The following is a 144,179-nucleotide window of genomic DNA, read 5'->3' as shown; positions in this document are numbered from 1 at the left end:
CTGAGACAAGGGTAAGGGGCTACTGAAGTGGGTGGCACAACCAGTGCTGCAGGCCCACTAGTAGCATTTAATCTACAGGCCCTAGGCACATATAGTGCACTCTACTAGGGTCTTACAAGTAAATTAAATAGCCAATCATGGATAAACCAATCAACAGTACAATTTACACAGAGCATATGCACTTTACTACTGGTTGTGGTAAAGTGCCCAGAGTTCAAAAGCCAACAACAACAGGTCAGAACAAATAGGAGGAAGGAGGCAAAAAGTATGGGATGACCCTATCAAAAAAGCCAGGTTTAACAGGTATGAGCCAATGTCACCCTGTTTAATGGAGAGAGCATATGCACTTAAGCACTCGTTAGCAGTGGTAAAGTGTCAGAGCCCTAAAACCAGCAAAAACAGTGTCAGAAATGTAGAGGGAGGCAGGCAAAAAGTTGGGGAATGACCACCCTAAGGCTGTCAGGTCTAACACTTAAGAATCTAGAATTATGTATAAAGTTAGATGGGCTGTCGAGAGAAGTATTGCTGTTGCCCAATTTCTTAAAGGTTAAATATATTGTTTCCAATTTTTTAGAGCTATTAGACATGAGTGGAAAATCGTTTAATTACAATTATGATTGCAATTAGTATTATTGGTGGAATAATATATTCTGGAGTATTCTGGTCAGTTCCCAAACAAAGGTGGTCATCGTGGGACTCCCTTTTGTTGTGCTGAGTCGACCGTTGTGCTCAGTTCTTCTGAACGCCTGCTCAGGTGCTTCTGCGGGTGCTGCCTGCTTCTGCATGGGCTCTCCGTATTGCTGAGCGCCCCCTCTGTGTCCTCCTCCAAGGGGCGACCTCCTGGTCCTTCCTGGGCCCTGGCAGCACCCAAAACCTTCAACCGCGACTCTTGCAGCTAGCAAGGCTTGTTTGCGACCATTCTGCGTGGAAACAACTCTGCATCCTCCAGCACACCATGGGACATCTTCTGACCAAAGGAAAAGTTCCTGGCACCTTCCGTTGTTGCAGAATCTTTGGCTTCTTCCACCCAGAGGCAGCCCTTTTGCACCTTCATCTGGGGTTTAGTGGGCTCCTGCCCCCCTGGACTCTTGGACTTGGTCCCCTTCCTTTGCAGGTCCTCAGGTCCAGGAATCCGTCTTCAGTGCTTTGCAGTCAGTTGTTGTCCTTTCAGAATCCCCTATTTCGACTTTACTGTCTTTCTGGGGTAGTAGGGTAACTTTACTCCTACTTTTCAGGGTCTTGGGGTGGGGTATCTTGGACACCCTTAGTGTTTTCTTAAACTCCCAGTGACCCTCTACACACTACACTAGGCTTTGGGTCCGTTCGTGGTTCTCATTCCACTTTTGGAGTATATGGTTTGTGTTGCCACAGGCCTATTTCTCCCTATTGCATTCTATTGTGTTCTACAGTGTTTGCACTACTTTTCTAACTGTTTACTTACCTGATTTGGTTTGTGTGTGTATATTTTGTGTATATTCCTTTGAGATACTTTTAGCATATTGTCACTAAAATAAAGTACCTTTATTTTTTAGTAACTCTGAGTATTGTGTTTTCTTGTGATATAGGACTAAGATATATAAGTGGTGTAGTAGGAGCTTTGCATGTCTCCTAGTTCAGCCTAAGCTGCTCTGCTATAGCTACCTCTACCAGCCTAAGCTGCTAGAACACCTCTAATCTACTAATAAGGGATAACTAGACCTAGCACAAAGTGTAAGTACCACATGGTACCCACTATAAGTCAGGTCAGCCTCCTACAATTCATAAACTGAATTTGCTCTTACTATCCCAAATGTATTTTGGCATCTCCTGCAGTTTTGTACAAGACTAACTGTATTGATAACTATACAATATTAGATCTTTTTATTTCTATTGCTCTTCATGTTAGAAATACTTTTCTAAAACTCTCACTCTTGTTGAAACAGTATTTGTGCATATCACAGAACTGTTAGAGCACATGTGTCTTCCACCCAGACCATCATTAAAAGAGATATCATCTGGTTGTCATTAACCAAAACTATTTTCTGATTAAGAAACTCCATTTGAGTTCAGTCCTTCTTAAGATGAGGTTTTTTATCGTTTGTGAAATATTTCATACATACTGTCTCCGTTTTTTCATGAACATTCAAAATATTTGTATTATTTTTTCCCAGCTCTATAGTTGCATGTAATATTATACTTAACCCCTTCATATTTGATTTGGTTTCTCCTTCTGTCTTTTTTTCCCTATTTTCTCATCCTGGTTCACTCTGAGGAAATCCCTTTGTTTAACCCCTTTGCTGCCAGGCCTTTTCCCCCTCAGGTGCCAAACCTTTTTTTGGCTGTTTGGGGCAGTTCACACTCAGGCCCTCATAACTTTTTGTCCACATAAGCTACACGCACCAAATTTGTGCCCTTTTTTTCCAACATCCTAGGGATTCTAAAGGTACCCAGACTTTGTGGGTTCCTTTAAAGGAGACCAAGAAATTAGCCAGAATACAGCGAACATTTTGGTTTTTTTCAAACAAATTGGCAAAAAGGGCTGCTGAAGAAGGCTTGTGTTTTTTTTGCCTGAAAATGGCATCAACAAAGGGTTTATGGTGCTAAAATCACCATCTTCCCAGCTTTCAGGAACAGGCAGACCTGAATCAGAAAACCCAATTTTTCAACACAATTTTGGCATTTTCATTGGATATACCCCGTTTTTACTATTTTTTTGTGCTTTCAGCCTCCTTCCAGTTAGGGACAGCAATAGGTGTGAAATCAATGCTGGATCCCAGAAGCTAAACATTTCTGAAAAGTAGACAAAATTCTGAATTTAGCAAGGGGTAATTTGTGTAGATCCTACAAGGGTTTCCTACAGAAAATAACAGCTGAAATAAAAAAATATTCAAACTGAGGTAAAAAAAAAAACAGCCATTGTCCTCGATGTTTTACTGTGTAACTTTTTCCTGCCATGTCAGATTTTTTAAAGCAATATACCATTATGACTGCTGGACTTTTGTGGTTGCGGGGATATATAGGGCTTGTAGGTTCATCAAGAACCCTAGGCACCCAGAGCCAATAAATGAGTTGCACCTTGCAATGGGTTTTCATTCTATACCGGATATACAGCAATTAATTTGCTGAAATATAAAGAGTGAAAAAAAGGTAGGAAGAAAACCTTTATATTTCCAAAATGGGCACAAGATAAGGTGTTGAGAAGCAGTGGTTATTTGAACATCTCTGAATTCCGGGGTGCCCATGCTAGCATGTGAATAGCACCTAGGGAAACCTACCAAACCTGTGCATTTTTTAGAACTAGACACCTAGGGAAATTCAAGATGGGGTGACTTGTGGGGCTCTCACCAAGTTTTGTTACCCAGAATCCTATGCAAACCTCAAAATTTGGCAAAAAAAACACTTTCTCCTCACATTTCAGTGACAGAAAGTTGTGGAATCTGAGAGGAGCACAAATTTCCTTCCACCCAGCGTTCCCCAAGCCTCCCGATTAAAATGATACCCTCCTTGTGTGGGTAGGCCTAGTGCCCCCGACAAGAAAGGCCCCAAAACACAATGTGGACCCATCATATTTTCCCAAAGAAAACAGAGGTGTTTTTTGCAAAGTGTCTACCTGTGGATTTTGGCCTCTAGCTCAGCTGGCACCTAAGGAAATCTACCAAACCTGTGCATTTTTGAAAACTAGACACCTAGGGGAATCCAAGATGGGGTGACTTGTCTCACCAGGTTTTGTTCCCCAGAATCCTTTGCAAACCTCTACATTTGGCTAAAAAAACACTTTCTCCTCACATTTTGGTGAAAGAAAGTTCTGAGATCCAAGAGGAGCCACATATTTCCTTCCACCCAGCGTTCCCCCAAGTCTCCCGATAAAAATTATACCTCACTTGTGTGGGTAGGCCTAGTGCACGCGACAGGAAATGACCCAAAACACAACGTGGAAACATCACATTTCCCAAAGAAAACAGAGGTGTTCTTTGCAAAGTGCCTACCTGTGGATTTTGGCCTCAGGCTCAACCGACACCTAGGGAAACCTACCAAACCTGTGCATTTTTTAAAACTAGACACCTAGGGAAATTCAAGATGGGGTGACTTGTGGGGCTCTCACCAAGTTTTGTTACCCAGAATCCTATGCAAACCTCAAAATTTGGCTAAAAAAACACTTTCTCCTCACATTTCAGTGACAGGAAGTTCTGGAATCTCAGAGGAACCACAAATTTCCTTCCACCCAACGTTCCCCTGAGTGTCCTGATAAAACTGATACCTCACTTGTGTGTGTAGGCCTAGTGCCCACGACAGGAAATAATGCAAAACACAACATGGACACATCACATTTCCCAAAGAAAACAGAGGTGTTTTTTGCAAAGTGCCTACCTGTGGATTTTCGCCTCCAGCTCAGCCGGCACCTAGGGAAACCTACCAAACATGTGCATTTTTGAAAACAAGACACCTAGGGAAATTCAAGATGGGGTGACTTGTGGGGCTCTCACCAAGTTTTATTACCCAGAATCCTATGCAAACCTCAAAATCTGGCTAAAAAAACACTTTCTCCTCACATTTCGGTGACAGGAAGTTCTGGAATCTGAGAGGAACCACAAATTTCCTTCCACCCAACGTTCCCCCGAGTGTCCTGATAAAATTGATACCTCACTTGTGTGGGTAGGCCTAGTTCCCACGACAGGAAATAACGCAAAACACAACGTGGACACATAACATTTTCCCAAAGAAAACAGAGCTGTTTTTTGCAAAGTGCCTACCTGTGGATTTTGGCCTCTAGCTCAGCCGGCACCTAGGGAAACCTACCAAACATGTGCATTTTTTAAAACTAGACACCTAGGAGAATCCAAGATGGGGTGACTTGTGGGCCTCTCACAAGGTTTTGTTACCAAGAATCCTTTGCAAACTTCAAAATTTGGCTAAAAGAACACTTTCTCCTCACATTTCGGTGACAGAAAGTTCTGGAATCTGAGAGGAACCACAAATTTCCTACCACCTCGCGTTCCCCCAAGTCTCCTGATAAAAATGAGACCTCAATTGTGTGGGTGGCTCAGGTGCCTGCAACAGAAAAATGCCAATAACCTGTAGAGATTGAGGGCTTAGCACAGCGAGTTGATAAGCACATATTGTTATTTTATACATCTTTTAGGCTGACTCTGCTTTGGGGACCTACACAAGTGAGGTATCATTATATTTGGGAGACTGAGGGGAATGCTGGGTGGTAGGAAATTTGTGCTGGAGCGGTGATCCTACAAAGAAAAGTGAGGAAAATATGCTTTTGTAAGCAAATTTTGAGGTTTGCAGAGGAGTCTGGGTAAGAAAATGTTGGGGGATCCATGCAACCCACACCTCCCTTGACTCCTTGGGGTGTCTAGTTTTAAAACATGTCTGGGTTTGGTAGGTTTCCCTAGATGAAGGCCGCACCCGGGACCAAAAACATAGGTGCCCTCCCCAAACACAGGTAGTTTTGCCATACATCATTTTGATGTGTCTAAGTACTTATGTGATGTTACAAATACTAAAATTGTGAAAAGAAAAAAACTTAGGTTATGTTAAAAAGACCCCTCACCCACGAACCAAATTGCTGGCATGCTTCATCATCGGGTCCCACCCGAGACACCTAGAGTGTCACGGGTGTGCTGCGACACCTGATTACAGCGGAGCAGGTTGTGTTATTTTTACCACACATACTGGTTGGATTTGGCATGAGGGTGAGTGATGGTTCAGCAGTTAAATTTTATTAACAAGAGATTTCACAAAAATGAAATGCACTGTTAATAACTGAAAGGCCAAAAAACGGAACCAATGACTCACAGCTCATAAGCTATAAAGCCACGACAAGGCACCAACCACTTTACAGTCCATTCACTCATCTTTCATACATGACATGCAAAAGACCATTCACTCCGCCAGCCACGGGCCCAGCACATTGCAACACTCGCATCGACAGACAGCGCCACTATTGGGCCCATCACTTACATACGCCCTCATGCCTGATACAGCCACCCCACTCACACCGCCAGCCAAGCAGCACCCCACTCACACCGCCAGCCAATCGCCACCCAACGCACACTGCCAGCCAAACACCACCCCACGCACACCACCAGCCAAGCGCCACCCCACGCACATCACCATTACTTTTTTTTTTTAAACAACAAAGAAACCACTAATTATAAATGAGTACAAAACTACAAACACAAAAGATTTAACTGAATACATGACATTAATGGCAACCGTAAAACTGAACATATGAAACTATAAAACAGCAGTTTACGTTCACTGTATTTTCCAATAATTCTTCTGTGTGTGGTAGCTCCTGGAACAGCAACCCACACACGGCTCTGGCTTTGAAGGACAATCAGGGCAGTACATCCTAGTCTCCTTGCTGATACCTCTTCGAGCAAAGACTCTACATCTCTTAGCAGGAAAGTTTTTTTGGGCCGTGGGAGGAATTTGTTCAGCAAAGTGACAATCTTTCAATCTAGCCACATCTTCCACCACTGCTTCTCTAGGAACTCTTGCCTGTTCCAACACAACAAGGCTCGCTATGATAGACTCCTGAAATTTCACAAATGTCATCCTTGACTCTGGAGAACTATCCTTGGACACAACAAAAGCATTAAAAATTGCAAAGTGGAACAGGTAAACCACAAATTTCTTATACAAAACTTAAGACTTATGAGCAGCAGTGGAAGGTTCCAACCTCTGATCTACTCTACCAACACCACACAGGTGCTTATTATAGTCTAAAGTGCACACAGGTTTGTGCACTTCAGCAGCTTGACCCCAAACAGCCACATGTGAAGTACTCTCATCATGGATGTACACATTCCTCCTGTCTACAAATTTCAGAGCTAGCAGCTCATCATTCCGCAAGGCACTGTACTGTCCCTTCTCAGGTTTTTTACAGACAAGCTCTCTTGGATAGCCTTTCCGATTAGAGCGGATTGTGCCACAAGCAGCAGTGTCCACTCTGAACAACTTCTTGAACAACTGAACTCCAGTGTAGAAGTTATCTACATATAAATGGTTACCTTTGTTAAACAGTCGTCTACCAAGTTCCCACACAATTTTCTCACTAACTCCAAAAGTGGGTGGACAACCAGGGGGCTTAATATTTGAATCCCTACCAGTGTGGACCCGGAAATTATAAAGATATCCTGTACTACTTTCAGGCAGCATATACATCTTAATTCCATACCATGCCCTCTGGCTAGGAATGTACTGCCTAAAAACCAAACGACTCTTGAACAGGACCAAAGACTCATCTACAGATATTTCTTTGCCTGGAACATAAATCTCTGAAAACCGATCTACCAAATGATCAAGGACAGGTCTAATATTAAAAAGACGGTCAGAATCAGGGTGATCTTGTGGCAAGGATAAAGCATTATCTACAAAATGCAACATCCGAAGAAGCTCATACCGGTTATGGCTCATGATCGCAGGAAATATAGCAGTTGCCATCAAGGGACTAGTAGACCAATATGAAGACAGTTATGGCTTCCTTATCAGCCCCATCAAAAAAGTTAAAACCAAGAACTTTTTCAACTCTTCCACATTTGTGGCAATCCACCGGTTAGGTCTAGAGTGTGGCTTAAGTCTGGCAGCATTGTCCCTCAAATACTGCTCTGCATACACATTAGTCTGCTCAACAATCTCTTAAAAAGCTGACAGACAAAATGTTTTCCATATTAACTCGACACCCTGGGAAACCAGTGAACCCAGGCAACTGTGGCTGCTCCATGTTTAGTACAACCCACGTGTCAGGTCTTCCAATGGGAAGCCTTTACACCACTGGCTGCTGCACCATTGGCACATCAGTGTCCTCCTCTAAAACAGGCCCTTCATAAGCACTGAGAGTGGCTTCATCATCAGATGATTCCTCTCTGACAGAAAATTCAATTCCAGAATCTTGCACTTCCCCCTCTGCCTCAGATGCAGAGTCAGTCTCATAATCATGGTCAGAAGACGACTCAAAAAGCACACCAACTACCTTCTGAGCGGTTATCCTACGGCTAGCCATTATCCTTCCTACAAAAATTAACTCGACAAATGCACCACCAACAACCAGCACTGTGTAAGATAAGTAACAAACAAAGTATAGCTTTATCACTAAGAGTTAAAAACTCAAAAACTATACCGATCACTTGCCTGAAAAAAGCTTGACTCACCAGCAACTACTCTGCACAGCCACAGAAATCATCAATCATATCCCACTTAAAAGAGAAAGCAAATTAGACATAAGACAACACAATAATCATTGTGCATAAATCTAAGGACAGTTTCACACACAATCCTGCATTCAGTACACCACCTACAAACATGTCATTAATGCATGGCAACAATACTCCTTTGGAGCACATTTATTTACTTACCTAAAACATGCAACTACGCAAACCGCGGACAACCACTGCCAAAACTGCAACAAGCCACAGCAAAGGAAGCAAAAGCTTTGAACTAGAACAAAAAGGAGAAATAAACTTTTATTATCATAAATGCAAATACTTTGCCAGTTGAGAAACACCCGCCCCCAACCATTTGTTTATTTTCCCTTGTGTCTAGTGTTCTCTGCTTGGGGGCAGAAGGGCCTAAAAAGCAATAGGCAAAATGGCATAGATTATATTGCTCCCTTTGGGGGGTGACCCTTGCCCAAGGGGCCACGCCCCCACACAAAGCACACACACACATGATCCCTGGTGCTAAGTGGGCCTAAAAAAATAAACCGATCTACCCCCAAGAGGGGCAGAACTGCCCAATAGTGCTTTCTTCCCCTTGGGGGTGACCCTTGCCCAAGGGGGTGCCCCCAAACACAAAAAAAAACAAAAGGAAGAAAACAAAAGAAATCCCTGGCGTCTTTATGGTTTCTGCCACCCCCGGGGGAAGAAGGGCCTAAAAAAATAGGCCAATCTGCCCCCAAGGGGGGCAGAATTGGCATAGATTATATTGCCCCCTTTGGTGGCAACCCTTGCCCAAGGGGCCAGTCCCGCACCCAAAGCACACACACACATACACACTTGATCCCTGGCGCTAAGTGGATTCTGTCCCCCCCTTGGGGGTAGATGGGCCTAAAAAAAAGGCTGATCTGCCCCTAAACGGGAAAGAACTGTCCAATATTGCTTTTTGCCCATTGGGGGCGACCCTTGCCCAAGGGGGCGCCCCCAACACAAAAAAAAACAAAAGAAAGAAAAATAATCCCTGGCGTCTTCATGGTTTCTGCCCCCCTGGGGGCAGAAGGGCCTAAAAAAAATAGATGGCAGAAATGGCCAAGATTATATTGTCCCCTTTGGGGGGTGACCCCTACAGAACTGCCCAATAGTGCTTTTTGCCCCTTGGGGGTGACCCTTGTCCAAGGGGCCGCCCCCAACATAAAAAAATCAGCGCAAAAAAACAATCCCAGGTTTCTAGTGGCTTTCTGATCCCCTTGGAGGGGGGCAGAACTGGCAAAAAATACATTGCCCCAAAGGAGAGCGACCCTTGCCGAAGGGATCGCTCTCCAACACAATAAAAACACACACGCGCACACACACACACAAATTCCCCGGTGTCTAGTGGATAATCCTGCTCGGGCAGCAAGAATGCTCAAAGAGACATCGAGGGAAAGGAAACCCTTTCCTCTCCCTCAATGCCTCTTTCAGAGGGATCTCCCCTGCCCGGAGGTAAAACTTACCTCCTTCCTCGTTGACGCGCTGGAAGCAAATTGCTTCCAGCGCGTCTTTGCACCCTTTCATGATGTCAGCATGTCATGGTGGGGTGGGGATGGAAGGGGAAGTGATTCCCATTCCAACCCTGACCTGGGGGGACAGCCGTCGGGTGGAGCGCTAGTGCTTCCCCCGAGGGCTGGTAATCGGACGTAACGGTTACGTCCGTGGTGCCCGAGAGGCGCAGCCACGGACGTATCCATTACGTCCGTGGCCTTCAAGGGGTTAATACAGCCAAGTCATTAGTGAACATTTATATTCTACTGGCCCAAATATAAATGTAAGACAATAATGTTCCTGTGATTTAGCAACAAGAACTACTTGGCAATGAGGAACACACCTTTACTCCAATGTTGTAGCGATCATATCTCAGGCCCCAACAAGGTTATAGAGAAAGTATCAAATGTGATTTTGAATGTATTTCATACTTCTGCGTTACTCCCTAATAAAATACTGTTCTCATTTAGAGTATGACTGGTGGGCTTACAAGTGTCTGGGGTAATGAAGGTTCTGTGACCAATCAAGAGCACTGAAGGGGTGATTTATATGGAGGCGGTAAACAAACCGCCAAAATGGAGGTCCATTCATCCGATTTAAATGCAGAATGAGAAAGAAGGCGAAAGGGAAAGGGAGAGAGAAAGCATAATGGCCATATTGAGAGAATAGGAAAGAGGGACAGAGAACACAAGAGAAAGTGAGAGAAAGAGAACTGGGAATTATATTATGTATAGAGAGAATATCAAATGAAAACAAAAATGAACAAAAAAATTAGTAAGAAGAAAGTGGTGATGAAAATGCAAACAGCAAGTAAGGAAAGGGATAATATGAAAAAGAAAGAGAGCAATGAATGAAGATAGAAAGAGAAACAGTGAGCTGGAGCGATGTGAAGAGAAACGACGAGAAAGCACTGAGAGAGAGAAAACAATGATTGAGACAATCCAGAAAATTATCCAAGATGGGGAGAACAAAATAACTGCTAAGGCAGAAGGTATACAATGAATGATAGACTGTAGGGACAGAAAAATGAGGAGCTAAATGAACATTACTTTCAAGTAGATTGTTCCATAATGTTTATTATAATCCTTTAAAAATACTAATTGCAATGAACATTAGCATCAGCAAATGCTTTTTGAATTAGGCTTGCAGGCTAAAATACAAAGATACTGCATACGAATCTCCACCATGGCGCTTTTAGAAGAAACCCCCATTGCCTCCAACGACCTACAATGAAAATATGCAGAGTGTCGCGTTAACCACCATGAGTGAATATATATGATTGTAGAGATTTTTATTTTATGAAAACATGCATATGCGCATAGTTTGTGGCAAAAAGGGCAACAACTGAGTGTGGTCACTTCCGCAATCAGTGAAGTTTAGAGTCTGACATGAATTATGCAATGAAGAATCAGAGTATTCTGGTCAGGTCCCAAACAAAGCATTTTAACATTTCTACAGAAACGGTTTTAAGCATAGGATTAGCACAGTGCCATCGAAGCTTAGCTGACAAATAATAGACATGGTGGCATAGGAAAATTTAGATTTTTTTAAACCACAAACTATTATATTGTGAGATAGATTGGAGTATAAGGCAAAGTTACACCTAAATACCAATTCCTAAAACATTAGATCACTGCACCAGTATCTCTTATGTAGCTCCTAAGTTGTTCATTGCAGACAACACATAGCATTTAATAAATGAAGCATTTTATTTTTTGCTCACACTGTAATGGCTTGCAGTATTGCATGGTCAGCAAGAGGAATGCATAATCGGAAAAAACATGAACCTATATAAAGAATATCATTGAATTTAGCTTGTGTTATTTCCTAAAAGACCTTCACAGGTTTATACTTTTATAATATAGTGGAGTATCATATAGTGTAACATAGTAACTTTGAGTATATGTATAAATGATCCTTACCTACTTCAATATGACCATCATCAGTTTTCCAGTTATCTATTTATATTGACTCTTTATGTCAGAGCAAACAATTTATAATATAAAATGAAATTGTTTGTGTATTGTTCATGTCAATGAGGATTTACAGAGTTTCATCTAATATATGTACTGTGTTTGAATAGGACAGTTGAGTTTCCCCTCAGTGACTTACTTATTTATTTGTTTATTTATTCATTTTTTGTCAATATTCTATGGTTAAAAATTAGGTTACACTATGGAATTTTAAGACTTTTACCAGGTTATAATATCCGGAAGGAAATAATGATATAATTCCATCTATTCGAATAGGAGAGAACATGAGACACGGGAGGATACATAAGAAATATTGCATAGACATAGTTGTTATAAGAAGGAGGGCAAATAATATGTATAGTTGCTAATATGCAATTTTAGTTTAGATGGTCATGTGTATAGGTAAATTCTCATCAAAAGTAAAATTATTTTTCAGGCATTACGTTATAGCATGGATTGATAAACTTTTCTATCCCAAATGCTAAATGGTAATTTGAAATTCTGGAAAAGTGAAAAACACCTATCTTAAGCCATTTACTTTTAGATAATTACATTCTAGCTCTGTTTGGTGGCTCTATAAATTTAAGACCAAACTACAAATTTGAGCGATACTGGATAAATGGAATAATTATAATAAAATTGTGTGTAGTATTCATCTTGCTAAACATAAAATGAGAGGAAATGAGGCAGAGCAGTTTATACAAAAGCTCGAAGTAAGAGACATCATATTGTACATGTGTAGTCCATCATGAGTATATAAAGAGTGTACTTGCTTTAGAAACACAAAATAACAGATCATCCTATGATCCATATTACAATTTTAAATCTCTATATAATAATATTGCTTGGTATCTTTAGCTGGAGGCACCCAAACCACCTGTCTGACATTTCTAGAGGATGCAATCTCTGAGTCTCTCATACTGACATACATTCTTTACCTTTGCTCTGTTTTCCTCAAAAACTCTTTCGCTGCCTCAGGGTCCTTTTTTAAGAATACTCGAAATATGGCTAAAGATTCAATAAAACCAAGGAGGTCTGCGACAGACAGTTGCATGGGGCACACTATGTCTCCCACTCTGCAAGAAAAAACAAAGTTAGCAACATACCAGAATCTGTATAAAACTTTATTTCCACATTCCATTCCATTCCACACTAATACATGCTATTGCATAGTGATGGAAAGTGGATTATTGGTAAGGGCAGGTAAGTACCTACACTTAGGAATAGACCACTCACCCCACTAGGTCCAGTCAGGTCTTAATAAATTAATCCCAGCTCAACCCTTGGTAGCTTGGCAACGAGCGACAAGGCTTAATTTAGGAGACAGGTATGTAAAGCATGTAAAAATCACAAAACAGAAAATAAGTAAGACACAAAACACAATAAAAATCCAACACCATTTTATAACAATTGCAATAGCAATATTCTACTTTTATCTTCAAAATGACACCAAAACGATTAAAATCGGATAGGGGGAACCGGAGATATGAATTCATGTTTTGTAGCGCATAGAAACTAAAAGTGCCAATTTGGTCGTCTGATCCCACTCGACGGGGGCGAAGTCAAAATTTGAGGCCAACCGCGATGGAGCCCTACTTGGCTACAGCAGGCGGGAGTCCTCCGTCAAAAGTTTACCTTCGACTTAGGGCCTCATTACGAAGCTGGCGGTCTCATGACCTCAAGGTTTGGGGATGGTGGTCGGACTGCCGCCAATGTAGCGGTGCGAGCACCATATTACGACCACGGCTTAGCCACCATTGGATCACCAGCACCACCAGGATTAGTTATCCTGGCGGTCTGGCAGCTGTGACAGTCCTAATCTGCAAGAAGCGCTGCCCTGGTGATTACAACTTTGTTCTCTGCCAGCAATTTCAAGGAGGTAATACCGCCATGAAAAGGCTGGCAAAGAACAGGTGCAGGGGGCCCCAGGGGAGCACCAGCACTGCCCATGAACTTCTTATGGGCAGTGCAGGGGCCCCCCTGGCCAGCACCCTGCATCCTACAGCATTGATTACGAGCTGGAGACAATGCTGTAGGGTGTTTCCCCCTAGGCCGGTGGGCGGAAACCGGGAAACACATAATGGGCCTGGCGGGGAGGTAGCCAGAATGGGGGCAACCTCCCTATTGGAAGATCAGCGAATGGGTAAAACCGTACGCCGAACTCGTAATGACACCCTTAGTCTTTCTTTTCACCGGAACAAAGTCACCAACCCTATCCAACCTCCCTGCCTCGAAGGAGACTTCGATGAAGAATTCTACCTTCAGACTTAGACAATTTTTCATGAGGGAAATCTTCATCCAGACCGAAGTTGAAATTGGATCCAACGTCCCTGGAGCCCTCCTCAGATATGCTGCACGGGAAGTCCCGGTCAACTTTTTACGTTCTGACTTTGTCACTTTTTGGAGCTTTTTCTCTTTGATGTTGGACGACCCTCCACATCAAGCCGATTTTGAGTCAACATTGTCGGACTGCCTTTCCAGGAACCCCTGGTGAAATCCTGGAAGTCTGGGGATCCAGGGCTTTTCATCGGAATGAACCTGCAAGCCAGGCTGGGTCGTGATTGAGGTAAGCCTGCTTGACTCACAATGTTGGGTCGGTCCCTTTATGGATTTTCTTTCAAAAGTTCTCCAAAGTTCTCCAAACTTCTGGATCTTCTTTCAGAAGGTCTCTGAAAGTCATTTAGGAGTCCACAACTCACCCCAAGGTTCCAGAAGCTCTGAGTTGCTCCTTGAGAGTTAGGACTCAAAATACCAGATTGTACCTGGGTCAAACTCCAAAATTGCCACTGGACAGTGGTCAGCTGGTCAGTTTCCTCAGGCTTTGATGCAGGGGACTCTGGTTAGCTATTTTACACCTGCAGCACTCTTCTTAAACGAGTTGAAGACAGGCAAAGTGTGGACAAGGCCAAGTGTGCAGCTGGTGCAGTTCTTCAGAGTGCAATGTCTAGGTGCAGGTCAGGGGTCCAGTAAGGCAGTCCTTCTTCTTCTGTCATTGTTCCTTTTAGGGATCTGAGGTGTGGGTGCAGCTCTACCAAATTCATGCTTGTTTTGGAGGTGAAAAGAAGGGGGGTCAATCGTCCAATCACAGGCAGGCCATCACCCTCTTGCATGACCACTTCCTGGGAAGTGTGGCAAAAATCAATACCAGGGAGCAGCATCCCTTAAAAATCCAAAATGGCAGAAAATTAATTTTGGAGGTTTGATCTGGCTGAGTCCACTCACTGGTGTGGCTAAAAATCCTTAACACACCCAATTCCTGCTCTCCCCTAATATAATCAAGAGGGTATATGGTTGTCTGGGTTTGCAGGAAATGGGGGAGGTCCTGAGCTACTCCAAATGTCCTTCCCCCCTTTAAAGACCAGTGTGGTTGCTCTCCCCCCATCCTGTTTTCCCCATGTGCTGAGCCAGATCTCCTCCCCCAGGCACATTCTTTGTCTTCAGCCCAGGCCACTTCACACCTCTTTAATGCAGCCTGGCCAGGCTGCCAGAAGCTGGCCAATTAGAGAAGGGGACTACAGAGCTGAAGTTGGCAACTTTCAGGGGGGATTCTAAAACTCTTTCCTTGAACTAGTTATATGAAATTCAACATTGGCAAGTGTTGGATTTATTAAAACAACCAGTTTGATACCAAACTTGAAATATATAGCTCTGTTTAGTACTTTATTAATTAAAATAAAGTCTCTCTATTTTAGCCTATGGAGCCCATTCACTACAGTTAGGGAAAAACAAACTTGGCTATTTTCCCTATCCAGGATTTATAAGCACTTTTTATAAGGTCCCAGCTTAGAGTTACATATCACCCAGCCCTATGGGCACTTATGGCACACCTCAGGAGTGACGTGTATGTAGAAATAAGGTACTTTAAGACTTTGGAAGTACTTTTAATTCCAAAGTCAAATTTACATATAACTTTAGCCAGCAAGGCAGGCCTGACTCTAAAATGACACTGGGCACCTCAGCAGTGCACGTATAGGTACACCACCTATGCTGGGGTCCCTGAACCTCCATGCCCTACCATATATTAGGGACTTATAGGTAGGTTGATACAGCCAATTGTGAATTAGCCTAATTTGCATACTCATTTTACACAGAGCACAGGCCCTAGGACTGGTTAGCAGTACCCAGGGCATCATAAGAGTCAGGACACCAGCAGAAAGTGAAAAATGGCAGCCTTAAGTTAGGGGGCTTCTGCAATCAGCCCAATTTTGCCACACATAGCATACATCTGGTTTATATTTATAGTCATACATGAAGCTCCACCGGTGAAAATATTGGTTCTACTGGCTGTTGTTTTTCATCACTGACAAAACACTAGAAAAAAATCTGCATTATTTTGAGTTTTCTGTCAATACTGTGTAGCAGAAGTGAACCAGTAGGCAGTTGTTCAGGCAAAATGGTTGTTTGCACCAGCAGATAGTAGTGAATGTGTGAATCAGCTGGTGGAGTGCCCACCAACATGCGAGCTTCCACCTTTAAGTACATATTTATTTATGGCTTATATATTCAGGGCCCAAATCCCCTATCACACGGACATGCTGTGGGCTTTCTCAACCAAAATGAGCTTCATATACTAAAATTGTTCAGTGACATTCCAACCAGTTCTCATTGCAAACTGTTAATTTGTTTTTACTAAATATTCTGTTTATCTGTTCCTATTAGCAATAAAGGTTATCATTGCTGAATTTCCACCAGTTACCACAACTCTTCACCACAGTTTTTCCACCAGTGGAATTAGGAGGACCATCTAACTTTTGATGGCTTTCCCTTTACCATCTCTGTCTAAAGTTTTCCTATAAAGAAAATACCTTTGAAATGCATTTGTTATTTTAAGCTCTCCTCTACAGGTACAGCTGTCCGAGACCTCGCATTAGCAACAAATGCACTTCTACAAGCATAAGGGCATATTTAACAGCCTCTAGCCCCATACTAGCGCAGTCATGGCATCATTTTCTGAAGCTAAGGCAGCGCTAAAGAGGCTTCTTCCCCAAGCCATATTTACAAAGTGGCACAATGCATGCATTGCGCCACTTTGTAAACCCTTGTGTCAGATTATGCCTGCGCCAGGTATAATGTATGCAAGGAGGGCATTCCCGCACTATCAGGCCCTCAGAAATGGTGTGGTGAAATTTAACAGATTTCACTTCGCCATTTTAAACATCCTTTTTAATGCCTGCTCAGAGCAGGACTCAAAATGATACTCCCATAGAGACCTATGGGCCTCCTTGCACTATGCTTTTCTAGCGACAACATTCTAGACGCTAGTGTATTGATGGTAGTGTAGCAAAGCACTAAAAAGCATCAAAAATGTTTATGCTATTGTGCTAATGACCATCAGGTTGTGCAGTATTCTAAATATGGCACAAGCATGGTGTTGTTAGATGCCAGAAGGGGAGCACGGAAAAAGTGGCGCATCAGCTCTGATGCACCACTTTTTCTTAAATATGGCCATAGACTGTAAACATACATGAAAGAGAAAGTGGGCTTTCTGTCAACTTCTTTCAGCTATTGGCTGCTGGAATATACTTTAAGAGTTACTATGGCCCTCATTCTGACCTTGGCGGGCGGCGGAGGCCGCCCGCCAAAGTCCCGCCGTCAGCTTACCGTTCCGCGGTCGAAAGACCGCGGCGGTAATTCTGACTTTCCCGCTGGGCTGGCGGGCGGTCGCCTTCAGGCCGCCCGCCAGCCCAGCGGGAAAGAGGCTTCCACGATGAAGCCGGCTCGGAATCGAGCCGGCGGAGTGGAAGCTGTGCGACGGGTGCAGTTGCACCCGTCGCGTATTTCACTGTCTGCGCAGCAGACAGTGAAATACATTTAGGGGCCCTCTTACGGGGGCCCCTGCAATGCCCATGCCAGTGGCATGGGCACTGCAGGGGCCCCCAGGGGCCCCGCGACCCCCCCTACCGCCATCTGGATCCCGGCGGTCGGACCGCCGGGATCTGGATGGCGGTAGGGGGGGTCGGAATCCCCTCGGCGGCGCAGCAAGCTGCGCCGCCGTGGAGGATTCAATGGGGCGGCGGTACACTGGCGGGAGCCCGCCAGTGGTGCCGGTCCGACCGCGGCTTTACCGCCGCGGTCGGAATCCCCATTGGAGCACCGCCGGCCTGTCGGCGGTGCTCCCGCGGTCCTCCGCCCTGGCGGTCTTTGACCGCCAGGGTCAGAATGACCGCCTATGTGTTAAGAGGGTTCGCCTTAAAATTTGCCACTTCGTGAATGGTTACATGGTAGTAATAACCTGTGATGACCTCCCCTCTGACACCTCCTTGCTACCTCTGTACCTCCTTGCAGGATAGAGGCCCACCTCTTCCACCTACAGCAGCTCACTGCCACTACCTGCAGTGCTCATACATTTGTTTTTGCAAACACTTGTTTGCAAATGCTTGTTAAATTACATCACAAGCATTGGGAACGGGTTGTTCAACCATCTATATTGGAGAAAGAAAATTAAAGGTGGAGGTTGATCGTGCACACACAGGCATATGGACATATTGTAATGGCTTTTCATAAGCCTCAAACAATTCTGCACAAGATGCCCATCAAGCTTGCTTGCACGTGCTGAGTGTCCTTTGTGAGGACAAAAAAAGATTTGCAAAAAAAAAAATGTTGACGCCTAGTACCAAAGATGAGACATATTGGTTCCGCCAATGTTTGTTCTAATATGTGCCTGTAATTGTAAAAAATGCCATATGCCTTTTATCAGTCCTAGATGAAATGGAAATGCCCAAGTACAACAAATGGTAAAATGAATTATGTAATCACCAGGCACCTAGCCTGCCAATTGCCTGTGGTCTCCAGATCCTGCTTGGTCCAGCCTGATCCAGTTGCTGCCTTTTGAGCAAGTAACACTGTAGCTGCCTGGGTTTTCCCACCCGGGTTTTCCCGCTCGCTTTTTTTCTCACCAATAGAAGCCCTGCCCACCACAGGTAATACTTAATGCAGGCTGCAGCACAACCACACTAGCAGGCATCTGGGCACCTAGCCTGCCAGTTGCCTGTAGCTTCTAGTCCCTGCTTGTCCCAGCCTGATCCACTTGCCAGTGTTTGACCAAGTGACATAGCCGCTGCCTGTTTTTTTCCACCTGGGTTTTTCCCACTCACTGTTCTTCCCACCCACAGAAGCCCCACCCACCCACTACCTACCCAATTCAGGCCACAGGGCGGCTGTATACTGGTAGCCACTTGGGTGCCTAGCCCTGATCCATTGTCTGTCATTTAGCCAAATGACACAGCTGCTGCCCAGGTTTTCCCACCTGGGTTTTCCCACACACTGTTCTTCCTTCCAACTGAAGCCCCACCCACCCTAAGACCTACTTCATGCATGCCGCAGCCTGTGCACTAATAGACACCTGGGCACCTGGCTTGCCACTTGCTGTGGCCTCCAGTTCCTGCTTGTTCTAGCCTCATACAGTTGCCACTGTTTGACCATGCAACACTGCCTCTGCCTGGGTTTCCCCCCTGACTGTTCTTCTTGGCAACAAAGGCCCCACCCATCCCAGGGCCTACTTAATGCATGTCTGCCCCCATCTGCTCCTGGACTGCGCCCAGCATCACGACCCCAGGCCCTCCCACTGCTCTCCCACAGATACGCCATCGCTGAGCTCTAAACCCTCAACCCCAAATTCCACAACAAACACTGCCACTGTGCCAAACCAAGCTCCACAGTAACACTTTTTACCTGCATCCACTGCCGATCAACACCACAGCACACATACCAGCCCACCGTTCAGCCCCACCTTGAACACACCACAGACATCACCTGATCAAAAACACCAATTTGCATGCATCCTTTTCAAAACACGCTCACTATGCAAACACATCTCCGACATATTATACATTGACTTACATTACCAGTATTAAGTTATACCCCCTACTGTGAAAACTAAATTGAAAAAGAGTTTTTTTAAAGGGCAAGTTTTGATTTTCTTCTAAAAATGAATGAACGACTGATATCAGCAATTATATTGTCAAACTATCCCATAGGTATGGTGCTGCCACGTTAAAAAGCCTGCTGTTATGTAATGCCCCCATGGGCGTCGATTCAACAAATACTTTCCCACTCACTCACTTTCACACACACACACTATCCCACATACTAACACACAGGCTCACACATACTCATTCTCTGTCACTCATATTCTCTCTCACACACATGCACTCACAAAACATAAACTGAAAATCATTTTTAATTTACTTGCCTGAAATGGCAGTGAAGATTCCATTCCAGTTCCTGCTGCTCCACTTTTGTTTATTACATTAATAGTGAAATATAGGTTAATAATAATAATAATCACTATTATTGTAATAACAAATGAGCATAAAAGGATGCTGGATCCTGATGCTGGTAATGCAAGCCACAACTGTGTTTTTGGCACTTATTATTCCAACCCTGGGTCAGGGGTCGCAAAGGCAGTGACGGGGTCGCAAAGTGCAAGCTAGGGGTCGCAGCTGCAACCCCTGGCGACCTTTAAATGACGTCCATGAATGGCCCGTTGGCCATTGTTCAATAAATTAAAATGTTGCTTCAGCACCAGGATAGTTTAGACCAAGCAACTTACTTTAAATTTGGCCCAAAATTCTAGAAGTAAGCAATGTAGATATCTCAAGACTGAAGTGACCAAATCAACTTCTTGGGGTCGACAATTATGCAAGCTAATAGGTTAACCTTCCAAAGTACTTTTATCAAACTACATAATACCAGATGTGACAAGGAAAGAACTCTATCTATCTGAGCGTGCACAAAATAACAGTTGACTCAATAGTAATTCCCCCTTTAGTTAATGCAAACAGTCAAAACTGACACACAGATTTAACTCCTCATTCTGAGTCCTTTGCTAATCCTAATTTGGGCACAAAGTGATATTTATGCTCAACCGCTGCACAAATATTGACAGGCAAATTCTGGCAAAATGTGAGTCACGTTTAACAGTTTGGAAGAGAAGAACACATATAAAATAACCATCCTATCATCATATTTTGAGGCTTGGTACTTGAAATGGTGATGAAATATGACACTTGTTAAATTTTGCCTGTAAGGAATTGGGAGTATTAGTTGAGGGGGTGAAAACTGTTCTCAAATAATAATTCAAATCTTTGTCAGGGCGAACCTTTAAAGCCTGTCAATTAACCTGAGCTCAACCCCCTGGTAGCTATGGCCCAGAGCACACAGGCTTAACTTAAGGCAATGTGTATAGTATTAAAGCATTACTGAAATAATAATAAAGACAAAAAACAATGCAAGAAAAAAATGCCTAACTAATTTAGAAAAAAGAGTAACTTTTAATAAATAAAACAGCAAAAAAAGGCAAAATTTAAATGAAGAAAACCAGAGTTAGAAAGTTTTTAAAGTTTAGGTACTAAAATAACCCCATGCAGCATTAAGCGCCAACATTGGGTCATCTGGTTGAGCTTGATTGGTACCTAGGTCAAGTAAGGGCTGACTGGGATGGAGTGCAGGTCAGATATAGAAAGCAGTTTCAATCTGGTCAGAAGTTTCATTTTACGAATTAGGGCCTGATTATGACCTTGCTGGATGGGATACTACGTCTCAAAGGTGACAGATATCCGGTCCACAGTATTACAAGTTCCATTATATCCCATGGAACTTGTAAAATGGTGGGTGGGATATCCATCACATTTGTGATGGAGTATTCCATCTGTCAAAGTCATAATTTGGCCCTTAGGCTCTGAAGTGAAAGTCAGAAACCGTCAACAGGGTAATTTCACTCCTAGAGAAGGTCGAATGCCGGCTAGATAACCAGGAGATGGAACAACCCCTCATCTGTGGTCACTCAAACCTGGATCTGGTGCCAGCTCCTCTCCAATTGAGATTGGTGCCTTGCTAACTAGAAGGACAAAGCAATGGGCAGGCCCAGGAGTTAGCTGCATCTGCCTCAACATTGTTGGCCTCTTTTAAGTTATAGTTCCTGGGCACAGGCCAGATGGTCCTCCTGTCACGAGATATATAGGTTGACAATATTAGAACATCCAAAACATCAACCTATCCTTACACTGTAAGGTTAGTATATCATTACTGTTAATAATTTGCTTATACTCACCTCCCAAGGCAAGTATAGGTGGAGTTTAGAAAAGTAACTATATAACTCCATGCTATCTTAGAATGGTAGGTGAAAGTAGTGGGCATGTTGTTATCATAGGCTGATATTGCTGACAATTGCAAATAACACATCTGGATACCATGCTGGTTTACTATATTCAGAAACTCCCCAGAGGTCAAGTCAGCATCAAAGCATTTCCAACTTGTAATGGATCATGTCTGAGATCACTTTGAAGTTTAAACATTTCCTCCCACACTAGAACGGTCTTTTTTAGCAGTGAATAAGTTACCTTCTGAGCAAGTGTCCACTGGATAACATAGGTGGAAGACTGCAGAGTTAACAAGGGGCTCAAATAAAAGTAGTGATAAATTTAACAGATGTTTAAATTAAAGGAAATACTACCCCATTAATCCCTTAACACAGAATTTTGACATTAAACACATCTGACAGATTGTCTTTAATATCATTAAAATACACCATGTGTTTGGAACAAAAAAAAAGGTCTTGAATAACACCAAACCTAACAATAAAAATCTGAGTTGGCCGTGTGGGGGGAGATGAGGTCAAAATGTACCCTTTTCCCCAATTCCACTTCCGTTTTAGACTGGACAGCACCTTCCATCGCTACTTCAACTGGGCCATGGGAAATCAACCCGCCCCACCATTGCCAGACTCAAAGGTAGGGAACCGCATTGCCTGTGTCTGTTGTGTGGTCACTGAACATGAACTTGGTTCCACTACACTCAAATACATGTCACAGTATTTTTTTTTTAAATGACTGTGACATGCATAAGTCGGGTACACTGTGGTGTCTGACATGGATGGGTACACACTAGTACAAGACACACATGGCATACGTACGTAGCTGTCATTATGGTGTCAGTATTCATTGCCAAATGAATGCTGGCACCACAATGATGTTACGATCACACTAGTCAACTATGTGCATGTGTGCACATTGCAAGGGGACCAGTCCTGCTGTGCTACCAGTTGTGTATGTGTGTGTGAGATTGGATTGGCTTGTTGAGGTGGATGGAGCTGGAGTGGGTGGTGTGGTTGTGTCACTATATGTGCCACTTGCATCTGTGTCTGATGTTGTGTGTTGTGTTGCTGTGTGCAACATTCAGGTGAGTGATGTTGTGTGGGGGTCATTGTCATAATGTGTGTAGTTGTCCCTTTGTGTGAGTATGTTTGTGTAGAAGAGTGTGTAGTTGTGTTGAATGTTATGGTTGTTTTGTGTGTGGGTGTAGTTGCAATGTTCTATGTATGCTGTATCATGGATATATGTCAATGTGTGTTTTCGGCATGTGTGAGTTGTGTGGTGTTGGAATGGCAATTGATAATAGTGTGTATGTGGTGTGTTGTGTCATGTGTTGTGCAGATGGACACATATGGCTACTGTACAGTGTGTGTGTGACTTATCTGTATTACGTAGCCACTGCCATTGTCCGGTGGCCATTGGGTCCAACGACGACCTCCCTTTGTCATCAATTTGGCAGCATTACACAGCCGGAAGGGCTGCAACATCTAAATATGGTCAGCAGGAACCCACCAGCCTGACAGCTAGAAACAGCACTCCGTCGTGGCGGTGTGTGGCTCAGCTGCAATATATCTAAATATGGCAGGTGGAACATAATCAACTTGACAGTGTTCTTGAGTCCGCAGCCATAACAGTTTGGCATTAATACCGCCAAGATCTAAATCAGACTCCAAGTCTGATGGTAGAAATCTTCACTGAGTGAAGACACCTAAAGTATTCAGCTGGGGAGTGACCTTCCGTTGGTGTGAATTTTTAATTGCAGCCCCTCAAAGCTTTCAACAGCTTAATCAAAACTTCGCCAAATGGCTATCCTGCTCCAGGAACACATCCCAGCCATAGCATTCTGTTTTGCTCCATAGAGGAACTTTGACTTCCACTTCAGAGACTAATTCAAAACGTAAAACTCCCAACCAGGACAAACTTGGTTTCTGTAGCCAACCCGCACTTCATCGCCATCGCCTTAAATCGAGCCTAGGTGCCGGTCTAGGTCATAACTCTGGTTCCCGTCATCCGATTTTTGTTGTTTTGGTGTCTATTTGTTTGTTAAATTGTACTCTATGTTAAGAATCTAGTTACGCCTGTCTGCTCTGTGCTACAGCTACTAAGGGTTGGGGACATGTTTAAATTATCATGACATAACTCAACTGGGTAAAGAATAGTGCCATTATTACTTGAAGAGAGGATTACGCTCCAGTTCACCAAATAAACACTTTCTCACAATATATACCTGCACCCGAAAGACAACGGGTGCTTCATTGTGCAGTAAACACAATGAAAGGCATGAAAACATTCCCAACCATGATAAATGAGTCTAAATTATTAACTAAATCAAGAAATCAGTTGCCGCCTGAAGTCGGCTTCAGTCGGCTGTTTCAGCAGCAGAAGCAGTAATTTACCATTAAGTACCTACCTACCTACCAAACAATGAGGACAGTTTATATGCAAAATATCACAGAAAAAATGTTTCCTCACCTCTTTTTATCTGGAAAAGGAACAGCATCAAATATCTCTTTGTAGCCAGAAATCACATGTCTCATTCTGATGTGGTGAAATGGTACAAGAGATTTTTCGACCTACAATGTGAACCAGAGGTAAATATATTTCAGCTGTCATGTAGAAGATATTGGTGCTTCTCTACACAAAACTTACTATGTGTTCTTGTTTTTATTACTAATGTCCAGTATTTAAAATCTACAAAAAAGTGTTTTCAGATAAGGTACATCTTTGAGGAACAACATGTCATTTTCCACATGGAAGAAATATGTGATCTACTCTTCGTGATGTCACAAATGACATTATGAATGAATTACATCTATGCCTGTAACTCTAATTTTAATTGAGTGTGTCCATCCATATAAAGAAGACATGGATTCTTACTCACAGTTGTAAACTACAGGTACAAAAACCCATAAGCCAGGTAGCATTCATGTTCCCATCACAAAAGATAAAGGGCCACATGTACGAAATTTGGGATTTGCGACCCGCAAATTGCGAGTCGGAGCGACTGGCAATTTGCGAGTCGCAAATCCGAATGTAAGATGGTGTCCCTGACACCATCTGCGATTAGCAAGGGGGTCGCAAATGCCCACCTCATGAATAATCATAAGGTGGGTCGCAATTTGCAACCCCCTTGCGAATGGCAGCCCTCACAGGGATGGTGGCCTGCTGCGGACAGCAGACCACCATGTCTGTGACTGCTTTTCAATAAAGCAGTTTAATTTTTTGTAATGCAGCCCGTTTTCCTTAAAGGAAAACGAGATGCATAACAAAAAATGAAACGTTTTTGTTTAATTTTTTCAGAGCTATGGACCACTGCCTGCTCTGAAAAAATATTTACAGTGACATTCACAACGGAGAAGGGGTCCCATCTGGACCCCTTCCCTTTTGCGAATGGGTTATCACCCATTTGAAATGGGTGCAAACTGCGATTGGTTTGCAACCGCGTTCGCGATCACAAAACAATCCTACATTGCACTGTGAGTCAGAATTAGAAAGGGAACACCCCTTCCTAATTGCGAGTCGCAATCCCGTTTTGCGATTCGGTAACCAGGTTACCGAATCGCAAAACTGGGTTTGTGCATCGCAATGTGCTTTTTGTGCAAAAAGCTACCTACATATGGCCCAAAATGGATGTCCATGGTCTATAGTAAACCGAACCCAACCAAGTCACCATCTGTAAACATTTCCACTGATTGCAAGCAACAGGTACAAAACTTTAGTTTCGATATGAAACATGACAGTTTAAACCCTACAATATTGAAATTGCAAGGTGCGAGGGTTTCTATGGTGGCACCTACATCCACTTCATGAATACATAACATACAAAATAAAAGTTGTCTTGCCTGTTGACCCTGCTCCTCAGAAAGCCACGATTTTCGCTTACCCACATTTTGTTTTATTCTCTCCACATCTGATGTTTGCCCTGTGGTATGGCTGGGCCTTGCTAATCAAGGCCCAGTTCCATCTGCTCTGTCTCAAAAATCAAAATGCTATTGTGTGGAATATACCATGTTTTACATTTTGGTAGATCAGCTATAATTATGAAACAGTATAACCTGCTCAGACGTAAATGCTGGTGCAACAGGCTGCAGGCCTGTTCTTAACATAACTGGAAACCTTTATTGTGTTTATATTTCCAGGTTTGACACTTCAGTAGGTCAGCCAATGCTTCACATAGGTTAATAAGGTTCACAACTGGGATCTAGACATAAAGAGGATGGTTCCTTCACTTACACCTTGAAAATGTAACATGATTAAAAGCACCTGACTGTGCACGTGCTGTGGAGATCTGCTTCTTGTGGTGTGGTACTTTTGTTCAACTCCTATTTGTAGTAGCTGAATGGCCAGTGATAACGCATTCTAACCTTGATAATTTACTTACAAGGGGACTCGTTTTAAGCCAGTGAATCTTTTGACCACGTTTGGGGACTTCCCAGAACGAGGTATCAGCATAACATTGCAATCAATAGATCAATAACCTCATCAATAATCACAATAACTTAATTAATCGAATTAACCAATAACTTATAATGAGAATCAAACACACCATGACCTTTCAGCCATGAATAACCACACAAATCTTAGTAAAAGTTAGGATATTTTTCCCTATTAGTTACAATCTAGAATCATGTTTATTAGTCTCAATATCAGTAAGCACATCAAAACTACTATAATCTGACAACTCGAGTAAGACTTTATCAAAGCATAGACCATGAACATTAGAATAAAACACGATGTTAACATGAATCAACTTTAGCAGAGTATCATTAGCACATTATTCAACAGAGCAAGAATTCAGTCATTTGTCTATTTGCATTCAATATTAGTGAACTCCTTAACCAACCTCGAATTAGCATCAGCATGTTGGGCTTCATGCAAAACAATTTAGCAACATGAATTTGGAAAACATCTAACTACGGCCTCTATCACAAGAACAGTTGGTACCTAGAAAGAAAAGGCAAACAAACAATTACAATTTATCATCAGATAGTTACCCATCCAAATGGGTCAGCATACAGCGTCAGTCTTCGTCCTCAGGACATCAGTCGATTTGCCATCAGCCAGAACAGGACAGGTAAGTCTCAGCAGGGCAAAGCAAGAAAGAACTCTTCCCTCATAAAGAGGAGAAGTAAGTATCGGGCAAGGAATAAGGTGAGGATGGTTTAAGGTATAAGACAAAGTCTCTCAGAAGGGCAAGGAAAGATGAAGAATGGCACAGTATGGTAGAGTGATAGCTTAGTAATGGCTGTTTTTTCCTTGGGTCATGCCGTTATATCAAAGTTGTCGAACAAGTCTCTAATTTCCCATTTGGCAAAATTTGGTGCATCGTTATCTTTGTCCAAAAAGCCCACGAACCAATGAAAGACACTGACGTGACACGGACAGGGCTCCGAGCCCTTGTCTAACTACTACAGCTTCTCAGAAGCATGCTACGCATACTCGACCCTAAAAATCGAGCAGAAACAGATGACACCAAAGGACCATAAAATCAAGCATAAAGGCAGAAATAGAAGTCAGGAAACTAGCAGAATGGCACAAACAGAAAGGCACAAACAGAGGAATAAACAAGCATACAGTCAGAATCAGAGCTCAAGAATCGATGAGAAACAGACAGGATGAAACAAACAGAAGACTGGCAGAAAGGCACAAAGAAAGCAGCCTTACGAAAAACCGAGGGGTGGGAACTATAGCGCTCCTAATGTGTGGCAGACCAGTCAGCCGTTGAAAACAAAATGAATAAGAGTTTGAGCTATTGGCGTTGTAAATGCATAACCAGACTTTTCTTGCCACACAAATTGATCAACCCTGCCGCATAATTTGGTCCTCTCTGCCATGTAATTCCAGTGGCCCTGCATATAACGAAAGCACTTCCATGTACCTTCTTCCTCTATCTGCAGCAAAAAATGAAAAATTTAAAAAAATACTCCTTTCAATGGTGGGGGAGTTGCTTCAATGGTTATATACTAGGGCTGGCATATATTTTTGAAACTACAAACCACATTCAGTGGTCAAAGTGCATGCAAAAAACCCATTGTTTACTTGTGCCAGTGAAGATGTGAAGCGATGTAAGAGTAGAAAACTGGGCAACAGAAAAAAATTAAAGCTCTCCATTTTACTTTCAGTGAATTACTCAGATGTGCATCCACTTCAAAGTCATCAGGTTTCCTGAACCCCTGCCGTAAAAATGGAGGTGGTGGTCGGAAGCCATAGTTTTCAGCTGGTACTGGTGGTCTGGTCCTGCTCTTAGTGTCGCTGCTGGAGCAGAAAAAGGCTTGGGGGTGAAGGGGGAAGTCCAGCAGGGGATTCATGGTGATCCCAAACATGTGGCTTTCATATACCCACAAAATAGAAAAGCCTTCACCCCATGCCAATTAGAAGGTATCGTCTGACCACCCTTTCCCACCAAGCCCAATCCCCTTATGAAAGCGGCCACACTGCCTTACACAAGGAATTAAAAGACCAGCAAGGGACAAAAATGAACATGCTGAGAAACAAGTTTAACATGAGCTATGCCCCCATATTACACGGGCATGTTGCTCATGCACAGAATAGCATGGCGATCAATAGGATATGCAGGGCAACAGGATTCTTGCCTCTGGCAGTGCAGCTATTCATTTAGGATCCAGGTTTCAGAGAGCAGAGCTGTTGTCTACACATTTGAGATCGAGATGTTAAGGTACCAGAAAGCAGACCGGTCTGCCAGATTAGACATAGTTTAGACATTTAGGTCTAAAACAGAAAGGCCATCCGTAAAATGACACGCATTTGTCAGATTATTGATTCAGGTTGCTATAGTTCAGATTCAGATAAAAAATAGCAGGGCTGTCACTCAAGTTCTACATGTTTTACATTATCAATATTATCGTATCCTATGCCCTTTCTGTCATTTAAGACATTCCTCTGGTATTCTCGTTTCAGCATAAGTGCGCAGGTTCTCTCTTCAAGAGGCTCTTTGAAAAAATATTAAAGGGTGTAGAATTTAAAATATTTTACTGCACTGGTAACTCCAAGTGACTCAGACCCAAGAAACTACTTTCTCTCTCCACACAGAGTATCCATCTTTTACCCACCTTTGCTATGGCAGCAATGCTTGGCATTGGAGGTCGAATTGAGGGGGTGCAGAACACTTCCGAAATGGCCTCACAGGAGTGGTAGAAGAAGCAGAGGTCCAGGGTCTGAAATGGATAGCTCAGATGTGCTTCTACCCTGGGATAAATAACTGACATGCACATCTGTCCAACCTGTAACTCAATCAAGCAATAGCTCTAATTTGTAAAAATAAAAAAAGCTGTAGCAGAGGGATGTGAGAAGTCATTGGAGAGAAGCAGAGAGGCAGTGAGGAGAAGGTATAGAGGAGAGGGTGTTGTGCATACTAATGCAGAGGGAGGGTGGGTCCAGCCGAGACTGCAGAGGAAGAGGCTGAGGAGGGGATGGCTGGGTAGAAAGAGGAGACAGTGAAGGCTAAAGTGAATAGGCAGGGCTGAAAACAACCTGTAAACAAGACAAGTTATGTGTCCAGTTTAAAATGAAATGCTAGCATTCTACTCCTTGAGCCTCAACCCTGCATCCCGCACAGACTTTTTCCAGCGTCTGGTCCCTCATCTCTACACCCAGTAGCAGCTGCACCACCTAAAACTGTTCTGCAGATATGCCTCCTGGCCACCCCACCCAGCACCAGCCATGACTACCGCAGCAAATGTAATCAGAGAAGAACATAATTTACAGCCCTGCTTACAGAAACAGACCTCAGAGCGACTGAAAACATCTAGTGCTCTGGTCAAATGCTCTGAGAGAAATGTAAAAGCAGTCCCAAACAGATGCTATAATGGGACAAGTGGAAGGATCCAAGTACTGGTGCACTGCTCTTTTGAAGGAAAAGGAGAGTCAAAGAGGCAGGACTGAGCACTGGCAATCAAGTATTTTTAAATGACACTGTAACAAGCAAATGAAATGGCTTTAGGCCCACAGGAGTATACTAAAAGTATGCAAAAGGCTGAATGCGTACGCTCAACCTAAAAAGTAGTCTAAAACAATGGATACAAATATTTACGCTGAAGACCTTAACTTAGTTGGCTGGTGCTCTCAGGGAGGGCTAAACACTGGAAAAGTCATGACGTATGCATGCCCTTCGCGAATGGGGATGCTGCAAAATAGAGTGAAGATGGTGGCAGCAAATGGGGAGACTGTGGGTAGACTGAAGCCCACGATTTAGAAAACAGCAGTCTCTGTGTGAGCAACGCATGAATGCCGTCTAGAGCAGAGACATAAAAACATAGGTGTAGGAGACCTCCTGAGAGGTGGTCTTCCTTAACAGAACTAAGCACTTATATTAAAAATTGATTTTTTTGGTTTAAATAAAGCAAGCCTGATTGCAATTTTATGAATACATGGTTATATACCACGTTATAGGAAAAATGAAAATGTAAAGACTTGCATTGGTTCTTGTGGTCTTTATTTGTTCTGTGTTTTTTAGGGCTCACTTATTGAGGCATCTTGACAAGGCTAGAGTGGAGCTACAGCACCTTTCCTTTCAATTTTCAGCTGTGGACTTGATTTGCAAGGCTTTGGGAAAGAGTATCTCTTGTTTTAGTGACTGAGCCATTGCTGAACAGGGTGGAAGCTGCTGCATAGATGTGTCTGTTCCTGGGTTAGTGCAATAGCTGGACTTTATGTCTGATGAAATTGAATTCCTTCTTGTCTCTCTGTTCCAGGTCTGGTTGTTTTTCAGAAAGACACAGGAGTGATACGATACAGCACATGATGGCTGCCACCCTCCAGGTCATACCAGGTACAGTTTTCATTCAGGCCCAAGGGCTCATGCAGAGAGACTTAAAAATGATTAGCTGTCAAACCAGGGGGCACGGCGCAGATCTGTGATGCTACTTCCACTCCTCGTATGTCATTCTCACTTACTTCTTTTGAATTCTTCTTCTCTCACATATTCTTGAGTGTGTAGTCTTGTGAGGAATGAGATTGGATGTAGTTGGGTGTTTTAAAGAGAAATGGAGTTGAGTGGTTTGCTACTTCTAGATTGTGGAACCTGGAGACCAGAGTTCCAGTCCTAGTGACTTCCTAACACAATGCAACTGGGTACTTCTGGGAAAATTAATGACTCTGCTGGCCTTACTTCATCTGCATTGACAATATTCAGAAGACATCTGAATACCTACAGGTAATTAAGTTTGTGCTGTGGCCTTAGTGTGACCTGTGGCACAGGCATGACATGCTCTGGGGGCTGCCCTGGGTCTTGTAGGTAGTTTTGGGCAGTTGCTCCATCATACCAGTAGACAAAGAGGGACTGTGGCACTGGATACCACTGTAGGGTTACTTTAAGCATACTGGAGAGTACCCAGTACAATCCTCTGCACGACAGGTAGTGAAGTGGCTACCAGGAGGCCAGTGTAGATATCCAGTAATCAGCTTTCGATTGTGCATTCAATCTAGGTATAAGCCCTAAACCTAGTTTGCTCAATAGCTGATCCTTTGGTGGATGCTTATACCGAAAGCTTACTCCTTTATTCAATATTAATTAAAATGGTTTGTATACAGAAATCAACATAGGTATTAATGGAAGTTTCTAGTAGTGTTATCATTGTCTTCATTTTTTATATTATTGCTTGTTACGATTGCCAGCCAACATATGTTTTTGCCCGATACCATGGCACCTAGGTCTGGGGCTTTTTCAAGGCACTAGTGTATTCAATTAAGAAATACAAGTATTATTGGAAAGCATATCAATAATTAAGCAGATATTTAACATTAATTAATAACACAAAACAGAGAGCACAAAAAAGAGGAATTCAATTGTAGTGGGAATGGAGAAAAAGAGTGAATAATAGATAAATCCATAAAACAAACAGGCGAAAGTAACACAACAAATTTAAAAAATGAAAAAGAAAAGCATGTTTTTGTGAGTCACAATTTGTATTTGGGGAAATTCGTCTAATCTTCCTGATTTGATGCACAATTGTTATATTCGGTGCAGCATTGCACATGTGTTAACTAAACAAGAGACTCAAAGTGCTACACTTGTGATGCAAACATAGTAAAGGTGTGATCAGGATGCACATAAAGGCAAATTAGCTGATGTTACTTTCGAACACGACAGAGTCAATATGCCTTTATTTGTGGAGTCCTTCGTGTAGCGTACAAGTCTAGGAAGGTAGTATAGAAGGTGTAACTAAGTAACTATTCGGGTTAAGTGGGCAGGAGGTAGCCAGCATGAGGAAGTTTTTGTTTCATGCCATTGGCAACGGGGACCCTGTGGGCACTGGACATTGTCACAGGGCCATAACACTGGCCATATCGTGTCATAGGAGGCAGGCTGGCGAGATCCGGGTGATTGCCAATGGCCTTGAGTGTTCCCTGGAGGTGTTTGTCCTAGGACCGAAGTAACTGTGACTGTAAAACAGAAGCCACAAGTTCTAATCATGGCATGTTCGTTTAACACAGATGTGTGATCTTGGTGAAATACATTGCTTTATAACTTGATTGATGTTTCATTTCACTCATCTAGAAAAATGTGAGCACTTAGCTAAAACGTTGAGCATCTTAAAGTGATTCAGAGTGAGGTGTGCTGTAATGTGGCCCTCATCGCTCACTTATCTCACACAGTCAGTAACTCAGCGCTTTCTCCATACAGAAGAGGTCCAGCATGGGCAGAAAGAAGGTAAATCTCCTGTGATGAAGCAATTGAAAGGACAAGCGAGATAAGAGTAAATACGGGGTTACATCAAATTTATGGACTTTTACAACTTTGCACACGCATGTGCGCACGCTTTTCATGAATGCACCTCATAGGTGCCCTCCAACCCAAAATAAAACTTTTCTAGAGATGTCACTGATTCTGATTCACCTTTGACGAGGATTCTTGGGAGTCAGTGGTTGAACAGTTAAGAGATTAAGCAAGTTTTATCACATGTGCATCGCTTTCATTTTCTGGCGTACACACGAATGAATATCTTTGATGTCTGACAGAGCTGTGGTCCTCATTTACACAGAGCGACTCACTCTGTAATACCACAATGAAAACACCTGCATGGAAATTCTGTACCTTTAATAATTATGCATTGCTATGCTCCCAATGTGCTCCTAATTCTCCTAATGTGGGGCAGACCAGTCAGCCATTGAAAACAAATTGAAAAAGTAGTCCAAAACAATGGATAAAAATATAGACACAGCGGACCTTAACTGTAGTTGGCCGGTGCTCTCGACGAGGGCTAAACACTGGAAAAGCCATGATGTATGCATGCCCTTCGTGAAGAGGGATGCTGCAAAATAGAGCAATGATTGTGCCAGCAAATGGGAAGGCTGTGGGCAGACTGAAGCCCACGATGTAGAAAACAGCAGTCTTGGTTCGAGACACGCATGTGCGCAGTCTAGAGCCGAGCCCTAAAAAAAGAAACAGGAGCAGAGAACCCTGTTGTAAATATTAGTCAGGGAAACTTTGCAAACTTTACTTTGATTGCTTGGGGCATGTAATAAATCTCCAACTAAGGACCAGATTTGCTAATCACGCAATGCAGTGCAGCAAGGTAACTTGCTGCACCGTGTTGCGTGAAAGGGAGAGAGCAGAAATGTACCATATCTACTAAGATATGGAGCATGTCTGCCCTCTCCTAGTACTTGTGCTTTTTAGGCAGCCTGTTTCCAGTGCAAGCACCCTTGCATCATGGTGCAAGGGTGCCTGCATTACAAGGGAAACTGTTTAACTGCATAAAGAGATACCTACCTGCACAAAAACAAGTCCTCAAGGCATTGCAGAAAGCAGCGATGTATGCTGCAGAAAGAAGCACAGATCGAAAGAAGAAATAACGAGAAGGCAAAAATAATTTTCTCCTTGCTATGCCATCCTCTGGGAGGCATAGTGATTTCACACAAATACAGGTTTATAAAACTGAGATTGGGTGAAATCCATGGGTGAATGTATGGGAATGCCCATGCTCCACCCATGGATCCCCTCCTAGAACAAAATGTAAAGCAAGGCAGCCCAAGTCGCTGCTTTGCCTTACATTTCTCTACAAAGCCACAGAGGGCGACACACATTGTCTCTTGTGTAGCTTTGTAATATCTTCTACCATTTTGTGTTGTGGCTGTGCCACAAAAATGTTAGTACATCTGGCCATATGTTTGCTCATTAAATTGCTGCATGGACATTCTTAAAAAGAGAGCTATGTAAGTATGAATGGGGAATTTCCAAAACGTAGCTGAAACACAGGAGCGCTCTGTACAAAGTCAAAGGCAAGTTTACAGTTGACAAGTGAAAGGAGAGGTAGCTGGTTTGTGGATTGTCAGTGTGTTGCGATGTGGTGTTCTTTAAAGAGGTTGGGCAGAGGTAAGCTAGTCGTGATGGATATGCAGATGTTGCTCCAGATCCTGGATGGTTAAATGAAAAAGGCCTGCTGTCTTGTTTTTTCTTTTCTATACTAAGCGTGCAGTCTGATGGTATCCTGGATGTGGGTGTGCCAAGAGCCACCAGAGATGGTGAGTATCTTTGCAAGATAAACAGGGGTGCAAGTTGAGGCCTATTGGTCATAATGGCTTCATAAATGATGCAGCTGGTTTTGAGAACAGTGCAGGCTAGCAAGAAGTGGCAATGAAGTTCCATCAGCATAAGGGTGGATGTTTCTTCAGGTCAGGGATGAGACATTTACCACATGTAGATGGGTGCCCTTTAGGTATGCAAGTGTGGAGTCAATTAAGCCATGGAGCAGAATGTCACCACCATCCAGAGGTGAGAGCATAAAGGCTTCAACAGTAGTTCAGAAGTCACTTCCTGAAAGAAACGGCTTCACTTTCTTTAGAAGAGATCTAGTACCAGGCTTTCTTTGCAGAAATATGTTCCTAGAATGTGATGTCAGTGCCAGGGAAAAACAACTGACTTTGCTTTCAGTGAAAGGAAGAGAGACTTTCAAGTAGAGGTATGTATCATTGGCATATTAACAAATCTTGATTCTGTTATGCGAGTAGATCCCAGAGGGGCTCCAAATAGAGTTTGAAGTTAGGAGGTAAAAGTGAGAAAGCCAGGGGGAAGGAGAAGGGAACTTCACAGGTCTTAGGGTTTTTTTGTGATCTGGGGATGCCCTTGTGCACAAATTGGCATTGTTTAAAAAGATAGTAAGAGACCAGTGAATGACATTGCAGGTGAATCATATTCAAGACTCCAGGCTGCATAGGTCGGTGGGGGTGGTTTGGTTGCCTGTGTCAAAGGCAGATAAAACAACCAGCCATATGAGAATGCAGGGTTATCTTCATCTGTGGTCAAAAAGGTATTATTTACGATGTGTAAGATAGCGGTCTTTAAGCTGCAGCATGATCTGAAGCCAGATTGGTATTTGTACAGAAGCATTAATGTGATATTGGAGTTGAGAGTGTAATACTTTTTCATTAATTCTACTGATGACTGGTAGGTGAGTGATTGGCCGGTAGTTGAGGAGGTCTTCATCGTGTAATGTATGTTTCTTTAAAAGTTCAGGATTCTGGCCTGCCTTGAAAGCTTCTGGGAAGATACATTGAGTGGGGAAAACATTGACAATGTTGAGTAGGGGTGGCAGAGCTTTTGTGAAAGTTGTGAGCAAGGTCTTTACAAGAAGGGGTAGGCTTAGGAGAAGAAGCAGAAATTGTTGATGTGCTGTTGGATCTTTATTTTTTTACTGAAAAAGAGGTTGATGACATTGCACTTGTCTGTGGAGTGTGGTATAGATTGATCTGGCAGGGGTTTGATTCAGTGCTTGATGCTCTTGAACGGTGTGCTGCTCCTGTTGGTGGCTTCATTGACAGTGTTGGTATATTACTCTGCTTTGACCGGTGTGATGAGCTTTCTACATGTTTTACAGAGGGACTTCAGCGTTAATGTTCTGGTTTTCTACCATTTTCTTTCCTCTCTATGGATGGAGAATTTTGTTTCAGCATGGTCTATGAAGTGACAGGCTGCTGAAGGTTTTGGCTTGCACTTTGTTGTTTTAGTTATATTAAGGATGTTCAAATATGGGTTGTATTAAGTGTTAAACATTTTTATATAGTGTGTTGGCGTTGGATGTGGAGTTGGTATGGAACCACTGGAAAATACAAAAAAGCGATAAAAATATTGTACATAAGATAGGCCCTAGACCACAAGTAACTTATAGAAGGTCACGATCATTGAGAGATATGCTGGTGAAAAGTCGTTACTCAGCACCAACAGTGAAAAATTTGATGAACAGTGAAACTATGGGTTTCTATAAATGTAATAACAAGTGCAAAGTGTGTCAGATTGCGAGAAACACAAAAACATTTACAGATCACAAAGGAAAGGAGACACACATTACTCAAAGAATCACGTGCAATAGCCAATATGTAGTATACATGATTGTATGTGAACGTGGCTTAAGGTACATAGGTAGCACAATTTGTCTGTTGAAGAAAACAATTCTTGAACATATTAGAGCTATAACGAAACAGGATTAGAGTTATGCTGTGGCTAAACATTTCATCAAACAACGTACAAAGGATTGGAGAGAAATTTGATTCTTTGTCCTATAACAGATCAATAAGAGTGATCGAGGGGGTGACAGGACCCTAAAAGTTGGACAACTTGAAAGTAGATATATTATTCAGCTTCGTACCATAATACCATATGGATTAAATATGGACGAAGAATTATATGTTCACTTATGAGTTATAGTTGTTAATGAAAGTTCTGAGGGTCAATTATATCAGATATACACACTAATGTAAAAAATAATTGAGGTCACTAAAAATATGGGTGGATATGGCACTTAGCCTATATTGCGATGACTGGTTTTGTTAGGGCTTAATAACAGCTGTGATGAAAAAACATTTTGTGTAATAATGCAGTTATTCAGTGCTATAGCATTAAGCTTAGGAAATTATTGAGGTCTGGCAAAAAAATTAATAATATTAATTGAGTCATCCAATGAATCATAGATATCATATATTCCTAGGTTTTATAGCATAACGCTGTGCCCTCTTATGATAATAACATGAGTATGTTATTGAATAATGCCCTTAACTAACAACACACCTAACAAATTTACTGAACATATTTACTAATATGAACATATTGGATGACTGGTAATAAGGGGTTAAAAGGTTTCAGTAGAACTGGATGAAAAGAAATTAAGTGCATATTGTTTATCGGAAACTATTAATACTTCAACGGTCCTCTGGGTCCCCTTTCATCTCGACGAATATGGTCCCTGGAACACAGGAGCTGGATCCAAGTGACCCCGACAAGCCAGTAGTCCTTCTGTCCAAATTTGGTGGAGGTAAGTCCTTGCCTTCCCACACCAGACAGTGATCCTGTGTACTGCGCGAACTGCAGCTGCTAGGGCTTCTGTGCACATTTGCAAGGAATCCTTCATGCACAGCATAGCCCAGGTCCCCAGCACTCTGTCCTGCATTGCTCAACTCTCTGAGTTGACCACCGTCTTTGTGGGACCCTCCTTTGTAGTGTTGAGATGACAGCCATGCTCAGATTTCTTGAACGCCTGTTCAAGTGCTTCTGCGGGTGCTGCCTGCTCCTACGTGGGCTCTCTGTGCTGCTGAGCGCCCCTCTGTCTCCTCATCCAAGGGGCGACCTCCTGGTCCTTCCTGGGTCCGGGCAGCATCCTTTTTCTTCAACTGAAACCTTTATAGCTAGCAAGACTTGTTTGCGGTCTTTCTGTGTGGAAACAAATTTGCATCCTGCAGCATGCCGTAGGATATCTTCTGTGCAAAGGAGAAGTTCCTGGCATCATCCGTTGTTGCAGAATCTTCAGCTTCTTCCACACAGAGGCAGCCATTTTGCACCTTCATCTGGGATTTAGTGGGCTCCAGCCCCCCCCGGACGCTTTCATGACTCTTGGACTTGGTCCCCTTCCTTTGCAGGTCCTCAGGTCCAGGAATCCATCTTCAGTGCTCTGCAGTCAGTTGTTTTCCTTGAATAATCTCCTATCACAACTTTAGTGTGTTTCTGGGGAAGTCAGGTCACTTTACTCCTACTTTTCAGGGTCTACATTAAATACATGCTAACCTTTGATTGTGAACAGGTAAACATTAAGGCCCTCATTATGAGTGTGGTGGTATGAAGACGGCCACACTTGCGATGTTGGTCTTACCACCGGGGGGCCAGCGGTAAAGACTGCCATATTATGACATTGGCGGTTTGGCTGAAATCAAACTGCCACAATGCCGCCAGTACTGCCAGGGAGGTCGGACCACCGGGCCAGAGGGGAGCAAGGGTGAGCACCTCCCCATATCTGCATGCATCCACACAAACACCCCCACTCACTTGCACACATGCACCCCCACTCACTCGCAGACTTGAACACCTGCATCCCCACTCGCATGCATCCCAATACACACACCTGCGCACTCGCACCAGGACACACACCCCTCCCCGCCGCATGCACACACACACCCTCCCAACCGCACGCATACATCCAGACACCCTCACTTGCTCGCTCACAAACATGCACTCAGCCACCCCCACTTGCACACAAATATGCACTCACATACCCCCAGTCCTCTGCATACAAACTCACACACCCTCGCACCCCGACATCCCCTCCCCTTCACTTCGATCACACAGACCCTCCACGCACACATACATACAGAAACGCACTCATGCACACCCATACCGCTACACATACACGCAAAAACATGCACACAACACCTACCCCTTTCAGACGGTCTACCTACCTGTCTCAGTGAGGCGGTCGTCCGGGAGGGAATGGGTCTCGGTGTTTTCCACCACCGGCATCGCACCAACATTCAAGAAACCGCTGCACCATATTACGTCTGGAAATACGGCAGACGGAGTCCTGTTGGCATGGCGGTGCTGGCAGTGGAAACGCCTCTCTTCTGTCATCAGCCAGGCCTATGGTGGAAGATTTCTGCCCGTAAACAGGTGGAAATCTGAATGAACTCGTAAGTTGGCCTTCTGCAAGAAAGTGTATTATTGATTTATTGATTTGGATGGATGGGAGTCCACAATTGTAGTGACTTAAAAATCTGTTTCAATATTTTAAAGTTGGGCTTACCCCAACTATGGTAGCTATGACAGACAACATCTAAGCTGTATTTATCAGTACCAAAACATTTAAAATGTCAGGATACAATACACATCGTACAACCAATTTTTAAACGTAGAGAAAAAATTAATCAGCAAAATGACACTAAGGCCCTCATTATGACTTTGGCGAAACCAAAGTACCGTATGGGGATGACCGCATATGTGGCTGTCCCTCCGCGGACCAGCGTTTCCACGTTTCCAGCGTAAAAGAGCCGTGGCAATGTTGCGGCATGTTGGGTGCGACTGCACCAATCGCACTTTTCACTGCCCATAAATTGGCTCCTCCATGGTTATAATATGGCGGTCATACCACCCCTGTCGGCGGCGGTCTGATCATCACCGTAAATCTGCCGGTTCATGGACACCAGACTCATAATGAGGCCCTAAATGACAAAGATTCAGAAAAGGGAAGTAAAGGTATATATTTTAAACAATTTAAAGTAACAAAGCCAAAAAAAATAAAGACCCAATCGGGAATTACTGTTTACCATTGACCAGGACTTTACGTAAAAACAGGTTATTTTGAAAGTTTTACCCGCAGGTTTAGGAAGCTGCAGAAGTATGCCTGAAGATGCGTTTTTTGTCACTTTAGCTGATGGCACAAGAGAAACTGCAGTCTACAGGGAACATGCTTTCCATGCCACGGAGGTATTTTCCTGCACCATAAGAGATGACCTTACTGTAAAGTCAGTTTAGAATTAGCCAATTTACCATGTTTTAGTGGCAAGACAACAGAGACTGAGTGCCATGGATCGCCAGACTTGCGGCGGCGCTCAGACAGAGGCGGCCACACTGCCATCTTATAACCGTTGCAGCCAGCCAACGGCCCGGTGGTGCCGGCAGTCTCAATCCGCCATTACAAACCGCGTTTCCGCCAGCCTTTGAATGGCAGTCCCCCATGGACGCCCCAGTCGCGCTTTTCACTGCCCGAATTGCGGGCAGTTAAAAGCACGACGGGTTCTGTTGCACACAACACACTGCACTGTTGCCACCAGCTCTATTACAAGCCGGTGTCAATGTTGTGGTGTGGTTTCCGCTGGGCCGGCAGGCGGAAACACAGTTTCAACCTGCCAGGCCAGCAGGAAACTCATAATAGGTACCGAAGAGGGATAGCCGCATATGAAGTCATTCCGACACGGGACTTTGATGGGCAGTGGAAGTCCTAATGAGGGCCTGAGACCTGGACAGCAGTGCCATTGTGTGCAGCATTCGAAAGGCAGCAACACCAGTAAGCAATAAATGAGGAGATTACACAGAAAGCACTTTCTTACACAGGTTATAGTTAGTGATTGATGGTTAGGAAGCAATGAGAATGGGACGGCACATCAACTGTCAAAAATGTTTAAAAATGAAATTGAAAAATTGTGGACATATAAAATAGTTAGTTATTGTTTGAAGGAATTATTGACGTTTGAAAAAAAAAAAGGTTTTTTTTTTCGCTTTATGCCAAGTTAATGCATTCCATTGTCTTTATCTACACACTCTTTCATATTAGAAATCCACCACAAGGAGTCTGCCGAAGTGATAATGGAACATTTTCTCAATGCTTGAACTACTTGAAATACATCAAGCCCTCCTCCTTTTGTGTGTGTTGACTTCTCACCTCTTTATAGATGTCAGTCAGCTGGTCAGAACAATTCTTTGTATGAACTTCCAAATCCTGAGTGTAGGTCAGCAAGGCCATACAACCGCAAGGTTTAAGAACTCGGTTCACTTCTGTAAAGAACTTCTGAAAATTGAAATAGTGCACAGCCGCTGAAGATAAGACCAGATCCACAGAGCCATCTTCAAAGGGGAGTTCCTCTGCAGGGCAGACACTATGAGGTGGAACATGTGGAGATTAGAACACGGCACAACACCACGAAATGCCAAACTTTTAATACGCAAAGAAACCTTTTGTAAGCGCAGGAGCTTTAGTAAAGTAATTCTTTGGAGTAAAGCTGTGAAACCAATTGTAAACTGCTGAAAGCCTATTTGAAAGGAAAATAATTCAATACGCTTAAAGCCAGAAGAAAGACTAAGCATGTACTATGAGACATTCGATAACTGATTATAAATTATGGCAAATTAGAACACAACAATACCACATGAATATAGAGTGAAATATGATGAAAATAGACAAACAACAGAAAAGATAGAATAAGAGAAGTTTAAAGTGAAGCAAACATTTTGGAACACTACGGAGAAAAATTGCAGGCTATTTCCTTTTCATGCAACAAAAGCAATTACAAAATAGATAATCTCTCTCAGAGATGAATTTGGTACAAAACGAAATAGAAGAAATTACATATAGGCAACTTAACGATCATTATGCCAAACTGCAGAAACAGCTGATGGGGGACACAAAACAGATAACAGATTTTCTAAGCAATTGAGAGCTACCAGTGCTAAATATAGAGACCTAGGCCCAGATTTACCAGAGTCTGGCGCATCAGTACTAATGTGGCAGATTTCTTGCGCCCCTGATAGAGCGGAACGTGGTAACAATTTTACCTGCGTTCGGATGCTCTTTAGGTCGATGAATCTTTTGGCTGAGTGGGAACTCTCTGTACTCTTAATTGATCAATCACCTCAAATCGATAATCAATAACGAACATAAGCAACACCTTGAACAACATAACACTTAACAATTAATCCAGAATACATTTCGGCGAACCCTGACCTTTCAGCCAGGAATAACCACACCAGTTTATTGCAAAGTTAGTGAATTTATTTCCCTATATTAACAAAGCTAGCACGATATAAATGTGTCTCAACACCAAATGATAAACATAAATGAACATTAATAGCTGTCCATATCGTCGAAACAAGTGTAATCTATGTAGCATTTGAATCACAAGGCACTCGATAATGGCAATGCAAAGCACTAATACGATAATCTGTAATGGGCTAATTGCGTACATTTAGTCAGCATAACAAGATCTCCAATTGCATCGTGTGACATATGGAATCCTCGTCTAACCTCAAATTAGCATCAGCATGTGGGACTTCATGCAAAAACGATTTGGCAACATCAATTTAGAAAACTCCTAGCTAGGGACCTTATCAAAATCAGCAGTTGGTTACCTAAAAGAAACACAATGCAATTTTACAATTTCCTTTCATAATTACCAATTCCAATCAGCAATCAATGAAGTCTTCGTCTCACAGGTACCGTTTCTCGATCAGCATAGAACGGGACAAAGGGGCAGGGGTGAACGGGGCAATTGCCTCACGGCGGCAAGTTAAGGCTACTACTTCATGCAAAGGGACAAATCAAAGTTAAAGTCTCTAGGGCAAGAATCATTAAAGTCTCTTTCTCTCGACTAGAGAAAGCATCAAAGTCTCTCAAAATGGCGTCGCAGCAAAATGGGTCATAGTAGCTACGAAGTCAAAATGGCGGGATGTCCGAAGATAGAGAGCTTCCCTCTCGTGCACCTGGGTTTTATAGACAACAATTCAAGTCCTGTAGGGTCTCCATTGGAGGGTTCATAGGTTAGCTTCAAATTGACCAATCAAAAACGACAGTTCTCAAGCTTTTACTTAAGCATACATTATCCTTGGAGATGGGTACACAAGTTGCAACATTGTTTCTCGATTAGCTTACTCTCAGAGGCTCCATTGTCCGCACCTGCAAGCCGACCTTGAATTTAAGAGAAAATATGCCATGCTGGCACCAACTTTAAGATAAGCATGCGAACAGTCTCTGTGGAAAAGTACAGCTTTAAGCAGAAATACACGTTTAATAGCACAGTGGAAAAATACGAACATTTAAACCGTGAGACCAGGCAACTAGGCCAAAGCCTCCGCTAAAGTAATGCTAAGCTAAGGCATTTCAAATAAGCAAATCGTAGCACACGTTTATGATTATGTCGGATTAGTGCAATTCTAATACACCACGTTATATAACGCACGCGTATAAATGATGGCAAACTACTCTGAGGGCACATTTTGTCCCCGTACAATCTTTATTAATTCGGTTAATGTCACACATGATTATTTCAGCACTACGTTTATGCGTTAATAAATCAAAACCTTCATTTTCTGCTTCATCAATCCCTCCTCTGATGACTACTTGTCATCACACAAATTTAGCCCACAAATTTTATCCCATTAAAATTCTGTCAGCTCTCTTTTCCTTTTAGTTCCCCTAGTTTGCGCTTTGTATTCTTCTGCCATTCTTTTCATTATTTTCTCCTCCTTTCTTCTTTTAATTTTCTCCATAATCATTATTATTCCCCTTTTTATTCCCCAAATTCCAAATACACAAATTATTATTATTAATATTCCTTCTATTATTTTCAATAATATTCCATTCCAAATTCCCCCAATCCAATGTCCCACTGAAGCAAGTCCCTTTCCAACCTTCTCCCACACTCCTGGTTCTTTCAGTTCCTTCAAATCTGCACTTTCTTTTGTTAGATTAGCAAGCATAGTTTTAATTTTCACACTATTATCGGGTATATAGGTGCAGCAGTGACGTGCACCAATCATTTTGCAAACGCCTCCATCCTTTGCTAAAAGAATGTCTAAAGCAAGCCTATTTTGAAGAGTCATAGCTCTTTCCGCTGCAAGTTCAGCATCCATCAGGATTATAGCACCTGAAAACTTTGTCAGCATGTTATCCACTATAGTAGACAACTTTCTTATTTTGATGGAATTCAGCACAACTCCTAATGAAGGAATCATGGCTCCAAATATATCACCTACCACAGCAGCTGCGGTCTCTCTTTTCTGGATACGATGGGATCCAGGTGTCTTTTTAATCATCGATATGTCATCCAGTTGATAAACCTTTGGAAACACTATACCCAAATAACACCTTCCCCACCATCCCTTTGGAAGACGATAATAGGCATTATGCCCACAAATGTAATACACCCCTGGAATGACAGGGTCAAGTCCGTCCATCATGAATGTCCATTTGGCCTTAAAAATAAACGTATGTTTGCATTCACTCGCTCCTACAAAAATATTGTCATAGTAAGATTCACCTCGATATATACAAAACTTCCCTACATGCCAAGCATCTAAAGCTATTTTCCCTTGTGTCTTTATAGCAGCAAAATCATAATTGTCTACTGAAGTCCTCTTATGCAGTTCTTTTTCTAACTTCGCCTTCATTTGAGCCCTTCTATCATCTGTGCGATCTAAAAAGCTTATTTCTACAGCAGAGACGGAGCAAGTAAGGTTCTCCCTATGAGCATGAGCCGTTTCAAAAGGTTGCATTGGCTCGAAAAAGTCCCTCATAATTTTGTAATCCCAATATTTTGCAGTCTCGCTTAGCTGCGCTATTATAGGAACATAAGCAAAGGTAACATCATAATTTGAGAAAAAATACTGTATGTTAGATTGACCATAAAACCTAGACATTACTATACTACATGTAATCCCATATGTAAGAGGCATGTGGTGATAAGTCACCCCTTCCTTTACTGATGTCGGTATCTGGGTACACACATAACAATCTTTCGCGTCCATAGTCTCAACATACTCTGTTAATAAGCGATAGAAAACGTTATACGAAAGCTCTTTCTTATCATGCAAGAGCCTCTCATCCATGGCTAGTCTTTTCAATGGTGTTAGTTCAGTGACAGTAACAGGAACAATAGTAGAAGCAGCAATAGTCTCATTCTCACCCTTTCCATGCATTCCAAACACAATTGCCATTATTATTAGTACACATGTTAGTACTAAGCCTATACACACGTATTTACAATACTTCTTTCTATTGTTTTGCATAGCGTACCCAGGCATGATCTGTATAGAATCAGAGAGCTAGAAGCACTTATAAATGAAACTACTAAGCAATTCAGTTACAAAGCTTGAACGAGCACAGTGTTCACACCGTCTTCTTTAAAAGGCCAGTCACTTTTCGGTTAGCAGCATTTGTCTCAATTCGGTTTAGCAATGTCTCAACTGGTTGTTCGTCTCACGTTATATTGCAGCAAGCAATACCATTCACTTCCGTTTCAATCAACAGAGTCTATGAAACTTTTCTTTTCTATTTGTATCTCTTCTTCTTCTTCGTTCTCGATGCTTAGAGATACAAACTCATCAGTCCAATCATCATTGACTGCATATGCCCATTCAGGACCGGAATACCTCTTGTTTGGTATCCTTTTCCTTTTCAATTTTGCTTCTCTCTTTGATTCTGCTTCGCTGGCACTCTCCTCCTTCGCCAAGTCCTTTTCCTCACTTGACGATTGTTCCACGACAGTCACTTCCTTTCTTTTCTCTTTTACTTTCGGCCTTCCTCCTTCGTTCAAACCTTCTTCACCCTTTTCTTTTATCGGTGAGATACTTAGTCTTCTTTTTGCACCATGTCCGTTTGATGGACCTGCGACCTTTTCTGTAGAGGTTTGAACTCTTTCGTTCTGCTCTTCTTTGTCCCCACCTTCAGTGGAATCAGTCACGTTTTCCTTTTCTTTTTCTGTATCGTCTGTTTCTGGGAAAGCCCCCTTCTGCTCAGGCTCTCCTGCCTTCTCACTCTCTTCGAGCCCTTCGTCACCGTTACCTTCTTCAGGCTCTGTATCACTTTCAGCTGCTTCAGGTTCCTTGTCACCTTCAGCTGCTTCAGGCTTTTTGCTACCCTCAGCTGCTTCAGGCTCTTTGTCACCTGCAGCTTCGTCGTCGCTGTCTGAACTTTCTCCTTGGTCTTCCCCAAGTGAGTCGGACTCTTCGTTCTCCAATAATATCTCTTTTTCTCCTGCTGTTGCTTGTTCGCTTTCAGTTCGCTTTTGTTCTGTCTCAGCACTCGGCACCGTTTTATCAGGCACTGGTAGTTTCAGCGCTTCAACTTCCTCATCTGTGGGGCACAACACCTTCTTTGTATGACTGGCGTGAATCCAGTTGGGAACCCCCGCGCACTTCACAGCGGTAGTTGTTGTCAGGATCACTTGGAAAGGGCCTTTCCAACGGGGTTCCAGACACGACTTCCTCACGTGCTTCTTTATCACGACCCAGTCACCTGCTTTCAGGGCGTGTCCTGGACCTTGGATCGGTGGCAAGGTGGTCGCCTCCACCTGGTGAGAGAAAGAGCGAACCACGTCAGCCAGACCTTTGCAGTAGTCTAACACCATATCATCTGTAATATTCAAAAGCATGTTTGCGGGGACTGCAGGAAGTCTCATAGCCCTGCCCATGAGAATTTCGTGCGGAGACAATCCAGTTTTTCTATCCGGAGTGTTTCTCATTGACATTAGCACTAAGGGCAATGCGTCAGGCCATTTCAAATTTGTTGATGCACATATTTTTGCCATTCTCGATTTCAGCGTACCATTCATCTGCTCCACCAGTCCTGATGCCTCAGGGCGATAACTACAGTGCAGCTTTTGCTCAATGTTCAGTGCTTCGCAAAGTAACTTCATCACCTCGTTATTGAAGTGACTTCCCCTATCTGATTCTAAAGAGATCGGGAATCCGAAACGTGGTATCAACTCCCTCAATAATAGCTTGGCAACTGTAAGACTGTCATTTCTACGTGTGGGGTATCCCTCAATCCAATGACTAAAAATGCACACAATCACCAACACATATCTTAAACCTCCATGCACAGGCATCTCAATAAAGTCCATCTGCATTCGGCTAAAAGGACCGCTTGCCCTACCAATGTGGCTCGCGTTCACAACTGTTCCCTTTCCTGGGTTCATCTGTTGGCAAGTGACACATCGATGGCAAACTGCTTCCGCAGCTTGGCGAAATCTGGTGTTAAACCAATCAGTTTTGAACAATCTTATCATGGCATCTCTCCCTAGGTGAGCTTGCCCATGATAGAACCGCGCAAGCTGTGATAAGAGACTATTTGGCAAAACAAATTTTCCCTCATGTGAAACCCATAGCTCGTCTTGTCTTTTTATGCATTGTGATTTAATCCAGGAATCTCTTTCATCCTCCCTGACATTACTTTGTAGTGCTTTTAGTTCTTCTATTGTATCTACGACCTTCAAGGCAAATGCTTCAGCTGGTTCGAGTTCTGGTTCACTTATTGTATTCCAATCATCCCTTAACAATATACAGTTCAAGGCACAAAATCTTGCGACTTGATCTGCATAGGCGTTTCCCAGAGACACATAGTCCTGTCCTTTCGTGTGAGCACTGCACTTTACCACTGCAACTTCAGCTGGTACTTGAATGGCATGTAACAACTCCCTTATTCTCTCCCCATTTTTCACTGGGGATCCTGAAGAAGTCAGGAAACCTCTCTGTGACCACAGTTGTCCAAAGTCATGCACAATCCCAAACCCGTATTGGCTATCAGTATAAATGGTGACTTTCATCAATGCAGACAATTGACATGCTCTAGTAAGGGCTACAAGTTCTGCTACTTGTGCAGAATAGACTCCTTGGAGCCATCCCGCTTCCAAGACCCCCGTCACGGTACATACAGCATATCCTGCTTTCAAAATTCCCACCCCATCTCTTAGGCATGAACCATCAACAAAAAGAATTTGGTCATTTTCATCAAGTTTTGTATCCTTGATGTCCGGTCGGGGTTTTGTGCAAAATTCAGTCACCTGAAGGCAGTCATGCTCGACGTCTTCAGCGTTCTCAATTTCAGCATTTTCTCCAGGAAGCAAGGTAGCTGGATTCAACGTAGTGCACCTTTTCAGCTGCACATTCGGTGAGCCCAGAATAGTCGTTTCATACCTTGTGAGTCTTGCTCCAGTCATGTGCTGTGTTCGGGAGCGGGTCAAAAGTATCTCAACTGAGTGAGGGACCATGACTGTTACTGGGTGTCCCATCACTATTCCTTCACTCTGAGTGAGGCTGATACCAACTGCTGCTACGGCGCGCAAACACCCTGGGAGTGCTGCTGCAACCGGATCCAGAGTAGCTGAAAAATACACTACTGGTCTGTTTACGCCACCATGGGCTTGAGTCAAGACAGACAAAGAACATGCATCACGTTCATGACAAAACAATGTGAAAGGCTTCGTGTAATCAGGCATACCTAAAGCTGGAGCCCTGCACATGCACTCCTTTAATTCAACAAAAGCATCCATCTCATCCCCTTTCAGTTCGATCTGATCCAAGGCATCCTTCTGGGTCAATTTCAGTAAAGGCTTTGCTAGAGACGAGAAGTTGGGAATCCACTGGCGGCAGTATCCCACCATTCCCAAAAACTTCCTCACCTCCTTCCTTGTCTTTGGTGGACTCATTTGAAGTACACTTGTAATTCTTTCCTTCATTATTTTCCGTGACCCTTTCTCTATCTGGTGACCCAAGTATTTCACTTTCTTCTGACAGAACTGCAGTTTGGAAGGAGACACCTTGTGTCCATTCCCTCCCAAATGGTTCAACAGAGCAATGGTATCGGCTGTGCAGCCACTTTCTGTCTTTGATGCAACCAGTAAGTCATCAATGTACTGTACTAGGGTTGACTCGAATGGCAACTCTAACTCTTCCAAGTCTTTCTTTAGAACCTGATTGAATATCGACGGTGACTCAGAAAACCCCTGAGGAATTCGGCACCAACTGTACACTCTGTCTAGGAATTTGAAACAAAAGAGGAATTGGCTGTCCTCATGAAGAGGCACAGAAAAGAATGCTTGTGACAAATCGATGACTGAGAACCACTCAGCTTCGCAAGGGATCTGAAACATTATCACAGCTGGATTCGGTACGACAGGGCAGCACTTTATTATGATGTCATTTATTTTCCTCAAATCCTGTACAAGTCGGACTTTCCCACTTGGCTTTATTAGTCCCATTATCGGTGAATTACATGGGCTGCTTAATACTTCTTTCAGTACTCCCTGCTTCACGAATTCGTCAATAAGTTGGGCAACTTTCATGAGGGTATCTTGTGGCATGTGGTATTGTGGGGTCTGGGGAAAGATCGCATTGGGCTTTACCATCACTTTTACTGGTTCTACTCCTTTCATCAATCCCACCTCTTTCCCTGTCATGTCCCACACCTTTTCTCCGACTGTTTCCCGTAGTTCTGCTGGGATATCTTCTTCAGTTATCATTGGTAAAAGACAAATCAGAGGATATTCTTCGTCAACTGTTTCTATTTCATCGCCCTCTATACTGTCCTCTCCTTCCCCATCACTGCTCGTCTGTATTGTTATTCCCTCGTTCGAGCACATTATCGAACAACCCAACTTGCACAATAGGTCTCTTCCTAACAGTGCAATCGGGCTTGAGTCACATACTACAAACTGATGTACCCCTTGATAGTTACCAATGTTGACTGGTATCGGATCTGTTATTGGGTTCGTCAGATGCCTGTTTGCTACTCCCACCACTTGAACTGTCCTTCCTGAGAGTGGCAAATTTGGTACTTCACTGCTCTTAACAGTTGAACGTGTAGCTCCCGTGTCAACCAGGAATGAGACGCGATGACCCATTACTCTTCCCTCTACGTACGGACCCTTTTGATCAACTTCTAGGGATGCCGCAAGCACACAATCTCCTTCCTCTTCTGAGCTTTCACTCTCCCATACATTGTTTATTCCACTCTCACTGTGTAATGGGAACTGTTGTACTGTGCCATTTGTGCTCATTACCTGACCCGTTACCTGTGGAGGAACCATCATTTGCTGCTGACTCATTGGTGCCAAAGGTATTTGCATTTGCTGATTAGGTACCAAGGGTAACTGCTGTTGCATCGGCTGCATTTGCGTCATCTGCACACGGGGCATCTGCATCTGCTGCGGCTGCATAGGTTGTAATCCCTGCAATTGATTCATGGTCTGAAAATTTGGGTTTAGACCTCGCATTTTCGGTCCTCTCATTGTCTGAAATGCATTGACATCATTGTTTTGCTGACCAACACCTACACCTGCACCTGCACCTTCCTGCACCACCATCGGACACTCGCGTTTCCAATGACCTACGTTTCCGCACGCGTGACACGGCATCACTTTCTTCATTGCCTGCACACCTGTCACAACAGTGTTCAAATCCGGACCATTATTCACAAAGCCTCCTCTACCTCTGCCTCTGCCCTGTGGCTGAAACGCCATGTTTCCTTGCAACTGCGGCTGCTGTTGCTGAAACACCATGCCTCCCTGCAACTGCAGCTGCTGTTGCGGTACCTGCTGTTGGAACCCTTGCATCCCTGGCAACCCTTGCAAGCCTGTCTGAGCCGCCTTAAAGCTGCATCATCATCACCTTCTCTTTCAGCTTTTTCTGTTTCACCTCAATTTCGTCGCTACAGTATTTCGCATAAGTCAAGACTTCATCAATCGGTTTCGACTGCCAGCAGATCAAATGTGATTTTATCATCTGACTTATATCTGGTCTCAGCCCTTCCACAAATCTGAACACAAAATGAAGCATATCTTTCGCCTCGATTGCTTCCGTGCCACTGTAATACTTGAACGCCTTCAACAACCTCTCATAGTAACTATGAATCGATTCTTTAGCCTCTTGGGCAGTTCGATCAATTTTCTGCCAATCCACATTTTTGGCGGCAACCTTCGTCTTCAAATGCTCAATCACCTTATAGTACAGACACATCACCATAGGCGATGGCGCACCCGTCTCTCTGTCTCTCTCTGGTTCACTTGTCGGCCAACCTACAGCTCTTTTGCAATCCTCCCACAAATCTGCCGGAACCACAATCTCGAATAAAGTGTTCAGGTCTTCCCAGAGACATTTGGCAAGCTTCACAAACCTATCAGTCTGTTGATACCATTCGATCGGCTTCTCCCTCAGTTTGGGAAAATCATTCGTAAAAGACTGAATATCACTCCTGTGCCATGGTACATGTACTAACTTTCCTCCTGCTGTCTCCCTCATTGGTAACATGGTTACGGTCTCGCTGCTCTGTGGTCTTTTCTCATTGTGTTCTGTAACACTGTCCCTCCTCTTGTCCTTCCTCTTTACCCATCTGCTTTCCCACTTGTCTAAGCACCTCCACACTTGGGCACTCTGCAACAATTCTCTAAGGTGTGCCTTCATGCCTGCTGATCTCATGTGTTCAAAATCTGTGGTCCCAAAATCCAACCTATAGCTCCTGCTCAAGTGTTTCGTCTTGCCTATGTCAATCCCGTTCCTGTCCGCTACTTCCTGCAAACTTTTATGTACCTTGTTTACCTCTTTCGTGATCTTTGGACATAGATACCTCAACTCCTCTTCCGTGTAGGATTCTAACCTGTTCACACCCATATTCCCTTCCACCAATTCTTGTGCTTCCATGTTCAGCCTCATCCTGCTCAAGTAATCGTCTCCCTTCCCACTGTCTGAACTTTGTGTGGAATTTAAACTGTTGAACCACTGTGTCAGCTGTTGCGCATTTACCCCCATCAGTGTAGCATTTACATCGACTGCCATCGATGGTTGCGGCAACTTTTCAGTGTTCGATGTTAATGGTATTATCAATGGGGGGCTCGACCTCACCAGTGTTGACTGAGCGCATACAGGACTAAACTCCATCAAGGACCCAGACCCATTTGGCTGAGCCGCTATCGGCGTTATCCCTGGAATGTTTTCTATGCACCTTCTTTCTGTCCCATTCTGCAGCATCTGTCCCTGACTGCTCATACCTAAGTTGGGCTGACTATACAAGGGTACCACTGGACCTACAGTAATGGGCAGTGATATCGCATCTGGATTTTGTCCATTTCCCATATTCTGAGGCACGTTCATCCCCATATTATGGGCCATCATTGCCGGCATGCCCATCTGACTCCCCGTCATTTGAGCATGAACACTTCCTCCCTGCATCTGCTTTTGAGGCATCATAAACTGAGTTGATTCAGCTTGTGCCATTGTTGGGTTGTAACCATTCTGTATGCCCCTTACGGTTGGATCTAGAATCATTCCTCCACTGTTATCACTGCTGTAGTACCCTGACATCTGCGGCTGATAGTGTTCTGCTGGTTTCAACACGGGCACATCTGGATACATTCTCCTGATCTGCGGTATCTGTGGAGTGAGCAGTAAGCTCGGATCCTTAGATCCCGATGGTACTCCTGTATTCTGCGTTTCCCTGTTCTGTACCGATGCCGGAGGGGCAGAACTGGTACTTGGACCTTGTCCATTCTCTGCATAAGGTGGTGGACGGTCGTTCAGCAACTCCATTATCAATTCCTCATCCTCTAGCTCCTCTTCTTTTCTCAACTTTTCCTCGTCCTCTCTGTCCTTGGAACACTTCCTGTCTGTCTTACAGGTAGCTTTCTTACCTGTCTCCTCTTCATCCTTAGTAATTGCGGGGAACAATTTTATTCCCTGCAATACATCTGACCTCCACACCTTCTGCGCATTATCCCACCTAGCATCCGCTAGTGTCTTTTCTACCTTCCTCATCCTTGTTTCAAACTTGTTTTTCTGTTGCTGCCTAGCCATGAGTTCCCATATTGCTAGAGCCTCAAACTGTGCTGGCCTTGGAGGCACCTTCATGTCATACATCGTAAATCTCAAATTCTCTAGGACTCTTATATTGAATGTCCCATGTATCGGGAATGCTACGCTCCCATGTTTCTCTGTCCACTTGTGCCATTGTTTTAGCCAAAGGCACGGAGCTACCCCTTTTTCCTCCATTACAATGTAAGCTGGTGTACCCTCGGGCGGCGTTTCCTCTCCTACGCTCGCTTTAATGTAAGTCTCCCCCTTCATCGCACTCCTAAATGCTTTAAGGAATTTCATTTTCTCGTCTTTTAATTCACAAAGTTTATAAACAATAGATCACTGTTATTCCACAAGATTTGTAATCAATAGGTGACTTTAATTCCCGAAATACTCTTCACCTGCCTTTCCCCTTCCAATCGAGTGCCACGGACTGCGTCCAATCCGTGCGCGACCCTTCTCTCCAACCAACCTATCCCAGCGCGGCTCTTAGTGACGTCACACTCACACACACTGCGGCTGACAAAGCCTCGCGGCTAATCCTCCTTCACTCAGTTCCTCCGTAACAACTTTTTGCATGTATCGCGAGCTACCAAAAACTAAAACAGATCTGTCGGTTTACTACAGGAAGGGTAACATAATCGCTTCAGGACCTTAGGGACCTTTCACTAACCTCGGCCACTATTCAATCTCTTTCACCAGCCTCGGCCGCTATTCCGTCTTTCTCAGTCCCCACATTCGCAAGCAAATCTGACCCGCAGACCTACTCTCAACTTGTCAATGATCTGTTCTAGTGCACTTAGAATCTTGTCAAAGCCCGAAGTCGAAGTTCCTATCACTCCCTAACACACGTGCCCACTCGTTGACCACGCCCGATCAACCTACTAAACCGCCCAGACCACAACATGGATCAACATACTCCGGAGTCTCTTGACCTCGCAGGGCCCGTCTCAACAACAACAACCACGTGGACCTTTTTATGCACAAAGCGCCACACGCACATGAAGTTCGACGACTTCCCTACTCTCACACTCGGAGCCGCACCTCCGCTAACTCTATGAAGTTCGACGACTTCTCTAGTTCTTCACTCGGAGTCGCACCTCCGCTATCCTTAAAAGAAAACCCTCGCAACCTTTTCACACACCCTGCGGCAATAAGCTGTGCAAGCGCAAAACCCTAACTTCACTCATACCATCACTAGTACCGCCAACGCTGTTTCCACATCTCCTTTCTCTCCATTCGCAAGTTCCGAGATTCCGGGAAAGTCGCGGTGGACCTAGCCCATCATCATCTTGTCAATCAGTTTTATCCAGGAAAATCTGATTCAACTTTTCGAATGGGGTCTCAAAATGCGTAACCGTTAATTCGACACCATGTACTCTAATGGTACAGGGTCCCAAAAGACGTAACCGTCCTCTGCTACCATCTACTGATAGAGCGGAACGTGGTAACAATTTTACCTGCGTTCGGATGCTCTTTAGGTCGATGAATCTTTTGGCTGAGTGGGAACTCTCTGTACTCTTAATTGATCAATCACCTCAAATCGATAATCAATAACGAACATAAGCAACACCTTGAACAACATAACACTTAACAATTAATCCAGAATACATTTCGGCGAACCCTGACCTTTCAGCCAGGAATAACCACACCAGTTTATTGCAAAGTTAGTGAATTTATTTCCCTATATTAACAAAGCTAGCACGATATAAATGTGTCTCAACACCAAATGATAAACATAAATGAACATTAATAGCTGTCCATATCGTCGAAACAAGTGTAATCTATGTAGCATTTGAATCACAAGGCACTCGATAATGGCAATGCAAAGCACTAATACGATAATCTGTAATGGGCTAATTGCGTACATTTAGTCAGCATAACAAGATCTCCAATTGCATCGTGTGACATATGGAATTCTCGTCTAACCTCAAATTAGCATCAGCATGTGGGACTTCATGCAAAAACGATTTGGCAACATCAATTTAGAAAACTCCTAGCTAGGGACCTTATCAAAATCAGCAGTTGGTTACCTAAAAGAAACACAATGCAATTTTACAATTTCCTTTCATAATTACCAATTCCAATCAGCAATCAATGAAGTCTTCGTCTCACAGGTACCGTTTCTCGATCAGCATAGAACGGGACAAAGGGGCAGGGGTGAACGGGGCAATTGCCTCACGGCGGCAAGTTAAGGCTACTACTTCATGCAAAGGGACAAATCAAAGTTAAAGTCTCTAGGGCAAGAATCATTAAAGTCTCTTTCTCTCGACTAGAGAAAGCATCAAAGTCTCTCAAAATGGCGTCGCAGCAAAATGGGTCATAGTAGCTACGAAGTCAAAATGGCGGGATGTCCGAAGATAGAGAGAGAGCTTCCCTCTCGTGCACCTGGGTTTTATAGACAACAATTCAAGTCCTGTAGGGTCTCCATTGGAGGGTTCATAGGTTAGCTTCAAATTGACCAATCAAAAACGACAGTTCTCAAGCTTTTACTTAAGCATACATTATCCTTGGAGATGGGTACACAAGTTGCAACATTGTTTCTCGATTAGCTTACTCTCAGAGGCTCCATTGTCCGCACCTGCAAGCCGACCTTGAATTTAAGAGAAAATATGCCATGCTGGCACCAACTTTAAGATAAGCATGCGAACAGTCTCTGTGGAAAAGTACAGCTTTAAGCAGAAATACACGTTTAATAGCACAGTGGAAAAATACGAACATTTAAACCGTGAGACCAGGCAACTAGGCCAAAGCCTCCGCTAAAGTAATGCTAAGCTAAGGCATTTCAAATAAGCAAATCGTAGCACACGTTTATGATTATGTCGGATTAGTGCAATTCTAATACACCACGTTATATAACGCACGCGTATAAATGATGGCAAACTACTCTGAGGGCACATTTTGTCCCCGTACAATCTTTATTAATTCGGTTAATGTCACACATGATTATTTCAGCACTACGTTTATGCGTTAATAAATCAAAACCTTCATTTTCTGCTTCATCACCCCCCACTGACACCTAACATCACCGGGGGTGCGTTGTATTTATAATACGGTGCACCAGAGCGCACGTTAGACCAATAGCTTCAAAATTATTGATGCTATTTTGGCACTTTGCTCCACTAGCATTAAAAGTTTTGATGCTAGGGGAGCAAAGTACAAGGAGGCCCATTGATTTCAATGGGTGCGTCTTTCACTGCCTGCTTTGAGCAGGCATTGAAAAATGACACCAAAAATGTCACAATGAAATCTTGTAAATTTCATTGTGCCATTTTTGCAGGCTTCCTTTCGTCGGAACGCCGCCCCTTGCATACATTATGCCAGGCGCAAGCATAATGTAGCACAAGGGGGTGCAAAGTGGCGCAATACATCCATTGCACCACTTTGTGAATATTGCTTGGGGATTTTTGCCTCGTTGAGCCACATTAGTGTAAAAAACAAATGACGCTAATGGGGCTGAAGGAGGCACTAGGGCCCTGTAAATCTGGCCCTTGGACTGATATGTGGGAAAGGATTTTGCCTTTCTTAACAGACCGAATTGCAATTTCAGGAAGTTAAGAAATGAAAAACTGCCTTTCCAAAGGCCTATGCAGCGTCACAAAATACAATTTCTACAGAGTAGAAATTGCATTTTGCAATTAGCAATATAGGAAATCACAAATCCTATTTGCAATTTCCTAACTGCATGTACATAGCATTTCCTAAAAAGTCTAAGTAGGAAATGCTATTACCATCTAATTGGATCTGATGGTGACCAGGTGTTTTATATATATATATATATATATATATATATATATATATATATATATACACACACACACACATAATACAAAGGGCTTATACTTGTAATTAAGCCTCAATATGGACTTCAAATTTTTTTTATTTTAATTTATATTCAGATATGTTGAGTAACAATTGCAACACCTTTCAATGACCACTCTGGAGTGTGGAGAAAATATTACAACTGTTGTATTTTAGGGAGTGTAAGTGCTGAGAGAGAGGCAGTGTTACTTGTGTGGAATTAACCCCCAGTGCTCGGGGTCTGCTGGGTCGTGATTGTTTAGTGGCACAGGCACGTAACTGTGTTATTTGTGTACATCTCAGTGGCATACTAATTCATTTTTAGGTTGAGCATAGCAGCGCGCAAGTGCTGCTTTTCTGACGTCTTGGTATCTATATGGGCTTTTAACCACGGCCACCTCACGCCCATCACTATCACTTGTACATGGGCTTACCTTTCAAAAATCCTTTGTTATCGTTGGTAAATGCTTTATGTTTGTTCCTCCTTGGGGCGGTTTTGTTACCACCTTGGGGACCGACCCTGTTCCATAGATAATTGCACGTTTTCCGATATGTTTGACTGCAAGCGAACTTCTTTTTCCTTTTCTGTGTCTCTTTCACGAACATGCTCATGGCGGCTGTGGCGCTTTGAATCGGCTTGCTTATGTCAACTGCTTTACTTTTCATATTTCCTTTTGTGGGCCTTTTAGAGTTGCCAGACTGTAAACATTGTGCTTTTTGTATGTTTCATTAACACCTTCCCCGCCACAAACGCAGTGGTTACGTATGGTGGCGTGGCGCTGAGGCACCACGGACATAACAACTATGTCCTGGTATAGGCTCTCAGGGGAAGTGCTGGCGCTTCCCCCGGGGGCCTAGCCAGGGATGGAAGGGGAATCGCTTCCCCTTCACCCCGCCTCCCGTGACGTCTGATGACATCAGCACACCAATGCGCGCTGACCTCATCAGAGGTCAACTCCCATTGCGCTAGAAGCAATGCTTCCAGAGCGACCCGAGGAGAAACTGATTAGTTTCTCCTCAGTACGGGGGGCAGTTGAGGCAGAGAGACATGAAAAGGGAAGGAAAAGCCTTAGTGCTGCAGGAATGCCCACTAGACACCAGGGACTTTGTTCACATTAGGTGAACAAAGAAGGGAAGTGGCCCCTTGGGCAAGGATTGCTCCCTAAGGGGGGCAATTTATTATAAGACCATTTCTGCCCCCTCCAGGGGCAGATCTGCTTATATTAATTAGATTGATATGCCCCTAGGGGAGTCAGAAGCCTTTAGGCACCAGGGATTTTTTGTAATTTTTTTATATATTGATAAAGGGAGCGACCCCTTAGGCAAGGGTCGGTCCAAGGGGTGTAATTTTTTTATTAGGTCTTTTCTGACCCCCGGGGCAGAACAGCCTATATTATTTAGGCTGACCACCCTCGGGGGGGCAGAAGCCACTAGACACCATGGATTTTTCAAAATGTTTATTTATATTGATTAGGGGAGCGACCCCTTAGGCAAGGGCGCTCCCTGGGGGGCAATTTTTATATTAGGTCTTTTCTGCCCTGCCGGGGGCAGATCAGCCTATATTAATTTGGCCGATCTGCCCCCGGGGGGGGGGGCAGAAGCCACTAGACACCAGGAATTTATGTTTTGTATTTATATTGATAAGGGGCCCACCTCTTAGGTAAGGGTTGCTCCCTAAGGGTAGCAACATTTTTACTAGGCTTTTTCAGCCCCCCCGGGGGCAGATCGGCCTATATTAATTAGGCTGAGGCACTAGACACCAGGGATTTTTTTTGTATTTATATTGATGAGGAGGACAATTTTATTTTAGGTCTTTTCTGCCCCCCCGGGGGCAGATCGGCGTACATTAATTAGGCTGAGACACTAGACACCAGGGATTTTTTAAAATTTATATTGATAAGGGGAGCGACTCCTTAGGCAAGGGTGGCTCCCTGGGGCATGGTAAATTGTTTTTTAGACCATTTCTACCCCCCCTTGGGGGCAGATCAGCCTATTTCTATTAGGCCGATCTGCCCCGGGAGGGGGGCAGCAAGCACTTGGACACCATGGATTGGTGTGTGTGTATGTGTGTGTTTTGTTTGGGGGTGCAGCCCCTTGGGCAAGTGTCGCTCCCGATGGGGGCACATTACTGTTGGCCATATCTTTCCCCCTTGGGGGCAGATTGGCCTATTTTTGGAAGGCCCACCTGCCCCCAAGGAGGGCAGAAAGCCCACAAGGGAAGTTTTTTTTTTCAATATAAGAGAGTGGGGCTATGGCTAGACCCCCACCCCAAATAAATGGGGCCAAAGTGGTTCAGCCCACCAGTGGGCAGATGGGGCAATTACCCCTGATCCACACCCCGGGGGGCAGAAAGTCTACTAGATGCCAGGGAATTAAAAAAAAAAAAAAGTGTGGTGGTGGCTACCAACCAGTATGGGCATGGTTATGCTCCCACCCCAACTGAAGGGGTTAACAGTCTTTCAGCTCTCCCCCACACACTAAAACATCTTATCCCACGGCAAGCAAGAGAAGATTTGATTTATTCGGGTTTTGGTTTTACATTTGGGCAATGAGAGCTTGGCTAACTCTCAAAATCATCCCACTTGGAACAGTGAGGGCTGCACTTTTTGGACTCTGAGATGCTGCCATGTAGAAAAATCCACAAGACCTAGACACATCTGAAAACTAAACATCTGGGTGAGTCCAGGCTAGTGTGCTTCACATGCATCCCGCAAACCTCCAGGTTTGCTGGAAATCACACATTTATTCCACAATTTTGTGATGTAACCTTCCAGAATCTGTAGGAATCCACCAAATTCCTACCACCCAGCATCGTCTCATCTATACCGATACAAATTCTGCCCCACTTGTCAGCCTAAAAATGTTTTTTTCAAACTGCCCTTTTGGACCTGCTTTGGTTCCCCCTCACTTTCGACCTGTTTTTGGCTCTTCCCTGTCACAGGCACTTGACCGACCTACACAAGTGAGGTATAATTTTTACCGGGAGACTGAGGGGAACGTTGTGGTGATCCCACACAGAAATGTGTGAAAAATTAGATTTTTTAGCTAAATTTGAGGTTTGCTGAGGATTCTTGGTAAGAAAACATTGGGGGATCCACGCAGGTCACACTTCCCTGGATTCCCTGGGGTGTCTAGTTTTCAGAAATGTTTGGGTTTGGAAGATTTCCCTATATGGCTGCTCAACCCAGGACCAAAAACGCAGGTCCCCCCGCAAAAACAGGTAGTTTAGTATTTGACAATTTTGATGTGTCCACACAGTGTTTTGAGGCATTTCCTTTCGTGGGCACTAGGCCTTCCCAAACAAGTGAGGTACCATTTTTATTAGGAGACTTGGGGAAATGCTGGGTGGAAGGAAATTAGTGGCTCTTCTCAGATTCCAGAACTTTCTGTCACTGAAATGTGAGGAAGAAGTGTTTTTTTTGGCAAAACGTTTGAGGTTTGCAAAGGATTCTGGGTAACAGAACCTAGTGAGAGCTCCACAAGTCACCCCATAATGGATTCCCCTAGGTGTCTAGTTTTAAAAAATGCACAGGTTTGGTAGGTTTCCCTAGGTGCCGGCTGAGCTAGAGGCCAAAATCCACAGCTTGGCACTTTGTAAAAAACAGGTCTGTTTTCGTTGGGAAAATGTGATGTGTCCATGTTGTATTTTGGGGCACTTCCTGTCACGGGCACTAGGCCTACCCACACAAGTGAGGTAACATTTTTCTTGGGAGACTTGGGGGAACGCTAGGTGGAAGGAAATGTGTGGCTCCTCACAGATTCCAGAACTTTCTGTCACCAAAATGTGAGGAAAAAGTGTTTTTTAGCCAAATTTTGAGGTTTGCAAAGGATTCTGGGTAACAGAACATGGTGGGAGCCCCACAAGTCACCCCATCCTGGATTCCCCACGGTGTCTAGTTTTAAAAAATTTACAGGTTTGGTAGGTTTCCCTAGGTGCCGGCTGAGCTAGTGGCCAAAATCTACAGGTAGGCACTTTGCAAAAAACACGTCAGACTTCAATGTAAAAATGTGATGTGTCCATGTTGCATTTCCTATCCCGAGCATTAGGCCTACCCACGCAAGTGAGGTACCATTTCTATCGGGAGACTTGGGGGAACACAGAATAGCAAAACAAGTGTTATTGCCCTTTGTCTTTCTCAACTTTTTTTCCTTCCAAATGTAAGACAGTGTGTAAAAAAGACGCCTATTTGCGAAATACACTGTTAGTATGGGCACCCTGGAATTCAGAGATGTGCAAATAACCACTGCTTCTCAACACCTTATCTTTTACCCATTTTGGAAATGCAAAGGATTTCTTGATACCTATTTTTCACTCTTTATATTTCAACAAATTAATTGCTGTATATCTGGTATAGAATGAAAACCCATTGCAAGGTGCAACTCATTTATTGGCTCTGGGTACCTAGGGTTCTTGATGAACCCACAAGCCCTATGTATCCCCGCAACCAGAAGAGTCCAGCAGAAGTAACAATATTTTGCTTTCAAAAGACTGACATTGCAAGAAAAAGTTACAGAGTAAAACATTGAGAACAATGGCTGTTTTTCATCTCAATTTCAATATTTATTTCAGCTGTTATTTTCTGTAGGAAAACCCTGTAGGATCTACACAAATTACCCCCTGCTGAATTCAGAATGTTATCTACTTTTCAGAATTGTTTAGCTTTCTGGGATCCAGCATTGGTTTCACATCCATTTCTGTTACTAACTGGAAGGAGGCTGAAAGCATACAAAATAGTAAAAATGGGGTATGTCACAGTGAAATGCCAAAATTGTGTTGAAAAATGTGGTTTTCTGATTAAAGTCTGCCTGTTCCTGAAACCTGCGAAGCTGGTGATTGTAGCACCGGAAACCCTTTGTTGATGCAATTTTCAGGGAAAAAAACACAAGCCTTCTTCTGCAGCCCTTTTTCCCATTTGTTTGGAAAAAACAAAATGTTCGCTGAATTTTGGCTAATTTCTTGGTCTCCTTCAGGGGAACCCACAAAGTCTGGGTAACTCTAGAATCCCAAGGAAATTGGAAAAAAGGATGCAAATTTGGCATGGGTAGCTTATGTGGATAAAAAGTTAGGAAGGCCTAAGTGCAAACTGCTCCAAATAGCTAAAAAAGTCTAGGCACCTGAGTGGGAAAGAGTCTGGCAGCGAAGGGGTTAAGTTATTCATGTTTGATTGCCCAACTAAAACAGTAAACACTACATATGTTTCATGTGCACAAGCGCAAGGGGAAGCGCTGCCTGTTTGTAGAGCATGATTAGTGTTGAATGCCACATCACAGGCAGATACACTGGACTGCTGTATGGTGCTTAGTGTAGTCAGACAGAGACTGTAAACACTGGGAAGACACGCAGGGGGAAAAACACTGACCACAAGTTCTTCACTGCATGTATTATATGCTTAGCACAGGCAGATGTGGAGAAACAGAGGAGGCACTGCACTGTTTCCACCATGTCCTTAATGAAAAGCAGCATAGGCTGCACAGCTTGCACCTTATTGCTTAGTCTGAAAAGGCACAAAAGGAGGAAACACTGGCATATGAGCACTATGTTATCATTGACAGGTTTAATGAACCAAAGGAGGCAGTGCACTGATTACACCATGGGCTTAGTCAGGCAGGCACACTAGAAGAAGATAGTGCACTGTGCTAACTGAGTGCCTCTGACTGGCATCTATAAGAGACTGATGTTTTTACCTTGTACATAGTGTAGGCAGACAGGAGAGATTGCCCTTTTTGTAACATGTGGGCAGACACTCATACACTGTATGTGTCTCACTGTACTTACATTTTGAAGACGTGTTGAATGTAATGTATCCTGCAGAGACTTGTAACATGCTCTTAGATCCTGGGTACATGGAGTACCTGCTTTGGAGACTGTAGACTAAACCAACTACGTTTTCTTAGCCTACCCACCTCTCTCACTCGTCTCCCTCAGCTCTATCATTCACCTCGCTCATAATGAATTTCCACTACCAATAGTTCTCCATCTTTTTCTCCCATACCTTTCTCTTCTGCATCGCCTCTCCAGCCATTATCCATCCCTAACCCTGCTTAAACAGTTACTTTTCTTTCTCTGCTGCACCTCACCTGTTTTCCCAGTGTGTCTCTTTTGTTGCTCATTTCCTCTCACCCTATAATTAGCCTTCTCTTTCTGTGTCTCTGCCCACTTGCCTCTGTTCCTTTCTCCGTCTGTCCTTTTCTATAGCCTACACCCCTGTTGCTGAAGTCTTTCTCCATTTTCAGGTTGAGGGCTCAAACGCTTTGACCTGTTGTAAGTATTGTGGGCCTTTAACTACTCCCACCTTACGCTCATCACTTTCACTCATTCGTGGGCTTGTGTTTCAAAAAATGTTTGTTATCATTGGTAAATGCTTTATGTTTGTACCTCCTTGAGGAGGTTTTGTAACCACCTTGCAGACTGGCCCTGCTACATGGATAATTGCACAATTGCTGATTTGTTTGACTGTGAGCAAACTTATTTTTCCTTTAGTGTCTCTCCTTCGCACTCATGGTGGCCATGGCACATTGAATCTATTCACTTTTGTCAACTAATGTTTTACTTTTCATTTTCGATTTATTTGGCAATTCCATTTAGGAATTTACAACACCCTAGCTCTAACTGGAGCAAATGCTAGACGGATTGCATTGCAAATGCTTATTTATCTGTCTCTTCATGTGTGTACATGTATTTCTTAATGTGTCACACGTGATCTGTGTGTGCTTACGTGGTTTCTATCTCTGTACTTTGTGTTGGTATTAAAGTACAGCTGCATTTTACATATAGCTGAGTGTGCTTGTGTGTGTGTGTGTGTGTGTGTGTGTTTATTTGCATATGTGTGTATATACACAAAGAACGCAGGAGAGGACACCATCTCTCTGCTTAAGGTTACTCAGAGTGTACTTCGGAACCACTGCACTCTGCAGCTCCTACCAGCACCTAGTCACCAGTCAATCACAAATTGCCAGCTCTGAGCGACCTACACTGGCAGCCACTTCAGTACGCCTGGTCTTCAAGACCTGCTGACTCCTGTGCAGAGCCCTTAAGGACAGCCCCTTCCACAAACTAGGCAGAAAAAACAACAGGTTCCTCGGGTCAGTTCATGACAAGAAGTCAGGAATCAACAGACGACCTATAACCTGCAAAGACTAAAACTCACATGAAATAAGTATTTTCCCTCCATGTAACCAGGTTATGGAATACCAACCTTTCCACCCACACATCAGGTGTGTTCCATGCTCACTAACAGTTCGGTTAAGTTTCAGTGTATGCATTTCTTGCATATGAGTGTGGAGGAGAGGTGGTATGTGGGTTGATTAGTATTTTTTGTGTGTATGCAAGTTTGTTTTATGTATCTCCATAATGTTACATGTCTGTGACATTGTACCATTGGTTGATGTGTATGTGCACCTCAGTGTTTTATGTGTCTATGTAAGTGTGTTGTATGTGTGCACACATATATCACATGTCTTAATACATGAGTGCATTTTCATGTGTGTCAATGGGGTTTGTTTATGTCTGTCCTTATCTACCTGAATAATAGACTTGGCATCCTTGGTGTGGTCTCCCCTAACAGTTTGCCTCTGTTTCCCAGGTTGTTGATGTGTGCTGGACTCTGTATTTGCTGTTTTTGTTACTCTGGGGACTTTACCACTGCTATCCAGTGCTAAAGTGCAAGTGCTCCTATACCAAATGTGTATGTAATTGTCTTATCCACGACTGGCATATTTGATTGACTGTTAAGTTCCTAGTACAGTGCATTAGAGGTGCCCTGGGCCTGTAAATCAAATGCTACTAGTGGGCCTGCAGCACTGGTTGTGCCACCCACATTAGTAGCCCTGTAAACATGGCTCAGACCTGCCACTGCAGTCTTTGTGTGCAGGTTTAAACTGTCAATTCGACTTGGCAAGTGTATCCACTTGCCAAGCCTAAGCCCTCCCTTTTCCTACATGTAAGACACCCCTAAGGTAGGCCCTAGGTAGCACCATGGGCAGGGTGCAGTGTATGTTTAAGGTAGGACATATACTAATGTGTTTTATATGTCCTAACAGTGAAATACTGCCAAATTCGGTTTTCACTGTTGCAAGGCCTGCCCCTCTCATAGGTTAACATGGGGGCTGCCTTTAAATATGATAAAGTGTAGCTTCTCTTTGGGAGCGGATAAACATGTGGAGTCTGGGGTCTCTGAGCTCCCAATATAAAAATACAGCTTTTAGTAAGTTGCTTTTAAAATTGTGTGTTTGAAAATGCCACTTTTAGAAAGTGAACATTTTCTTGCTTGAACTATTCTGTGACTGCCTGATCGTGGATTCTATGACTGGGTCAGTTTGACAGTTGGGCTGTTTGCACCGCTCTCTAGACAGTGACACCAAAGGAGCTGGGGTATAGCCTGCATATCCCGATGAGCCATCTGTGCTAGGTTGGAGTGGTCACTCACACCTGAAAGGGCTGTGCCTGTCCTCACCCAATGCAGTCCCCAACCCCATGGTGTGCGTCTGGGGCCTGGCCTGGGTAAGGAAGGATTTCACAAACAAGAGAGACTTTCCTTTGAAGTAAGCCTACTTTAAAGGCCAAAATGGGTATTAGAAGAGCACCCGAAACCACAGACTTTAGATCACTTCTGGACATCAAGGGGAACCTCTGCCTGGAGAAGAGGTGAGGAGAAGTGCTGCCCTGCCTGTGACTGTGCTTTGTGGAGCTATCCTGCAGTTGCTGCTTCTGCCTGGTGAAAGGGGACAAAGTCTGAACTTTGTTGTGCATTCCTGCTTGTGAATAAATCTCCAAGGGCTTGTCCTAAATTTTCCTCCTGTTGTTGAAATCTCAGGGCCATCAAAGACTTCCCCTGCCAGCACCTGGACTCTCTGCTGAGACTCCTGCCCTGCCAAGTGGTGCCCTATCCAGTTTCTGGGGCCTTGACAGGTGAAGCTGGCAGACCAAGATTGAAAATCCCGGCACGGACCGCCGTGCAGGAAAATTTCTGACGCAACCTCTGAGACACGGCTGAAGAAATGACGTGCCGCCGGCTCCACAGCTGAAATCGACGCAGCGCTTGTAGCGTGGCTGGAAGATCAATGCTTGCAGCTGGAGAAACGATGTGCTGCATCGCTAACAGAGGCTGGTAACATCGCAACCCACACAGTGCAGTTTTGCTAACACTGTGCTGCAGGATTTTTGACGCAAACCTTGCTGAGCGCAGAAAAATGATTGGACCCGAGTGCTGACCCGATCAACGCATCGCTCTCCTGCAGAGAGGAAACGCCAACCCCACCAGAGAAGGAGAAACAATGCACAATCTTGCTTGCGGTTGAGAAATTGACCCACTGCTTACCTTTTTCAACGCACATTTGCCCTTGTGTGTTATTTTGGGGCTACCCAGGTACTTTTCAATGCTAGCACAGTTTTACCTGTTTACAAAAGGATTTAAGACTCTTCTGCATTTTAAAAATAATAACTTGTCTTGTGTATGTTAGATTTTTGTCATTTTGGTCTTGCTTTGTTTTGATAAATATTTCCTCTTTTTCTAAACCTGTGTTGTGTCATTTTGTAGAGATTTCATTAACTTACTGTGTGTGTTGGTACAAATACTTTACATCTAGAACTCTGAAGTTAAGCCTGTCTGCTCGTGTCAAGCTACCAAGGGGGTGAATGGGGATTAGCTGAGGTTGGTTTTCCTTTACCCTGACTAGAGTGAGGGTCCTTGCTTGGACAGGGGGAACCTGACTGCCAACCAAAACCCAATTTCTAACACTGGACTTGAAACAATGCACCACTGTAGTGCAGCAGGGCACATCATGAGATTGGTTCACACTGTAACACACCTAATTTCTAGTGCACAGTATGCATACATTGTGTTTACTGCCACCCTTTTGTGTTTGCTGCCACCCCTTTTCTCAATCTTGCCAGTACCTTCTGTATTTGTATATTGTGAGTGCCTCAAGTGCTCTGACGTGGGTAATAGTGACATTCTAAAGCTATAAGAATAGAAAATAGGTGTACTTTGCTTTATCTGTGCATATGTATGCATGTATATACATTCAGATGTGTATCTGTACATATCTTTGGAAATGTACATTTTTTTACTCTATGTAAGTGTGAATATATTTGTGCATTTATATAAGTAAACACTGTGGAATTGTGCATTTGTGTACATGTGACTTTGGTCTCCGTGTATGCATGTGTCTGGATGTAAGGCTGCATGCAATGGTTTACAGTTCACCTTTATTCAATGAGGAAAGTATGGCCCAAGTGTGTAATATGTGCAATTTTCTATTAGGAAATCGCAATTTAGCAATTACTAATATGCCATTTTTACTATTAATGATTGCAATTCCATAGGAACTGCTAGGGAATCACAAATTTCATAAATTCTGTTTTGCGACTCACAAATAGCAATTTCACAGATTCGCTGTTTGGGAATCTCAAAATGAAAATTTCATACACATTGGCCCTAGGTCAATAGACGTTCAGTAGATCCTATTTTCACACAGATTCCATGTTGAATTCTGTAAATATGTTGATGTTCGAAAAGTGCCATTTATTCTCTGAGTTTAGAACAGGAATTTAAAGAAAAGCGACTTTAATGTCCCTTTAAATTAGTTTGTTAAACCAAGTTAAAGAAAGGTAAGAGATTCACTGTAATGTGAGAGGCACCACCCTACCTATTCTGTTAAGAACAATGCTCACCCAGCGAACAAAGTCTGGCCCCTTAGTGATATCATAAAAAATGGAATCCAAAAATCAGATGAGATCCATGTGAGTTCTCAAGGGACACTAGGATGTCCACCAACTACAAGATATTATTACCCTGTAATCGAGAAAGAAATAACTTTTTAATAGTATCGACCGTAGGCATTAGGGAATGCTCAACATAATGAACTGGCAATACTTGTATGCAACAATAATTGTTGGCTTGATATCTTGACCGTGCTGTAGGGTAATGCTTGCAGCAGTGTTTATGGCCTATAAGCAGCAGCGGCTGCTACAAATTTCAAGGGGATAGATGGGGGGACAGCAGGAACAGGGGGAACCAATAAATGTAAAAAAAAAGAAAAGAAAATGTACTGTTCGCCACCGTACTCTCCTGCTGCCTCGCTCGTCCTCCTTTCCTGTTTTGGTGTCCCAGCATTCACTGGGGCACCAGAACAGGCTCCCCAGCAATTCTGGTGCTGCTTTCTTACTAAAGCTTGCATGAAAGCAGAGCCAGGATTGGTCTGAGTGGCTCGTACTGATGCTCAGACACATCTCTGGGGCCTGTGTGGTTTCTCCAGCCCGGCAGTGTATACAGCCGGGCTGGGGAAACCTAAGTGCACATGTGTGTTTGGCTGGCCATCTTGGGCTGTTAAAACACACATGCACACTTAGTGCACTCAATTCCTCATCCCCCCCCACCTCCCGAGGCTGAGCCCTGGCCCTCCTTTCACATGCTGGCTGACCCAGCAGCAGAATTATAAAACAATATTGAAGTATGGTTTTATTTTTCTGCTGCTGGCTCTCAGCCAGTGGGGTGACGCTCCTCTGCCAGTGCAGAGGAGCCGCCCCTGCCTATATAAAAGTATGGATTTTGTACCCTATGATTTCTCCTTTGTTAAAGACGCTGGCAGCCAGACTTTGTTCTTTCTGATTTTCCCAGCTACCTTCAAAAATACAACATGCTTTTGGGTTATGTTTGGGGTTATCATACCCCTGCTGCTATACCAATGTCCTCTGTTGGTCTTCCACTATTTTTGTCTTATCAAGCCTTCAAGAAATGACTTTCTGCATTTTCGATGCCATATGTATTGGAACAAATTGTGGGCATTGTTTTCAATTGAATCTACATTGAAATGATATTCTAGCTATGAGCTTTTTTCTATCTCTGGCGTCTCTCATGCGAGTCCAACAGATTGAATATTACTAGTGTAAAGCTTTTGCACACTACCCTGCCTTGTAGGGTGGTGAATTATGGTGGTCGAAAGCCTCCATGCATGAGATGCACTTGACCTCATTTGTTTCTTCTTGCCATTCTCATTTATTGAGTTCAAAGTAATGCCTTTTTAGTCTTGTTTGATATGACTGGTACCACTGAGGAAGGAAGTGTCAGGGGAACATATGAAAGGGGAGATTCACTTTCTTTGCTTCTTGTTCCCAATGCTCTTTCTTAGATGTTGTATTGTGTGTGTTGACAAGTTCTTTCCACCATTTATCAATTAGATAGACTGTGCATGCTTTGCTGTACCTGGCCACGAAGCTCATCACCTGTTTCCGGCATTGTAACTCAACTGGATAAACTGCTGGATGATTGCTGATGGATGGGATGGTGGGATCTATAGCAGAGATTTCAAATGTTCCCTTTCCTGAGGTCCAATGTCTGAAATATTGTGTATTGTTTTTAAAAAAAATATGTTTATTTAGTTTTTTGTACACATACAACATGGCAGGATGCCAAGTCAGATCCTGAACATTATGAAACTTTGAAGGATGGAAACAGTGCAGCAGCTGTAGTCAAATCCAACTGGTCATTACAGTCAGTCAGTGTAATTAAAACAAGAAAAGTGATAATGGAACAGCTGAGGACAAATAAACAATGAACTTTTTAGATCCTGCCTGTTAATTTAGTAGAATGTAATGTTCAAATTATATTCTGATCATTATTTGGCTGCCATAGAAATCATTCAAGAAACACATTAATTGTGAAAGCATCTCTATATTACTTGGCTAAGGTATAACAGAGCATTTGACAACAGGAAAGTACTTTACAGGAGTTATTTATATCATGAAAACAAAGGCAAAGAAGCAATGATAGTATATATAAGGGCATTCAACCAGAGAACGTAGAGGTTTTATACAAATGTCCAGCTGATAGGAACTGGCCCCTAGAACATACCATGATGCTGGACAGTATTTTCTATAAACAAACCTCAATGTGAAGGATATATTGTGGCTTCAAAAAATATGCCTTAGGTTTTCTTGTACATTATTGTAGGAGGCTGGCCTGGTTTGTAGTGGGTACCTAAGGTACTTACACCTTAAAAAAGGTCCAGTTATCCCTTTGAGAGAGTGTAGTTTAAATATTACATATACTAAAAGTGAAATGCTTATATCAATGCTTAACAATGCTGCATAGAAAACGACAATAATTAGTGATTTGCTTAACGTGCATTTGAATTATGACTATGATATGTGAAGTTACCATTGTGTATGCGAACTAATGACAATAATGAGTAAAATTGTTTGTGTTATGATTAATCAAGCTTACATTAGCATTTACGATACTGCATTGAAAATCCTATAGGCCTTAAGTTAGCGTGAGTTGTGGATTTAGCTGCCTGGCTCTCATATTAAAAAGCATTTTTCTGTTTTCCAGTGTACTGACTCGTAACGGGCCATGACCCTGCAAATGTTCCTTTTCTTCATTCCATTGTATCAGTACGGATTTTGTTCTCATCCGCATGCTCGCTGCTTTAGTATGAGTTTATATACAAAGTTGAAACAAAAGTAGATTAATGTAATGTAGAAGGACGTTTAACCTTGGACAAAGTAACTCATGACCCGAGAAGACGTGCCAAATGGTGAAGTAACCCCCCGGATGTGCCACCTCCGAAGGCGTCAATTATGAAGACCAATCAAAATGTTATGAATTATCATGGGGTGACAATTGGAATTACCTAATGTATAATTTGATAGGTTAAAGATAGTGGGGTATAGTAAATGTCCAATAGAATTTTGGGGGAAGGTATTACGAAAAAGGGATAAAAACCCATGTCACAGAAGGGTTGTTAGAACTAGGTAGGGAATGCTATTGATTTTATCCAGAAACTCTGTCACTCTGTTTGGTGATTTTGAGACTTATTAAATCATCCTCAACCCATAGACTGCCACTTTACATTTCTCCTCCTTATGAGGGAAGTGTCCCCTGTCCTTTAGACGAGTTTAGACTGATGACGTTTTGACTGATGTCCTGAAGACGAAGACTGATCCTGTGTGCTGACCTAATCCTTGGAGGGTAATTATGACAATGCAATCTGTAACTTGTCTGTTTGCTTTTCCTTACTAGGTACCAACTGCTCATTTTGATAGAGACCATAGCTAGATGTTTTCTAAATTGATGTTCTAAATTGTTTTGCATGAAGCCCAACATGCTGATGCTAATTAGTGGTAAGGATAGGAGTTCACTCGGACTGACGCAAATAGACAAATGACTGACGTTACGCTATGCTGAACTGATACACATATGATGTTTGTTGTAATCAAATCTGTGTTCACGCCGTGCTATGTTCTTATGTTTGTGATTCTTGCATTAATGAAATCTTATCACAGTTGCCATATCTTGACTATGTTCTCATGCTTCTTGGTATTGAGATTAACTCTTCTGCTCGTAGATTGCAATCAATAGGGAATCAAATTCATAAAATTCTATCAAAGGTGTGGTTATTCATGACTGAAAGGTCATGGTTGCATCGACAATTTGATTAATGTCTTTATCCAAAGTAAAGTGCATTGTGGTGGTAAATATTGATGACGTTATTGATATATTGCTTGACATATTGATCAGTTATCTCGTCCTACGGTGTCTCTCCACTGGGTCACAAGATTCATTGGCCTAAAATGAGTCCTAATGTGTAATAAATTGACATAGAAGGACGCGTTAGCAGTTCTGGTAGCAGAGCGACGGTTTGGCCCTTGGGGGCCGTAGGACGGAGAATCATTGTTTAATTTGTTTTTCTGTGATAATGCAAATTGGAGATATGATGGGTTTCTAAATTCACCATGACTTTCCTGGGATCTCGGAGCCTGCCTAAGTGAGTTGGGGATGTTCCCGGCGCCATAATGTGTGAGGTTTAGGGTTTTTTGCACTTGCCTAGCTTATGCTTTTTGCAGGTGATTGTGAGATTTGTGTGTATTTAGGTCGAGTATGTGTTGTTTAGTAGAAGTAGGCATACTCCGCAGTATGAGAGTAGGGAAGTCGGCGTACTTCATATGAATGTGGCACTTGGTGCTCAAAATTATCCACGTGGTTGGTTGTTTATGTACGGACCTGTCGTGGTCTCAGACTCCGGAGTATGTTGACAAGTGTAGGAGACACTTGGGTTTATGTTGTAATCTGTGCGGTTTAATAGGTCAATCAGGCGTGGTTGACAAGTCAAGTTTGAGTAAATGTATGTGTGAAACCTTCGATGGAGATTTGGCAAATTCTAAAGTGCACTAGGACGAGCCATTGACAAGTCGAGAGTAGAGTTTGCCGGTCGAATTCTGCTTTGTATGCGGGAACTGACAAGGAGAAAGTAGCGACTGAGGCTTCAAGTGAAATCTCTGTAAAGTTCTGAAGCAAATGTGTTACCCTTCCTGTAGTAAACCAGCAGATTTGTGTTGTCATTTAAGGTGCTCGCAATAATTTGAATTAGTTTGTGTGGGTTCAGTAAGGAGTGGACGAGCCGCAAGACTTTGTCAGCTGCAGTGTGTGTGAGTGTGACGTCAGTGGTGCCACGCTGAGATAGGTCAGTTGTCGAGAGGGGTTACGCACAGATTGGCTGCTGTCCGTGAGAGGCAATAGGTTGAGAAAGGTGGGTGAAGAGTGTCCTGGGAACTAAGTCACTTCTGATTAAAATACAAAACAAGGGAAAATCGCAAAAATGAATTTTGTTAAAGCATTTAAGAGTGCTCTGAAAGGAGACACATATATTGTAGTAACTGATGGGGAGTCTACACCACCCGAGGGTACTCCAGCTTGTATGGTCATGGAAGAGAGAGGTGTTGCGCCATGTTTATGGATGAAACAGTGGCGCAAACTAACAGATAAGGAGGGATGTTTAGCATTTCCGGAGCATGGGACGTTCAATCCAAAGGTGTTAGAGAACTTAAGGTGGATGTTAAGTACACAGAAACCACCTCCGAGGCCAGCTCAATATGAGGCTTTAGCGATTTGGGATTTGATGGCTCTTAAACATAGACAAGAAAGGTTCCATAGAAGGCTGAGAAGGGCAGAAAAATCCTATGCTGAGGCTAGATGGGATAACGAGAATAAAATGTGGAGAAGGGGAATTGTTGACGGACTAAAACTGTTCCCAGCAATAACTCAGGGAGAAGAAACACAGGGAAGAAAGGCTCCTGTAACACAGATAAAGACTCAGGCAAATCTAAAGAGAATAAAAGACCTTGGGAAGAGGAAGATGATTCAGACGATGAAGAATTTATGGACAGGGTATTACATGATCCCCCGCCACCTTATGCGGTGAGCGATAGTGTTCCCAGCCCTAGCATGGATCCTGGGAACCAGACGCACGAAAAGGGAGTTACTTATACGGTACAGACTAGTGATACGGCTCTGATACAGAATGATGTCAGTGTACCCACTGCACCAGACATACCGATACAGTTGCAATCTCCACCGCAGATACAGAGAATCTACCCAGACGTCCCAGTACTTGAGACTACTATAAATCTGATAGTGCCGCCAGACCCGATATTCACCAAATCAAAGTTAGTACTGATTGAGTCAACTCCGAAATTACTGTCCCAAACGCAACCACAGCTGATACCAGGGTATAACCCAGTAGCTGGTCCGCCATTAGTACCTGTCCAGGGTACCTTGGAACATACCTATGGAGTTACTGCTCCACGGAGTCTGGGACCAGGTCAGACACCTGATGCCATATCGTTGCCAATTACTGTCGGTCCCCCAGTGCCATTGTATGCGCAGGGCAAAACTGGCGTATGTGATCAGGGAGTGATGACTCAAGATGTGATAAGAGGAGGGTCTATGGGAGCTCCCAAGATAATGTCCCCAGGAGAGCAAGCAGTTGAACAGCTGAGGTCTTTAATGGACCTTAGTCCAGTGGGACGACCCATAGAAGCAATGCGTCAAGCAGGGTTAGGAGTTTTAACTCCACAGACAACGAGTACGAACACCTCACATTCCCCGATGATGCATGCAGGGAACATTTCACTGCAGGGTTTCACAGTCCAACAGCTAAATGAACGGCTAGAAAAGACTTATACTTCACAAAAGACTGCAGTGGTTGCAGTCGATCCAGAAAAGGAAAAGCAAGACGAGTACCTAAACTTTGTAAGATTAGGGGCAGAAGCTGCTGAATTAGTGGAAGGTATGATGGGAGTAAACAGATTGGAGTCCTATACGGAAGCAGAATTAAGATTCCTGTGCCCTAAGATTACCAAAGAGGTAGGCAAGGTGCATCAAAGATTAGCGAACCTGGCAGATAAATACAATATTGACATCGGAAACACTAAACATCTGAAAAGAAGTTACAGATTAGACTTTGATTCCAAAGATTTTGAGCACATGAGGTCTGCGGGAATGAAGGCACATTTGAAAGAATTGTTGCAAAGTGCGCAAATCTGGGGTGCACTGGAGAAATGGGAAGGCAGGTGGGCAAAGAAAAGAGACAAGGAAAAAGGTGACAGTCCAGGGTCTAACCAAGCTAAGGCCTCCCCCGATGTGGATTCAGTAAAAATATTACCTATGAGAGAGAGCTGGTGGTGTCTTAGTCCATGTACCGTGGTCCAGAGGAGACATCCTATCTTTTACCAATGATTATCCCAGATTGAGAGAGAAACCGATCGAGTGGTATCAACCATCAGACAGGTTTGTGAAACTTGCAAAGTGTCTTTGGGAAGACTTGAATACCTTGTTTGAGATCATTGTTCCGCCTGATTTGTGGCTTGAATGCAAGAGAGGGGTAGATTGGCCGATGAAGGAGCCAGCAAGGGATAAGGTGACCGGGGCACCCTCTGAATAGGTGATGAAGTATTATCATAAGGTGATTGAGTTTTTGAAGCAAAAGGTGTCGCCAAAGGTGAATGATTGGCAGAAAATCGACCGGACCTCTCAAGAGGTTAAGGAATCAATACATGCTTATTATGAGAGATTGTTAAAGGCATTCAAGCACTATAGTGGTACTGAGACAATGGAACCGAAGGACATGAACCATCTTGTGTTTAGATTCGTCGAAGGGTTGAGATCAGAAGTTAGCCAGATGATTAAGAATCATTTGATATGTTGGCAAGCAAAACCGATTGATGAAGTGTTGCAGTATGCAAAATACTGTAGTGATGAGATTGAACTGAAGCAGAAAAAGCTGAAAGAGAAAGTGATGGTGATGCAGATAAGGGATGCACAGGCAGGAATACAGGGAAACGGAGTTCAACAGATGATACAGCAACAACTGCAAATGAATGGTGTGTTTCAGACACAGCCGAGAGGCCGAGGCCGGGGGTTTGTAAATCGAGGTATAGACTTGAATACTGTTGTGGTTCAAAATGATGTACAAGGGGTGAAAAAGTTGTCACCATGTTACGCATGAGGGGGCGTGGGGCACTGGAAACGGGAGTGCCCGAATATGGTGCAGGATGGTGTTGTTCAGCAAAGTGCTAATGTTGGTACATTACAAAATGTACGGGGCCCGAAAATGAGACATCAAAACCCGAATTTTCAGAACAATCTGGTACAAATGCAAGGGGTACAGCCCATGCAGCAGATACAAATGCCGCGTTTTCAGTCAGTGCAAATGCAACCAGTACAACAGCAGATTCCTATGGTACCTAGACAGCAAATGCAATTACCAATGGCTTAGATGGGACAGCAACAGGTGATGCTTTCTCAACAGGTCACAGGTCAGGTAATGAGTCAAAATAATACAGTACAGCAATTCCCATTATGAGGTGAAAATGGCATGAATGGGGAATGGTCAGACGATAGCTCAGACAGTGAAGAGTGCAGGCTTGCAGCATCCTTAGAGGTGGATCAGAGAGGTCCATTTGTGGAAGGAAAGGTGATGGGCTATAAGGTCTAATTTCTGGTTGATACCGGAGCTACACGCTCTACGGTCAGAAGTGCAGAGGTTCCAAAATTGCCACTTTCAGGGCGTACCATAAGAGTGGTGGGAGTAGCAAACCAGTATCTGACAAACCCGATTACAGATCCAGTGCAGGTTGAGATCGGCAACTTTCAGGGGCTACATAGGTTTGTAGTCTGCGATTCGAGTCCGCTATCCCTACTGGGAAGGGACTTACTGTGTAAAACAAAATGTTCGATTACCTGTTCCAATGATGGAATCGAAGTGCAGACAAATAGTGATGATGAGGGAGATGAAGGACAGTTCTCAGAAGAGGACACAGGGACAGCTAATGAGGATTACCCTTTGATTACCCTGTTCCCGATGCTTACCTTGATTGATCTACCTGTCGAGTTGCAGGGGACGGTAACAGAGAAAGTATGGGACCTGACCGGAAAGGAAGTAGGACTAATAAAATGGGTAGAACCAGTTAAAGTCCAGATAAAGCCAAATGCGGTGTTCCCTCAGGTGCCACAATATCATATGACACAAGACGTTCTCATCGAAGTGTCACAAATAATTGCAGATTTTCTCAGACAGGGAGTCCTGAAAGAGGTTTTGAGCAGTCCGTGTAACTCTCCCATAATGGGTTTGAAGAAGCCCTGTGGGAAAGTTCGAATTGTGCAGGATTTGAGAAAAATAAACGAAATTGTGGTAAAATGTTGCCCTGTGGTGCCCAATCCAGCAGTAATCATGTTCCAGGTTCCCTGTGATGCTGAATGGTTTACTGTCGTAGACCTGTCACAAGCCTTCTTTTCGATACCTCTTCTTGAGGATAGCCAATTTTTGTTCAGTTTCAAATTCCTGGATAAGGTGTACAGTTGGTGCAGAATTCCTCAAGGGTTTTCTGAATCACCGTCCATCTTCAATCAGATATTGAAAAAGGATTTGGAGTCCCTGGTACTGCCTTTTAATTCGACCCTTGTGCAGTACATAGACGATTTGCTGACTGCATCCAAAACTAGGGACAGTTGTAAATACGATACCATTGCATTACTGAATCATTTGGGAAAAATGGGCATAAGGTGTCACCCAGGAAGTTACAATACTGTCAGAAAGAGGTGAAATACCTAGGGCATTTGATCGAAAGAGGGTCCAGGATAATATCAAAGGAAAGAATAACAGCCATTTTGCAAATGAACCCTCCAAAGACAAAAAGAGATGTCAGGATGTTTTTGGGAATGGTGGGCTACTGTTGCCAGTGGATACCCAACTTCTCGATCATCTCAAAACCTTTGATAAAACTGACAGGCAAAAAGATCAAGGATGAGCCATATACCATAGCTTTGTCTAAGGAAGAGCTTGAGTCACTTATGGAGTTAAGAGAATGCATGTGCAGGGCACCAGCGTTAGGAATGCCTGATTATACGAATCCTTTTCTGTTGTTCTGTCATGAACGTGATGCTTGTTCTTTGTCTGTCTTAACACAGGTCCATGGAGGTGCAAATCGCCCTGTAGCATATTTTTCAGCTACCTTGGACCCCGTCGCAGCAGCCTTACCGGGTTGTTTGCGTGCAGTTGCAGCAGTTGGTCAGAGCCTTATACAATGTGAAGGCATAGTCGTGGGATACCCCCTGACAGTAATGGTTCCGCATTCAGTTGAAATTCTGTTGACTCAAACTGAAACTCAGCACATGACAAATGCTTGTCTCATTAAGTATGAGACAATCATACTGGGGTCACTCAAGCGGTGTACTGTATTGAACCCGGCAACTTTACTTCCAGTTGAAAACACTGAAATCAACAATGAGGAAGAATTTTAACATGACTGTCTTGAGGTAACTGAACTATGTACCAAACCACGTCCAGACATTCAGGACACACATTTGAAAGAGAGTGACTGTATCATGTTTGTTGATGGGTCCTGTTTAAGAGATTCTGTTGGAACACTGAGAGCTGGCTATGCAGTATGTACTAAGGCGGTATCATTGAAGCCTCCTGGCTCGAGAGAGTGTTTTCCACTCAAGTGGCAGAATTAATTGCCCTTACCAAAGCATGCCACGCAGCTGTGAACTTGAGAGTCACTATCTATACTGACAGCAGATACGGATTCGGAATTGTACATGATTTCGGCCAACTTTGGTCACAGAGAGGTTTTATGACCTCTTCTGGTTCTCCTGTGAAATATGGTGAACAAATAAAGGATTTATTACATGCGATTCAGTTACCTCTTGAAATTGCCGTGGTGAAATGCAGTGCTCATGTTAGATCACAAGACTTTGTGTCCATGGGAAATGGTTATGCAGATCAAGTCGCAAGGTTTTGCGCATTGAACTGTATATCATTTAAGGAGCAGTGGGAATTGTTACCACAAACTGAAAATGACACATGTTTGAACCTTGCATTACGGGTGGTTGACACACTAGATGAGTTAAAAACATTACAAAGTCGTGCAAGCAAAGAGGAGAAACGTTCCTGGCAGAGAATGCAATGTGTACAGAGAGCTGATGATTTGTGGGTCTCAGAGGAAGGAAAACTAGTCCTGCCAAACAGCCTTCTATCTCAGTTTGCCAGGCTGTATCATGGACAGGCTCACCTCGGGAGGGATGCAATGATCAGGTCATTTAAAATCGACTGGTTTCATCCAAAATTCAGACATGCTGCCGAAGTCATTTGTCACAGGTGCATCATCTGTCAACAGATGAATGCTGGGAAAGGGACAGTGGTAACTTTGAGCCACATTGGGAGAGCTGGTGGTCCATTCAGCAAAATGCAGATGGACTTCATTGAAATGCCTGTTTGTGGAGGATTGAAGTACGTGTTGGTGATTGTGTGTGTTTTCAGTCACTGGATTGAAGCCTACCCCACATATAGGCATGACAGCCTCACAGTTGCAAAACTGCTACTTAAGGAGCTGATACCAAGGTTCGGGTTTCCGGTCTCTAAGAGTCAGATAGGGGCAGACACTTCGACAATGAGGTGATTAAACTCTTGTGTGCCGCACTTGACATCGAACAAAAACTGCATTGGAGCTACCGCCCCGAAGCATCAGGACTAGTGGAGCAAATGAACGGTACTTTAAAATCGAGAATGGCGAAAATGTGCGCAGCTACCAATATGAAATGGCCAGATGCATTGCCCTTAGTGCTGATGTCAATGAGAAACACCCCAGACAAGAAAACTGGACTATTCTCCCATGAGATCCTCATTGGTAGATCTATGAGGTTGCCAGAAGTACCTGCAAATGCTCTAGTGAATATCACAGATGATATGGTGTTGGACTACTGCAAAGGTTTGGCTGATGTGATTCGCTCTTTCTCTCACCAGGTGTAACTAACACATTGCCACCGATTGGCGATCCAGGCCATTCTCTATGAGCTGGTGACTTGGTGGTTGTCAAGAAGCACGTGAGAAAGTCGTGTCTGGAACCACGTTGGAAAGGGCCATATCAAGTAATCTTGACAACCACTACTGCTGTAAAGTGTGCGGGAGTTCCAAACTGGATACATGCCAGTCACACAAAAAAGGTAAAGTGTCCTGTTGAAGAGGAACTTGAAGTTTCCGGCACAACAGCTTCAGGAAGAGAAGTCTCAGGACCAGAAAACAGTCAAGAAGGAACTGAGACTGCCTGAGAGCCCACTGAGGACAGCCTCGTCCCTCAAACAGTTAATGAGCTTGAGAGAGGTGACAGAGTGCCTATCTCAGTAGAGGCAGCAGAAGAACTAAATCAAGGAGAGATTCTCACAGAAGTAGACAGATACGGGTTAGAACTCGAACCCGGTACAGACCCAGAAGAAGAAGGAGAAGAAGAAGAAGAAGGGGAAATAGTAGAGAGAAATCGGAGTGTGCCAGAGTCTCCTGAGCCAACTGCAGGTCTTTCAAGTGAAAACACCATATTACAAGAGGAGGGTGCAGTCCAGGATCCTGAAAAGACACATCGAAAGAAGACGCATAAGGGTGATAACTGGCCAGAGAAACCACTCTTAAGGATAAGAGACATACCAAGAGACACAATAATAGAAGAGAATGATACATCCCGAGTGGAAGACCTAAGTGAAGGAGAACAGCAAGATGAACGAAGGCTGAAAAAAAAGAGAGTCGCAAACAGAAGATATACAGGTCCTGAATGGGCATATGCTACAAATCCGAGTGGCAACAAGAATTCCTAGCATTCTGTTTTGACCGAGAAGTACCAGGCCAGTACTACGGTCCCTGAACTAATCCAAAGGAATACTTGGTTAAAAATTGAAAAATCTGAAAACTGAAAGAGAGACTTTATAAATTACCGAATGTGACATTAGAACCGGATTGACTTTGAGAAACCTGATTGTGACAAGCTGCTAACCTGATTTGACAAGAAAGGGTCCTGGAGTGAGTGAAGACGCTGTAAATACACGCAGAGAGCAAGAGAAAATTGTAAATCATTCTCAAGTTGATTGTTGATCTACTATCTGATTCTATACAGACATGGCTTATAACAGAGGTAGTAACAAGGGAAGTAAGGTGTGTGGTTGGCTAGGACTTATAATAGGTATTGTGTGTGCAATAATAATTGTGGGAGTGATTGTGGGAATGCCGTGGATAGAGAAAGAGACTATTAATGCTACTTCAAAACCTGAAACTACAACACTAACACCGTGGGAAAGATTTGAGCAGGATGCAAGACACTTGCATGAGAGAACTAATTCAAAGGGGGAACTTTCTACTAGTGTCTTCTATTGCTTGCTAAATGAGTATGTGGAGACCATGGATGCGAAAGACTGTTATTTGTGCACTAAGATTCCTTCATCTGTGCAGAAGGAGTTACTTATCATAGCCTCCCTCTAACTTACGGGATTAGTTGCAGCTTGCTACTAACAAGGTTCTATAATCAAGAGAATGTGCAATACTTTTATTCAAATCTGGTTGTTGTGTTTTCTTTTGTGCCTGTGATTGAATTCTTGAACAAGTTAGCTAAGGAACATGATATAAAAATAGTTAGAGGATTCTTTGAGCCAACGCTTACATTTGGAACTGCTAATGCACATTGCAATAATTTGACTTGCTTGCTATCACCTGTAGAGAAAAGCTTTTTAGATCACACTGATGATAGACGCAAAGCATTGAAGGAAAGATTAGAAAAAGGGTTAGAGAAACGCACATATGCAAATGATTATGCTTACACTGCAATCAAAACACAAGGCAAACTATCTATAGATGCATTACATGTAGGTAGGCTTTGTATATATAGACCAAAATCTGAGCAGGACAATGTTTTTGTGGGAACGAGTGAATGCAGACATGTGTTTTTGTTTCAGAGTAAGTGGACATGTAAGTTGAATAGACAGGATCCAGCGATCCCTGGGATCTATTACATCTGTGGACTTAATGCTTATTACCGTCTCCCTAAGGGATGGTATGGGACGTGTTATTTGGGAATAGTCTTCCCAAAGATTTACCAGATTGATGACTTAAAACAAATACCTAAAACGTCTGAATTACAACATCCTAGACAAAAACGAGAATCAGTGGCTGCTGTCATTGGTGACATATTAGGGGGTTATCTTGAATTCTATGAAAATTCAAAAGTTGTCTACTATTGTGGATAACATGCTGACAAATTTCACAGGGGCTATACTCCTGATGGATACTGAACTCGCTGCAGAAAGAGCTATGACTCTTCAAAATCGGCTTGCTTTAGACATTCTTTTAGCAAAGAGTGGAGGGGTCTGCAAGATGCTTAACGAGCGCCATTGTTGCTCGTTCATTCCGGACAATAGTAAAAAGATTAGAGGTATGCTTACTAACCTTACTAGAGATAGTACAGATCTGAAGGATTTGAAGGAACTTGGTGTCTGGGAGAAATTTGGAAAGGGAATTGCCAGAGTAGGGAGCTGGTTTACCAATATTTGGAATGGGTGCTTGCAAAAATACTCATGGGTCTATTAATTGTTCTGGTCTGTCTAGTAGGATTGTGGGAGGCATGCAAAATAAATGATAAAATTAAGAAAAATTGGACCAAAGGAACCAGAAGAAACGAAGAAAGTGAAAGAGAGAAAATGTTCAATGAAATTTGGGAAAGTTCACATATGGGTCATAAGGATGTTGAAATGCGCATTATGCGCAAGGTGAAAAATTAAGAATGAAAGGTCAAAGGGAAAGGTTTATGTGATGACGAGCGTCATCAGAGGAGGGACTCAGAGAGCGTAGTTTAATTATTACATATACTAAACGTGAAATGCTTATATCAATGCTTAACGATGCTGCATAGAAAACAATAATTAGTGATTTGCTTAACGTGCATTTGAATTATGACTATGATATGTGAAGTTACCATTGTACAAAAAGAAAAAAGGGAGCACACTGCCTCACACTCAAGCAAAAAGTTAGCCCCAATGCATCATGGTAAATGCAGTCACTTCGTTTTGTGCTGAAAAAGTAATCAAAAGTCTTTCACCTAAGTAGGTGCAGCAAGTGCTGTGTATCTCTGGACACGTGTTTCTAGGTTTAGCCCGTCATCAGCAGAGAGCAGCCAAGTCTGTGGGGTTGCTTGAAATGCCGCCAAAAGTCTTCTCAGGTTTATGTACCACTCACTGGCGCACAGGTGCCTCACCAGAGCTCGTCAGCTCGTTAGCTCAAGGGAGCAGTCATTGGACAAAAAGAAAAAAGGGAGCACACTGCCTCACACTCAAGCAAACAGTTAGCCCCAATGCATCATGGTAAATGCAGTCACTTCGTTTTGTGCTGAAAAAGTAATCAAAAGTCTTTCACCTAAGTAGGTGCAGCAAGTGGTGTGTATCTCTGGACACGTGTTTCTAGGTTTAGCCCGTCATCAGCAGAGAGCAGCCAAGTCTGTGGGGTTGCTTGAAATGCCGCCAAAAGTCTTCTCAGGTTTATGTACCACTCACTGGCGCACAGGTGCCTCACCAGAGCTCGTCAGCTCGTTAGCTCAAGGGAGCAGTCATTGGACAAAAAGAAAAAAGGGAGCACACTGCCTCACACTCAAGCAAAAAGTTAGCCCCAATGCATCATGGTAAATGCAGTCACTTCGTTTTGTGCTGAAAAAGTAATCAAAAGTCTTTCACCTAAGTAGGTGCAGCAAGTGCTGTGTATCTCTGGACACATGTTTCTAGGTTTAGCCCGTCATCAGCAGAGAGCAGCCAAGTCTGTGGGGTTGCTTGAAATGCCGCCAAAAGTCTTCTCAGGTTTATGTACCACTCACTGGCGCACAGGTGCCTCACCAGAGCTCGTCAGCTCGTTAGCTCAAGGGAGCAGTCATTGGACAAAAAGAAAAAAGGGAGCACACTGCCTCACACTCAAGCAAAAAGTTAGCCCCAATGCATCATGGTAAATGCAGTCACTGCGTTTTGTGCTGAAAAAGTAATCAAAAGTCTTTCACCTAAGTAGGTGCAGCAAGTGCTGTGTGTCTGTGGACACGTGTTTCTAGGTTTAGCCCGTCATCAGCAGAGAGCAGCCAAGTCTGTGGGGTTGCTTGAAATGCCGCCAAAAGTCTTCTCAGGTTTATGTACCACTCACTGGCACACAGGTGCCTACCCAGAGCTCGTCAGCTCGTTAGCTCAAGGGAGCAGTCATTGGACAAAAAGAAAAAAGGGAGCACACTGCCTCACACTCAAGCAAAAAGTTAGCCCCAATGCATCATTGTAAATGCAGTCACTTCGTTTTGTGCTGAAAAAGTAATCAAAAGTCTTTCACCTAAGTAGGTGCAGCAAGTGCTGTGTATCTCTGGACACGTGTTTCTAGGTTTAGCCCGTCATCAGCAGAGAGCAGCCAAGTCTGTGGGGTTGCTTGAAATGCCGCCAAAAGTCTTCTCAGGTTTATGTACCACTCACTGGCGCACAGGTGCCTCACCAGAGCTCCTCAGCTCGTTAGCTCAAGGGAGCAGTCATTGGACAAAAAGAAAAAAGGGAGCACACTGCCTCACACTCAAGCAAAAAGTTAGCCCCAATGCATCATGGTAAATGCAGTCACTTTGTTTTGTGCTGAAAAAGTAATCAAAAGTCTTTCACCTAAGTAGGTGCAGCAAGTGCTGTGTATCTCTGGACACGTGTTTCTAGGTTTAGCCCCTCATCAGCAGAGAGCAGCCAAGTCTGTGGGGTTGCTTGAAATGCCGCCAAGTTACCATTGTGTATGCAAACTAATGACAATAATGAGTAAAATTGTTTGTGTTATGATTAATCAAGCTTACATTAGCAATTACGATATTGCATTGAAAATCCTATAGGCCTTAAGTTAGCGTGAGTTGTGGATTTAGCTGCCTGGCTCTCATATTAAAAAGCATTTTTCTGTTTTCCAGTGTGCTGACTCGTAAAGGGCCATGACCTTGCAAATGTTCCTTTTCTTCATTCCATTGTATCAGTACAGATTTTGTTCTCATCCGCATGCTCGCTGCTTTAGTATGAGTTTATATACAAAGTTGAAACAAAAGTAGATTAATGTTATGTAGAAGGACGTTTAACCATGGACAAAGGAACTCATGACCCGAGAAGACGTGCCAAATGGTGAAGTAACCCCCCCGGATGTGTCACCTCCGAAGGCGTCAATTATGAAGACCAATCAAAATGTTATGAATTATCGTGGGGTGACAATTGGTATTACCTAATGTATAATTTGATAGGTTAAAGATAGTGGGGTATAGTAAATGTCCAATAGAATTTTGGGGGAAGGTATTACGAAAAAGGGATAAAAACCCATGTCACAGAAGGGTCATTAGAACTAGGTAGGGAATGCTATTGATTTTATCCAGAAACTCTGTCACTCTGTTTGGTGATTTTGAGACTTATTAAATCATCCTCGACCCATAGACTGCCCCGTTACATTTCTTCTCCTTATGAGGGAAGTGTCCCCTGTCCTTTAGACGAGTTTAGACTGATGGCGTTTTGACTGATGTCCTGAAGACGAAGACTGTTCCTGTGTGCTGACCTAATCCTTGGAGGGTAATTATGACAATGCAATCTGTAACTTGTCTGTTTGCTTTTCCTTTCTAGGCACCAACTGCTCATTTTGATAGAGACCATAGCTAGATGTTTTCTAAATTGATGTTCTAAATTGTTTTGCATGAAGCCCAACATGCTAATGCAAATTAGTGGTTAGGATAGGAGTTCACTCGGACTGACGCAAATAGACAAATGAATGACGTTACGCTATGCTGAACTGATACACATATGATGTTTGTTGTAATCTAATCTATGTTCACGCCGTGCTATGTTCTTATGTTTGTGATTCTTGCATTAATGAAATCTTACCACAGTTGCCATATCGTGACTATGCTCTCATGCTTCTTGGTATTGAGATTAACTCTTCTGCTCGTAGATTGTAATCAATAGGGAATAAAATTCATAAAATTCTATCAAAGATGTGGTTATTCATGACTGAAAGGTCATGGTTGCGTCGACAATTTGATTAATGTCTTTATACAAAGTAAAGTGCATTGTGGTGGTAAATATTGATGACATTATTGATATATTGCTTGACATATTGATCAGTTATCTCGTCCCACGGTGTCTCTCCACTGGGTCACGACATTCATTTGCCTAAAACGAGTCCTAATGTGTAATAAATTGACATAGAAGGACGCGTTAGCACCTTATTAGTGAAATGTAGACAGTGCTTAGAAGCCAGGCTCTCTAGCAGTACTGTGGATGAGCAGCCAAGGCCTAACTTGGAGACATGCAAAGCTCATGCAATACCTCTGTAGTCACACAGTACTCACACACATGAAATAAAATACTCAGTGTTACAAAAATAAAGGTACTTTATTTTGGTGACACAAATGCCAAATACCTTAGAGACTATGGGCCAGATGTATCAAAAAAGCCTTTTGGGAATCGGTAATAGCGAATTTTAAGAAACCACTATTTCTGATTCGCAAAATGCTATGTATCATATTTGCGATTCAGTAATAGCGATTTCTTAAAAATTGCAAATGCTATTACTGAATCACAAATAGAGACACACACCCCATTTGCACCTATGAGCCTGTAGGCCCATATTTGCAATTTTTTTGCATTTCCCAAATATCGAATTCCTAACTGGAATTCGCAATTTTAGAAATGCAAAACCCCAGGGTGCTGGGGGCCTAAGGCTCCCTCTGCTGCATCCCAAAAAGTTTTTTTGGACATGTAAGGCGCAGACATGTGTGATGCTATTAATTGTGTTTGACCAATGACTTTGTGTTTCACCACTGCGCATATTAGTTGCTCAATGTTCACCAGTAGCACATTATGGGGGTCATTACAACCCTTGCAGACGGTGTTAAAGCTGCGGAAATACCGCAAACAGGGCGGCGAACAAAAAAAGGGAATTATGACCCTGGCGGTAACCGCCAATAAAGACAGCCACTTTAACACACCGCACGCCACGGCGGTATAGACAAGCAGCGCGGCGGTCACCGCCAACAGACAGGCGGGAGACAATGTACCGCCCACACTATTACAACCCACCAATCCGCCACCTTTTCCGGGGCGGATTCACCGTGAATAAAAACACAGCAGAAACAGCTTTTGCATTGTGAAAACGCTCACCTCAACATACTCCATGAGGAAGGAGGACACCATGGAGGCCGAATTACAAATCCTACCTGCCCTTGTCTTTCTGCTCCTCTACGACCAACAGCTACGTAGGCGCCGAAGACACCGGTGAGTACTGCATCTACGACACGGGGAGGGGGGAGGCAAAAGTTAGGGGGACACACACCAAACACCCCCACCCTCGCATATTACAACATACACACCAATGCATTCACAAAAATCACAGTCACAACCCACAATCCCCCCGGAAGAATGAAAAGACAATGCGAAATTCGGTCAAACATTGTAATGTGCCAATATACATGTCATACAAAAATATACAAATATATATATCTCAAAATCACTCTTATTTACACATACAATCCGAGAAGTAGTGCAGATATGTACACAACAATGTCCGTGCACCAACAGTCCAAAAATGCATGGGCGAGGCCCACAAACTATACCTGACCAAAATGGGAGAGAACACTGCCGGGGCATCAGATAGAAACACTACAGGCACCTCATGGGGAAGGGAAGGGGGGGCACCTCAGCCAGATGAATGCGAAGCCAGATCCACAATGGAGCTCCATGCCCATTCATGTATCGTGGGGAGTGCAAAGCCACAGTCTCTCAAGTCTCTACAGTGGGTGGGTTGCCCACTGTGCCATCCTGGGGAGTGCAAAGCCACAGTCTCTCAAGTCTCTACAGTGGCTGGCTTGCCCACTGTGCCATCCTGGGGAGTGCGAAGCCACAGTCTCTCAAGTCTCTACAGTAGGTGGTTTGCCCACTGTGCCATCCTGGGGAGTGCAAGGCCACAGTCTCTCAAGTCTCTACAGTGGGTGGCTTGCCCACTGTGCCATTCTGGGAAGTGCAAAGCCACAGTCTCTCAAGTAGATGCAGTTCTCTACTGGTACTGGGGGGACTGGTGCCCAGACTGGATGAGTCTCCCCGTGAAAGTTCATGTCCGGTCACAGTCCCAGCTGCACATGGGAGAAGGATGCCTGATGTGGCGGCCTTTTCATTCCTACACGGTGCATGCCCTGTTCAGCAGTGCTTTGCCATGGCGGTCTTTGCCCTGCTCAGCTGTGTTTTGCCATGGCGGTTCTGGACTGTTCAGCGGTGCTTTGCCATGGCGGTCTATGGACTGTTCAGCGGTGCTTTGCCATGGCGGTTCTGATACGGACATTGGTGTGTGGCATGACGATCTCTACACTGGGCATTGGTGTGTGGCATGACGTTCTCTACAATGAGCATTGGAATGTGGCATGACGTTCCATCATTGCCCAGCGAGGCTGTGGCATCCGGGCCCCTCCTGGGCTGTGACTCCGGCGGTGGTTTCTGGACCAGTGACGATACTTGGGCCCTCCTGGGCTGTGACTCTGGCGGTGGCGGTGGTCTCTGGACCAGTGACGATACTTGGGCCCTCCTGGGCTTGACTCTGGCGGTGGTCTCTGGACCAGTGACGATACTTGGGCCCTCCTGGGCTGTGACTCCGGCGGTGGCGGTGGTCTCTGGACCAGTGACGGTACTTGGGCCCTCCTGGGCTGTGACTCCGTCGGTGGTCTCCTGACCAGTGACGATACTTGGGCCCTCCTGGGCTGTGACTCTGGCGGTGGTCTCTGGACCAGTGACGATACTTGGGCCCTCCTGGGCTGTGACTCCGGCGGTGGCGGTGGTCTCCTGACCAGTGACAATACTTCGGCCCTCCTGGGCTGTGACTCTGGTGGTGGTTTCTGGACCAGTGACGATACTTGGGACCTCCTGGGCTGTGACTCTGGCGGTGGTCTCTGGACCAGTGACAATACTTGGGCCCTCCTGGGCTGTGACTCCGGCGGTGGCGGTGGTCTCTGGACCAGTGACGGTACTTGGGCCCTCCTGGGCTGTGACTCTGGCGGTGGTCTCTGGACCAGTGACGATACTTGGGCCCTCCTGGGCTGTGACTCCGGCGGTGGCGGTGGTCTCTGGACCAGTGACGGTACTTGGGCCCTCCTGGGCTGTGACTCCGTCGGTGGTCTCCTGACCAGTGACGATACTTGGGCCCTCCTGGGCTGTGACTCTGGCGGTGGTCTCTGGACCAGTGACGATACTTGGGCCCTCCTGGGCTGTGACTCCGGAGGTGGCGGTGGTCTCTAGACCAGTGACGATACTTGGGCCCTCCTGGGCTGTGACTCCGGCGGTGGCTGTGGTCTCTGGACCAGTGACGATACTTGGCCCTCCTGGGCTGTGACTCTGGCTGTGGTCTCTGGACCAGTGACGATACTTGGGCCCTCCTGGGCTGTGACTCCGGCGGTGGCGGTAGCCTCCTGACCAGTGACGATACTTCGGCCCTCCTGGGCTGTGACTCTGGCGGTGGTTTCTGGACCAGTGACGATACTTGGGCCCTCCTGGGCTGTGACTCCGGCGGTGGCGGTGGTCTCCTGACCAGTGACGACGGTGCTGGCGGTTGTGTCTGGACAGCTGGAAATGAATGCGCACTTCTCCGCCGTGACACTCACAACAGGCTGGGAAGACTTCCTCTGGACCTTCCCCACCTTTGTTGGAGTTACAGCTGACTCACCAATCCCCTTCGAACCCATGTCACTTGTTGTCCCACCAGGAGTCTTAACACGGTCCCGTCGTCCACTCTCCAATTTTGGAGCCTTTACAGGGGGTGGGCTTCCAGTGCCTTGGCTCTGGGTCCTACTGCCTGCCCAGGTGGCCGGTGCACTCCACAAACCTTGAACAGGCACCACTGGTATTGGAGGCTTTTTGGCTGAGGCGCTACGACGGGACTGATGAATTGGAGGGAGGGGTGGGGGCAAAAAGGTCAATTTGACATAGGGACAGTTTCTGCCGAACACTGGGATGGGTAGCTGGAGGGGGTCTGGGAGTGGAGGAAGAGGAGGTGGTTGTAGGAGGTGTCACTTTAGGTGTTCTGGGTGCAGGTGCAGGTACTGGAGGCTGTCGTGAGGTGGATGGATGTTGGGTGAGTGATTGCCGGCATTTGTGTACTTTGGGAGGGGGCGTCACAGACACACTGGGAGAGGACACAGGAGACGTGTAAATGGCAGTGGAGGTGGTGAGTGCAGGTGAGCGGCTTGTGGTGCTGGGTGTCCTGGTGCGAGTCCTAGTGCCTGTAGATGTGGTGCATGCAGGTATGTGTGTAGACGAGACAGTGGATGTTGCTGTGTCTGTATGTGGGTGAGGCTTGCGTGAGTGCCTGTGGTGTGTGTGGTGCCTATGTTTGCTTGAGCTACTTGTGTGTGTTGACATGTGTGCATGCTGGTCTGTAGGTGTGCTTGGGATGGGCTGGGGTACAGGAGATTGGGTGGAGGAAGTTGGAGGGGGAGGCTGGACACAGGGACAATGGCTGCCATCAGTGCAGGGTTCGCTGAAGGACAGCCTGACCAGAATGAATGCCCTCCAGGAATGCATTACCGTGTTGCAACTCTCGTTCTACACCCTGGATGGCATTCACAATGGTAGACTGCCCAACAGTGAGTGACCTGAGGAGGTCAATGGCCTCCTCACTGAGGGCAGCAGGGGTGACTGGGGCGGGGCCTGAGGTGCCTGGGGCGAAGGTGATGCCCACCCTCCTGGGTGAGCGGGCACGGGGCGAACGCTGAGGGGCTGCTGGGAGGGCGGTGCTGGTAGGGGAGGTGGCGGCTGTACCTGTAGAAGTGAGGCGCACAGATGGTGCCGCCACCACAGGGGAGCTCCCATCGGCGGACGAGTCCGTGTCGCTGGTTGGTGATCCGGTGGCCGACGTGAAGCTCCCCTCGCCCTCTGTCCCACTGGTGCATTCAGAGTCTGTGGTGTGGCCCTCCATGGCCATGTGGGATGCAGCTCCCTCGTGCTCCGGTGCCACTGTACCTCCGCCTGATTATGCTGATGTACAAAAGGACAGGGAGAGCAGGAAAAGGGGGGGAGACAGAAGAAAGAGAGTTTTAGTGCATGGCATTCCGCTACCGTTGGCAGACAAGACAGACACAGCAGCCCCCTGCATTAAGCCGTGCTCCTGCCCTCTGCACATGCAATTTCTGGGATATGGCCTACATGGCAATGGTGGACATCTGCGCACATGGATGCCACAGGGGCAACTATACCTCAACTTGGCACTCTGGTGAGGTGGAGTAGAGTGCCACATGGCCTACATTACGGAGGGGCCTTGCCTACCAAATTCGCCCTGGCCTAGGGACACCCACAGCCCACCTCCCCCACCCAGACCCCTCCACTGCACGCAAAGTCTGCTGAATGAGGTTGTACTCACCCCCTTGTGTCTGATGTGATGTCCTCAAGCGCCCATCCAACTCCGGGTAGGCCACCGCCAGGATCCGGAACATCAGGGGGTCAAGGTGCGATGGGCACCCCTCCCACGTTGAGAGGCCATCCCCAGCTGAGCCTCCGACATCTTCTTGCTGAAGAGGCGAATGTCCTCCCATCTCTTACGGTAGTGGGTGCCCCGTCTCTGGTGGGCCCCCAGGGTCCGGACCTCCTTGGCGATGGCACGCCAAATGTCATTACCAACTGCACCGTCAATGTGAGTGGCCCCCTCCCTACTCTGGCCATGTGGCCCATTCATTCCCACGCATAACTGTTCTATGTACTCTGCCCCTTCCCTCTTCCACCCAGCCCTCTCCACCCAGGCCTAGCCCATACAACGCGCTCCCTGTTGGTCTGGAGGACCGTAGAGTAGTGTGTACTGGGGGAGGACCCCATCCACAAGTTTCTCCAACTCCTGTGCAGTGAAGGCAGGGGCCCTTTCCCCAGACGCAGCAGCCATCGTCGCTTGCAGACCGAGGTCACAGCAGCACTAGCAGTGTAGGTCCTCTCCTGTCGAAGGTCAGGTATCTAGTGAGTGAACAGATAGAAAATGGCGGTGACGTCCGCGGTGGTGCGCATCATCACCGCCAGCGCACCTGTTCATTGGCTCCTGGGACCCATAGTGTCCAATGTTAACCAATGCAGCATTGCGCCGCGGTCTACGACCGCCTACCGCGACGGTGTGCAACGCCAGCACAGTTACCCCACAATCCAACTGTCCCAGTTTAGAGGTCAGGTAGCCGTCATTTCAGGGGCCCACATGGCTTCATTTACTACTGCGTCACACATAGCTAGGCCTACACTCAACACACATACAGGAAGGGTTTTGTGTCTGGTGTAGTCTTGTGTGTAACAGTGGGTACATACCTGGAGGATTAATGAATGGTTCTTCGCTGTTGTCCTTCGTAGGCACCGTCAGCTGGGACATATGAGAAGATGGCGGAATCCTCCGGTGTACCGAACGCTGGTGGACCTGTTGACAATGGAAGAAAGACATGTCATCGTCACCTACAGGTTTGACCGTGCCACTATCCAGGAACTATGTACCCAGTTGGAGCCAGACCTGATGTCACCGATCCGCCATCTGACTGGAATTCCCCCTGACGTGCAGGTGCTGTCAGTGCCCCATTTCCTTGCAAGTGGGTCATTTCAGACAACAGTGGCCATGGCATCAGGGATGTCCCAGCCTATGTTTTCCAACGTCTTGTCCAGAGTGTTGTCTGCCCTGCTGAAACACGTAAGGAGATATATCATATTCCCTCAGGTGGAGGATTTACCTACAGTGAAAGGTGACTTCTATGCCCTTGGACATATTCCCAACGTCATAGGTGCCATTGATGGGACCCATGTAGCTCTGGTCCCCCCCGCAGGAGTGAACAGGTGTACAGGAACAGGAAGAGTTATCATTCTATGAATGTCCAGATGGTCTGTTTGGCAGACCAGTACATCTCGCAGGTAAATGCTAAATTCCCTGGCTCAGTGCATGACGCCTACATCCTGCGCAATAGCAGCATCCCTGATATGATGGGTCAACTCCAGAGGCACCGTGTATGGCTCTTAGGGGACTCTGGTTACCCCAACCTTTCCTGGCTATTGATACCAGTGAGGAATCCCAGGACCAGGGCAGAGGAACGGTACAATGATGCCCATGGGCAGAATAGGAGGGTTATCGAACGCACCTTCGGCCTCCTTAAGGCCAGGTTCAGGTGCCTCCATATGACAGGTGGATCCCTATTCTACTCACCGAAGAAGGTGTGCGCCATCATCGTCGCCTGCTCCATGCTCCATAATTTGGCATTGCAATGCCAGGTGCCTTTTCTGCAGGAGGATGATCCAGATGACGGTGTTGTAGCAGCTGTGGAGCCTGTGGAGCCTGTGGACAGTGATGGGGATGAAGCTGAGGAAGAAGAAAACGACAACAGGGATTCAGTCATACAGCAATATTTCAAGTGACACACAGGTGAGAACATTTTCTGGTTTAACATTACATTAACTTTCACACGTCTACCTCTATCCTGTACCTACATTTCACTCACTATTTGTTAATTGAGTTGTACCCTTCCATTTCAGTTTCACAAGTGTGGTAACCTACGTGTCAACTGCTTGCATCCTTCAAGGGCACGTGATGTGTGACATAGGTATGTTAGCCTTACAATGGGTAACCCATTATGACACTGTGATTGATAATACAAAGTACCAAATCATAGACTGACTCCAGATTTTTTGGTGTTTCAAGGGTGTTTATTTAAGTGCTCAAAAAATGAAGGGGGGTTGTAAAATGGTGATGGGTGATGTTGGAGGAATGTCCATGGCAGAGTCCAGTCTATTAGTCTCACAGGTGCACTGCCCATCTTGGCATAGGAAGTGGAGCTGGGGCATTTCGAATATGGACAGGGTAACAAAGTGGGACAGTGGGAGGACAATCAGGGTGGTCTTATTTCCTGGCGGGGGTCTTGCCATCTTGCTCTGTCCTGTTCCTGGATCTCAGGGACCGCTTGCGTGGTGGTTGTCCGTCTGCAGGGGGTGGGGTGCTGGTGTGGTGGTCCTGTGGCGGGGCGTCCTGTCCACTAGCACCGGCGGAGGTGGTGGGCAGTTCATCGTCCATGCTAGTGTCAGGGGCCCCTTGGAGTGCCACGGTGTCCCTCAAGGTCTTTTGAATGTCCGTCAGCACCCCTACGTTGGTGCCCAGGGCAGAGCCGATGGTCCTGAGCTCCTCCCTGAACCCCAAATACTGCTCCTCCTGCAGGCACAGGGTCTCCTGCAACTTGTCCAGGACCGTCGCCATCGTCTCCTGGGAGTGGTGGTATGCTCCCATGATGGAAGAGAGGGCCTCGTGGAGAGTTGGTTCCCTTGGCCTGTCCTCCCTCTGTCGCACAGCAGCCCTCCCAGTTCCCTGGTGTTCCTGTGCCTCCGTCCCCTGGACCGTGTGCCCACTACCACTGCCGCCAGGTCCCTGTTGTTGTTGGGGTGGTGGGTTAGCCTGGGTGCCCTGTAGTGGTGGACACACCGCTGATTGACCTGTCCTGGGTAGGGAGGTTTGGGCCCGCTGGGTGGGTGCTGTGCTGGTGTTACCAGAGGGAGGCAGCTCGGTGTTGGGCTGTGGCTGGGCAAGGGGAACCGACTGTCCGGAGGCCCACGATGGTCTGGGTTGGTCATCAAGATCCAGTGTGGCAGAGCTGCTGTCGTCACTGTGGGCCTCGTCTGGGGGTGGAGTGGTGTTGTCTGGACCCTCTGGTGTGGTGCTTCGGGTTCCTGCAGGGGTATGAGAACATGATTATTGCATGTGTGTGTTTCATGGTGTGCAATGGGTGGGTGTTTGTGTACCCCAGTGCAAGCATTCCAGTGTGGGGGCTTGTGTGATGATGGTTGGGGGGTTGTTCTGGGTATGTGCAGTGAGCATGCTTTAGTGAGGGGTGCCCATGCTTAGTTGTGTCATGCAGGGCTTGGTGTTGGGATGGGTGGTTTGTGTTATGGGTAGATTAGTGAGGATTTGGGGTGATAGGGGAGGGTGTAAGGGTGGGGGTGTGTGATAGCATGCAGGTAGGGTGGGGGATGTGATAGTTAAGATTTGACTTACCAGTGTCCCATCCTCCACCGACTCCTCCGAGGCCCTCAGGATGCAAGATGGTCAAGACCTGCTCCTCCCATGTTGTTAGTTGTGGGGGAGGAGGTGGGGGTCCGCCGTCAGTCCGCTGCACCGCGATGTTGTGCCTGGATACCGTGGAATGCACCTTCCCCCGTAGGTCGTTCCACCTCTTCCTGATGTCCTCCCTACTTCTTGGGTGCTGTCCCACGTCGTTCACCCTGTCCACTATTCTGCGCCGTAACTCAATCTTCCTGGCTATTGATGTGTGCTGTACCTGTGAGCCAAATAGCTGTGGCTCTACCCGTATGATTTCCTCCACCATGACCCTGAGCTCCTCCTCGGAGAAGCGGGGGTGTCTTTGGCGTGACATGGGGTGGTGTGTGTGAGGTGTGGGGTGGTGTATGTGGTGATGAGTGTGGTGAGTGTAGTGGTATGTGGTGTTTTGTGCGTGGATGTTGTGTGGGTGATGGTGTTGTGTGCCTCTGTGTGATGGGGTTGTCAATAGCTGTGCTCTCTCTCTGGCCTTCTCTCAGAATTTCTGGTTGTAGGGGTTTGTGGGTGATGTGGGTGTGTGTTTTATATTGTGTTGGGTGTGTGGGAGTGTTGTTTGTATGTGTATCAGGTGTGTGTATTTGGAATTGTCCAATGTGGCGGTGTTTTGTAGATGTTTGTGTATTTTGAGCGCAGCGGTGTGTACCGCCAATGGAATACCGCGGTTGAAAGACCGCCACGTGGATTTGTGGGTCGTAATAGCATGGGCGTGTTTCTGTTGGCGTGGAGGTGGAGGATTTGTTTCTGCATGTTTATCGCTGACCTTTGGTGTGGCGTGTTGTGTGGGTGTCTGAATTTCGGCGGATTCCGTGATGTGTGTCATAATAGCTGTGGCGGTCTACCGCCGCCGCTGCGGTGTATTGGCGGTCTTCTGCACTGCGGTATGCGCCTTATACCGCCAATGTTGTAATGAACCCCTATATGTTTTGTTCAGTTTAGCCACCTATTGGCTTTGACATGGCATTAGCCATTACATGTTGTATTCAGCTCAGCTGTCTATTGGCTTTGACATGGCATTAGCCATTACATTTTGTATTCAGTTCAGCTGCCTATTGGCTTTGACTTGACATTTGATATTTAGGTTAGCTGCCTATTGGCTCTAACGTGGAGTTAGACATTGCAGTTGAGACATTACAAATGAGCTGTGTTTTTCCAAGCTGTGTTTTTCCACAAGATGGACCAAGCTGTTTTCTTCACACCAGACCTTAGCTGATAAGAGCACGTAGATTTGGGGTTTACCTCGCAATCCAGTCTGAGAGGGAATTTGCTCAGGAGAACTGGCCCCTCTCCATGGTTATTCGGCTCTCACACTGAGTTTGCTTTTAAGGATGACTCTGGGCTACAGTGAGTTAGATTTGAATGTGCTTGACTTCAGACTGGAACTGGACGTCAGTTGCCCGTCTCCCATTTGGGTAGAGAATCTCTTTCTCGCAGTTGACCAGAGTCATCAACTTGCAGACCCCAGAAAGATGAAGCTGAGTATAGGCCCTACCGCCTTGCCCATACGGTGATGAATTTGACTTTTATGCTTTGGTTTGAAGTTGCACTTTAAATGTCTTTACCTATATTTGCTGTGTACATTGCAATTGAGAAGTACTTTGATATATTTTGCTTTCATTGCTGCGACTACTTTTAAACGTGTGCTTCCAATCTACTAATTTCGTCTCTCAGGAACTTGTGGGTGGGGGAGAATTAACAACAATAAATGTCTTCTTTAAAGTGCATTCCAGAGAGGTTCTGTAAGCTCGGTTGTGAGATAAGTGGGAAAGCAGAACAACATGCCAATGGGGCATGTGTGCGTTACATGTCAATTTCAGAAATGCATTTTTAATTTTAAAATTTGCACATGGTCTTGGTGGTAATTGCGATTCCTTAATGCCAAATTTGCATTAAGGAATTGCTTGATCCATGTGGTTTAGAAATCGCAAAAAAGGATTCCTTATTTGTGATTACTTATTTAGAGAATCGCAATTTGCGATTCTCTAAACGGGCTCACAAACTTAAGGAATCGCTATTTTAGCGATTCCTTAAATGTGCGTTGCGAATGCCTTTCATTAATACTGAAAGGCATTTTTGCATTCGCAAAAGGGCATTCGCAAAAGGGCATTCGCACCGTTTGCGAATGCAAAAGGCTTGATACATCTGGCCCTATATTCCCTTAGGAAGTAAATAATATACACAATATATACACTAGTATCCAAAAACAGTTAGAAAACAGTGCAAATAGTGAAAATCACAAAAGGTTGCAATGGGCCTAGGGTGCACACAAACCATATACTAAAATAGTGGAATGCAAAATTCAGTTTCCCACCTAGCAAGTGTAGTGTGTAGAAGGGCACTGGGAGTGTAAGAGAATACCAAAGATAAGAAATAGAACCCACCCCAGAGCCCAGGAAAACAGGAGCAAATCACAGTAAGTTTCCCGAAACACACAAGAAGCCATGATAGAAGATTATGTAAGACAAGAAGAGATTGAAAGACACCAACAATGGATTCCTGGATCTGAAGACCTGCGGATGAAGGGGACCAAGTCCAAGAAGCACTGAAGAGTCCAGGGAGAACAGGAGTCCCTGCTAACCCGGATGAAGCTGCAAAAGAAGAAGCACCGATAAAAAGACAAAGTCAGTTATGCACTTGAGAAGACAGATGTGGGTTCCTGGTTGGTGCAGAAGATGTCCCACGCTGGATGGATTATTGCAGTCTGGTTTGCATTGCTGGATTCTGTCAACAAGCCTTGGGACATGCAAAGCTCGCAGTTAGCGGAAGATGGCGCTGCCCGGGACCAGGAAGGACCTGGTGGCCTATACCCAGAAGAAGAAACAGAGGGGGCTCTCAGCAACTCAGAGAGCCCTCAGAAGACCAGGCAGTGTTCACAGGAGTCCCACAGCATGGGGACAAAGAAGGTGCAAATGGAGGCCCACGCAGCATGACACAAAGGGATCCCAAGCCGCTGGAAAACCACTCAGGAAGCTGCGCGTCACAGGATGGAGTGCTGGGACCTAAGCTGTGCTGTGCACGAAGAACGTCTTGGAAGGTCACACACAAGCCTTGGCAACTGCAAGTCATGCGGTGCATGGGGGTACTGTCTTGCGTGGGAAGGCAAGCTCTCACCTCCACCAAAGTTGGACAACTGGACGTTGGGACTGTCAGGGTCACTTTAGTCCACCACCCATGTTGCTGGATCCAGGCTTGTCATCTGGAGAGGGGACCTACGCCACCGGTGGGCACTGCAGAGAGGTGCCTGCTGAAGCAGGGAAGTGACTCCATCACTCCACAGGAGATTCCTTTGATTCTTCTGGTGCAGGCTGAAGACAGGCAGTCCTCGGAGGATGAGCGACCTGGAAAGTGTTGCAGTTGCTGGCAGAAATGGAAGATAAAATGTTTCTGAAGTGTTCTTTGCTTCTTTGTTGCAATTTGTAGAGTTCCTGGAAGGTTCAGCTGTGGTTCTGTCGGTAGAAGATGAAGTAAAGGATGCAGAGGATTCCTGCTGGAGTCTTGCAATCCGAATATGAAGAAACACCCATAGGAAAGACACTAAATAGCCCTGAAAAGGGGATTGGTCACCTGACCAGGAAAGCACCTATCAGGGGAGGGCTCTGACGTCACCTGCTGTCACTGGCCTCTCAGATGCTCCCAGAGTGCCCCACCACCTTGGAATCCAAGATAGTAAAACCCAGGGACACTCTGGAGGAGCTCTGGGCACCACTCCTAGGGTGGTGGTGGACAGGGGAGTGGTCACTCCCCTTTCCTATGTCCAGTTTCATGCCAGAGCAGGGACTAGGGGTCCCTGAACCAGTGTAGACTGGATTATGAAAGGTGTGCCCTTCAAAGCATTTCCAGAGGCTCTAGGAGTCTACCCCTCCCATGCCTGTAACACCTATTTCCAAAGGAAGAGGGTGTAACATCTCTCTCCCAAAGGAAATCTTTTGTTCTGCCTTCCTCGGCATGAGCTGCTCAAGCAACAGGAGGGCAGAAACCTGTCTGTGAGTAGGCAGCAGCTCGGGCTGCCTGGAAAACCTCAGAAGGCTGCAATGGCAACACTAGGGGTCCTCTAAGGAGCCCCCAGAGTGAATGGAATCATACAACCAATGCTTGCAAATGCCTTGGGGTACCATTCCAACATGTTTAATACCAAACATGCCTATGTTCGGAGTTATCATTATGTAGCTGGACATAGGTAGTGACCCATGTCCAGTACACACGCAAAAGTCATCCCTGCACTCACAAAATCCAGGAAAATGGTCCTGGGTGTCGTGGTGGCACCTCTGCTAGTGCAGGGGTGCTCTCACACACAGGTACTCTGCACCTTGTCTTCAGGGCTGGAAGGCCTGCAATAGGGGTGACTAAGAAGTGGCCTTGTGCAGCTTAAATAGCAGTAAAAGGCTGCAATGGCAGTCCTGTAGAAGCCTCTTCATAGGCTCCCTATGGGTAGCAAAAGAACTGCGCAGCCCATACAGATCTCCTGGAACGCCAATGCCCTGGGTACCTAAGGTCCATATAACAGGAATTTATAAGGGGGCACCAGAATGACAATTGTGGGTGAAATACTGGGTTACCAATATGCAGTGACATAATTTAGAGGAGAGAGAGCATAATCACTGGGGTCCTGATTAGCAGGATCCCAGTGAACACAGTCAAACACACTGACATCAGGCAGAAAATGGGGGTAACCATGCCAAAAGAGGGTACTTTCCTACAATTATCAATCTACAAGTGTAAGGAAATGCCTCCTTGGCATGGTTACCCCCTGACTTTTTGCCTTTGTTGATCCCAGTTATGACTGAAAGTGTGCTGGGACCCTGCTAACCAGGCCCCAGCACCAGTGTTCTTTCCCTAAACTGTACCTTTGTTCCCACAATTGGCACAGCCCTGGCACCCAGATAGGTCCCTTGTAAATTGTACCCCTGGTCCCAAGGGCCCTGATGCCAGGGCTGCAGCATGTCTTGTGCCACCCTGGCAAGCCCTTACTCAGCACATGCACACTGTCTCACAGCTTGTGTGTTCTGGAGGGGAGAAAATGACTAAGTCGACATGGCACTCCCCTCAGAGTGCCATGCCCACCTCACACTGCCTGTGGCATAGGTAAGTCACCCCTCTAGCATGCCTTACAGCCCTAAGGCAGGCTGCACTATACAACAGGTGAGGGCATATGTGCATGAGCACTATGCCCCTAAAGTGTCTAAGCAAAACCTTAGACATTGTAAGTACAGGGTAGCCATAAAGAGTATATGGTCTGGGAGTTTGTCAAATACGAACTCCACAGTTCCATAATGGTTACACTGAAATCTGGAAGTTTGATATCAAACTTCTCAGCACAATAAATCCACAATGATGCAAGTGTGGAATTCATTGTAAAATGCACCCAGAGGGCATCTTAGAGATGCCCCCGACTACCAGTCCAACTCCTAGTGCTAGGCTGACCAGTTTCTGCCAGCCTGCTACAACCAGATGCGTTTCTGGCCACAGGCCCCTCAGGGAGGAGGCACAAAGAGGGTGTAGCCACCCTCCAGGACAGTAGCCATTGGCTACTGCCCTCCTGCCCTAAACACACCCCTAAATTTAGTATGAGTGGTGACCCAGATTCCTGCAACCTACAACAAGAAGAAGGACTGCTGACCTGAAAGCCCTGCAGAGACGACGGAGACAACAACTGACTTTGCCCCAGCCCTACCGGCCTGTCTCCAGACTCAAAGATCCTGCACAGCGACGCATCTGACAGGGACCAGTGACCTCTGAAGCCTCAGAGGACTGCCCTGAACCCTAAGGACCAAGAAACACCTGAGAACAGCGGCACTGTTCAAAAACACCAACAACTTTGCAACTTTCAAAGACATTTCTCTTCTCGCCGGAAGCGTGAGACTTCACACTCTGCACCCAACACTCCCGGCCCGTGCTCTAGAGAACCAACACTGCAGGGAGGACTCCCTGGCAACTGCGACCTCGTGAGTAACCTGAGACAACCCCCCTGGACCTCTACAGCGACGCATGCAGAGAGGATCCAAAGGCTCCCCCTGACCGTGACTGCCTGGAACAAAGAACCCGACGCCTGGACCAAGCACTGCACCCGCAGCCCCCAGGATCAGAAGGAACTGAACTCCAGAGCAGGAGTAACCATTAGCTGACCCTCTGTCTAGCTCAGTCAGTGGCTGGCCCGTGAAGCTCTCCTGTGCCCTGCCTGCACCACTAGAGTGACCCTGGGTCCCTCCATTGATTCCTAATGAAAATCCGATGCCTGCTAAGCACACTGCACCCAGCTGCCCCTGTGCCGCTGAGGGTGTGTTTTGTGCGCCTACTTGTGTCCCCCCAGTGCTCTACAAAACCCTCCTGGTCTGCCCTCTGAAGACGCAGGTACTTACCTGTTGGCAGACTGGGACCGGAGCACCCCTGTTCTCCAAAGGCGCCTGTGTGTTTTGGGCCCTCCATTGACCTCAGCACCTGACCGGCCCTGTGTTGCTGGTGTGGTGACTTTGGGGTTGCCTTGAACCCCCAACGGTGGGCTGTCTATGCCCAAGAAACTGAACTTGAAAGTGCTTTACTTACCTCAGAAACGTAAACTTACTTACCTCCCCCAGGAACTGTTGATTTTTGCACTGTGTCCACTTTTAAAATAGCTTATTGCTATTGTAACCTATACTGTGTATGTTACTGCTCTAATTCAAAGTTCCTTACTTACCTGTGTGGAGTACCTTGCATTTTATGTATTTACTTCAAATCTTGAATCTTGTGGTTCTAAAATAAATTAAGAAAATATATTTTTATATATAAAAACTATTGGCCTGGAGTTAAGTCTTTGAGTGTGTGTTCCTCATTTATTGCGTGTGTGTGTACAACAAATGCTTAACACTCCCCTCTGAGAAGCTGATTGCTTCACCACACTACCACAAAATAGAGCATTATAATTATCTAATTTTGCCACTATCTTACCTCTAAGGGGAACCCTTGGACTCTGTGCATACTATCTCTCACTTTGAGATGGTAAATACAGAGCCAACTTCCTACAACAAGGTAAGGGAACGCAAATGGAAAATGATAGATGATGGGGCTTCAGATGAGAAGAAATGGTACAAGTGCTTGTTACCAACATGTAACGCCACGGTGGAAGAGCATTGTCAAGATAAATAATGTAACACTAGCAATGCCTGTGAAAAACTGAAATAATCGTGGTTTGCCTTTTACCAAAATACACTAAGGCAAATAAAATACATATTTTACTGTTAAAACATTTGTTTTCATGTAGTCTTTAGAACTGCAATTTTAAAGAACTTCAGATAATAGGTATTACTATTTTGCATCTTAACTATGCACCATTTGTTAACCTCCATAGCGAAAAATTGTAAATTTGCCCTGCCAGAATTCAGCTTAGTGAACTGGAGGTCATGCCTGAAGTCAGAGATGAGCACTGAGTCCATTGAGTCATGTTGAGAATCGGGCGACTCAGGAAACTGGAGGAGCCTGCACAAGATACCATGGTATTGTCGCACAGGCTCTCATTATTTTAATGAGACTACTGGATTTAAGTGGCGGGATTGACTGCAGTGTGGGAGACTGAGCCAGCGTGTGAAAGGAGGGGCAGGGCTGGGCCATGGGAGAGGGAGTGGAATCTGTGCACTTAAGTGGAAAAGTGTGTTTGGCGGCCGGCTCAGGCCAGCCAAACACCCATGAGCACATAGAATTGTCCATCCTGACTGTGTTACACAGTCAGTTTGGAAAAATTGCATAGACTCCCATGCAGTATCTGAGGGCAGAACAAGCCACTCAGACCAAACCTGGCGCTGCTCTCATACTAGTATGGGAGCAGCATCAGGATTGCATGGGGAGCCTGTGCTGATGTCCCAGGGACTTCTGTGACACCACAGAGATGAGGAGCAATGCGGCAGGTGGCATCGACAAAGTACGTTTAAAAAAAATATATGTATATATATATATATATATATATTATTTCCCCCGTTCCCCCCTGCTCCTGCCCTTTAGATTTGCGGCAGCCGCCCTTGAAGAATGTTTCGGTAAAATGGGAGAGCAGCCATCATTGAAAGACTTTTGTTTAGATGAAAGATAAGACAGAACTTCTCATATTAACATGAATGAGATATCTGGACAGTATGCTAAATAAACACCATACTATCATAGCTTAAGTAGTTAGCGCCTCAAGACCCTCACAGGTGATTTGCCTCACTTTAGAAATGTTTGATAGATTGAGTTATGCAACATTCAAGAAAATTATATTTCATAATTGTTTATCTTCTTTGATTCACAATGCTACCTAAATTAATTAGGATAGGAAGATGATAATATTCAAAGAAATAAAGGACCATAGATAACATTACTAAGGCTTTTTTTGAGACATTGAATTAGCAAACATTGTTCATTTATTGCAAAAGTCTATATAGCATTGATTTTTGTAATTCAGAAATGGAAAACAGACAATCACCACAAATTAGTGTTCCAAAGTGTAAACATAGGGGTCTCTTCTCTGGTATATGCAACTACACAACAGCCAGAAGTATAAAACTAACATTCTTATCAAACATCACACTAAGGAGACACAAAATGATTGTATATTGTGCCAATTGATGTTCTGATGTTCTGAATTTGGGGATAGTGACAGAGGTACCCAATCAAGAATCACTTATGAAATGAAATGTAGTTTATGTAGCACAGCTTATCACCTGTGAAGATGATGGTTTACGATTTAAAGGCCACTGCTAGAGAAGCTTGAGTCCCCTGTATCTGTAATCCAGAGGGCATTGTTGATGACTTGCAGGGTGCATAAGGGACATAATGCAATCAATAACCATGATGTAGTGTGCATTGGCCTATATAGTTCAAAAGGTACATCTCAAATGCTTTCCATGGACCTTACCCGGGAAAGGAAGATTGATGATGGGGCACTAGAGGATCAAGATTGAGTTTCATCATCTGACCAACTTCAGCGTGAACGGTTAGATTCCAGTTTGATGAGATATTTAATGATATATAAGTTTGCTTTAAGGGCTTGAAGGATGTTGATCAGATCATTGGTATAAAAGGAAAAAAGAGTGTTGTGGGGAATAGTCTAAGAAGGTGAGAGAGTGACAGAGATGTTTGTTATTCACCTCAGAAAGCATCTATCCCTGTGGCTCTCTTATGATTCACATTGTCAAAGCCTCTTTGGGCCATTTCTGGCTTGACTAAAGTTTTATATCATCTTTGCAATTCTTAGCATATTACATATATTACACATGGCTTACCAGTAGGAAATATTTGTGGGACCAACAACCTTCTTAGCCTCTTTGATCTGAGCTTCGCTGATGTCTATACCAACCACTTTCTGGAAGTGAGGTGCCAATACACGTGTGCTCTGTCCAGTCCCACAGCCAACATCCACTGCCAGCATAAATGGCTTTCCCTTCTGATAAAGAAAAGATATTGTGTTAAAGAATTTGGCTAGTCTTTCAAGTGGAAGCAGAAAAACATGCTGAGATGTTTGGTAAGAAATCTTAATAGAAATTTTGGAGTGTTGGCTGCAGCAGAATAGGTATTTGTGTCTGCACATTTATGCACATAGGATACAGAACTTTGGGCCACATATATAAAGTTTTTTTCTCATCGCACACGTCACGATTCACAGAATCAGGCTGTTTGCGATGAGAAAAAAGCATTTTGCGATGTACAGACCCCTTTTTTGCAATTTGATAATCTATTTACCAAATGGCAAAAATGGTTAGTGAGTCGCAATTAGGAAGGGGTGTTCCTTTCCTAATTGCGAGTCGCAGTGAGAAGTAGGATTGTTTTATGACCGTGAATGAGGTCACAAAACAATCACAATTAGCACCACTTTCAAATTGGTGCTAACCCATTCGCAAACAGGAAGGGGTCCCTTTGTGAATGGTAGCGAAAATACGTTTTCAGAGCAGGCAGTGCTCCCACGGACCACTGCCTGCTCTGAAAAAGGTAAAAGAAAACATTTTATTTTTGTTTTTAAAATGCATTCCGTTTTCCTTTAAGGAAAACGGGCTGCAATTGAAAAAAATAAAACAGTTTTATTTAAAAGCAGTCACAGACATGGTGGTCTGGTCTCCAGCAGGCCACCATCCTTGTGAGAGCAGCCATTCCCAATGGGGTAGCAAATTGCGACCTACCTCATGGATATTAATGACCCCATTGGGAATTGCAAACAGTGTAAAGTACACTGTTGTACATATGGTTTTGTAGCTCGCAATTTACGACTCACAAATGAGCGCAAATTGCAAGTCGCAAAACTCTGGATCGTACATCTGGCCCTGTGTACTTCAGTAAGATGCAATGCAACTGATAGTTACAAGCTGAAAGAGTATGATGATGAGTCAGTGTGAGATAGTATAGTAAAATGCATTTATGTTTCCAAGGTCTGAAACAAGGGTAGCTTTGGGCAAAATATTTTAGCATTCACTGATTTGATTTTGATGATGGGAACTTTTCCTCTGTACAGGGAAGTGGTGACAGTGTTGCTACCCATGAGAACCTGTTGGTGCTCTGAAATTAGTGGATATGAGTAATTGTCAAAATCCTGAGATTCTGCCATCAGGTGACACTACATGAGGACCTTCTGCATGCCTGCTGCCTTTATGAATATGAGTTTGGAACATGTGCTGAACCTCAGTATTGAAAACCTCTTGGAAATCAGAGCCACTCTAGATTCCATTCCAGGGTTTACGTTTCAACCACAAATGCATTATGGTACCATGTAGTCCTGATCATGAGTGCTGGCAGGGAGGCTTTGGGTGACTCTCATTATACTTGGAAACATAGCTTACCACTTCCAGCATGCTCATGTGCTTCCTTGCATGAATCCCTGTCATATTTTGAAAAAAGATCCGACCCATGTTCCACTCCAGCTTTTTGTTCTGCCCACTTTGACTGTTCTCACATGCACTGTGCTGCAGCCTGCTCACACCTGTTTTGAATTCCAATCACCCTGTGTGGCTGTGAGCTGAGAGGTTAGATTTAAGCCTCAAAACTTGTGCTTTAACTCCTGTTGTTGGATGCTCTTGCTTGCCTCTCAAGTTGCCTGCACTCCTGAAACCCTGAGAGGCGTTACTGATTCCAGCTACTGCTTTTTCCAGTATCCTGTTTTCCTGTTGCTGTTCTGAGCAGCATTGTGTTTATGTGTTTCCCTGTATCTCAGTCCCACCTTCCTTTCTAGCCTGATATCCTGATTTCTCTGTTTTCCCTGTTGAGCTTCTAACCTCGTATTCATTGAATTGGCAGTGGCCCCCTTGGGTCTCTTGTTCTGAATCTCTGTGCTGTCTTTGTTCAGAATTCCTGTGATTTTCCCATGATCTCATAGGGCATTTCTTTCCATTGCCTGTTGGGTACAGCCTAGAGTTCCTTGCTCTGAATCCTAGTCCCAGTTTTCCTGTACCAAACTAGCAATTTTGTACCAGTGCCTGTTGGGTACAACCTTATGTTCCTTGCTGTGAAGCCTACTTCCAGTTCCCCTGTACCAACGGGGCATTTATTGTTCCAGTTTCTGCTGGGCACAGCCTGCCCTTGATTCCTGTTCTTTATTTCTGAATCCCTGTTCATACCTCCTTGTCCTGTTTTTCTCCTTGTCTGATTTCTCTTCTTGCCTGTGTTCTGGTTATTTTTCCACTCTGGTTTTCTGTTCTATTGCAAATTTTGTCTACTGTCTGATGCAGTCCTTTTACAGTGTGACCTCTGGTTTGATCTCCGTTCCAAGAGGTATCGGAAAGAATTATGTTGTTGTGCCTAGGTCCTTTGAGGTCTTAGCTGTCTCAGTGTTGTTCTCAGTGTTTTTTTCAGTCAGCCATCCACCTTGCACTGAGTAAAACAGTCTCCATACAGCATGGCCGCTATGACTTTCCTGTATGGCTGTTAAGAGTAATCGGCTGGTGTCAGTCCAAATAACTTTCTCTAAGCAATCAAGAGGCCTCTTGTTCATATATCAGTACACCCCTTACTTTGATCATACTTTGTTCTTGTCTGTCTCCTGTCCTCAGTTGTTTAGTAGCCTCAGGTATACTTTGAGTAGTCTGGTATTACCTTGCCTTGTCTCCTTGCTAAGTGTTACCTCTGAAATCACTTGGCCCTACCTTTGTTCTTTGACAGTAATACGAGGAATGGAAAGGGGTGTGTAGGAACATGATTAGTAACTGAATGAGTGATTCACCATATCTATGTAAAGTGCACCACATGAACGCATGTCTTGGCACCACAAGATGGGTACAGACATCACTGGGGAGAAATTTGAAAACCAGCATTAAGACCTCTGTTGAGTAAGAATTGACAGAGAATTCTGAAGCCCACTGTTACTCTTGAAAGTGCACCTTAGTGCTGAAAGGAAGTTTCTGGAAGCTGCGGGTGTAGTTGGTGCTTAAGAGTCATGCTTTCAGGATTTCCCAGAACTGGGAATGGAAAGGAGGGAGCCTAACGTGAGCTTAGATGGATTTCCACAGCTTGGATGCCAGAAAATAGGATGAACAACTGCCAGAGTGGCTTTGGGTTATGAAAGGAACTAAATTCAAGTTTGAAGAAGAGGAGTGGAGAGACATGGTAGGGCAATAATAGCAGGATTCACAGAGGAATGGTGTGGGAGCTTGAGTATTAGTTGATTGGCAAAGCTTTAGACAACCTCAAACCTTTGAAGCACACAGCCCAAAATGCTAAATCATGGGGAGCTTCAATAGTTGAGGTGTGTTTTATTGCAGCCTGTACTGGAAGGTCTCAGAGATGAAGGGAATGGCTTTCTGAAGCATTTTCAGCACAGTGAAACAAATATCAACAACTTGGTTTACCTGAAATGAAAATGTTTGCTGCAGGCCACCAGACCAGACAGATGACCAAACAGAAGTGTATTTGCCACAAATAAGGACTTCCTTCTTTTCCTAATTTAGTATTAGGTAGTTTTTTTTGCACCAAAATAACAATTTGGGACATGCAAGCGTTGAGTGTCGACAACATTTTCCTGACTGGAGACGTGTGTTAGAGCTTCCAGCAATGTAGCAATTAAAGAGTGTAGGACTGAAGAATTAATCTGGTGGCACCCCACAGTAAACTGGAACTTTGGCAGGGTAAAAAAGGGAAAGGTATACAAATTGCCATCTGAAAGAAAAAAAGAGAATAAATCTTAACAGAGTTACCGATGCCAATTTTGTGATAATTGAAAAAAAGAAGAGAACGGGAGAAAGTGTTGAACACTGCAGACATATCTAAAAGGACCAGTGTGGTGGATCCTCCCTAGTCAGATGTCTGTCTGAGATCATATATAACAGAGAGAAGGGTGGTTTCTGTGCTACAGGCAGGAAAGAAACCCACTATAATTGGGTCTAGCAGCATATTTTGCTAAAGATAGTCCACCAGATAGAGTTGGAACAACAGTTGCTGAGGACAGCGTGATCTGCTGAACGTTTTTAAGGAAATGAATCTCCAGCACTGTTTTCAAATATCTTGAACAATAGCAAAAACGAGTAACAGTTTGAGTAGAGTACCAAGCATCAGAAAGATGGTATCCAATGCAGAAGAGTAAATAAACACAGGGCTGCCATCCAGGGGTTGCTGTTTCTAATGTAGGAAGGCGGGGAAGAAATATTTTCCAATAATTGGGTAAGAAAGTTCACGAGAGAGGAGCTGTTAGGGGAGTGAGAATGCAAATTAAAAAAGGTTAACTGGTCCAGTAACGGTTATTCATAAAAGCCAGCTTGTATTGTTTTAATTTTGTTCTGAAAATGGAAAGACTGCTGCAAAGCAAGAGAGCAGGATGGTATTGATGGTTTGAGTTGCCTGTATCTGTAATCCAGAGGGCATTGTTGATGTCTTGCAGGGTGCAGCAGGGACATAATACAATCAATAACCATGATGTAGTGTGCATTGGCCTATATGGTTCAAAAGTTACAACTCAAATGCTTTAAATGGCTCTTACCCATGAAAGGAACATAGGTGATGGGGCATTAGCTTGTATGACAATGAGGATCAAGATTGAATTTCATCAGGAGCAGCATCATCTGGCCAATTTCAGGGTGAATAGTTAGATCCCAGTGTGATGAGATATTTAATGATGGACACATTGACTACAATCATTAAATACGTTTTCTTTAAGGGCTTGAGGGATGTTGATCAGATCATTGGTATAAGAGGAACAAAGAGTGTCTTGGTGGACCTTCTGAGAAGGGGAGATGTTTGTTATTAAGGACTAAAGAAACCATGAACAATGGAAATAAATTCTCTGGAAGTGTCATTTGAAGATTCAATTTTTTGACAAAGTAAGCTTTGCACAAGATACAGTTAAGAAGTTGAGAATTCCTATGACAATTTTGTAGAGGCTTTTGTAATCAAGGTTGTATAATTTCCACCAGGTTCTTTCTAGAGCCTTACATTTGCTCGTGGCATCACAGAGTTTCAACATATACCAAGCTGCAGAGGGGACATTACATCTGTCAACTCTCTGGGGGTGAGGGGTAAAACTGTCAACTCCTTCATTAAGATATATATAAAGAAATTGCAGCTGCAGTGCTAATGTCTGATGTATTAGGAAAAGTGGGGAAGCAAGGGTTATCAAAGTTACCTGTGGTAATTTTTCCAAAAGCAGCTTTATTTGGAGCTCTGCTGGGAGGGATGAGCTAATTTGACGGGGTCCAAATGAAAAGGAGAATGGCACTGCAAAGTGACCCTCCCAGGTGATGAACGTGGATCTACAGAAACAAGCACATTCATGTTAGTAAAGATGGGATGAACGGTATAACCACCTAGGAGGATGGCAGACCTGACTTATTGAAAGCAATCCAAGGCAACAAGAGTTTCTAAAAGGAGTGCTTAGTTGATAAGTAAGCAATTGTCTAGATGGATATTCAGGTCACAGAGTACTGTAAAAGCCAGCTCAAGGGCAAGAATGAATTTGAGGAATCACAGCAAGTGAACCGCTCAATACACCTACTAACACAAACACTCTATGCCCCGGAAAGTGACTTATATCCTGGTTAGTGGGAGACATTTAATACTGGGCCACTGATCCCCTGGTTGACTTGCAACACAAAAAGGATCAGGGCATAGTGCATCCTCTGACTACTAAGTAGTCGCAAAAACAAACTTATACATCCACGAAAGTTCTCTCGGAATGCCCGCTTTAAATATATCCAACATAACATCCTCCATAGACCGTATTTGACACTGTCCAGACTCCACTGGATTTACCCTGTGGTATCGCCCACCTGTTTTCGTTGCCCTCATTGCCCAACTCCTCACGCTGGCATTTTGCACATGATTTGGGTTTGACCCCTTGCAAGAGCATTTTGGTATGCTGACTGCTTGATACCCCTATGAGAGATGGGTTGACAGGACCTCTACAATATAGACTGTTGTGTACTAGCTCTTCACAAGCAGCGCTGAGCAGGAGGGGCACCACTCCAGTCATCAATTTGGCACTGTTGTTGGCTCGGCACATGATCTGAGATGTAACAAAGGCCCCCGCAGCCCCTGGGGCTCACTCAGCACAGTACACTGTGCATGGGCAGCAGGTCCCTGATTGGGCTGATGGGGCGCCCTCAAGGTACTCTGCATGGTGGCCCCCTCAAGTTTCATGACACCACTGCACATCATCGCAATGACAATACTTCCTGTAGCTTTGCAATGGCTGGCTGTCTTTACTAAATAGGCAGAGGTGGAATCTGTGGCACTGAGACAAGAGGAAATGCAGGATTTACTCAGATGCCCCTTAGGAGCATCCTGAGAAAAACTCATTTCTGCTCCTCAGGCTGACCCGAATGATGATACCCGACTACCCTAACTGCTGATCAGATCACTTGCATGGGCTGTAATAGAGCATAGTGCAAGTCAGATGTTTCGTCTAGGCTTTAATTCAACAACTTTGGTGATGATGCAGTGAGCCCACCCGGGTTGCCACAAACCACACTAAACTCCCACACTGCATTAACCCACAAAAGAGCAATAGGCTCAATGTTGCTGTTTCTTCGTTACTGTGTTTTTAAACTGTCATGAAGTCCTTGAATTCTGAGTTTGTAACATGATGTATAAGTGTTGTTTGCTGAGTAGTTAATATGAGGCTGTCTAATATATGCAATCACAGTAGAACTCATGTTTTGTAATGCTGTAAAAAGGTGGAAAGAAAGTAAGAAATAAAGAAAGAAAAATGCAAGAAATAATGAATGAAAGAAGGAAAGCAAGAAAGAAAAAGAAATACAGACAAAATTCAGGAAAACACAAGAAATAATGAAAGAAGAAAAGTAAGAACGAAGGAAAGAAGGAAGAAAAGAAAGAAATGAGAAAGAAGGGAGGGAAGAAAGAAAGAGAAAAGTAAAAAAGAAAAAAGAAAGAAACAGAAAACAACGGAAGACAGAATAAAGGCAAGAGAGATAGCAAGCAATAAAGAAAAAAGATAAAACAAAGGAAGGAAGAAGAAACCAAAGGAAATACATTCAAACAAAAGTGTTACGGGTGCTGCAAGTTAAAAACGACAAAAGGCTGAATTTCTTCCAAGGCAAAGTTTATTAAAGAACCATTGGTGACATTGAGCCAAAATAGGCATGTTCTGAATAATTGTCTGCTTATGATTTCATATGTATAAAATTAAAGCTTTTGATTTGTGTACTGCATGCATTGTAATTAACTTCATACTGAACAGTTTCCAATGAACACAATGCTCTGAAATACCAGCAGTCAGATAAAGAGAGGACAATTCAAAAGAAATTTACCACAGCTCTGGCAGGAGACAGGAACTGTTAACACGTGGAATGTGGCCTTTGCTCACTGGCAGAAAGGTCCCACTTTCACCTCATTCTCTAAACACAAAGGCAACACTAAAATAATTATAAAGTAAAAGCAGAAGCACTGACACTGAATGGAACTCCCTTGTGTGTGGATATGCTCCTTGTGAAACAGCAAAATGCAGTCACTCAAAGTGCATTTACTAGTGGTTGAAGTTGGCTGAACCATTGTCCCCTGCTTTATGTTGTAGTGGGTGAAAGCAAAATGTGACTCACATATCAAAGGGCCAATGGATGTACAGAAGTGGCTGAAAGCCCCTATTAGTATGTTTATTATACATATAAGTCTAGTAAAATCAAAGGTCTTGGCTCAAGCCAGACCTACAAATGTGAGGGAAGCTTTAGGATGCCTTATTGAAAAAAGGGAACAGCGTGGCAAGGCAGAAGACTTGCACCTGAGTCACCTGACAATCACATCCAAAATAGATGCACAGCAGTGTTGAGTAACTAGTCCACTATGCTAGAAGGATGTGGCCAAAATGAGGCTAGAATGCCGCCTTTGAAACGTGGGCAACTAACAGAAATTCTGTAGCCCACCTACCCCAGGTTCAACTGGGAAGTTCCATCTCTGGTGAGAATCTACTGGAAAACACCCACTAATTAAATAAACTGTGTGAGAGAACAACACTCAGAAAATAAATAAAAGAGTTTAGGTCCTGTGTTATGTGTAGGGTTGTTAGACCTGGCATCCTTAGGGTGGTCTTATGCCAGACTTTTGGCAGTTTACCTCCTGTTTTGTTGCTCTATCTTTTTGTTGGCCCTAGGACTCTGAGAACTTGACCACTGCTAACCAGTGCTAAAGTGCATATGCTTCTCATTTACATGTGGTAACATTGATGTAGCCACAAATGGCATATTTATTTTACCTGTAAGTCCATTGTAAAGTGGTATACTATGTATACTGGGTCTGACATTAAATGCTTCTAGTGAGCCTACAGCACTGGTTGTGCCACCTGGTTAAGTAGCCCTTGTAAACATGTCTCTGGCCTGCCGCTGCAGAGCCTGTGTGCGCAGTTTCACTGTCACTTAGATTTGGCATTTAAACTCCCCTTTTCTTGCATATGTCACCCCTAAGATAGGCCCTAGGTAGCCCATAGGACAGGGTGCCATGTAAGTAAAAGACATGACACACGCTTTGTAGTTTAACATGTCCTACTTATTAAAGAATCCCAAAGTTGTTTTTCATTAATGTGAGGTCTGTCCCTCTCATAGGCCAGCATGGGGAATTCGTTAAAATAATGTAAAGCTCTAATTCCTGATCAAAGAGGAGTAGCTGCATCATGTTTAGTATAATTGGAATGGCAATGATAAATCATCTTTAATGGTAAAAGTCATCCCCTACTGATTGGTGAAGAAATAATTTGGAAGATGGAAGGATACAATTTTAATGTAACAATTAAAGAGAGTTCTCAATGAGGAAGTTGGTGAATAGTGTTAATAGGAGGTAGAGAACCTTTGATGACCTTGACAGATTAGTAGAAGCCAAGGACAACCATCATATAGAGTTGGAATCCAAGAGGAGTGAGAAGGTCTGTGATATCAATTCAGGCATAGCAAATAGGATGAAGCCATTGTAGTAAAGAGAATGACAGATCAAGTGGTATGATGAGTGAAGAAAGGTTGTTTTTGTGATCAGTGGTTGCACAGTTTAAGAAAGACACAAGACTTGTTATCTCAGGGCCGATGTTATGTGATCATGGATGCATAGTGTTAATGGATGGTGGTGATGCTAATCAAAGATGATGTTCCACAGGCTGTGTATGAATGTGTTGGATGAGTTCTCTGAGGGAGTCTTAAACAAAGGGTTATCATTAGAGAATTGCAAGTTTGAAAGGTGAATTGCTGCTAAAGAGAGATAGACTTGATAGGAAGATGAGTGAGACAGCCAAGATGTCCCCAGTATTATGGGGTGCAAGAACTTAGGATAGGCTGCAGGACAGGGAAAGGAAGACAGTGGGTGCCTAATGGATGATGGTTCAGGAAAGTTGTAAATGCTCAATGAGGAGAGTGGGTCAGAAAGTCAGGGTCTTGAACACTACTTGGATATTGTTGACAAGAAGACTGCAAAGTCATGATATTGAATGTGGTAATATGTATGCCGGGTGGGGTATGGAGCATCTGAGATAGTTGTCATGAATGCCTATAGAGGGGATAATAAGTGCATTTGTGAAAGTGAAGTGGGAGAGCTTCAGACATAGGTGCTTTCATCTACTGGCAGAGACAGGTATGAATAAGGGTTCAAATTTGTTTAGAATGCACACTTGTGTCACCAATTGAGATGTCTTAGTGTAATGCTTAAAACATGTGCAAGGTCCTACAAAACCTGCTGGCGTTAAGAACAAAGAGCTAATCAGGTTGTGGCAATCCCTTTAAGTGACATTGATGAGAACAGATACTAAGTTATATTTTATTTAAGTTTATCATCATACATAAAATAATTTGGAAGGCCTATAAGTCAAATGCCAGTCTAATATTTTTCAGATAATTCTTTAGCAATGTCCAGGAGCCATTGTGTCTGTATGACTTCTAATTCTGGAGTTATTTGTGAGGATTAATAGTTGTTAAGTGCTGTTAAATTGTCTTTCCATAATAATTAGCTATAACAAAGTGAGGTTCATAATCTAACAATATCGTAGTTGGCAATTATGAGGAACATTGAAAAAACTATATAAAATTACTTGAACTGAAATGCATTATTTTTAAGACTATTTTGTGCATTTGTAATAGGAGTCCTCATTTCAGAACCAGGTCTGAGGCTAATATTGTTCTGTCCATCCTACAAATTCATTTGGCAGATGAGATAATTTAACGATCTCCATATGAAGCTGTTTTATACTACCCACTAAAATCCACAAGTTTTCAGTTTAGCAATGTTCTCTCTGTAATTAGTGATTTAATTTATGATGCCATTATGACTTGAGTCATATAAAATGATGCCCAAGATATTACTGAAGTACAGGTAAATTAATTTACGTAAAAGAACGAGTTTTGCAGTCTGGGACAACTCCCAGTATTTATCACTATTGAGTAGCCAGAGGTTCCTATAGTTTAAGAGGTAAAATAAGAATATCCATTTACATGCATTTTGGTGAATTTTGCCTTTCAAATGTATTATTTGGGGTATTAGGCAGCTTTAAATTTCAAGTGGCTTTGTTGTTAGGGTCTGAACAGTTTTAAAAAGCAATAATGGAAGAATGTTCATTTTGATGCAGCAAATTATTACACTGAAAACACTTGGAACTACAACAGAATAGTCATTCATTTTTATACGCACTTGGTAACCACAATGCTGGTTCCATCAGATATTTGGCAAGTGCATCAATTAGATGATGCAATCCATCAGTTAGGTATTTCACCCAATCACCATTTGAAAGTGAGTAATTAAAATTACAAGGCATGATCTGTGTTTCATCACTATTAATTTAATATCAAATATAAATGCTTTGGCAAACTTTGCTATTTTATGTTATTTTATGTTAGATTGTTATGTCAAGTTATGGTATGTAGATTTGTAAAGTGCATTCTCGCACAGGAGGGTACCCTGGTGCTTACCAGGTGTGAAACTAGCCAAACTTAGGGACTAAAGTTATTACTTGAAAAGCCAGGTTTAAGCTTCATATGGAATTCAAGAGGTGAGAGGAAGGCTAGAATGTGTAGTGACAGGTTATTCAAGACTTTTCGGAGTGATGTGGGAAAAAGCTTGAATGGAGATCTGGTTTTCCAAATGTGTGGGATGTGTGTAAGTAGGAGTCTGGCTGAGCGGATGTGTCTGAAGAGTTTGTGAAAGCATAGGGTTGTTGAAGCATGCTGGACCTGAGTTATGTAGCAGTTTGAAAGTGTGGGTAAGAAGTTTAAATTGTGCTGGCTTGTGTATAGGTAGCGTCCTTGAGGTGAGGTGAGATGTGTGTGTTGTGTGGGAAGATGGGAGTGATTCTAGAGGTTGAGGTCTGAAAGGTCTGCAACATCCTTTTGAGTTGTTGTTGATTCCGGCATAGAGGGTGTTCTCATACCCAGCTTTCTGGAACTCAGGGCATGGGTAACGGTTTTCCAGGTGAGGGTTGTGAGCCACTGGACATTTTTCTGTAGTAATTTCAAGGTGTGGAAGCATGAGGCAGTGTTGACTTGTCTAGTTTACAGTCAATGATAATCCCAAGGTTCTTTGCATGGGTGGTGGGGGTGATTGTAGGTCCTAGCTCTTTTGCCCACCAGGTGAGGAGCTTTTCCTAAAGATCACAACTTTGGTCTTGTTAATGTTCAGCTTCAGACATTTGCACCTCATCCAGTCAGTGATTCTGGACATGCATGCTGTGCACTTTTTCTTGGCACTGGGCATCTTGTTCATGAGGGAGAGGGTGCATTGCATGTTGTCTGCTTAGGAGACGCCATTGATATAATGAGAGCAGAGGAACCTGGCTAGAAGGATAATGTATGTATTGAAGAGGGTCGGGCTCAGGAAGGATCCTCACAGGACTCCACAGGTGAGGTGACAGCCATCTGAGGGTAATGATTTCAGTTGAATGACTGGGCCGTGACAGGCAGGAAGAAGCAAATCCACTGGAGAACAGTTCCTTGTATTGCAATGTCATTCATGCCCTAGATGAGGATGGAGTGGTATACGTGGCAAATGCCCCCAATAGATACAGGTGGATGAGGGTTACTGTGCCTCCTCTGAACAGAATCATGTGAATGTCATCAGTTGAGGTGATGAGGGCAGTTATGGTACTGTAGTTTGGTTGGAGTCTGGACTGACTGATGTCAAGGATTTGGTGATCTTTGAGATATTTGAGCAGGTGTTCTTTAATAACTTGGCCGGGTTTTATGGTTTAGTTGTGGCAAGCTATTCTGGCAGTGGTTTGTGTGTGTTGGAACAGGGGCGGAATGCTGAACTTAACAAAGGAGTGGTCGTTCCAGGTGACTAGTGTGAGCACTTCCACTCAAACGCTGTTGAAGGTGATAAAAATGGGGTCCGCAACGCCATATCATAGTTATATCAGTATACAACATATGAAGTTAATATGCACAATTATCAGACAGTCATCAGCATACACTGATATTCTTCCCATTTGGAACCAGCCACTCATGATCAACTGTTCCACTCAAGTGTAAAAATACAATCCAAGACTGGACAAAAATGACCGATGAGTGTCTCAGCATTAGACATGGTGAAGCTAAGTCAATGATACAGAAGCTAGGTGAAGCATTGCAATTACGCTGGTACATGCGTGCTCTCAGGTTTTACAGTCATGAGCCCTACCAACGTCATATGGAAACAAGAATTATCTGAAAAATATTGGAATTTTTGCTATTAGGCCTGTGCTATCAAATACGTTTTCTATGTACTGTCATGAATTGAATTGTAAAATGTCTTTCTTGGTATATTGGTATAATCGAATAACATGGCTTGATTGTATGTTTATTATATTTTTTCCCTATGCAAATTGCATTAGAGAAGTGTCTCAGGTTTTTCTCCGTTTGCCGAGATCAAGCCTTACTGTAAAGTAATTTACTGTGACAAAGAGGTTGTCTGTATGAGCCCTTCAGGTCCATACCTAGATGAAGATTAAAAGTCCCAACCCATATTCGAAGCATGCTACAGTCCAACGGATTACAGGAGCTGTGTTTGTCACAAAAATCATACAAGTCTAAGTTAGAGGTGTTAAGGTAATAATTATAGAAGGATGAGTCTCACAGCAGCAGATCCAAGGAGCTGCAAGGCTGTGACGCAGAGTCTTGCATTGTAATTGAAGATGCCGTCAAAGAGGGATTTGCAATGGGAAGTCCTGCTTTGAAGATGTGCTGCACACCGGCGGATCCAAACAAGCTGTGGGGCTACAATGCAAGGTCCTGCATAGTCATTGAGGATGCCATTGACAAAGGGCTTGCGATGGAAGGCCTGCATCAAGGATGAGTCGGCAGCAATGGCTCCTGGGAGGCTGCAGAATATGATGCGAGGCATGCCGCCTGGGATGAATAACACTGCTGCAGTTTTGAAGGGGACCACAGCTGGACTAGCAGAGCAAGTTCAGGCCCTCTTTCAGGGGTCCAGGACTAGGGTTGCACCACCTTGGGGGTAGGACTCACAGCAGTCAGACTTAAGGTGCTGGGTTCAAGGTGCTTGGACCCTTCTCTGCCAGATGCTCTGATCAGGAGGCTAGGCAACTGTCCCTTGGAGTCAATCTGGTGGCCCTGTGATCAAGATGTAGGTCCAGTCCTTTCACTCGGGCAGCAGGGCAGTAGGGTAGCAGGGCAACAGAGTAGCAGTTCTTCTTGCAGAGCAGTATAGGAGCCCTGTTGAGTCTTCCACAGTTCTAAAGGTGCACTGAAGACTTGGGTCTGATGATCCATTATTTGATACCTGGTGCCCACTTTGAATAAGTAGAAGGTTCTGGAGGTTTCCACCCCCATGGATGTTTGGAATTTCCTGTCTCCCTGCCCTAACCTCAGTTTGACTATTGTCCAACACTTTGTGAGTGAGCTCAGGCAGAGGCTTTGTGATGTGCAAGCCCACTAGGTGACAGCTCCTCCCTCTCCTCGTGTCAGAGATAGCCCATCCTGCCAACACCTATTCCTCTTTATCTCACTGTCTGAGAGCAATACACCAAAAGCTACTGCAAACTACACCTAGTAATGTGATCCAGGACACAGAAGGCAGACACCAAATCAATGGGACTGTCTGGTAGCAAAACATAACGACCAAATGCCAGCTACACATAGTCATGGACCCAGGATGCAGACTGCAGGCACCAAATCAATTAATCAGTCAGGATTTATAAAACACAGCAAATCACCCATGAGAGTCTCAAGGAGCTGGAGTTGCCAGCTGCTACCCAGTGCTCTGTTCATTTGAACAGCCATGTTTTGAGTCCTTTCCTGAATTCCTTGAGAGATGTTGCATTCCTGAGGTGCAGGGGGAGGTCAATTTAGGCTTTGACTGCCAGGTGAAAGGATCGTCCTCCCTGTTGGATTGGTGAATCCGAGGTTGTCATTTGTTTCTTGATGTATGCTCGTCCTTCATTATGCAGGGCTTTGTATGCATGGGTCAGCATCTTGAACTGGCATCTCTTCTGGATCAAGAGCCAGTGTAGGTCCTTGAGGTGCAGGTTGATGTGAGTCCATCTGGGTGTGTCGGAGATACGTCTTGCTACTGATTTTTGTATTGTCTGTAGCCTCTTCAGGAGGCGTGCAGTGATTCCTACGTAATACTGTTACCGTAGTCCAGCCTGCTGGTGAAGAGGGCTTCAGTGACAGTCCTTCTGGTGTCGATTGGCAGCCAAATGCAGATCTTACGGAGCATGTGTAGGGTGTGGAAGGAGGTGGGCGAGACTTCATTCACCTGTTTCTGCATACACAACTTGCTGTCCAAGATGATGCTAAGGTTGTGGGTGTGGTCTTTAAGGGCTGGGGAATGGCTGGCTTCAGCAGGCCACCAAGTGTTGTTCCATGGCGAGGTGTTGTTCCCAAAGATGAGGACTTCTGTCTTGTCCGTACTGAGCTTGAGACAGTTGTCCTTCATCCACTCAGTGACGTTCACCATACAACTGTGGAAATTAGTTCTGACAGTGAGAGGATCAGCTGGGTGTCAACGGCATAGGAGATAATGTTAAGTCCATAGGATCTAATGATATTGGCCGGTGGGGGGGGGGTCATCTACCTTTTGAAGAGGGTGGGGCTGAGGAGTGATCCTTGTGGAACACTGCAGATGATCTCTTTGCGTTCCGCGGTGACTGGTGGGAGGTAGATTCTCTGGGTTCTTCTGGTGAGGTATGAGGTGAGCCATTTGAGGACATCTCCCTTGATTCCTATTTAGTGGAGTCTATTGCTCAAGATGTGGTGGGAGACGGTGTTGATGGTGACTGGCAGGTCCAGGAGCTTGAGGGCTGCTGTTTTGCCATAGTATAGGAGGGCCCTGATGTTGTCGGTGGCTGTGATCAGGACTGTCTCTGTGCTGTGGTTGGCTCAGAATCCGGATTGAGAGGGCTTTGGGAGGGTATAGTATTCCAAGCATTTGGCCAATGGCACCATGAACTTTCTATAAGTGGAATTGTCAGAACTGTGACTTGAAATCCAACTTTGCCATTAAAAAGGGTTTAAAATTCTTTAGCTACTGAAATTGACATTCCTACCCACTTCCAACCACTTATTAAGGGTATTAAGCTAACCTAATGTTATCCTTTGGGGGGGGCAAGTTTTGAAGTAGTGAAAAGCAAGTGTAAGAGTTTCCCTCTTCCAGGACATGTATAAGTTAAACAGATATGGCCACCTTTTCAAATACATTGCACCCTGCCCTATTGTCTGTTTAGGGCATACCTTATGGGAAACTTTGTACTAAAAGGAAGATTTAGGCATGGGAAAAGGTTCACTTTACCAAGTTTAAATGACAGCTCAAACTGCGTGCACAGGCTGCAATGGCAGGCCTAGGACATGTTTAAATGGCTACTTATGGGGGTGGAAGAATTAATGCTGCAGTCCCACTAGTAGCATTTACATGACAGGCAATGTGTGCATGCAGCACAACTTTATTAGGGACTTACAAATAAATTAAATATGCCAATTGGGTGTAAGCCAATGTTTTAGGACAGAGCCCAAACACTTTAGCACTGATTAGCTGGGTGAAGAAACAGGAGGGTGAAGGCAAAACCTTTGGGAATGACCATGCAGACAGGGCCAATTTCATCAATAATAAAGAAAATTTACTCTCCCATTTGCACAATTACCCCTCGTTATGCTTTTGGATAGTGAAGAGAAATTTAGGAAGGATTACTAACATGCTGGTATCACCATAATGGCTAATGTAAGGCACATTAGGTGAAATAACTTAGCACACCTTTTGAACAATATGTGATCACAGAGGGTGCCCCCCCGCCCCGATCAGGGTGCTTTATTGACTCATAGCTGAAGTTCAATAATACTCTTTGTAGAGGAAGGCGTAGGAGGCTGGCCTGGTTTGTAGGGGGTACATATGGTACTTACACCTTCTACCAGGTCCAGTTATCCCTTATTAGTGACATGTAGGCAGTGTCTAGAAGCCAGGCTCTCTAGAGGTAGTGTAGCTGTATCTAGGAAACATGCAAAGTTCATGCAATATCACTGTAGTCACACAGTACTCACACACATGAAAGAAAATACTTAGGGGGTGATTCTGACCTCGGCGGTAAAAGGCGCTTACCGCCGGTCAGAAGCCCGCCACAATACCGCCGCGGCCGCGGTTAGCCGCCACGGACATTCTGACCCACAACTGCCAAACCTCCAAAAATCCGACCTCCACTGCATCCCGCCACATCAGCGGCCAGCGGTAAATTGGAGATGACCAAACCTCCACCGCCACGCCAACAGAAATACGCCCATGCCATTACGACCCGCAAATCCACACGTCGGTCTTTCAAACGCGGTAGTCCATTGGTGGTACACACCGCCGCGGTCAAAATACACACACCTTTACAAAACACAGCCACATTGGACAATGCGAAAGGCACACACCTGAAACACATACACATACCACTCCCACACACCCATTACAATATAAAACACCCACCCACATCACCCACAAACCCCTACGACCAAAAATCTGAGACGGAGGAGAGGGAGAGACATATCACAATAGAGAGCGACATCACACAGAGGCACACTACACCATCACAAACACCACATAGAAGCACATAGCACCATACACCAACACACTCATCAGCACATACACCACCCCACACCTCATACACACCACCCCATGGCACCCCAAAGGCACCCACGCTTTTCGGACCAAGAACTCCGGGTCATGGTGGAGGAGATCATACGAGTCGAACCGCAGCTCTTCGGCTCACAGGTGCAGCACACCACCATAGCCAGGAAGGCGGAGCTATGGCAGCGGATCGTGGACAGGGTCAACGCGGTGGGACAGCATCCCAGGAATCGTGAGGACATACGCAAACGGTGGAACGACCTACGGGGGAAGGTGCGCTCGATGGTCTCCCGACACAACATCGCAGTGCAGAAGACTGGCGGGGAACCACCACCCACTCCACCCCAATTCACATCCTGGGAGCAAGAGGTGCTAAACATCCTGCATCCTGATGGCCTCGCTGGAGTACCCGGAGGAATGGACTCTGGTAAGTGCAAGCTCAACTACTCCACCCCCCCCAGCATGCTAACCCACACCCCCACCATCACCCCCAACCCTACATCACAAAAACCTCCCTGAGAATGTCTCTCCAGCACAACCCACCCCAAACCAACCCCTGCATGCCACCAATAACTATGGACACCCATCACCTAAGCATGACCACTGCACATACCCATCTCCCCCGCCCCCCACAAACCACCCTCACAACACCTCCCCCAAGGGAATGCCAGCACTGGGGGACAAGGGCACCCATAAATCGCACGCAATTGCACACACAGAAACAATAACCATACTCTCTTACCCCATGCAGGACCAGAACGACAACACACCGGTCAGGAGGGTCCAGAAATGTCCATACCACCCCCGGAACAGGCCACCAGTGATGACAGCAGCTCTGTCGACCTGGAATCTGATAACCAGCCCGGACCATCGGGGACCTCTGGACAGTCGGTTCCCCTCACCCAGACACAGGCCACACCAGACCCAACCCCCTCTGGGAACAACAGCACAGCTCCCACCCAGCGGGCCCATGCCTCTGTCTCTAGGACAGGTCAATCAGGGGTGTGTCTGCCACTACAGGGCACCCAGGCTAACCCACCACCCCAACAACAACAGGGACCTGGGGGCAGTGGTAGTGGGCACACCGTCCAGGGGACAGAGGCCGGGGGAAACCGGGCAACTCGGAGGGCTGCTGTGCGACAGGGGGGGGAGGAGAGGCCCAGGGAACCCACTCTCCAAGAGGCCCTCACCACCATCATGGCAGCCTACCACCACTCACAAGAGACGATGGCGACGGTACTGGCCAGGTTCCAGGAGATCCAGGCACAGCAGGAGGAACGCTACATGGGGTTCAGCGACCACCTCAACAACATTTCTAACGCCATGGGGAGCATTGTCCAGGCCCTGAACCGTTTGGAGGACACGTTTCGGGACCATGTGGCATCACACAGGGCCCCTGTCACTAGCCCGGACCAAGAACAGCCTACCACCTCCGCCGGCGCTAGTGGACAGGAGGCCCCACCACAACGACAGCCCACCAGAACCCCACCTCCTGCTGAACAACAACCTCCCCGCAAGAGGAGCCTGAGATCCAAAAAGCCGACAGAGTAGGATGTCAAGACCCCCGCCAGCATGAGATACCCCCTGAAGTCATCCCACTGTCCCACATTGCCACCCTGTCAAACCTTGAACTGCCCCTGCTCCATCCTTCCACAGGCATAAGGACAATGCACCTGTGAGACTGAGAACTGGACTCCACCATGGACATTACTCCACCCCCGCCCATCACCGTTTTACTTTCTTGTACCATTTCCTTGCACTAAGAATAAATCACTCATTGCACTTAATCCAATCAGGAGCCAGCCTGTATTATTTACAAATGTATAACACATTACATATCAAATACGTTCTGCCAACTTTGTGCTGAACACATACCGAGGTCAATTAGCATTAGTCCAATGGCTAACCAAGCAGAAGTCACGCACTGGGTCATACAGCACTGAAAAGAGAAGGGAAAACAAAACATCAGTTTAACAGAACTGGGGGGAAATAGACAAAGTGGAGATGCAGGAGGCTTTCAGGAAATGTAAAATGGCATGGGTGATTCTTACCTCTCTGCTACTGAAAATACTGTTCTATGACTCTGTCCCTGTTGTCTGTGTCGTCCTCTGAGTCTTCCTCCTCTTCACTCTCCGCAGGATCCACAGCTGCTTCAACACCACCATCTGCACCATCCTCCTGCAGGAAAGGAACCTGATGTCGCAATGCCAGATTGTGAAGCATACAGCAGGCCACGATGATATGGCACACCTTCTTTGGCGAGTACATCAGGGATCCCCCTGTCATATGTAGACACCTAAACCTGGCCTTCAGGAGGCCAAAGGTCCTTTCTATGATCCTCCTAGTTCGCCCATGGGCCTCATTGTACCGTTCCTCTGCCCTTGTCCGGGGATTCCTCACTGGGGTCAATAGCCAAGGCAGGTTGGGGTAACCAGAGTCACCTATTAGCCACACACGTTGTCTCTGTAGCTGCTCCATCACATAGGGGATGCTGCTATTTCGCATAACATACGCGTCATGCACTGACCCAGGGAACTTGGCATTTACATGGGAGATGTACTGGTCTGCCAAACAGACCACCTGGACATTCATCGAATGATAATTCTTTCTGTTTCTGTACACCTGCTCATCGTCTTTTGGGGGCACCAAAGCCACATGGGTCCCATCAATGGCACCAATGATGTTGGGGATATGTCCAAGGGCATAAAAATCACCCTTCACTGTTGGCAAATCACCCTCCTCTGGGAAAATGATGTAGCTCCGCATGAGTTTCATCAGGGCAGACAACACTCTGGACAAAAGTTTGGAAAACATAGGCTGAGACATTCCAGATGACATGGCCACTGTTGTCTGGAATGAGCCACTTGCAAAAAAATGGAGGACTGACAGAACCTGCACTAGAGGGGGGATGCCTGTGGGTTGGCGGATGGGGGACACCAGGGCAGGCTCCAGCTGGGCACACAGTTCATGGATAGTGGCTCGGTCAAGTTGGTAGCGTAGTATAATATGGCGTTCTTCCATTGTCGACAGGTCCACCAGCGGACGGTACACGCGAGGATTCCTCATTCTCCTTGCAAGTCCCAGCGGACGGTGCCTAGGAAGGACAACATGGAGCACAGAGTCAATCAACTCACAGGTACATTCACCACAGTTTGCACAGTACACGATAATGTATGGATTGCTATGCTTGTATGTGTGGCAATGCAAGGCCTAGGCCTGTGTGACGCAGTTGAAATTATGCCATGTGGGCCCTTGAAATGGCGGCTGCCTGACCTGTGAAGTGGGACAATGGGATGTGAAGTCACTGCGCTGGCGTGGCACACCGTGGCGGTAGGCGGTCGAAGACCGCTATACGAAGCCGCATTGGTTAACATAGAAGCCTATGGGTTTCAGGAGCCAATGACGATATGCGCCGGCGGTCAAGGTACGCACCGCCGCGGTACGCACCGCCGCGGGCGTGACCGCCATTTTCTATCTGATTAATCACTCGAGACCTGATCATCCACAGGAGAGGACCTATACTGCAAGTGCTGCTGTGACCTCGTTCTGGGAGATACAATGGCTGCTGCGACTGGGGAAAGGGCCCCTGCCTTCACCTCTGACGAGTTAGAGAAGCTCGTGGATGGGGTCCTCCCCCAGTATGCGCTACTCTACGGTCCTCCAGACCAACAGGTGAGTACACTGGGTGCACATGGAATGTGTGGAGTGGGGTGGATGTAAGTTGGTGGGGTGGGGGGCGAATGAGGAGTGCAACGCACGACAGATGAGAGCATGTGCCATATAGCAAAGTTGGTGGGGGGGGGGGCATTCACATCTAACATGCAGGTCATTGATGATTGTTTCCTTTCCACCCTGTACATGTCAAATAGGTCAGCGCCCATCTGAAAATCGATATTTGGCGTGCCATCGCCAAGGAAGTCCGGACCCTGGGGGTCCACTACAGACGGGGCACCCACTGACGCAAGAGGTGGGAGGACATCCGCCGCGGAACAAGGAAGACCGCTGAATCACTGCTGGGGATGGCCTCCCAACCTAGGAGGGGTGCCAGTCGCACCATGACCCCCCTGATGTCCCGGATCCTGGCGGTGGCCTACCCGGAGTTGGATGGGCGCTTTAAGACATCACAGCAGACACAAGGGGGTGAGTATCTGCACATTCTCCTATCTTTCTGCGCAGTGTAGGCGTCTGGGTGGGGGAGGAGGGCTGTGGGTGACATTAGGCCAGGGCGCTTTCTGTAGTGTAGTCCTCTCCCTTAGGCATGGCCCTGTGCCCCCGGCCCCCACCTCTGTAGGGTGACAAGTACAGCCATTGATGGTCCAGCATCACCCATGTGCGCGTTAGACGTCTCTTGACCTGTTGTCCTAGTCAGTAGTACTGAGTAGTGTACCCCGAACGCGTGGCTTAGTGCATGAGGCTCCTGTGTCTGTCCTCTCCGCCAACGGTGTTGACATTGCATGCACTCAACCTGGTCTTCTTTTTTTCTCCCCCCACCCTTTTTCTTCATCTTCTTCGGCATGTGTGCATTAGCATCATCAGGCGGAGGAGATTTTGCATCGGAGCACGAGGGAGCTGCAGGTCACAAGGCCCCGGTGGGCCCAGGAACAGACACCGAGGGCACCAGTGATCCGGAGGGCGAGGGGAGCCCCACAACGGGGACCGGTGGTGAGACAACCGACACAGACACGTCCTCGGATGGGTGCTCCCTAGCGGTGGTGGCAACATCCGGGCCCCCCGCCTCTACAGGTACAGCCGCCACCCAGCTCACCAGCCCCGCCCTCCCAGCAGCCCCTCAGCCTACGCTCCGTGCCCGCTCGCCCAGGAAGGCGGGTGTCTCCTTCGCCCCAGGCACCTCAGCCCCTGCCCCTGTCACCCCTGCTGCCCTCAGTGCGGAGCTCATTGACCTGGTGAGGACGCTCATTGTTGGGCAGACTACCCTTTTGAATGCCATCCAGGGGGTGCAAAGGGAGGTTCAACAGAGCAATGCGTACCTGGAGGGCATTCATTCGGGTCAGGCTGCCCATCAACGATCGTTCACTGCTCTGGCCTCAGCACTGACGGCAGCCATTGTCCCTGTTTCCAGCCTCCCTCTTCTGACTGCCTCCAGCCTGTCTCTGTCTCCTGTTCCTCAGCCTATCCCATCCACACCATCAGACCAGCCTGCACACACATCAACACCCAAGAGCAGCTCATCCAGACACAAGCACCACAGATCCCACAAACACTCACCCAAGCAACACCCAGATGCAAACATTCCAGCAGTCACTACCACCTCTGTGTCCCCCTCCTCCTCGTCTCCCTCCTCCCTCCCTGTGACGTCTACACTCACACCTGCATGCACCCCAACATCAGCCAGTGCTTCCATCACCACCTCACCCTCCACTACAGTCCACACTCGTGCAGTCACCACCCCCACTGCCATTTACACGTCCCCTGTGTCCTCTCCCACTGTGTCTGTCACCCCCTCTTCCAAGACACACAAACGCAGGCAGCCACCCACCCAACAGCCATCCACCTCACGACAGCCTACAGCACCAGCACCTTCACCCAAAGACAGCACACCTGACTCTCCTACAACCACATCCTCTTCCTCCACTCCCATCACCACTTCTCCTACCCTTTACCTTGGCCCTAAAAAAAAATTCCTGTCTAATCTTAACCTCTTTCCCTCCGATGACCTACCCCCTCCATCTGCAAAGAGTCCCAAGAGCACCGCAGCCACCACCAGCCCAGCTTCGAGTGTCACTGTTGTGCATGGGTACTGGAGTCCACCCTTTGCCAGCAGTGACACTTCGATCGGCAGCAAGGACACATCCAGCCCCCCCCCTGCAAGAGGACCTGCAAAAACAAGGGCCGCCGTGCGAGGACTGACACGGCTGCCCCCAAGGAGCAATGTGCGCCCACTTCACCAGCCACAACGTCTAGGGGAGGCAAGGGCCCGAGAGCCCCATCTAAGGAGCGGAAGGGCAGCAGGAGCGCGGAGCAGGTGGGCCCCACATCTCACATCCCAGCTGGGAAGGAGGACACTAAAGAGCCCAGGACTCCGTCCCCGAAGGGTCCAGAAACGTCACGGTCCGAGGGCGACTGAGCAGGGAGTCCAGCACAGGTCTGGCTCCCTTGACCTACTAGATAGGCACCGCTGAACAGGGCCCCGCCGTGAAGATAGGCACCGCTGAACAGGGCCCGCCGTGAAGATAGGCACCGCTGAACAGGGCCCGCCGTGAAGATAGGCACCGCTGAACAGGGCCCGCCGTGCAGAAGAGCACCGCTGAACAGGGCCCCGCCGTGAAGATAGGCACCGCTGAACAGGGCCCGCCGTGCAGAAGAGCACCGCTGAACAGGGCCCCGCCGCAAGGATAGGCACCGCTGAACAGGGCCCGCCGTGCAGAAGAGCACCGCTGAACAGGGCCCCGCCGTGAAGATAGGCACCGCTGAACAGGGCCCGCCGTGCAGAAGAGCACCGCTGAACAGGGCCCCGCCGTGAAGATAGGCACCGCTGAACAGGGCCCTTCATCTCAAGCACCGCTCCGCTGGGCCCTTCCTCTCAAGCACCGCTCCGCTGGGCCCCGCCGTCTCAAGCACCGCTCCGCTGGGCCCTTCCTCTCAAGCACCGCTCCGCTGGGCCCTTCATCTCAAGCACTGCTCCTCTGGGCCCCGCCGTCTCAAGCACTGCTCCGCTGGGCCCTTCCTCTCAAGCACCGCTCCGCTGGGCCCTTCATCTCAAGCACTGCTCCGCTGGGCCCTTCCTCTCAAGCACCGCTCCGCTGGGCCCCGCCGTCTCAAGCACCGCTCCGCTGGGCCCCGCCGTCTCAAGCACCGCTCCGCTGGGCCCTTCCTCTCAAGCACCGCTCCGCTGGGCCCCGCCGTCTCAAGCACCGCTCCGCTGGGCCCTTCCTGTCAAGCACCGCTCCGCTGGGCCCTTCCTCTCAAGCACCGCTCCGCTGGGCCCTTCCTCTCAAGCACCGCTCCGCTGGGCCCTTCATCTCAAGCACCGCTCCGCTGGGCCCTTCCTGTCAAGCACCGCTCCGCTGGGCCCTTCCTCTCAAGCACCGCTCCGCTGGGCCCTTCCTCTCAAGCACCGCTCCGCTGGGCCCTTCCTCTCAAGCACCGCTCCGCTGGGCCCTTCCTCTCAAGCACCGCTCCGCTGGGCCCCGCCGTCTCAAGCACCGCTCCGCTGGGCCCTTCCTGTCAAGCACCGCTACGCTGGGCCCTTCATCTCAAGCACCGCTCCGCTGGGCCCTTCCTCTCAAGCACCGCTCCGCTGGGCCCCGCCGTCTCAAGCACCGCTCCGCTGGGCCCTTCCTCTCAAGCACCGCTCCGCTGGGCCCTTCATCTCAAGCACCGCTCCGCTGGGCCCCGCCGTCTCAAGCACCGCTCCGCTGGGCCCTTCCTCTCAAGCACTGCTCCGCTGGGCCCTTCATCTCAAGCACCGCTCCGCTGGGCCCTTCCTCTCAAGCACCGCTCCGCTGGGCCCCGCCGTCTCAAGCACCGCTCCGCTGGGCCCCGCCATCTCAAGCACCGCTCCGCTGGGCCCTTCCTCTCAAGCACCGCTCCGCTGGGCCCCGCCGTCTCAAGCACCGCTCCGCTGGGCCCTTCCTGTCAAGCACCGCTCCGCTGGGCCCTTCCTCTCAAGCACCGCTCCGCTGGGCCCTTCCTCTCAAGCACCGCTCCGCTGGGCCCTTCATCTCAAGCACCGCTCCGCTGGGCCCTTCCTGTCAAGCACCGCTCCGCTGGGCCCTTCCTCTCAAGCACCGCTCCGCTGGGCCCTTCATCTCAAGCACCGCTCCGCTGGGCCCCGCCGTCTCAAGCACCGCTCCGCTGAGCCCTTCCTCTCAAGCACCGCTCCGCTGGGCCCTTCATCTCAAGCACCGCTCTGCTGGGCCCTTCCTCTCAAGCACCGCTCCGCTGGGCCCCGCCGTCTCAAGCACCGCTCCGCTGGGCCCCGCCGTCTCAAGCACCGCTCCGCTGGGCCCTTCCTGTCAAGCACCGCTCCGCTGGGCCCTTCCTCTCAAGCACCGCTCCGCTGGGCCCTTCCTCTCAAGCACCGCTCCGCTGGGCCCTTCATCTCAAGCACCGCTCCGCTGGGCCCTTCCTGTCAAGCACCGCTCCGCTGGGCCCTTCCTCTCAAGCACCGCTCCGCTGGGCCCTTCCTCTCAAGCACCGCTCCACTGGGCCCTTCCTCTCAAGCACCGCTCCGCTGGGCCCCGCCGTCTCAAGCACCGCTCCGCTGGGCCCTTCCTGTCAAGCACCGCTCCGCTTGGCCCTTCCTCTCAAGCACCGCTCCGCTGGGCCCTTCCTCTCAAGCACCGCTCCGCTGGGCCCTTCCTCTCAAGCACCGCTCCGCTGGGCCCCGCCGTCTCAAGCACCGCTCCGCTGGGCCCTTCCTCTCAAGCACCGCTCCGCTGGGCCCTTCCTGTCAAGCACCGCTCCGCTGGGCCCTTCCTGTCAAGCCCTGTTTATGGTTCACTGTGGCCACCATGCCTCCTCCTTGACCAGTGGAGACTGTAATCCACCTGATGGACTGTGGCTTTGCACTCCCCTGGATGGTACTGTGGGCAGCCCACCCACTGTAGAGACATTGAGAGACTGTGGCTTTGCACTCCCCAGGATGGTACAGTGGGCAGCCCACCCACTGTAGAGACATTGAGAGACTGTGGCTTTGCACTCCCCTGGATGTTACAGTGGGCAGCCCACCCACTGTAGAGACATTGAGAGACTGTGGCTTTGCACTCCCCTGGATGTTACAGTGGGCATGGTGGCTCTTCGTGGATCTGGCGTCATGGACTCATGTGGCTGTGGTGCTCCCCCCTTCCCTTCCCCCTGAGGTGCCTGTATTTTTTACATCGGATGCCCCTGCAGTGTTCTCTCCAAAGGACTCAGGTCTCCTGTGTGGGCTTTGCCCTTGTTTCGAAAAAGTTTGGCCTACGGACATGTTCAAATCGTAGCATGTGCAGGACTTGTTACTTCAGTTATACACTGATGTGTATATAATAATTTTCAATGTAAATATTTTTTATGGTTGGACAATAATTTTCAGGAGCTTTTTTGTACATAAATATTTATTCAAAATTGTATTTTGTCATAGCATTTTTCAGGGGGGTTTGGGTGGTGTCACTGTGACTTGTTGCTCTGCATTGGTGTGTACATATTGGGGGGGGTCGCATATGTGTGTGCCCGTAACCTTTCCTCCTCCCCCCTCCCCTGTGTCGTAGGTGCAGTACTCGCCGTTGTCGTCTGCGGCGGAGCTCGTACTCGTGGTAGATGAGAAGGTAGACGAGAGCAGGTATGATGTTTAATTCGGGTTCCATGCTGTCCTCCTTCCTCGTAGAGTGCGTAGTGGTGAGCGTTTTCCCGTTCGTAGTCTGTTTCCGCCGTGTTTTTATCGGCGGGGCTCCCGCCCCGGAAAAGGTGGCGGATTGGTGAGTTATGATAGTGTGGGCGGTACATTGTCTGCCGCCTGCCTGTTGGCGGTGACCGCTGCGCTGTTTGTCTGTCCCGCCGTGACGGTCGGAGTGTTAAAGTGGCGGCCTCTGTTGGCGGTGACCGCCAGGGTCAGAATACCATTTTTTGGACCGCCAGCCTGTTGGCGGGTTGGCCGCCGCATTATCACCGACCGCCAGGGTTAGAATCACCCCCTTAGTGTTACAAAAATAAAGGTACTTTATTTTGGTGACACAAATGCCAAAAATACCATAAAGACTATACTCCCTTAGGAGGTAAGTCATAAACAAATTATGTACACTAGTATGCAGAAATAGGCATAAAAACTGTTATAAAACAGTGCAATTAGTGAAAATCACAATAGTTTAAAAAAATTGCCTAGGGGAAACACAAACCATATACTAAGAAAGTGGAATGCAAATGTCGGTTTCCCACCTAGGCAAGTGTAGTGTGTAGAAGGTCGCTGGGAGTACTAGAAAACACCACAGGTAAGTACTGGAACCCACCCTAGTGCCCAGGAAAGCAGGGGTAAAACACAGTAACTTTCCCAGAACACACAGAAACACAAGAAAGACGATTATGCAAGAACCAGAAGAGACTGCAAGACACCAACAGTGGATTTCTGGACCTGAGGGCCTGTGGAAGAAGGGGACCATGTCCAAGAAGCACAGAAGGGTTCAGGGAGAACAGGTGCCCCTGCTAACCCAGTTGAAGGTGCAAAAGAAGAACCACCGGTGAAGAACAGTCAGTACTGCACCCAAGAAGATGGAGTCGGGTTTCTCGTTGATGCAGATGATGTCCCACGCCAGATAGAGGATTGCAGTCTGATTTGCATTGCTGGAGTCTGCCAACAAGCCTTGTTACATGCAAAGCTTGTGGTTAGCGGAAAATGGCGCTGCCCAGTACCTGGAGGGACCTGGTGGACTCTACTCAGGAGGTGGACAGGACTCTCAGCAATTCAGAGAGCCCACAGAAGACCAGACAGTCTCCCCACAGGAGTCCCACAGCACGGGGACAAAGAAGGTGCAAATGGAGGCGGATGCAGCACTCCGACAAAGGCCCCCATGCCACCTGAGAACCACTCAGGAAGATGTGCAGTGCGGGACAGAGTGCTGGGGGGGTGGTCAGAGCTGCACGGTGCATAAAGAACTTCGTGGAAGGATGCCAACAAGCCTTGGCAACTGCAAAACATGCGGTGCGCAGGGGTACTGTCTTCCGTGGGGAGGCACGCTCTTACCTCCACCAAAGTTAGATAGTTGGACATCAGGACCGTCAGGACCACTTCAGTCCACCACCCGTGATGCAGGACCCACGCCACTCATCAGGTGAGGGGGATTCATTCAGCCAGTTGTTGTTGCAGTAGGTACCTGCTGAAGCAGGGGAGTGACTCCTTCACCCCAAGGAAGATTCCTTTGCTCTTCTGGTGCAGGCTGAAGACAGGCTGTCCTCTGAGGATGCACAACCGGGAAACAGTTGCAGTTGCTGGCAGGAGCTGAAGATACAATGCTGCAGAAGTCACCTTGGTTCTTTGTTGCTGTTTGTAGAGTTCCTGGAGGCTCCAGATGCAGTTTCTTCAGTGAGAAGTTGAAGTGGAGGATGCAGAGGATTCTTGCTGGAGTCTTGCAATCCGAATCCGAAGAACCACCCAAAGGAGAGACCCTAAATAGCCCTGAATGGGGGATTGGTCAGCTAAACAGGTAAGCAGCTATCAGGGGAGGGCTTTGATGTCACCTGCTGGCACTGGCCACTCAGATGCTCCCAGAGTTTCCTGCCAACTTGGAATCCAAAGTGGCAACATCCAGGTACCATCTGGAGGAGCTCTGAGCACCACCTCTGTGATGGTGATGGACAGGGAGGTGGTCACTCCCCTTTCCTTTGTTTAATTTCACGCCAGAGGAGGGACTGGGGGTCCCCGAACCAGTGTAGACTGGATTATGTAAGTAGGGCACCAAATGTGCCATTCAAAGCATTTCCAGTGGCTTGGGGAGGCCACCCCTCCCAAGCCTGTAACTCCTATTTTCAAAGAAAGACAGTGTAAAACCCCTCTCCCAAAGGAAATCCTTTGTTCTGCCTTCCTGGACTTGAGTTTTTCAAGAAACAGGAGGGTAGAAACCTGTCTGAGAGGGGGCAGCAGTTGTGTCTGCCTGGAAAACCTCAGAAGGCTGGAATGGCAATACTGGGGGCCCTCTAAGGAGCTCCCAGAGTGCATGAAATCATATAACCAGTGCTTGCAAAAGCCTTAGGGTATGATTCCAACATGTTTGATAGCAAACATGCCTATGTTTGGAGTTACCATTATGTATCTGGACATAGGTACTGACCTATGTCCAGTACACGTGTAAAATGGCATCCCCGCACTCACAAAGTCCGGGGAAATGGTTCTGGAGGTCGTGGGTGTACTCTGCAGGGGTGCCCTCACACACAGGTACTTTGCACCCTGCCCTCAGTGCTGAAGTGCCTGCTATAGAGGTGACTTAGAAGTGACCTGGTACAGTGTAAATGCCAGTGAACGGGTGCATGCACCTTTTTACACAGACGGCAATGGCAGTCCTGCAGAAGCCTTTGCATGGGCTCCCTATGGGTGGCAAAAGATATGCTGCAGCCCATAGGGATCCACTGGAACCTCAATGCACTGTGTACCTAAGTACCATATACTAGGGACTTGTAAGGGGGCACCAGTATGCCAATTGTGGGTGAAATACTGGGTTACCAGTATGCAACCACCACATTTAAGGGAGAGAGCATAACTACTGGGGTCCTGGTTCGTAGAATCCAAGTAGAGACTTTCAAACACACTGACAAACAGGACAAATGTGGGGGTAACCAAGCTAGAAATAGGCTACTTTCCTACAGAAGGGAATCCCTTTTCCCCTGAGTAAATGTTCTAGGTAGAACTAGGAGGAGGGATCCACCTTGCCCTCATGGAAAAACCTGGCCAAGTGGTGGCACTTGAACATATGCGCATCATCGAGGATGAATGGGCCATTATACCCAGTTTCCTCCTCCATTTTGTTCTTTCAATCATACCCAAGGCACTCACTACTAATTGTATTTACTTTGGATTTTCCTCCAGGTATATTTATATAATAATCATTAAAGCTCTTTGTTTTTTATATAATAATTGGAATCCCGTCAGTATCCAGAATTACATATCAAGACATTCCTTGCACTGAGGACAAGTCCACCCTCAAAGTGCCATCCTCTCATGGTGGTATGGGGTTGCCTATGATGAAGTATGCCATAACAATGTGGTTGAGGCTTCCTCATCCAGCATATACAGTATATACTACAGAACTTAGGTGACCAGATTTTTCTGGGGCCATCAACTAATTCTATGCACCATTGAATCTTTGTGCTTTTGTAAAATATTCTGGGTGATTTGAGATTGTTTGACTACTTCCTCTTCCGTGGTTATAGATTATATAATACTTGTGCAGAATGGACAGCATAAGCTAAAGTTTTCCTAACACAAAGAACAAATTTCAGGTGTGTATGCTTACACAAACTAACACTGAGCATAAAAAATATGGGCAGAATCAGTGGAGTATTCTTTGTGTGTGTTGAGTAAATATCTGCTGCTGCCCTTGAGGTCCTCTCCTGTGTGATACTGACGGTTGTAAACTTCTTGTCAATATTCAATAGCTAAAACAATTGTCATTGTCAGTACTGTCTTGTTCTTGGAATGTAACAGAAACCAGTTTTACTTTTGCTGAAATTGTTCTGATTATTTATAGGAGACTAGATTGCTGGATTATTAGACTGTGGGGTCGAGGCTTCATTCTTCATGTGAGCTGTGTCTGAATTCCCACACAATCAAAACCAATCTAGCACCTAACTAAAAGGAAAGCAGGTTGCTGTATGGAATCCCAACCTTATCCTTGATAGCAATGGCATCTGAGAAAAGTGCATGTATGCTACACCACAACAACATACTAGCAAGTTAAAATTCCTAAACACATGTCTTCAATTAATACAACTTAATGATCATAAAGTTACAAAAAACAATTAAAGAAAGATGTAAGAAACAGGATTTGTTAAATATGTCTGCAGTTGGCTACCAGCCTTTTAAATAGCTAGATTAGATTACTTTATTGGAATAAACAGCCCAGGTTTAAGTAGTAATATAATATGTGGGCCTGATTCACAAAGGTAAACTTAGACCAAAAGTCTAAGTTCATACCAAAAGACTCCCAGTAAAGTTAGTCTTTTGGTGTAAGTTTAGACCAAAAGTCTAAACTTAGACAAAAAGTCTAACTTCACTATGAGTAAATTAAGACATTAGGGCCCTCATTCTCACCCTGGCGGTTTGAAACCGCCAGGGCAGAGGGCCGCAGAAGCACCGCCAACAGGCTGGCGGTGCTTCATGGGCAATTCTGACCGCGACAATAAAGCCGCGGTCAGAAAAGGGCAACCGGCGGTTTCCCGCCGGTTTACCCCTGGCCCAGGGAATCCTCCATGGCGGCGCTGCATGGGGATTCCGACCCCCTTCCCGCCAGCCTGTTTCTGGCGGTTTTCACCGGGAACGGGTGTCGTGGGGCCCCTGGGTGCCCCTGCACTGCCCATGCCACTGGCATGGGCAGTGCAGGGGCCCCCTAACAGGGCCCCACAAAGATTTCCACTGCACCCGTCGCACCCCTGCAAATCCGCCGGCTCCATTCGGAGCCGGCTTCCTCTTTGCAGGGGCTTTCCCGATGGGCCGTCGGGCGATCTTTTGAAGATCGCCCGCCGGCCCAGCGGGAAAGTTGTTATGACCCCCGCGGTCATTTGACCGCGGTGCGGTCTTTTGGAGGTTTCTGCCTGGCGGGCGGCGCCCGCAGCCCGCCGCCCGCCGCCCGCCGCCCGCCGGGGTCGGAATGACCCCCTAGGTCTAAATTTCGACTTTTGGTCTAAGTTTACATTTGTGAAACGGGCCCCATGTTTCTATATGAGCATTGAATACAAGAACACTAAAAGCAAACTATAAAGTCAAACCAGCAGGATATAAAGACTAAATTATGACTGTATAACTCTAGCCCTCAATTCAAATATATACCAGGACTTACAGGAGTGCAGTTACAAATGCACCTCATTTTGTGCATTCTAAAATGAGGGTACCTTTCTAAAGAACATATTCTAATGGACATAATCGAGTATGCTGTTAAATGCAGCCAGGTAAACAAAGGGCATTCCAAAAGTAATTTATAACAGCATTAGCAGGAGGAAGGAGCTGATAAAGCTAGAATGTTCCCTGTCCTGACCTCAAAAACAAAATGAAAAGCTTGTAGAAGAAAAAGTGGCCTGCTGTCACATCAGGCTCTAAACACAAAGGCAATACTAAAGTTATAATTACATTTTAAAAAACGCTGACACTTGGGAAGTGCAAAATGCAGTCACTCAAAGTGAAGGTAGCTAGTGGCTGAAGTAGGCTGACCCATTGTCCTATGCTGTATGCAGCAGTAATTGGAAGCAAAATGTGAGTAACGGAACTAAAGTCAACAGACGGAAGGATAAAGAAAGCTGGCTGATAGCACGTTTAAGTATATAATATATAAAATTGTAGGAAAATCAAAAAGATTTCACTAATACCAGACCTAAAAATTGAGTTTTAGTTTTCAACACCCAGGCCTGCACAGCTGTCTTACAAGGCTGCTTCTCAGCTCATATGATTTTTCTCCAGATGTGGTTTCCACGGTATTTTGGGATATGCTGAAGTATACAAAACGTGATGGATGGAATTCTTGAATTAATGTCATCCACTGGTAATTACTTAGGGCCGCAGTCCATACTTATTGTGCACACCTTGAATATGCAAATCAATCTTGACCCTGCTCCAATGGGATCAATCCTGCCTGAACTGCCAGATCATGTACTCCCTGAACATGAACAGAAGCAAACAAGAACCAGTTATACCCATGTTTGGGCTCATCATCTAGGTATAGCTGGGTTCCAGGTATACAGTGTGCACAGGACCCAGGCGTTGGCAAACCCGTCCCACTTGAAGTATAAAAAAGTGATGAATGGAATACTTGAATTAATCTCAACTACTGATAGTTGCTCGGGCCACATCCCAGGCCACCGCTATTTTGCACACCATGCCACCTGTTTTAACCCAGCAATATACAAATCACTCTTGACCCTGCTCCAATGGGAACACTCCAGCCTGTACTGTCAGGTCACTTCCTCTCTGAACTAGAACACAAGCAACCTAGGACCGTTTTCGCCCTACAAGTCCTGGGTTGCTTGTGTTATATAGTCAATGAGGTGGCATGGTATTTTAAAAGCGCTGGATTGAGAAGCAGACCAAAGCAATCACCTGTGGTTGGGATTAATTCAAGCATTCAATCCATCACACTGTTTTTTGAGGGCCAGATTTGGAATCTGACATTAAAGGAAATTGCACTACTTATGTACCTTAAATATAAGAATTTCTTGAAATAGCCTCATTCATGACTCGCAGGTTGGCTTTATCTCTGGATGTTCAACCAGAAACCACATGAGGCTGCTTTAAATGTGAAGGATGATATGGAAAAAAACATACTGTTATCCCTAGACACTGAAAAGACTTTCAACAAGGTTGAAGAGGGAATATTTGTTTTGAACACTGCAGTGAACTGGCATGGGTGTGGATTTCCCTGTTAAATTCACATGGCTTTACTCTGACCCCACCTCACAGATTGACTGAGGGGGGACACCTGTCCCAGACCTTTGCCGTATGCAGAGGGATGAGACAAGGATACCGTCTCTCTCCCCCCCTCATTTTTCTGTTAGCTTTAGGGAGGCTTGCAGCTGCAATTTGGCAAGCTACCATTTGCCAATGTGAGAAGATAAAAAGCATAGAGACGGCGGATGGCCAAAAGAAGCTCCTGCTCTATGAGGATGACATTCTTCTCTTTCTTAGGGATCTGGACAATTCAGTTCCACATTTAATGCCCCTAATCAATGCCTTTTCCTTTTTCTCCTGTCTTGATGCATTAACTGGTAGAAAAGCGCAGCTCTCCCTATCACAAGTTGTCCGACTCGACATCCACCTGACAATCACAGCTTCTCATGGAAGTCCTCTGAGCTAAAATACCTGGCATCCTGGTTAACAAAGAGCTAAAGGGTATGGTATCAGCTAATCTGAATCCACTAATAGCTCAAATGGACAAAGACTTCCTTCATTGGTCCTCATTACATCTCCCCCTATGGGGTAAAGCTCAGGTTGTGTAAATTGCAACAGCTCCAATGATTAATTACATCTTCACCATGGTACAGCTTATGATCCCAAAAAATAAGCTTCAAACACTGAACAAACAGATCAAAGACATTATCTAGACAGGCAGGCAGACCAGGATCAAGCTTGCGAAACGTTATTCAGAAGCAAGACCAGGTAGACTGCAATTTCCAGACATGTACATATACTACCTCACTCATCTCACAGTTGTGATATTTCCTGAACTCTGGTGGGCAAGACCCGAATAGGTTTTGGTAGAGCTAGCTGAGGCACAAGTCCCACCTGGTCTAGGCACACTATATAGTGCCCAAGCTTTCTCCTCTGCCAAGTATTCTCCCACACAGACAGCAATGTTGTCTGTTTAGAGGAATGCTTATAAACTTCTAGATATGAACGGATTCAGTCATCATACAGCCCCAATATGGTTGAATGGGATGTACCTGAGCAGAAGATGTAATCAGTGTGATAGGTGACCTATATAATCGTACTGTGTTCAAGCCCTTTGAAACTTTGGCCCATATTTATGAAAAGTGGCGCTGCACTACTTTTCTTCCATCCTTTAGCACCCCCCTAATGCCACCATGTATTTAAAATAAGGCGCACCATGGAGGTAGTCAAAGGGACTAGCCCCATAATTTTTTACGTTAGTCCTGTGCTTTGCAGGACTAGCATCAAAAATGTTGACGCTAATCCTGCAAAGTACCTAGAGGCCCACTGAACACAATGGGTGTCTCTTTTTAATGCCTGCACTTAGCAGGCGTTAAAAAATGCCAATAAAAACGGTGCAAAGGAATCTCAGAGATTCCTTTGCACCATTTTTACACCTCCCCCAACCCCCTCCCCATAGCGCTGGAAAGCCTCCCTTGCATACATTATGCCTGGCATAGGCATAATGTGGCGCAAGGGGTTACAAAGTGGTGCAGTGCTTTTGCATGGCTTTTTTGCCATTCCAACCACACATTATCGCAAAAAAAGATGTTAATGTGGCATTGGAATGGCACAAGGCCACCATAAATCTGGGCCCGTGTTTGCAAAATTGACTTTAACAATGCTGCCATGTCGGCATTACCATCAACTGAGACACTGCATGGTGAGCAAGCTAGGTCTGGATCTACCTGTCCTTCCTGAGTTGCCCTTGCACAAATGCATACATTTGTTGGGGACTTCTAGGTGTGCAATCCCCAAACTCTACAAGATGCTCATTGATTCACTATACTCGAATAACACTAGACAGGTGATCAGGACACACTGGCAGGTCAGAATGCATGTTGACTATATGGACAAAGACTGGGTGGACCTGATCGAAATTTAAGGGAGGCCTGGTTGAACTTAAAGTATTTTAAGGTTTTGCTCAATTAGTATTGGACCACATATAAAATGGGAAAAGTCTGTTTTCCGTCACATGCCTGGTGTTGGAGATGTGTGGAACCTGAGTGAGAACTGATTCATATCCTATTGCACTGCCCGAGTTTGGCTCAGTACTCGGGGGAGGGGGGCTTTGGCTCACACTACATAACACCATGCTATTATGATTTTTTCTGAATGGGTCAAATTAATAATTTTACATCACGTTTCAGACATAAATAACACTACTACTCATTGAAGAAGATGGATGTTGACAGCCTTAATGGTCATGAAACTCTGTATATTAAGGTGTTGGTATTCACTAAATGCACCTACACAACAAGAAAGGTCAACTGAACTCTTTTGACTGGCTGCACATGAGAGGAGAATTTATAAAAGTTCAGGAGAAACTCTCTCAGTTTGATGATGTATAGGGTCCATTCATATGATTGGTTGACTCCTAAAAGCCTTATCTTATCATTGATATCACTAGGTAGCTGCTCAATATGATATTGGCTATAGACCACCCACTCGTAGAGGAATGCCCGTTGGGAGGAACTAACCAGAAAGGCGTAGTGAGACATAGTATCAACCAAACAATAGGAAATGGTTAGCCCTGATCACATTTTATGTGTACTTGAAGTGGATCTAAATTGATGGATGAGAAAGGTTCTTAGAAATTAGGGGCTATGGATCACGGGCACGTGGGAGCTGGGGACAATGATTGGGAAGTATTTTCTATAGTGAACTTTTATGGCACTGCTCTTATGTGTTAATGTATGTGTTAAGTTATTGCTTTATTTTTTAGTAGTGTGATAAGACTTGGTATGATTTGTATTTTTGATCCCGCCAAGTGTACACCCAGGCTTATTAGATCAGACAGTTAAGTCTGTCTTGTTATATTAAAAACCAATAAAGAAAGATTTAAAAAATATATCAGGCATTTGCAAAACAGTACTAACTGCTAATCTGACCAACATTTACTACAATGTTGGTATAATTTTTAGATGTGAATAGTATGAGTACATTTATTTGCAAGGAAAATATTGCATGGTGCCCATGGTCAATTCTAGACAGTGAGCTCCTTTCTTACTTTTTCTTCCAGGTAGGATAGGACCAGGTTCTTTATCTCTGGAGGCAGCGAGAACCGGTATTTCTGGTAAAGAGAAGCATGTTCCTCTTCTTCAAATAGCCGAGTTTCCATTTTTGAAGCACCTTTCCACCTGGAACAATGGAAAAACATGTTACTTTCACATTCCCTTCATTAACTATTCTCAGCAGCAGAACTATCCCAGCAGGGACCTTGGGATGGAAATACTGGAATACAGTACTTCTCCACATGTTCCACCACTACATCCCTCCCACCAACCAATTGATTGTTCTAGTGGTGGCTGCACCTATGGTGGTCGATGAAGGTCTGGTGGCACACATACTGGATTCTTGGCAGCCTGGATGACAAGCAGATTGTAGGGTGGTACTAGTGAGTGCTGCTTGCCCTAAAGTTATTTTTCTACTTCTACTACTATGTGTATGTATCACCATTACTCAAGGGTTTATAGGCTCTTGATATCCTGTGACCTGTGTGATGTTTTTTAAGAAAGAAGCCTTCAGTCTCTTTAAAGTTTGCTAAGGCTGATGACGAGTAGCTTAAAGCCATGTGGGTGATTTATCAATCAAACCCCTGTGAAAAGCAAATCATTGCCACTTCCAAGGAAATTAGAGGATGCTGAGTGTATAGCTTCAAGCAGATAGGATGACTTTGGTTTTTGGGATTTGGGTACCAGTTTCTCTGAATTGAAATATGGTCATCAGGTGATCATAGTATTTATGTCAAGTGTACACAAAGGTGCAAAAGTCAATTACTCATTGGTCAAAGAAAGAGCTGGCATGTTGCTGGGCAAACAAACTAGAGAGAAGGTTTATGTTCCTGAGGATGGCTCATATATTTAATATGAATTAGGGTTCCTGATGAGAGGAAGTATTATAGGACGTTTTAAAGAAAGATCAGGGTATGTAGGAAGTTATGAAGGTTGTTTTGATAGGTCCATATGAGAAAGGCGCTGCACATGGATGTTCTGTCTGAACATTTTTTGGTGAGGACGAAGCTTTCATGTTGGGTGTAAACTGTATGAAGGCTATGAAGTTGTTAAACATGCTGGAATACTTAATTAGATTATAATGATTGTTCATGATGGCTGCTAGGGGGGCGGAGTTGCAAAGCTTTCGGTGACTTTCTTACCTACACAACTGTAACCGTACAATGGAACATTGTAAAAAACTGGAAATCATTGGCATGCTTTTGTTGGTGTCAGTGGACTACTGTTTTTGGTGGTTAGTGAGTAGGCTAGTGAAGTTGCTGTTAGAAATGTTATTAAGTTCTTGAGGCACCGGGAAGGAATATATATGTGTTAGTTAAGAAGCATAGGCTGCAATACTATGCAAAGGAATAAATCATTGAGTTATTAGGTATCAGTCAACAGTAGTTGCAACATGTTGTTGAAACCTAAAAGACTGCTGTGTGTCAAATGGAGCATATTCTTTCCTTCTCACCCTTCTCCTCCTCCCCTCTCCTGACCTATGGATGCCGTCATTATTGTTTTTGCAATGCTGATGCTTGCACTGGCAGAGACAAAATCAGTGACCGCCCCTGCTGAAAATATAGAATATTGAGTACAGATGCAGTGCCATGTCATTTAAGGATGTGAGTATAAAGTTATATGTACTTACCCTAAAATGAAAAAAACAATTAAATAATTACAGAACGTCTTTGTGCCATCACACTGCCCCTGCCCACAGGGCAATCAGGAACCCAGTTCCCATGCTTTTTTATGCAGTTCAAGGGCTGCTTGTAAATGAAGACAGCCTGGAAACGACAAATAACAAGGTCAAGCTTCCAGGCCATCTCCATTTCCAGGTATTTGCAGAGGCATTTCTGATCCCCTGGGAATACATCTATGGAATCCCAGGGGGCTGCACCCCACAGTTTGAAGAGTGCTCCATTACTAATTGTAGGCATTGGGTCAGCCCTTCACCCATGATTGCATGATTTTGTTGTCTATCTCGCTTCCCTGCTCCTCATTCGATGGCTTTCCTCACTAATTTTGGGTCTGTCCCACTGAGAAGCATTTCAGTCTCGCAGTGCTCTAACTGGATGAGTTGTATCCTTCTGCAGCATACTTCATGGGACTCTTTTATTTTCTATGGAGCTTTCCATGGGAGTGCATGTGTTTCCTTCCTCACTCTCTCTGGTTTTGCTCCATCTAATGCGATTTTTGCCTTCCCCGCTCCCCAAGTTATTTGTTCATTTATTTTGTTTAAGAGGGCCAGCAGCCGCAAAGTGCTCCCAGGACACTCAGATACTTTTTTGTGCTTCATGCTCACTTCTGACTCACATTGTTTGAATTTTAGCTTACTGTTTCAACATGGCTGACCACCATGTTAGAACGGTAAACTTAAAATTGCCTCCATGCATTATGATGCACTTGTCATGACACCTGAGTCATTATGCAAATGTGTGTATGTTTTATGATGCAAGGAGACCAACTTAGAATGGATTTTCAAACCACTACAATATTAGCAACCATGTGTGCACATATGTCATCACACAGGCATTCACATCATCTCAGTGAAAAGCATTGACAAAGTCCATAGCTCAGCATTTTAGAGATGATCATTTTTGGTGTTGATAATCCTTGTTTTGTATGTAGAGTCTGAAGGGATCTGGAGTGTTAGGAAAACAGCAAGCAGTTGGAGGTAAATAGCTGTTTGGGGGACACCTGGACAGAGGGATTTATCAGCCTGCTAATAGCTAAAAAGAAAACATTTTTATATCTTTTTTTTAATTTTCAATATGAATTATACAAATGATCAGGGATGGGCCATAAACATTTTATGATGTCGGACTTCCATTTGGGAACATATTAAGCTACTATTTTATTGCAGTACTGTAATTCTATAATTATGCATACCAAAATGAAATATTAATTTTGCAATATTTGCCTTAAACAGTTGATGGCTGATAGCATCTTGAGGAAAGCTACTCTGCCCCTATCATCATCTCCTACATACAGTGTGTGGAAACTGCAATACTTTAATAGTAAACTTTATATAAAATGAAATGTACTCTGTACATGGAATTGCTCAGGCTTTCTTGAGGGTGCATTCTGCCCACCTTAAAGATGGATTGCATATGGAAGTAAAAAGTGCTAAAGTAAAGCTGAATTGACAGTAGGACATATGTTAAACAGTAGTACTAATACAGAGAATTGAAACACCCCACACTGAACTTTACTAAATGATGATCAGTGTGTTTTGCATGACCACTGCTCTTTAAGTGTGTGCTGTCTCACCAGGCCAATACATGATTTTAATCTCCTGAAGTCTGATGTGGCATAACCTACCACCTGCTACACATAGCTTATCCTGTGTGGACCAAAGATTATGAATGATCAAAAAGCAAGGTTGTTAAACTTTGAGGAATCTGTTTTAATAGGCACCAATGTAGTTGGAGACCGAAAAACCACATCTGCAGTCGACTTCTCTCCTGAGAATTATCAAGAAAGTGCACTTCACCTGACTGAAGATGCAAGAAATCATCAAGACCTTCTTGAACCACACAATGTGGATGGGTGGGTGGATGTAAAATCAAACAACAAGAATGTCCTTATTGTTCAACTATTTGATTTGCATTTTAAAATTCGATCATATTATCTTCATGACTTATTTACCAACTCATTCTGGGGCATTCTTTTCATTTGATTTTTAAAAATTATCATGTAATGGCAGATAATGTGGTTAGTGGACATGTAGATGTTCCTATGGTATATACACTAACCTAAGATGGCTGCCATAATGAGGTGTGACATTTTCGATTTTTAAAAAAATGAAAACATAATTTGTGGATAGTTTATGCATAATTATGATGGATGATGCTGGTATCTTGTTCAATTATGAATAATAGGATCTATTCTGAACAATTGCATCTAACATTAAGTATATTTTTGCAGGAAATAAGGTGAAGTGTTTGCACGATACAACCTAGTCCAAGGTGGCTGCTTGGATTTATTTGTAAAACCTATGAATTGTCAATGAGTGGAGAGTTCCTGCTGGTGATGACAAGAGAACATCCTGTATAAGATGTTGGTAAAAAACATGTGGACCACTGTGGGAAAGGCTGATCATTAGGCTAAAATACATTGTCTTTACAATGATATATACCATTTCTAATTAAACTTATAACCTTTTGGACTATGAGCAGACTGTTATGATATATTCACTGAGAAAAACAGAGCTTAAAGTGGCAGTATAGTTAAGTAGTTAAAACATACTTGTGCAGCCCACATCAGGTGCAATCAGCCTTCACCTTGCTTAACATGAAGTACTCACTTCCACCCCAAACATTTGTGATTTCTAAACAGTGCATTAAATACCTTTTGAAATGAACTTTTGAATTGTCTCCAAGGCGTGCTTTATTTCTATGCCATCTACCCTCAGATGTACACTCAGTATTTCTATGCTGTAAATGAGCATAATGTTATCACTGATCTCATGAGTGATGTCATCAACTATGTCATTTGAGATGTAATCAAGGAAGTCATCAATAATATTATTTAATTAATATGAGGTCATATCTGAGTTTATAAGAAACACATGACCAGGGCTCAATTATAGTTAGCTCAGTAAACTATAACTTATACATTTAATATTTTTTCAGTAAGCATTATTTTTTTTCTTAATTTAACACCTGAAACAACAAGTCACTTTCAACCTTTGTTTTTTTCAGTGCTTTTTATCATACACAAATTTTAACAAGACCAACCGCATTGGGGGATAATCGGCCAATGCTCCCACTCTGCACAGTCTCTGGCTGAGCACAGCATAGAGGTTTCCAGTAAGGCCTGGCCCTCACCCAGACACTGGGCCCAATCCCCTACAGTCATGCAACCCCAAGCTGAGCCTAACATCCAAACACACCCTAAAGAAACATATATACACCTAAACAAAATAACTAATAAGTCCCTCATATGACTCCAATGTCCACCAAAAAATTAAAAATATATAACAAGTTGTTCATTGTCATTCAAAGCATGAATTTGATCAAACACAATTGAAGAGTAACACGAAAGGGCTCATATAAGCTATACAGAGTAATAGGCTGCCGTTAATTAAGCAAAAAACAGCCACTAATTACAGCTGGCAACAAATCGAATTTGAATACAAAATCAAACAATTAACCAATCAATTCAGCAGTTCATATTAACTAAGTACAGGTCGACGTTCAGGCACAGAGGTAATCTTGACCAGGGCCATGATGAGGACAAAGTGTTGCAAAACAAGAAAGGCAGGTTTACCAGAAGTAATGCTAAAAGGCTTCAGCAATTTGGTATCCCTCTACATGGTTAATACATGACAGCCGTAGTTGCAATGCCCCTGGCACCAAGGTAATAATATTCCCAAATAAGGGCCTGATTACAACTTTGGCGGAGGGGGTTAATCCGTCCCAAATGTGACGGATATTCCGCCCACCGTATTACGAGTTCCATAAGATATAATATACTGGACTTGTAATACGGTGGGCAGGATATCCATCACATTTGGGACGGATTAACCCCCTCCGCCAAAGTTGTAATCAGGCACCATGTCTCCACAGTGCCTCATTATTTATCACTCAGATCTCTTTAAATATATTGAATTTCAAAAATGTTTCTCTAA

At 45.1% G+C, this 144,179-nt stretch overlaps 1 protein-coding gene across 1 annotated transcript; it reads right to left on the bottom strand.

Moving 5' to 3' along the window:
* Positions 1-24,200: 24,200 nt before the first annotated feature.
* LOC138247432 (putative methyltransferase DDB_G0268948) lies at positions 24,201-138,672 on the bottom strand. Its single transcript, XM_069202063.1, has 4 exons — positions 138,562-138,672; positions 102,295-102,455; positions 40,389-40,602; positions 24,201-24,305 (listed from the first exon to the last, which is right to left on the bottom strand). The coding sequence occupies exons 1-4, from the start codon at positions 138,670-138,672 to the stop codon at positions 24,201-24,203; spliced, it is 591 nt and encodes a 196-aa protein (XP_069058164.1).
* Between the last annotated feature and the right edge of the window lie 5,507 nt (positions 138,673-144,179).

This window comes from Pleurodeles waltl, chromosome 7 (assembly GCF_031143425.1).
Source record: "Pleurodeles waltl isolate 20211129_DDA chromosome 7, aPleWal1.hap1.20221129, whole genome shotgun sequence".
In the NCBI taxonomy this organism is placed as follows: Eukaryota; Metazoa; Chordata; class Amphibia; order Caudata; family Salamandridae; genus Pleurodeles; species Pleurodeles waltl.
The sequence above is the reverse complement of the archived record's forward strand: the minus strand, read 5'-3'. Positions and strand labels throughout refer to the sequence as shown.

Excerpts from the sequence above, each read along its gene's own strand:
- LOC138247432 (XM_069202063.1), bottom strand. The coding sequence starts at position 138,672 with ATGGAAACTCGGCTATTTGAAGAAGAGGAACATGCTTCTCTTTACCAG. Across the intron at positions 102,456-138,561 it reads TATCCTACCTGGAAGAAAAA|AAGGGAAAGCCATTTATGCT; the intron begins GTAAGAAAGGAG and ends TTTCTTTATCAG. Across the intron at positions 24,306-40,388 it reads TGACTGACATCTATAAAGAG|GTCGAAAAATCTCTTGTACC; the intron begins GTGAGAAGTCAA and ends TTCACATTGTAG.